We start from the raw sequence: 101,022 nt of genomic DNA, 5'->3' as shown, positions 1-101,022 counted from the left end.
TAGACAGCTGGTGCACTCTGATGTCAAAAAGACATTCAAAAGGAAAATGGTGAAACTCATTTCAAAGTGCGTCTTGAAATAAGACTACCTGAACACCCCGAAGGGCGGATTAATTAACCCCTGTAAAGCTGAGCAGGTTTTTCCCTGCTTTCACAACAGCTTCACCGGGGAAGTGACTCCCCCTGACCCCTGACTCCGACTCCTGAACCCTGACCCGAAGGGCCAGCATTGGTTTGATTCGTCTCCATAAACTGAGGCAACGTGCGCCCCCCAGTGTCTCTCACCACAGGACACCCCTACTCTCCTGCCTTCCAGAAGCAGTCTCCAGACTTTCACCTCGACACAGACCCTACCTCCGCTCAGCAAATGAGCTTAGACACAAACTGTATGAGATAGAATCTGCTACATTACCTGGCAATTGCGATGTGATTGGTATAATAGAAACGTGGCTGAAGAATTGTGATAGTAACGAATACAAATCGAATAGATACATAGTAAGAGGGGGAAAGCACTATACTGTATACCAAAAAGAAAATTCAAGCACATTAAATTAACCAAGTTCATTCAAGCATCTCAGAATCTACAAGGGTTAGATCTTGGGGACCCACATACACGCTGGTTATCAATGCAACAGAGCTTAAATAAATCCTTAATTGAATCAATATTTTGTTTGGTTAGAACCTTTGCAAGTTTTCCTTTCCTTTTTAAAGTCCTAGATCGTTTCTCCTTAAGAACTGTATATACCTTAAAATACACAATAGGTAAAAGGCAATCTCCTACATGTTAAGGAACTAAAATAGCAACCAGGTCAAATGTTATAAGGTTATTAGAGCTATTAAGGTTCAATTATTTAAGTAAGGGCTCAGATAGAGCAAAAACCAGCAGGTGTGACCGTCCCAGGTCCAGGTTTAGGAACCCTGGGTAAGAATTATGTGTTTTATAGCACGTAAAAGGTGAATTCTACACATTGGTGGGGGTTGGAGGGGAGTCCCCATTACCTGTAAAGTGCTTTTTGTGGAGTGTTCAGAAAAGCGCTATATAAGTATAAGTAATTATTTTTATTAGTAATTAATTATAATTATAAAAGGGCAGAGTAACTATAAAGGATAACCTTCTTCTTTAGATGAGCCTTTACTTAACTGGTTCTGTTCTTTACCCCTCTTCTCCTTCTGTATTCAGCACATCTTAAAGGTGCTATATAAACTAAAGTTTATTATTATTTTCTATTCAAACACTTAGAAGTATAGTAAATACCTCCAGATTTATATATTAGTTGTAAATTAACATTATATAATGAAATTAGAATCATGTAGGGATGTACTGTAGAAGCCGAAACGGTTTTTGTGAGAGATTTTTAACTTTTATCATATCAAGAAGGGCTGTCCTCAAACCAGAGCTTACAAGAGGCAGAAAGGGATAAGTTAGACATGTACTCAGTACTGGAGATTGGATGGCAACACTTGAAAGATATTTTATTTTAAGCAAAGAACAGATAAACAGATTCATAGGAGTAAGTCAATCAAAGGCTAGAAAACAGCGGCTCAGGTGGTTTTACAAATCAGTATAAGGAGAAGAAAACTACTTTACAAAATGATAAGAAAATATCAGAAACCATGTAAAAGTAATATAATGATTGCAAATGTAAGAAAAAATAAAATAAAAAATAAGTGTGTAGTAAAGCCTAAAACAAATATGTTTTTCTTAGTATTTCAAAAGCTAAATGGATTTTTCATTTAGGTGTTCACTAAGATAGAAATCCACTATCTACCTCAGGCTGAGGAAAGACAGAAGTCTATATTTAATAGACTTACCACAGAAGACGGAAAAGTGTTACAAGGACTAGAAGCACTAAGATAAACAAATCCTGGGTCTGATGGTATTTTACTAACTGTACTTCAGGAAACAAGATTTATTACCTGTGAGCCATTATCAAAACTCTAAAGCTACTCCGAATATAATATCCTATGGACTCTAAAAACCAGGGACTGGAGTACTGCTAATGTAGTGCCCAACAAAAAAAAAGGGAACTATCTAAAACTGAACCAAAACTAGATATGGGATGAATGACCTCTTCTTTTTATGGATCTAATATCCGTCATTCAAAATTGTTGAGACTAACACACACCAAACATAAATAAAAAGATAAGGGCAGGCCACAGGCCACTGGTATATTTACAGTTTGCCATGTGGCATGACTACCTTAGGTATTTGGTGCAGCATTAGTTAAAGCTGTTATGGAAATAGTTGCACATCAGAGTTATAATTTGTAATTTAAATAATTGCCAGTTTAGGTATGCAAAACAAGTAGATTTGTGGCAGAAATGAACAGTTCATCTTTCATGTGAAAGTGGCGCTCAAAATGCCAGTATTTATTTAAATTTACCCCTCTCATTACAGTTTGTTAACAGTAATTCTTGGAACACAGGACCACTGATTGTCCTTATATATACTGTATATACATGTATATCAATGATCTAGATTCTGGTGTAATAGTAAACTAGACAAGTTATTTTTTTGTGTAAACCATCAGTCTTATATCAGTGAGCTTTGGAACTCATACAACTCATACAAAGTGTCAAAAAATAAAATTATGGAAGATGAAGATATATAGAAAATTCACAATGTTGCTTTAGAAAAACTTGTCAATTCTATTTTAGTCTGGAGTGTTTCATTAAGATAACAGGCATCTGTATAAAAGAATTAGACAGTAGACAGTAAATATAGCTCTACAGAGCAAATGTCTTCTTTTGCTGTAATTATATCAGGTCAGTTTTATGGCATTGGTCACAGAGAAGCTAATACTTCATCGCAGGCTGCTCTCTTTAATAAGTGTGATCTAGTAATTCAAGGAGAATCAATGTGGTGATTTATTATAGAGTCTCCCAACCAAGAATAAATCTTTACTGAAAAGCAGCTCCCCTTTCCAGACAGGAGCACTATGATGATAAATTGCTGTGCGCTGAAAGGACTCATGTGTTCCTAGAAGGTATCGCCTTTCCTGCACTGTGATGAAGTTTTCTCATCTGAGAAGGGTAGGACAATAGTGCCGGACTCCACAGGCCTTGCTATTTGGAGCACATAGAAACAGAAATTAAACAAAAAATTGGGATTAAAGGGTGACATAAAGGTGGATAAAAGGTTGTTTATAAAAAAGACAAATGAAGCACGAAGACATTTAGATTTTAGTTTTGTTTAGTATTCATTGTCACGGTCTGGTGTAATAATCACATAACTTTACTCTTCTGAACCTTTACCCTAAACACATTGTAGTTAATGAAACTGTTTAGTAAATGACAAAACACCTGCCTTGTCTAAATATTTCCCAACTGTTTTGAACAGGACTCTTTCCTACAGTAGCTCACAACAGCTCGAGTTCCCATGGCAACAGTGTCTCTGCGTGTTGCTCACTGCAGCCCCTCCCTTCAGAGCCCGGGTGGGGGTGTGTATTACTGCCTCTCGCTGTGGAGACGCCATTGAAAGTGGGTCGGAGTGATGGGAACAGGATGTTTGTTTTTCGCAGCAATTAGAAGCTGTTTCCAGTACTGCTGGAATGCAAATAATAATTTTATTAAGATCAGCACAGTTGTTGATGCTGTGATTTAAGTATTTGTATACTGTATATACTGTATAAATACATAGTCAAAGTTGGCTCCACGGATAGCACTTAAGAATCAGCATGATATAGGCTAATTAACTTCAAGTAGTGAAATGAGTTTACATGTGTATCATACAGTATGAAGAACATCTTGAAAGATTAAAGTTTGTTGTAAAAGCTAACAGTCGCTATTAAATAAGTCCAGTAACCTTATTAAAGGTGTGTATCAGTTTTCTTTATTTATCTGAAGCAAAAACAGAGATTATGTATAGATGGGTTTCTTCTAGCACTGTGAAATGGAGATAGCTAATATTTGCAATCACACTATTCATATCAGCTACAGTACTTGCTTTTAAAAGACACCATAACCATTGGTTGAGTTGATGTTGATGGAGACTATGGTTGTTGAGAGTCTATTGTGGCTCTTCCTGAGTTGTTGTGAGGTTTTAATGTGCTCAAACTCCTCGAGCTACCTAACTTAGGTTGGAGACTGTCTCAGTGCAGCTTGCCAGATATGTACTGTATGTGTACTCACAGTCAACCATGCAGGATCTATATTTCATGCTGTATATTTGTACACTCTGCTCTATTCAGATGCCAGAGGAAGTATGTTACACAGCACAAAATAAGTCTGTTTGCCTCCATAAATATTTAAACATTGCATGTAGGCTGAAGTGTGGTAGAACATCAGACTCAAACGGAGCTTTGTTTTAAAGTAGAAAACAATGATTTGCTTGTGTTACTTTAGTCTGTTAAGACATTGTAATCCATGCCCCCCTTAAAGGATAGGAATCGAAGATTTTGTGTACAGATTTCCAAGATAGTGATATGTCATAGCAGTATTGAGAACTTATCCCCTAATATCTTTTCACTATATTCTTGAAATGGTTTTGGAGCAGTTTATTGTACATTTAAATAAAAAACTCATTCTGTATCACTAGGATCATTGTTGATGTACTGTAAATATTCTTATTATTGGCAGTGTTCAGTGAGCTTCTATGCACAATCCCTTGGAGTTTTATTTTACATTCCTACTTCATCCTTTTCACCTCTCCTGCTAGTATAACAGCACTACTGCTTTGAAGGTAAAAAGTTACATTTTTAGCTAAGGCTCTATCAGTCCTCATAGTTTATACCCTTTCTTCTCTACATTTCTTTGATATATAATTGGTTTGTTCCTTAGCACCCTTTTTCAAGTAAAAAAAGTATCAAGTGTACTGTTGTAGTGTACTAGGGAGAATGCTTAAATTGTATTTTTTAATGGAGTGCACTCTATGGTCTAATTTAATTACAGCAAGAAACCGTGAAACTATATAAAGGATGGGATAGTTATTACCTAACTGATAAGTAGTAATCCCTCAATCTAAGAATACCAGAAATACACCGTGAGAGCCCAGTGCAGCTCAGAGTTATGTGCAATGCACATACAGTAGCTCTTAGTCTTGAAAACTATCATCACCATTTTTTGTTGTTTTAAGTCTGCATAAAGATAATTGTAAAGGCTATAATCTCTGTTGTTTGAAAAAGTAACTAGGCTCTCTAGAGGACTACAAAGACCCCAGGAGAATGTATCTCTAGTTGTTTGTGTTCAGTGCTAGAGGGGTTCAGGTGTGTTTCTCTGTAACTCATGTCCCCTATCCCAGGAACAGGTCTTGGTATGTGCTTCTGAACTCTTCCTGTGGCTACTGCTTAATCTTAAGCAAATATTTATTCTACATTCTTTCCTAAAATAACAAATCTAAATCTGCCAGACCCAGATGAGCTCCCAATCCTACTGGAACAGGGAACTGCAGCCCAATGTGTGATCTCCTGTCCCAGCCCGAGGAACAGACAGTGAGCCTGTCTCTCAATAATGTGTTATATGTTGTATGTAAGTGTCCCATTAAGTGTTTAGATTGTTTCTGTAGATGTTCTATTCATTGCATATAGAATAATGTGCAATGTTTTTCTTTTCTTTTTTTTTGTTTGTTTACATTCTATTTAAATACTGTATACAGGAGTATTGGGTTTCCATAAAAAAATTCCCTCAGGGGACAATACATTTTTATCTTATCTTATATGCTTTGGCAACACTATAATTCATCAGTCATAACAATAAAGCTGTTTGAATTTGAATTCAACATTTAAACCATGTGTCATGGATAGAGGGAGTCCTCAAACAAGAATTATTCTAGTTTCATTCACAACTATACCATCTAGCAAGTATAATTAATAATTCATATAAATTCTATACCATCTAGTGCTAGGACCCTTACTTCCATTCTTCAGGTCCTAATCATCTCCCAGAATCACTAGTGCTGCTAGTGCTACAGAAAAGCAACAGACAACAGTATAGTGAAAATGCCATTTTTTTTATTTTTTAAAGATCCAATAGTTAATCCTGTCTACCCAACAACCAGGGCACATTTTCTACAATGCAAATCCAAAAGGCACACAATCTAGGCTGGCTACATGCATCCCATTGGACCCCAGTTACCCAACAAATGTCCCAAGTTAATTCAGTCCGGTAGTTCTGTCAAATATGAAGTTTCTTAGGTATCTTTTCTGGTCCTAGCCATCCCAAACAAAGTGTCCCATGCGTGTCCTGCCCTGTTTGTCCCTGAGTCCAGTTTGGGGTACAGTAGGTGGGTGAGAAAGATGAGCTCGCTCCCAGTCCCTGGTTTCTAAGCCATCTCCTGGGTCCAGCTGCTATAAAGTGTCCTGAAAAATTTCATTCTTCCAAAAGGCCGCAGCTGTCCGCTGACTGAGGCTGGGGGGGAGGGTGTGTTGGCAGAGCCTGTTAGCCGTGGCTCCTTCAGGAAGTGGCTAGGTGTGCTGATGCATCACTTTACCTCTTCCTGATTGAGGCCCCCCTCTCAATCAGAGGTCCAGTCAAGCCTGTTTGCAACCTCACACATCATCCTGAATGGTGTGGCAGCTGCCTGCACTCAAGTTCAAGTTCAAGTTCAAGTTCAAGTTTATTGTCATTACACTCATATACATGGTATATGGTATAATGAAATGCTATTTAGCTAGCTCTCGGACATAAGTAGTACAAAGAGAAAAAAACAACAACAACAACAACAATACAATTGTGTAACAAAAGAAAGACAGAGACAACAGGCAGTGTGCAAAAAACAACAACAGACGATGTGCAAAAACAGCAACAGGCAATGTGCAAAACAACAAAAAGGTAACAGGTTATGTGCATAAATATGCATCAACAGAATAAAATAAAGGGATAGAAATTATGGGGAGTGAGCTTTTGACATGTATGGTAGAGGTAGATTTCCAATGTGTGTTTGGGTTTTTGGTAAGAAAGAAAGAAAGAAAGGAAGAAGGCACTGTGAGGTTCAGATCATAGGTAAGAGGTGAGGTGAGAGTGAGAGAGGCTGGGAGTTTAACAGTTTGATAGTGCGGGGGTAAAAACTGTCTCTGAGTCTGGTAGTCCGGGCCCGAATGCTCCGGTACCGTTTTCCAGATGGTAGCAGATCATAAAGTGTGTAGCTGGGGTGTGTGGGGTCTTTGATTATGCTTAGAGCTTTCCTCAAGCACCGTCTGTCATAAATGTCCTGGATAGATGGGAGGGTAACCCCAGTGATGGACTGGGCAGTTTTCACCACCCGCTGTAGGGCTTTGGTCAGCAGCACTGCAGTTGCCATACCACACTGTGATGCAGCCTGTCAGTGTGCTTTCTGTAGTGCATCTGTAAAAGTTAGTGAGGATCTGGGGACATATCTTAGCCTTCTTCAACAGTCTTAGGAAGTACAGGCGCTGTTGCGCTTTCTTGATCAGACAGGTGGTGTTGAGAGACCATGTGAGGTCCTCGGTGATATGGACACCAAGGAATTTAAAGTTACTGACCCTTTCACTTCAGTCCCGTTGATGTGGATAGGGGCATGTCCGGTTTGCAGTTTCCTGAAATCAACGATCAGCTCCTTGGTTTTGCTAACGTTGAGGGTGAGGTTGTTGTCATCACACCACGTTGTAAGGAGATTGACCTCCTCCCTGTAGACCCTCTCATCATTGTCTGTGATCAGACCTACAGCTGTGGTGTCATCGGCAAACTTGATGATGGAGTTGGTGTTGTGTTTGGCCTTACAGTCGTGGGTATAGAGGGAGTAGAGCAATGGACTAAGCACACACCCCTGGGGGACCCCAGTGTTCAGAGTTAGTGTGCCGGAGGTGTGGTTTCCAAGCCTGACAGCCTTAGGTCTGCATGTCAGAAAGTCCCAAATCCAGTTGCAGAGGGTGGTGTTGAGACCCAGTGCACTGAGTTTCTTGACTAGTTTCTCTGGGATGATAGTGTTAAAAGCTGAGCTGAAGTCGATGAATAGTAGTCTTGTGTATGTGTTCTTTTTGTCCAGATGGGATAGGGCCGTGTGTGTGGCAATGGAGATTGCGTCATCTGTGGATCTGTTGGACCGGTAGGCAAACTGGTACGGGTCCACTGTGTTTGGGATGGTGTCCTTAATGTGCTTCATGACCAGCCTCTCGAAGCACTCATGTTAAGAGGACCGTAGATCAGGGCAGGAAATGCAAACAGCACTAAGCTGGTCCATCAAGGCAATTCACATCCATACAACCCCTCGACACTTGGTGCCCGCCTACCCATTCTTTTCACTTTTTATATTTAAGTGCAGTAATGCCCAGGCTCTGTACAAGTTGAACAGCCCCTTCTTTCTGCTGGATGAGTTGACCACATTGCCTGGACATTAAGAGGGATGAGATGGAGTAAAGGTGCTTTGTTTGGTAGGTGCCACACTACCACCTGTGACAGAGAATGTTAAGGACTGTCTGCTTTACAGTGGTAAAAAATAGACAGTAGAAGAAGTAGTAAATTCCTTTAGTCCATTATTCTATTATGTATATTTATAGAAAGAGTATTCTATATAAGTCATGTATTCATGTGATGTTTGTTTAGCTCAATGTTGTTGACTTTACAAAAAGTTTAAAGTTTATTACCTAATATTGGTTTCCTATTTTCTAGGATGTTTGTAAACTCCCTGAAATGGAGCTTAATACTCAAGCTATTGGCCTTTACTACTGTAATAGAGATTTATTAACAATGACCAGCAGAGAGCAGTACTTCCTACTGCATGTGACTGAATTGAGGTGTATTAACACAATTCTATGTATTATAACATTACTGCAGAAATCAAAGCCAAATAAAAATTGCTCCTGTACCATGTTTTGTTTCTATTGTAGCAGTTCGATTAACCCAAGTTCCCTTTCTCATCTGATGTCATTCTATCAAAAGGGAAAGATGGGGCTGATATGCAAAGCAGACATGTGTACAATTCTCATTGTGCAGGAAAGGTCCAGAAAAGGTGGTTTAGATAGACAAAGGACAAAAACAAGAGGGAATGCCATTATGAAATTCACAGAGGCCATGTGAGACATCTGACACAAGCTGTTGAAAGTGTAGTGTAGAGATATTTTTCAGTAGTTTCAAATCCTAATTTAATGTAAAGATGTAATTGGAATCAATGCTTTACTGTTTCCACTCACCTGTCACCAAACAGAACAACTTGTTGGAGAGGTTGAGCCTCTTATTTCCAGGCTGCAGGGGTGCAGGTGTGAGGAGGGGCTGCAGGGGCGCAGGTGTGAGGAGCTGCTATAGGGGCGCAGGTGTGAGGAGGGGCTGCAGGGGCGCAGGTGTGAGGAGCAGCTGCAGGGGCGCAGGTGTGAGGAGCTGCTATAGGGGCGCAGGTGTGAGGAGCTGCTATAGGGGTGCAGGTGTGAGGAGGAGCTGCAGGGGTGCAGATGTGAGAAAAGGCTGCAGGGGCGCAGGTGTGAAGAGCGGCTGCAGGGGTGCAGGTGCGAGGATCCGCTGCAGGGGCGCAGGTGTGAGGAGCTGCTATAAGGGCGCAGGTGTGAGGAGCTGCTATAGGGGCGCAGGTGTGAGGAGGGGCTGCAGGGGCGCAGGTGTGAGGAGCAGCTGCAGGGGCGCAGGTGTGAGGAGGAGCTGCAGGGGCGCAGGTGTGAGGAGCTGCTATAGGGGCGCAGGTGTGAGGAGGATCTGCAGGGGCGCAGGTGTGAGGAGCGGCTGCAGGGGTGTAGTGAGCTAAAACTACAGTAGGCAGGCTGCAAGGGGCTTGACGTTCACCGAAACAATTCTGTAAAATGTCAACCCGGTGGCTTTAAAATGGCTTAAAGCCTAATGTTTCACTAAACACCTGGAAGCAAGTTTTATTCTGTTCATATTTGCATTCAAGAATGCATTGCTTCAAGTTGTCTTGTGCACATTTCTCAACAAATTCATGACCCTTGGGGTTTAAAACAAATACACCTGTTATCTGTGGACTGACCACTTTGATATAACAATTTTCAAAACATTTTGCACATTTTTTATTTCAATATTTCAGTAATATACAATCTTTGGTGCACTATAGAACTGACACCTGCAGAAGAGAAAACCCTTCCACTAACAGAACTCCACTGGAAATATACTGTACGTGTATACATAGCACTGGCTCATTCCTCATTTCTTCAATTCTTTGGAGATTTGACCCTATCTATAGAAGTGCTTTTAGATATACTGTGTACACAGCTGCTGAATTATTAAACCTGGAGACTCTGAAATGTGAAATATTAAATTTTCCTTTTTGTCTTTATTCTAGGTTCACAAAGTCATGTGGCTGTCAATTACTTCAGCAACAGATTGCAAAAATCAGATTTAAATTTTACTTGGAACATGTAAATAATAATACCTATTTGGAATAGGTATTCATAGTTTACATGAAGTCATCTGAGTCAGCATTTCACTTCCAGTTGGCCTCATTGTTGTTAAAAAGCTCATTACAGACCATGAATTCTTATATATGGCAGATTCAGTATTTTAAATGAAGAGCAAAATGTTTATTAGTAATATCGTTCTTATGCAAAACTACAGCATTGCAAAAAGGATAATACTATAAAATACAATATAATACATTATAAAAACACTAGTCATTCATTGATTCAAATTGGATCTGTATCATAATACTGTACATGCCAATAGTAATCCACACGAGAAAAAGAAAAACTGAAGGAAAGTAATATAGCTGGCATACCTGTACACTAAACTAAATAAATCACTTACTCAATCAAAAAGGCAAACATGAACAAATATGATACTTCCAACTTGGAAGCTATTAGAGCCTTCAAAGCACAGCCCTACTAAATTTTTAATGACCGTGCATGATGAAACTACTGTATCACAAGGTCTGTGCTTGCAAGAGCTAGTGTGTGTGAGTGATGAGCTGTGACAGCAAAACATGGGATAAATAGATGTAGGATACAAAGTTCAAGTGAGTAAGCTCAGAGAGGACACTCACATGCACTGTTGAATGACATATTCCTGAATTGTTTCCAGGAGTAAAAGCAAGAGGCTGAGACTTAGCAGTACAGCATAGTCCAAGAGGAAAAAATGCAGGGGAAGAAATATTGAAATTTGCACCTCAGCATTTCCCCCAAGCACGCTGAGATGATAAATGAAGGTGTGCTGGTTTAGTTTCTGTGGATTGCAGGGAAAGCTATTCTTGGCAGCCTGAGTTGCTTAAGAAGTGTTGTACCCTAAGGAGTATCTTGCCAGGAAGCCGAGGAAGGCTGGGTGAGCAGTAGTCTTCTCTTCTCCAGTATGCCCCACCATCCCTCTCAAAGCCTGTCAGACTACAGTTTACTGAAGATGAATCATGATCCTGATCAATATATTGTAAAAAAGGCTTTCTGAAGATATATACACAGAGCACAGGGGTAGCTTACAGGTGGAGATGACCTGTACAATTCAAGATGATGTGATAACGCTTTATCGTCTGATGTCTCAGAAAATAGTTTTGCCATCCGCTAAGTCGCTAAGTTCCACACACACAGAGCTTTGCAAAAAACACACAAACCACACAGATAAACATTAAAAATAAATAAACTGTAACATCACATAAAAGATATCAAACCACACATATGTATTATAAGTACTCATTACAAGACAGAGCTCTGAAATCCATTTTTTAACCTAATTCATTTTTTTGCCGTCTACCGAGACTGTTTTGTGAAAAGAATGAAGTTTTTAACAAGGAAATTCCTTCTTAAAATCCTACTAAATATGCAGAGATTTTAGATTTTTGTCCTTCTTTCAGGTTAAAACACCCATTTTAACAAAACTGAAATATGGTTATGTAAAAGAGTAATCCAGTCATCCAATTTACTACTCCTAGAAGAATTCTGCAGTGGAAAAAATAAAACAGTCACATAGGACGCGTCGTAAAAATTCCCCAAACTTGAGTGTTTTATTTTCGACTTTGCGAGTTTACGTTTTGCATTGCAAAGGTGACTTTTATATTTTATCTTTACATCCGCGCAACGTTGTGCTCCAATCATAGTGCGTGAGATATGAGGTCACATAAACGAACTAATGCTTGGTTAAGGCACAGTACGTGTTTTAAAATGTCCCTTAAATGCTTAAAATGATTTGTAAATTAAGATAAACATGTTTATAGTAATGTTTCTAGTACATTACACACCTTTATTTACATTGTTACAAATCCCCCTATATATGTCACTTTGATATACAGTAAGTCGTGACTTTATGGTATGTAATCTCGACATATAAAGTATACAAATATTGTATCCCAGTATTTACAAAATACATTAACATGATTGGCATATTTTGGCATATTTTGTATACATACTGTACACTGAATTCATGCAGTCCTGTGGCAGAAAGTAGTTTACAATGAAAAGCCAGGCTAAGGGATATCTGTCCTCCCAAATTGGAGCTTTAAGGCATTCTTCAATGAGAAGCCTAGTCAGTTTGACCCGACTCATGCAAGAAATACCATCAGAGAAACTATATGTGTTGTGTGAATGTGATTCATGACCTCTGGGTGTGGTACAAACAGACTACTGCCAGTGTCATTGTATCCATTAGTTCAGAAACACTGCACACAGGGTGTGTGTCTCACCTGCTGGTGTGTGTAACATTTACTTTCACAGAAGCCATTCTAATGATAAAAGAAAATGCTATTCCATATTGTAAGTAATGTTGGAATTGTAAGATTTATAGAGAATAAAGTGTTACTTTTTATGAAAGCCTTGCACAATAACTTCTTTATGATTGTGAATACAATTTAACTGTGCTTGATTTTCTATAGTTCAGTAAATTCTAAGATATCATCCTAGTGGAACATTCTTTGAGTTCTGGCTTTGGAAGATTTTACCCTGTTTCCAACCAAGACAATAAATAAGCATGTTTAGCATTAGTAGTAGTTGACCAGAAGATTTCATATAGTCATTTAGTTATTTTCTTTAAAAAAAATCAGCTTCACGACATGGTGGGGTATCTTGCTCCAGACTCCATGACCCATCGTGTAAAGTGCATCCTAATATAAATTTTAAATGCCTCTCCCTGTCATTTCTATTTCCACCCTTTGGTTTGTATTTCACTGCAGATTTTGAAGAAATATAAATAAGTCATATTCTCTAGTCATTTCATCTGTTAAAGAATGCTGTGAATGTTAAAGGACATTCCTTTAAGTCTGTGAATTTACTTAGTTTGATTCCAGAGCAGCAATGTATTTTTGGAACCAAATGTACACAATATTCTAAATGAGATTTTTAGTTCTACTAGTGTGTTGTAAATTTTTAACATAACATATCTTGATTTAAACGTACACTTCTAGTAATACATCCTAACATTCTGTTTGCCAATTCATTGCTTCCCAATACTAAAAGAAGCTTATACATAACTCAGCCTGCATCTGCTGGGTAGTGTGTATTTTCAGTCTGCTTGTCTTAATGAGAACAGGGCATTTGCTTGATTGTGGGTTGTCATTTTACAAACAAGCAGAATGTAAAAGAACAAACTGAGAACAAGCTCAGTTTGTATTTATGTAAAGAAGAAAATCCCAAGGTGTTTCAGAGTAATTAGAAAGAAAGTGGCTGATCAGAACTGTCTTAGCTGTCAGTTTGTTCATGTAAAGATTACAAGAGACTGGGAGCAGCAATTCAGTCCAGCACATGAACAGCTGGACTTCAGTGACAGGCACTGGGACAATGGGAAGGATTTAAGAGGATGCAAAGCACTGCAATTGGAATACAAGGGCTCACTGTGCTTGCAAACAGTATAACCTTTAGAGAAAATCAATGATAAACTGAAAAGGTATTTTATATTTTTATTCTTTTTTTTCATGAAAGAAGTCGGTACTTATCATTTTTTGTTTGAAATAAGAAGGGTTATTATACAGGCATTGTTATAGAAGGGTTATTATATAGGCATTTCTAAATCTCGACCATATCAAATGCAGGTACTGTTGCACAGTGTCATGCTATTCCCTTTTATTCTGGGGGGCTTGTTTTGCTGTGACTACACTAATCCATACAAAAAATCAAAGTGTGATTTGGTCATTTTTATAAAAGTGGAAATTTAGATTAGATATATCAAACCAAGAACTTGGAAAAAGATTATGTATCTATTCCTGAAATATCAGCGCCATGCCCAAAATTAACAGCATGTGAAAGAAAATGAACAAAACTAAAAAGAGCCACATCAAGAATAAACCAATCAGAAGAAACTGTCCAAATTAACAGAAATTATGCAAACTACATTGCCAGCATCCTGGAAACATCACTATCCAGCTGAAGAAGTATTGAGGCTACAACACAAAACATCCTGGAAGCATATTCTCTCCTAACAAGCTTTGAAGGCCATTTAAAATGTGAAGAGACACAGGCAATATTCTGTACTCATTCTTAGGAAACAAGTTTTCCCTTTTTTATTTTCAAAGAGTCAAACCAAGAAGAGATTTCCGAAAGAGTTAAACCAAGAAAAAAAATAATTTGTTCTATCTTCAGTTTACAAAATCTATCAGTTTGTGCTGGCTAGATCTTACATGCGTGTCCCTTTCTGCATTGTATTGCATATAAAATTGTGGCCTGTGAACACTTTGCTCTGAAAATTGCAGATGGGCCTGCGAAGTGAGAGCTGTGAAACAGTGATCTGAGAAAGTATGGGTGTGTCTTTCTTGTTGTTCTATAAATCATAAATGGGACCTTAGATAGGTGCACTTGAAAGTTATTTTTTTCTAATGAGAAATATCTGCACTGTAATTAATCATGTTAATCCCAGCCTCAGAAGGGTAATGTTTTAGAATTTTAATTCCCATGATTACAAAAGAGTCATCTTAAACTGTTGTGCTATTAAATGCACCTAGTAATGCTGGTTAAATGCTGCCTCTACTATTCCAATTAAAAGATAAGGTTGTCTGACACCAGGTCTGTTTTGGTTTTTTAACACCAGCTCTTTTGACCAAAGGCAGAGTTGATTGGGATAGGATTGTGAAATGGTTGAATGAAGATTTATTTTAATTTATTTTTAATAATGCTGCATAATTAACTGTCCTCCCACATACAGGTGGTTTCTCATACTCAGAAAATATTGCAGAATGTGGTACAAATTGTCATTATAAACACACATTTTTCCAAATAATCAAAAGGTTTATCTAGAAATACGAAATGCACAATGAGTCTTGAGTCTTTACAATGTAAAATGCATAGTTTTACAGTCTGTAGTTTTATGATTAAAATATTTTTTAGAACAATTCAGGAATATAATTATAGTAGAAAAATTAGACATTGTAAATTACAGTATGTTAAGAGCTTTTTTTTCCCACCCAATATCATCATACCTTCAGAATGGGATTTTTGTACAATACTGCATTCCTGAAGTATTATTTTATTGATGAATAATGTCTATGAAACTATAGTGTTGTCCTTGTACTATTGCATTTGTAGAAGGAAAATCCAATTATTGTGATGATGCCATCTAATGATTTTTAATTTTTGCATTAAGATTCAACTTTAATTAATTGAATCATGAAAATTCTCTCTGTGCAAAATGAGATCATACTGTTGTATGTCATCTCTCAGGGGACTTGGAATCAGAACTAGCGGTTTTAATGACTATACTCAATTAATATTAACTTACTGTGTACTTCAGCATAATTGTTGATGTTCCCTCCAGAAAATAAGGAGATGCTCTACACCGAAAGAAAGCGTGGGATAATAATATTATATTTTTATAAGGAAGTTTCACACGTCTGCCATTTGCTTAGTAATTGCTTAGCAATGCAGCAACGATCTAAAATTTACAATTATTCTAGATTTTGTTGTAGGAGTTTCTGACTTTACTAAGAGGGATTACAACTAAAGTATAGTATGATGAGTCTGTGCTTTCCCCAGTCTGTGGGAGACTGGACTGTGGACAAGTGTCCATTCATAAACAGTTCCAAATTATTGCATGAACAAAAAGCTGTCCCTTATATTTTCAACCAAAGAGCTATTGAAAATATTTTTGAATGTATGTTAAATTATTAAAATTAATGTCAGTCTCTTAGAATCGGCTACTGTAGCTTCATAAATAACAGTTTGATCCATATTCAAAAAGCCTCTCCACACTCTTCTTGCATGACTTGAAGGATTTTGGTAAGTTTTGTAGCTGTTTTGGAAGCAAAGTTTATTCAGTTCACTTTAACGTCTACGTAGAAATATTATAAATGCCGTAATATAGTTCAGTAGAATGAATATTTCACCTGAGTAGACTTATGAACTGTTCTTTAAAACCCCATAAACCACCAATTGTCTTCATTGATTCAAATAATTTCAAATAGGATTGGCATAGCAGAGCTGTTCAGCTTATTTACTGCAGTCTCCTAACAGAGGGAATTATGGGTTGAAGGCCAGGATGAGGTGACTCCTTCCTGGTTGAATATTCATGGATGGGCCTGGTGACATGGGGGCTGTACAGCTGTCAGCTCCTTGTTATTGCAGTCTGTCTGTGGTACAGTTTGTGAGAAGTCTCTCTGTGATTTTAGACACAGTGTTTACCTGTTTAAACTATGTGTGTGCATAAGGTATATTGAATTTTTAAAATTGAAAAAACAAATGTCTCATTGGAAAGCAGCATTGTATGTGGTTGTCAGAAACCTGTCTTTTTTCCAGGTTTCAGGCTGAAGTCACAGTCACATTTACCAGTAGTTTAATGTCTGAACTAGATTGTTTAAAAGTAAAACAGCTTTTTTAGCACACACAAAAAAGGTTTAATTTTTTATATATTCTTAAAAGTGTACTTTTTGCACCATGTGCTGATTATGCTTTTATCACTACAGACTTCTATGGCTTTGCATTTATCTGGACAAATTACATTAAAAAAATTAACAATACTATTTGCAAATGTGAATGACAGATCATTATGTTTCCAGTTTTATTAAATTGCTTGCATTTGTATAGAGCTTTCATCCCAAAGTACCCCAAAGTGCTTAACGAATGCTTACAACATATTTTTTTCTGCTTCCTACATGCTACTTGAGCCAGAAAACTGCATATGCAGTTTAATATGATTATCTCCGCCCACACATTCCGCCACCATCCCACAGCACAAAAGAGAAATACAGACAGAACATCACAGAGAAGCAGGAGAACAGACCACTCTTCGAAAGAACCAAGACAGACAATGTCCGGCTGTATTAACAGTATTCAGGCTTCATCAGCATCACAACATGATGACTCACCACACTGTAGGTAGATGGAAATAAAAGAAACATGCAGGAAAGTGTGAAATAGAATAGAAATACTGTTTATATACACAATATTTTGCTAGCCAAACACAACAGTTGTGCACATTGTGCTGCAGAGGTCTTTACTTAAAAAATTAGAGAAGTGCAAAAATAAGAGAAGTTTCTACAATTAAATGTGTACATCAGATGTGCAGTTTTCCTCTGCATTAATTTCAGCTTTTATGTACTTGTCTGTAATACTCAAACAGTATTTAAAAGACTATATGCAGTAGTTCTAGTATGTGCTGCAGAAATTGCTTCTGGAAATTGCTTCAGACTACACTTATTTCTGTGTTTTTCAATTTCATTTTCGTGAAGCTTTGTCACATTATTTAAACATCTCTGCCATTGACCATGGCCTTCCAGTGCTGGGGGGCATGGCAGTGTCAGCTCATCATTAGTGAGAAATGATTCAGAAACATGCCACTGCATATTAAAATACGTAGGATTTTGCAATAAGAGATATTGTCTAAGGTTACTTTAGTGAGTGTATATTAAGTGATTGTCAGGTAAATCAATGGACAAATCTGTACACATCTCACTAGGGAAAAGGTTTTAACTCACCTGTAAAGCACCATTCAAGGAATTTAATATGTGCTACAGTATATACAGTACATGAGAGGTATTCTTACCGACTGAAGTTTTGAACTGAAGACCTCTGAGCCAAGTACGTACAGACATTTTAACACAGAGACAAATATTGTTACCTTGCTTGTATATATCTATTAAACCTCTGCATTGTCAATGGATTGGAGTGCTAATTATATATATTTGAGCTAATATACCTAGATGTGAAATAGAGGAGTAACATGAAGGCCAGAGGAATACGCATGCAGCAGACAGTGTTCAGAGTAAATTGATGACTCACTCCCACTGATTGCCTTTCAAGTTCAGGGGATTTGCTTCTGCTTAGAAAGGGCTTTGGGTTCTTAACGCAGAGAGACATTTTTCTTCATCATACTAAGGCCAGTGACCTTTCTTCAAATAAAAGACAAAAAGAATATGAAATTGGCTTTTTATTTTGATTAAAGACAACATTTAATTAGTGTAAATCTGTGTGTTGTTCTTATAGAAAAGATGACTCACATTGTTTGACAAGCTTGACGTTTAATGAACCAGATTGCTGACCCCCGCTTTTGAGTCCCCAGCCTACACCAGATCAGATGTACATACAGTATCATTGAGCTTTAGAGACAGACGTTTTCTAATTCAATTCATCAGCCTTTTTTCCCTTATTCAGACCAGTCCAATTTTGAACTTACTACTATATTGTGCATATCTTGTGTATTTTTATTGCGGTTCTTGTTCTGTAAAGTGCTTTGAGAAGCCACCTTTAAAGGTGCTATATAAAATAAAGTTTATTATTGTTACTACTACTCCATTTAAATGTACAGACCTCCAGATGTTACAATCTATATTTCAACAGTATTTTAGCAGAAAGAAGAAAGCATCACTGAAAAAGTACCGGACATATTAAAAGCTCATATTAAGAAGTCTAGATTTCACTTAATTGATAAGCTAAACCACTAACACTGATGTTTTATAGATCTCAAGGTTTCTTCCAGCCAGGCGGATGATCTCTGTGAGCGAGGCAGTTCTCAGATTATTTGTATGATTATGTAGTGTATTTAAATTTGTTCTCATGTTATTTTCTGTGAGCAATAGGCAAAGCCACTTCATTTAGCTGTAATGAGCTCATTTGAGGTAGCATGATACCTTCTCTTCAGCACGATAGCTCATTAATTGTTGTGGCATTTGAATCTTCATAGTTTAAGGATATTGTTGATTCCTGCCTGTTTGAGTATGATAACTTAGAAATGACTTTAATAAGGAGAAACTTTGAGCCTGCTGAAGATAACTTCACACACAATGCCGGGAGGTGAAAATGACAAAGTTTAAACACAGATAGTTTGAACATTGGAATTTCTGATCACCGATTACATGTGCACTTTGTAAATTGACTGCAATACACTGAAAGTTGACCACCAGTGAAATTATTTTAATTAGTCTGTATAATGTGGCCTCAGAACATATTACACAAAAAAAAGCTGAATTTAAAAATGTGCTTTGAATTTTTAGAAATGTTCTGCAGGGAATGTAGAAAAGCTATATCCAGAAAGAAGAAGGATTGTTCCATTCTTTTTCACCACTGAAAACATGGATAAAGTGATCTATAAAGCAAAAAGATTAGAAACTGGGACATGACCTAAAACTGGAAGCAGGATGGGCTAGACTGAAAGAGAGACAAGTGAACACAAGAAGAGACAGAAGGAGGGTGACTGGCCTTTTCTTCTCAGATGCTGTTTTCTAACACAGATTGAGTGTCTGCTGTGTGGGTTTTCTGTGCGATAGCACCTCTGAGTCTCAGCCAAGCAATATGTGCAGAACATTGTGTTTCTAAAAAGGTAGTACAGACAGAGATATAGCTTAGGAACAGACACACTGGGAGAGCTCTGTGTGCTGCGCCATCCAGGAACAGAAAGGGGACCTGATCCATGGTGTCTCACACCTTTGATGCTTTTAGCCAAGATAAAGGACAGGACATGGATAATTCATTTTGCTTAGTTATATTAAATTGTTATTATTTTTATAGCCCTTTACAGAAGATTTCATCATTTGAAATCCATTAAAAGCAAGAAGCAGTAATTGGGAATAACTTGTTCAATGGATCCTTGAATTTGTTTATTTACTGTAATAATAACTATAATCACCAAAAACATGAATCTTTATACAAAACACAACCTGAGTTTGAACTTTCTGGACCATCTAATGGCTCATAGTCTGTTCCTGTTGTATTTGATTAAGGTTTACACTTTGGTGAAGAACAAAATCCAACTGTGAATAGCTTAGAGCAATTCTGGCATTATTCTGAAAGCTCAGTTGTGAGAAGGAGATGACATTTTCTCTGAGGGAGAGACATCTGAATGATTATATTTTCCTTCTGGTCTATGTCATACTTTGTCAGTTGTAAAAGTCCTTGAAAACTTAGCTCTGGTCTTCTGAGACACCAGAGGTCTCTGAGATATCTCCTGTGAGCTTGAGTTAACTGGGCCATGTTCAGAGAATAGGAGAAGGCTCTCCCATGGTAGGCTGGCTGACCTGAAGGGACCGAATAACAAGATACTTTACTGACTAATGCTCTCACTGAGATGTAGGGTTTTTAGTAATACTCAAGATACAGAGAAGAGCATCAGGGCATGTGTTGTGACATAGAAAACGAACATACACGAAACATAAGCAAGCATAAGTAAGTCACTTAAAGTGAACAATGTCTTCCCTTGTAAGACAACATTCTCTTTTAAAGCTGTGTCTACAGCCGTAGCCTGGAAAAGACCTATAGCAACTGCATGAACTAGAAGAATCTAAATTTAAATGTAAATCTAAAATGTACAGCTGTTGCTCCATCAAATCTAAAGAAGAATCCACCAGGTCACAGAAATAAAAAAACAGCACCATTCTCCATCGTACAAGTTCTAGCCATATTCTTCTATATCTTCATTCATTTTGAGTGTTATATGAAAGTTGTTTGACATGTTGCAATACAGCCTGGATTTTAGCACTGAGCTGTAAAGACTAAAGTCTTCCTATATGTCAGGCCGTTATATATTGCACACAAAGAGCACTGTTTTTAATTTGAGATGAGGTAATGAAATATAAAGTACAGGTAGACCAAATCTGCTGCAAAATCAACTTCAGTGCCTGTAAATTGATATATAAGTTAGGGATATATATTTTGAAAGTCATACTTGTTTTATAAACCTTTGTAGATACGTTTCACTTGACTATAAGCATGATTCTGCAGTATCACAATGCGGTGAACTGGTAACCTGCTGTGTTAATACTGTGGTATTTAAAGACTCATGTCTTCGCTATTTGAGCATTGTAGTGAAAATTTTACATGAGCTGACAGTCTGTATTTCTTACTGTTTTACATTACTTCAGAGAATAGTTTTTTAGTTATGAATGTGATATTTATTAGTGTTGCACTTTGATGGATTGGATCATCAGTTTGAATTCCATTCTCATACTGAATAATTCTACTCTGAAGCTTTAAAAGACAAGTCAACAGGCTTGGTCTTCTCATTGCTCATTGGCCCCTTTTACAGGCCTCCTCATTGAGAACACCGTCTGCATCCTCTACCCAGCTGGGTCTTACATGAACAGGAACCTAACACAGACTCCTTGAATAACTCTGCTTTCAAGGTTAAGTTTGCTGAATCAGTTCATTATTCTTCTCCCCTTCACAGACAGTAAATAAAGTTTTTGGTCTGAAGTACAGCTCACCCCTTTTCAGCATAGCTGAATGCAGCACCAAAAAAAACAATTTGTAAAACACAATCCTCTGTTTGTAAGGGGGGTTCGCAAAAATCTCTAGTCCTGCCAGCTTTCAGTTTAAACACATGAAAGACTTTCTTTCTTTGTGTTTCTATAGCAGCTAACCTAAAGGAACTGCGGCAAGTATGCACACCACATTCTGTGTCTCACAGCTTATAAAGGATCAAATGAAAGCATTCTGTTCCTAATTAAAAAAAATATTAAATGTTATTGAAAAACTGAGAACTTATTTTTAATTAAAGAGTGCCTAAACTCTGATTCTGTTTATTTTTTACTAGAATGAAAGACCTCTGACAGTCAATTTTGTGAATTACAGTCTAATACATAACTGTCATACTTTCTATCACTGCTGAGTAAAAAAGAGGAAAAAATATAGATGGGTAATTGGCTAGATTGAATCTGAAAGCATCAACCAGAAATGGTCCATACTGTACATCAGCAAGGGTCTACAGATTATTGGAACATTTCAATTGATAACTATAAATACCTATAAGTTACCATCTGCTTCTGCATGACCTGAGGCCCAAGGTTCCATGCCACTGCCTTACAGGCAGGGAGGGGGAATAGGGGGAGCAAGACCCAGGCTGTGGCTCCAGATGGAGGGGTGTGATTTAATTTATTCCCTGCTGCTCTCCTGGAAGTGATCAAAAATTCCCGCAGCCACCACAGTGTGCAGTAGAATTATGTACCTCCCACTGAGGAGAATGGTGCAGATTGTGACCCAGATACACAAGCTTCCTAGCATGTGGCTGGGGCTCAGTCTCTCCACCTTCTCCATTTCCAGTCCTTTCACTTCATCTCTCTTGATTGCTGGAAATAAGATTTTATAGCTGTGATGCTATTAATAGCAACAAGATATACAGTATGATAACATGATTTTTAATTTCTCAGAAGTTTTCATATATAATTATACTTTTACAGCTTTATTAAGTATTGAGGGGGAAATCATTTAAATTTTGGGACTGTCTCTAAGGCTGGGTCTGGTCCTGGTCAGTTTCTTGTCTCTTGCTTGAGAAGGGAAACTACAAACATTTTGCAGTTTTGAAACACTAATAAAAGGATTTCATGGGTTTGTGTGAATGTACCCATGCTCACTGTGAAAAACTTCTAAGCAAGAAGCCAGAGAAGCTGTGCCATCTGTGTGCAGAGATAACGACTGTGGGATCCCTGTACCTGTGAGACACCCCACTGAATTCCCAGCTGCCACTTTCCTCCAAGATGAGAGTTTGCTGACTGAACACAGCCTGTCAGGGAGTGTGTTGAAGAACAGTGTGCCAGTGAGTGCCTGTACAGTGCCAGCAGTGCAGGACATAGCTGCCAAACAGAGTCAGGTGGAGGACTGGACAGAGGCAGGCGGAACAGTGGCCTTGTCTCCTCTGGTTTTTAGACTGCAGTGACAGTCTGAAACAGATGGAATAAAGCTCTTTCCCATGTAGCATAACACACAGCTATAAAGTTTCTGCATGCATTGTGCATCAAATCATGTTTTTTTACTAAATTAAAAACAGATTTGCTACAGCTTATTTTCAATGCTTACATTATGTTTATTTTACTTAAACTACATCAATACAATGGTTCAAACACTAAAAATAAAAATGACTGACACACTTACTATCTATTTTTTTTAATTGAACGGGTATGTCAATTGATAAATTCTTATTTACAGTAATTATCTAGAGACCCATGTATAAAACAGGACATATACTAGACAATTACAAGTACATTACTCAATGTTACAACAACAGCATCGCACCAGGATCTGGAACCACAGCCCTCCAGTCTGGTGACTTGACCCTTATCCTCTACACCACTGCCTTATCTCTGCATCTGTGAGATAAACAAGGACCTGAATGAGATGCTGATGTTTAGGAATACATTTAGTGTAAATTAACACAGAATAGTTAAAGACAGTAGTGTCTGCTTCTACTGAGAATTAATTTTAAACTTTTCACAGCTCTACTGAAATATGTCAGTGCATAAATTAGATAACACTCTTGTTCAGAAATAAGAGATTTCATTGTTGAATTCATTGTAAATATAATGTGTAATAAATCTGATGACATTCTATTCATAACTAAAGATTACACAGACAAATGTGCATCTTACATTAGCTAATATCTGTAATCTGAAATTACATTTCTTCATTTTATTCTCATAAAGCAAACATTTGAAAACAGGTTAAGCAGATATTTTGACAACAGCTTATTTTTTCTAATTTTTGCCTTAAGAAGGTGAATATATCTTAACCGATTCTAAGTTAGAAGTGAAGGGAAGAGTCCAGTCCTGTCGAAATGCATTACTGAATTACCTTGCAGTCCCTTACAACATCTTTCAGCTGCTTTCAAGATTAATTTGAGTTAACCAGCTGTGTTGAGATTCTGGCGTGTTTGCTTCTGGTACTCATGCTTAATGATAGCTGTTGCTTGGTCTGTCTCTGTACATTAATTTCTCACTTGCAGGCTAGATGGTCTGTCATTATGGATTCATAGCACACTCCCCTGGGCTGCAATGGAAACTTCTCTGTAACTTTGTTGTCCAGTGGTAATCCATAGTTTCCCATGTGTGCACTGTACTTAAATAGCTTAATTAACCTTAAAGCCTTTCATATTTATTCAAATTTCTATTTTATATTTCTTGGTATGATGGTGTGATTCTGTTACACACATCTATTTATGGTTATTATACATTGTCTCTAAAGGTATTTATACCACCAATACAAAATAACTGAATTGGTTTCAGCAAAAAAAAAGCAATTGCACAGTTTGCATTTATTGCGTAAAAAATGATGAAACAATCAATGCTGAATGAAACAAAAACAATTTAGATAGATTTAATTCTATACATGTATACAATTAAGTATATACAATATGTACTGTAACGGTATACTAATTTGTATGTGTTGATCATTTTTATTTTTCTAGCAGTCTTTATTTTGTTGATCTTCCTCTGGCTTCGATAACATAGAGGAGGCTACTGTTGCCTTTTAATATTCTCATTTAGGGTTATGTGACCAGTCTTCCATTTAGAATGTATCCAGCTCCTGAAGACTACCTGATCTGTGATGGAGAGCTGCTGCCGGACTGAGGTCTGGAGATTGTGGTGGCCAATCAAGAATGCAGATGTTATCCTGCCTGGGCAATTAGATTTAGAAGTGTAACTTGTATTGTTATCCTGCTGCAAAGTTCATTTGTACCCAGGATTACGTTTCGTGGCAGAGAAACCATTTATTTGAATAAAAGATCCTGATTTGCTCTGGAATCCATCAGTCCCGGAATTCTAAAAAAGACATCAGGACCAGAAGATGCAGAGCATAGCAGATCCATTTATTTTCCTTACAAAAGAAATGATGGTCATTTTTCAATGTAAGCTTCACTTTTCGGTGCTAGTAATATTCCTGGCACTATTGTCCAGAATCTGACTTTGTGTTTCAGCCAGCATTATCATTCAGTCGCATTTTAGTGAGTCAGTTAGTTTCTGTCTGGCATCTTTCTTATTTTATCTTCCTGGTGGAACAACTATTCTGTCCTATTAGCCTGGAACGTCTTGGCAATGCATAGTCAAAACTGGGTTTTCTTATGGATTTTATGGATTACGGTTTTTCTAAAGTCATCACTAACTTCTTGATGCTCATTCTTGATTTTTAACTCCAGCTCTTCCTAAAATGAAGTAGTATGGTGTTTTCCTTCTGTGTTCAGCCAGTCAATTATTTTGATTCATCTATAAAAATTCTAACGCTTGTAAACTACCAGCTCACTTAAAAGTATTAGAGGATAATACTGTTTAATGTTTTTAATTTCAGGGAATTAATAAATTTGAACATGGCATATATAGAAAATTATTTTTTTAATATAATATATTTGTTTCATCCCATACTGTCAGTCCTGCCATTGCTAATGTTTTCATGTATTTAAGCAACAAATATTGAATGTACACTCACTATTGTTTCTGCTAAAACAAGCTTTGCTGCCGTGCCTTGTAAAAGTGTTCAGCTCTCCCCCTAAAAAAGCAACATCCAGCCATCCATGTTTATTTACATCTGCACTGTCTGAGGCTGCAATAATGACACATTTCTGATCTATTATTTAATATTCTCTTTTCGTATAAAGTGCCTTGCAAAAGTATTCTTTCCCCTACAGTTTCGGAATATTGTGGCCGTCTAAGTTTGCATTCATAAAACTTTCAAACGGGACTTTATATATTTACAATCTACAGTCTACTCCACAGTAATAAAGTTAAAAAATGCTGGTAGCTAGATTTTTAAATGAAAATGAGTAGATTCTAAATTGCGTAAGTATTCAATGCATATGATCTGTTTCTAAATCAGTTAGGGTGCAACACAATAGTTTGAAAGGTCACACAATTAGTTTGATAGTGTAATATAAATGGCTTTTGATGTCAGACTAATGCATCTATCTCTGTAAGTCCACTCAGATACATATTGAATTTCAATCAACAGCTGACGTAGTGATACAACAAATCAACAATGAAGACCAAGGAGTTTTCTAATCTAGTCAGTGGTAGTGGCAGAGAGGAATATATCAGGAAAAAGTTACTTTTCCCTTTCAGTTTGGTGAACTCCATGTATTAAGAAGCGTAATGATCATAATAACACCCACACACTCAAAGATCAGGTCAGCCTTCCCACCTGGGCAGCTGGGCAAGCAGGAGACTGCTTAGAAATGCCTTTGTGAAGCCAGCAGTGAAACGTTCTCTGTGTGAGAAGGGAGTCACTGCTCGTACATCAATAGTCCAGCTCCCTACATAAAGTTGGTCTTTATTTGTGAGGCTAGAAGCTGCTGTAGTTTGGCTAAACCTGATGTAAATAACTGTGCTTTGTGAGTTCTCTGATTTGTTTTTTTGAGTATGACAAAGATAACTTCCCAGGATAAAAACAAATTAGGGATCATTGTGCAACATTATATGACATTGTACTAGTAGAGCATTTCTCTGGAAGTACAGAAAGTGTAATTTAATTTAGAGAAACAGTATGGTTGGGAAAATTGACATTTTTATTTTGTGATGATTAGTTAAATATTTCCCACACAAAACAGCTAAGGCAATTGTGTGAGGTTTGTATTAGTTCAGAGCTTCAAGCTCACAATCCCCTGGCATGCTAAACATTCTGTCACCTGGCTGTGTGATGTCAAAGTGGAAGTGAAGGGCCTTTTTGTTGAGATATTAAGTAATATGAGCTTATTGGAATCTGACTGTAACTGAGTGAATATAATACAACAAGATACAAATGTAACAATTTAAAACAGAAACAGAATATTTATCAATTCTAAACTAATACAATTATAAAATGGATAAAGGTAGATAATCTAACAGGGTCAGATTGAATTGAGTTCCCATATGCAGAATAAAGGACCATGCTAAACAATATTATAAACTCTTATTAGAAGTCCAGCTGAAAATCAGAAACTGAGAGTGGGGTGAAAGGTGAGCAGGATCAAAAGGACAGGAACATCGCTGGCTTGGGGGGTCACAGTCACAAGATGAACTGTACTCACGCCAATCAACCTTACAGTTAAAGAAAAGGAAGGGGGAGGTTTAGTGGGTGGGTACAGCATGAGGTTGACGAAGCAAGAGCAAGTGTATTGAATGCATATTTTTTCACAGGCTTTCAGTAGGGCAGCTGGTCCCAGTCCTGGCCCTGTCAGTATGCTGTCTGCTGCTTTTTCCTCAAGCTGGGTTCTTAATTATAGGTTTCAGAGATTTTTTATTTGGGGCTTATTTGTAATTTTGGTGTAATCTTTTAAAAGGTCAAATGAGAACTGTAATTGGTATCAGTGCTGTATCTGATTCTGAGTTTCATCACTGTACTCATTCATTTGTGCTGCCTGAAATGTAACCTCATTCTGGGATAGTCTGTCACACACATGGCAAACGAGTTGAATAGAGGCTGCATAAAGTTCTAGGTGCTGGAATTGTTGGAAACAGTATTCTTGAATATTTTTGACATACATTTTTTTTAGTTATTTTTTTAAAGATAAATATACATTAAAATACAAAAAGAGTGGCACTCAGCTTGAGAAAGCAACTGTGAAAAAAGTTGGGTGTTTCTGTGGACTTCTCAAAGTCTTATCCCAAGAACAAGACAATGTGCTGAAGTATAAAAAGACCAATAAAATGCTACATTGAACTGTGAAGTGTAGAATTAAATTTAAGGGAAATTGTTTAAATTAAACTAAGCAAGATTTTGACACATTTCAAAAGGGACTTTGCCTTTATAGTATCCAACAAATGTTAGGTAACAAGGTTGATTAATTCTGGTTGATTAGTCAGAATGAAGCCACCAAGCCTTATTGTTGAAATCAATACCATGGGTGCCTTCAAGAAGCAGCAGGATGATTTCCTTACATTGAAATCTTCGTACTGTGTGCAGTAGATTGTGTAAGAGTATCACTGGGATTGTCCTGTGATTCACTGGTTTATCTGTTGTTCCTGTGCAGATGTTTTATGAATTACAGTGAGCACCTAGCCTTTTCCCCAATTTACATAACAAATAACTTCAATTAACCCTGAGGTGATATTGTTTCTGCACTTTCAAATATAAACTGTTATACACAGTCATAAACTGCTGAAGTACAGAAAGTATTATCTCAGAATATTTGACAAAGACTTGTTGCTTTACTTGAATTGAGAAGAGGAGATGCATAAACTTCTTTATTTTCTCTCAATTTCATCCATTATTTTTAATGACGGAGATGAGAGGACCATACCTTTATTGTGTACTAGTATTTTTAAGATATTAAATCTTTTTACCAAGTGTTCTAAACACATCTTTTTTAATGTTTTCTAGCATTAAACACATTCAATTCTTGCTGTAACTGTTCACCTCAAACTACCTTGTGCAAACAACAGGCAAACAGGCAGAGTGACTCCAAACTTTATATATTTATTTTTGTCCATTTAACACTGGGATATTGATGTTTAGACACAGGAGTTCCTTCCTCAGTGCCGGAGTCTGCATTAATATTTGAGAAAGTAAGAGCTATAGATAGAAATGAGAGCAATTCCAAGCTGGAGCTGCTTGAACATTGGCTTTCTGAATAAACATTTATGTAAAATAAAGATAGAATAAGTGTTTAATGCATCTGGAGATTTTGGGTATATTAACCTCTATATTCTGTGTCACCAGTAAAAAAAAAACAGCATTAAAACAATGAGTTCTGCACCAGAATAAACCCTCAATTATCCTCGACATGCAATATCACCCTAACTGTGAGCATCAGCCATAGAGATTGTTTTTTTTTTCTTCTCTGCAACAAAAGGCAAACAAAAAACTGAGGAAATTAGGATTGGCTTTAACGGCGCGATAGAGACAGTATGCACTCCGAGAGCGGTTACTCATAAAGCAATGCAATCTCATTCTATAATTAAGTATTTAGCTGTGGAGCTTAATGTTTGCCTGTGGCGGAGCAACTGATGTGGCATCTCGGAGATGCGCGTCCCCAGTCAGGCTGCCAAAGCTTACGCTGCAGAAGAGCTCAGTCAAGAAAGCTTTGCCAGTTCAGTACTGTACTTCAGCAAGGCGTTCGGCTTTAAGAATAGAGTCTGCGCAATGGGGGCCCGAGTTTAGTGCCTGGTCTGCGGTGAAAATAAACCTGAAAAGGGAATAAAGGAGCTTCAGTCCACTAAGGAATAAAGCCGGGATCTAAGACTGGAAACCCAAAAACAGACCGAGGGGGATAACAGGGGTTAGCCATGACGGGAATGGGAGTAAAGCGGAGGAAAGCTGGGCTTCCCGGTTTCTGTTGGAAAACCTGCTATTTTCATATTTTATTCTGGGTAGTCTCAGTCTGTGGAGAAGAGAAGACCTTCATCGTAGAGGTAGGTCAGAAGAACCGAAACGACGAGTGGAATTTCTTTCAAAGCATCGCTTTGCATGTACAAGCATTTTATTCTCTATTTGTACCAATTCGATACTACCACTGTTGGCTAGAAATCGCACCGAAACGTGTAATTTGTGAAATAGGTTATTTACACGCTGATTTTACAGGAGTCGAATACAGATTTAGCTATGAGGATATCAATGTTACACCAAAGCAGTATTTGAGTGGAATAACAGTCGTCACATTAGTTACCATGGCTATAATTGTTAGAAGACGGAAATATATAACAATAAAAGACTGAGGTACATCATAAAATCTGTATGTGGCTGTATTTCTACAGATACAAATAATTAAAAATGTATAGATGTACCTTTATATATTGTAAACCAGCTTATAGAATAATGGGGAACATAGGGTGTTGATTTTACTGCCGATTTTTTGTTTTTATTCAAAGATGCGTTTGTCTTGATGTACTGCTGAAAACGTTTGCCATGTCAATTGATTTGTAATAATGAACTAAATAAGGGGTCTAAATAAGTTCTTTTCACTTGATACACATTTATTTTCGCGCATTATTCACTGAAGTACTTTGAGTGCATACATTAATATTCACTTCTAAAATAAAGAATATTAATAACATCAAGATTCTGCTCTGACGTTTGGCTCTTGATGTGGTTGAATAATATACAAAAACTATACTGGCCTGGCCTTTTATTTCCTTAGAAATAGTAAAACGCGTGCTACGATTTGTGTTACTGTTTAGAATTCACCCACCTATACGAAACACGATTCACAATAACCTCCATCATTCGAGATAAATTTAACATCTCTCACCCGCCCTTCTCCCTGTGCTGTTGAATTAATTATATACATTATATTCTGAATCGTGTTTATTTTTGCAATGACAGAACACAAAATAGACAATGCCAGTGAAACACGACGACACCTGCGCTTGCTTTCATGTGTACAGCGCAAAAATCAGAATTCTCCTGGATTCCAAATATAGCTTCTTTCATAATTTATCAAAACAGCAAAGAGACGCATGAGAGCAGAAGGGGGCACTGGTGACATGTAGCATTAAAAGCAGAATGTACCGTATTTATTGTATTAAATAGGATTACTAATTATGTTCGATTGAACTCTTCATATGTAATGTGTTAAGAGAGCCAGTTGTTTAAAATGGCACCGAAAGGACGTTTCAACAAGATAGAAAGAAACAGGACTACACTATTATTGTTGTGGAAATATGCACTTATTTTATCCTGAAAATTCCTAACAAAAGATAAAACAAACAAATTATGCAATTATTACATGCATATCTTAATCAAATCTGAAATTGGAGTCCATGTCTGCATTGTTCTTCATGTTAACACAGATGATTAAACGCGGGAACAGTAGGGATTACTTTGAAGTCATTGTAGAAACGATGGCATGTGGTTGGGGGTGAGAGGTATAAACTGTGGCTTTTCAGTTTCGTATTTACTGTATGTCTGTAATTGGCTGCCACGATGAATGTTTTTCTTTTGCTGTAGAGTAAAAAGTACTCTGAAGTTACAAAAATGCTGACTGATCAATTTCGTGTAAAAAAAATAGTCCTAATTACGTAATTACGTCCAGGATTTTCTCCAGTGAGGTAAGAAAGCTGTTTTAGGTTTTAGAATTCTGTGAAATAGTCGGTTCGTTCCACCATATCATTCCAGCTCGTCTCAGGCAGAAACGAAGCGTGGTAGCCCTGGTCATTTTAGGGAAGTCTAAGAAGTACGAAAGTCATTTCAAAGGATGCATGCACTGTATGCACTGAAAAAAATAAGAACACTTCCTCTGATAGTGAATGATTGCTTTGCTGTAAAGCTAGCCAGTGCAGTAGGCTGAAACAGAAAGATTTAAATATTCTAAATCTTTAATTCCTGATTATTTTAACCTCACCCCTCTACAATGAACCATGAAGAAAGTGGCTTTTTCCTACTTGTCGTCAATCCTGCATCTCTTGGTAGAGGCGAACTGCGAAGCAACGTGTGGTCTCCTAGGGTGTCCAGTCTGTTGAAATATTCAGCCTTAGGAAGCCGAGTTTAGCAGGACTGCTGTGTCCCAGACCTCATTGGGAACTGTTTACAAGGGTCACTGTGGTAGGGGAAATACTGTTTTACTGCTGCTAGTTCAATTTGTTGCTGAAGTGGGAAGAGAAGGTTAAAGTGCTCAAGGTGTACTTCATACAGATGTATTTACTCAGTCAGCACTTTTTTAATTTACCGGATTCATGTGTAGAATTTTAATAACTAGGTGTCAGAATGATATCCCTATTTCTTAAATTGAATTACTAAAAAAAAATATATATTTTTTTCAAAATTTGCTTCACTTGTAAGGCAAAATTGTATATCACTGCAAGAAAACTCTGCACAGTCCATTAACTTTAGTAATAATCTTGATAAGTGGATTTCTTCCAGAAACATTTGTAGAACATCATAAATTATAGATGAGACATTTTTTGTTTAGAAAAGGTAATCCACAGTTCTTTTCAATTGGCAAAGCATTCAGATGATTAAAACATGAATTACTGAACTCTGAAGTGGTATTAAAACAGCATGACAAATTAGATTTTAGTTCTTTTTGTCTTTTCTTCGATATTCAAATAATGATTGATTGTATTTTGAATGCCTATGTATTTCTGTTCCATTATTTAATTTTGTTTCTTTGTATAGAGTGCCTTGCATTCAGTATTCTCTCCTCTGCATGGCAAACTTTTTACTGTCAGCTTCGCAAACTTGACACATTCAAACAGGGCTTTATATTTATCAATGAAGACTAGATCATGCTGATTTTAAAATTAGAAAAACATTTTAACATATATTACATTAAATTGTAAAGGAAAATTGACAATTCTGAGTTACATAAGTATTCTACACATTTGGTGCGGCAACTCTAAATCAGTTCAGGTGCACAAAAATAGTTTGAAAGGTCACAACATTGGTTTAATGGTGTCTGTCTGTATGTAACCAAAATGGTATAACTTAACTTCAGAGTAAATATGTTTGTCTCTGTAATTTCCCTAATAGATAATAATGTAATAGCCACAGCTCAGACACATGACAAATTGACAGTGGAGACAAAGACTAAGGAGCTTTTGAAACAAATTAGGGATAAAGTTGTAGAGGGACATATCAGGATCACATTCCTATTAGAGTGCTGTGATGTCTATCATTAAGAAATGGAATGTGCATCAGAACTCCCAGACACTTTACAGATAAGGCCACCCTTCCAAAATGAGCAACTGGCCAAACAGGAGACTGGTTAGGGATGCCACTGTGAAGCCATCTGTCACTTTGAAAGATTTGCAGAGTTTTGTGTGTGAGATGGAAGTCATTGAATCTAGAGTGTAATGACTGTTGCAAGCCCCAACACAGCGCATCACCCAGTCACCACCATGCCAACCGTCAGGCAATGGCGGCAGCTTCGTGGGATAGGGTGCTTGTCAATAGGGACTGGGAAGCCTGTCAGGGAAAAATGGAACGTGCAAAGTACAGTATAAATACATTTACACAAGAATCAAAAGTGTGGAGCTTTAAGTACTCAGTGAGTTTAAATGTGACCACAACTGCTTATACTTATTAAGAAACCTTGAACCCTGTGAAAATGAAAAGATACTTATCAAGTTTACCAATCTTCTTTCAAAAACAATTAGCAAGAGTACAGAGTAATGAGTGAGCAGCAGTTTGAAATAATTGTTGCAGGTCTCAATACTTACAGTAACGGGGGGATTGCATGTTCAAAAGGTAGGGACATGGCTCCCATAGCCTTAAGCAAGTTTAAGCAATTTATCCAGATTTTTCCAACATATTCAGCTGTATACATGGTCACAAAATGAGTGTATTGAAGATACAATTAACCTCTAAATCTGAAGAAATGCATTGCATATATCAAATTTAAATTTAATTTTAAGCTGGAACCCTTTTACATTAAGGCAAGTAATGGGATTGTGCTACCTCCTGTATTTGGCTGAGATGAAATTAATACAGTTGCTCCCATTTGTATGTATCCAACAAAGATAATCATTGTAACCTATCGGTATACGAACAGTAGTGCCTGATGCTCTCTGGGGAGTGGGAATTTTTTTTAGTCCTTTTCAATTGTGAAAGAGTACCTTCCTATGAGGACGGACAGTTCACTTTTAAACAATTGTCTGTATAATCAACATGTAAATCTGTCTAAACAGTATTCACACCCTTCCTATAGTGTCCCATTTTGTTAAATTACAAAATGATGAATATATATTTTTACTATAAACCTGAATGTTCAACATGAAGATTTCTAGGTTTCAGACAAATTACAGTAAATGTCTGTGAAACCTAAAGAGAAAAAATGAAATATGTTAATTGCATAAGAATTCAGATATTGGAATTCAGTGTTTACTGAATAACCTTTGGCAGCAATTAAAGTCTCTGGATAAGTCTCTACAAACGTTTCACACCAGTTTGATACAGTTTTTACCCATTCTTCTCTACAGATCCTTTGATCAAGCTCTCTCAAGTTGCCAGGGGCTTGCTTAAGAATAGCAGTTTCCATGTTTTTCTGGGGATTCTTAATAGTATTCATATCAGGACTTTCACTGGGCCACTCCAGGACATTCACTTTCATTTTCTTAAGCAACTACAGTGTATCTTTTGCCTTGTGCTTTGGATAATGAAAGATGATTTTTCACTGTAGCCTTAGCAGACTGATACAGGTTTTCTTCTAATATTCTGCTACAACAATACTGGACTGTATGGATGGTGCTGACTGGATAATTTGCTGTGTTGGTTTTACGCCAGATAAAATGTTTGTATTGACATCAAAAAGTTCCAATTTTGTTAGATGAACACAAAACACATTTGCAGAATCACTTAAATGCTTTGTTGCAAACTAAATGTGGGGATTTGCATGTCTTTAAATCTTAGAAGTTTAAATGTTTAATGTTAAATGGAAAGGTTTTACATGTATTAAAATTTCATTGATCACAAGCTGCATACTGTAAATATTTTTGTTAAATACGTAAAATAGTTAGGATGTAACTTTATAGAAATGAAAGGCTGATGTTAGACAACTTTGTGAAGAGTCTTCTCTAGATAGAACAACTGATTTTCTAAGAAATGAAAGCAAGGGTTATGAAATCCAAAAGGAAACTGATATTATGAGATTGTATTGCAGTGTCTTTGCCTGTAGATGGGTCACATCCCAAAATCACAAAATCTAGTGGTGATTTTTTTCTCACAAATAGGTTTCATGCTCTGGTCTTATCTCCATCAATTCAGAAATATTATTTTCACTCTGTATTTGTGCTTCTCCTTAGGAAGATGTTACTTCAAAGAGAATACTGCATCTCTTACAGTTAAAATGCTTGTATGAGGTTAAATTAATTCATGTTCAAAACTAGGATTATAAAAGCATCCTATCCCATGCAGACTTCTATCTTGTTCAAGGAGCTCTTGTGTAAGAAACTGTTTTGACTGGCTTATCTCCTTAGGCATATATTGTGAATAAGACAGATAATTATATTACATTTAGGTTCAATGATATTGGACTGTTTCATTTAGTGAAGTTACTATATTCTTTTTGAAAGTTTGCCTTTACTCTTCCACATAAAGGTTCGTGAGGTTTTGGTGTTGAGTCACTTGACAGCTTTTAATTCATTTGCAGTTTTCTATTTCCAGGGATGATTGATTGGCTGCCTTGCATGAAACCTTTTTATGTTGATAATGAGGCTCCAAAGCAGAATAATTAAAGATTAGCAGTCAGCCATTTTAAGTCAGACTTACAAATGTTTGCTTAGTTCACAGATCACAGGAGCTTGAAGGAGTAATACAATATTTCTGTAGGGCTCAAAGGGTCTGGGGTCTTGTTTTGAGTTGCAAGACTGAGTAGTGGATAGCCCAAGAAAGTATCACAATAACTTATGACCCAAATCTAAAGTTACAAACGGAAGATATTTTTTTCATGTTTTGAGTGTTATTCACATGTATTATTAGTTTGAGAAACTGTATTTTTGCCCAATATGGTTTGGGTGATGTAGCCTCATACTGTATATCTTATACCCTGGGAAACAGGACATTTGGCTTATGTAGACAAATCAGACACTCAGATAAAATAGTTCTTTCAGGTAAACTATGTTGTTGTGGGATTTCTGCGACTGCTCAGGAATTAATGTAAAATACAGGCTTTAGCATGGATTCTTAAAAGGCAATTTGGTGACAAATTGCATGAATGCATATTTTTCTGAGTGGCAGATAGAATTATGAACTAAAAATTTAGAATAGATCCAATGTGACATGTTTTGCACTGCATTAGCTTAAAAGAAATACTGAGAATAAGATCACAACATAACAGAGATCTAAATGTCAGAATGTGCTTAGATTGGTATGACTTTACATTCTACAATTAAATATGTCACTAAACATAAGACTTTTTTTAATGATCATACACAAAAAAGCAACATTTTTACAAATTATAAAAAGCAACTAATGGTTAATTTCAAGCTGAAAAGGGACGAGTAAAACAAACTAATGTTTCAGCTACAGAATCCTCCTTATCTGTATCAACATTGGTTTTTAAATTAAATGCTTTAAATGCGTAACTTAATTGAGAATACATTCGCATATACAATGAGGACCTGGAGACAACTCATCTATACAACAAGGTATTTACTGAAGTAATCTGAGTGAATACCTTTGTAAACAGTGTAACAGCTACAAATTCCCACCTGGGATTTGAACACATGACCCTCTAGTGTGGAATTGTGTGATTTAATGTAAAATGTTGATTATTCCATTTCTGGAATTTACTTTCTCACATCTGCAAGTATAACAAAGCATGCATCATATTTTTTATCAGGACTGTTTCATTATGTTGTGATCACGTATTGGCTCAGGGGAACTGATCTAAGGGTCTTCTAACGTTTAAGACATCAGTGAGCTGAGGTTAATGGTTGAATGTCATTTCAACTGAACAAAAGACTGTCTGAGGACAAGTCAGACAATTCTTACCACCACAATGGAGCACCCGTCCTTCAGATGAGATGTAAAACCGAGGTCCTGACTCTCTGTGGTCATTAAAAATCCCAGGGTGTTTCTCGAAAAGAGTAGGGGTGTAACCCCGGCATCCTGGCCAAATTTCCCATTGGCCCTTACCAATCATGGCCTCCTAATAATCTCCATCTATGAACTTCATTACTCTGCTCTCCTCCCCACTGAGAGCTGGTGTGTGGTGAGCGTTCTGGCGCACTATGGCTGCCATCACATCATCCAGGTGGGGCTGCACACTGGTGGTGGTGGAGGGGAGTCCCCATTACCTGTAAAGTGCTTTGAGTGGAGTGTCCTATATAAGTGTAAACAATTATTATTATTATTATTATTATTATTATTATTATTATTATTATTATTATATATTTTCACATTCCTTCCTTGCCTCTTAGTTCCCTCAGCCCTCTGTGAGTTATGGAAAATCTCAGGTGGATTATTACTTAACTCAGACACAACCCAGTAAAGATCCTGGTTCAGTCACCTGGAAGTCCTGATATTTGTATACTTAAAGAAAAACATTATTTCAAGATCTTTAACACACAGGCTTATTATTTTATTGATGTAACATTGTAAAAAAGAATCATTATTAAATGAATGAAAATGTAATAGAGTATTTTTACAGTTTTATAGTTTTATAGTGTACAAATGTTCACATTTGTTATCTTATAGGACAGCACAGCTGCTTTGTGGTTACAGCTGTTGGCACATAGCCTGGCTGGATGGCTTTTCCATGCTCCCACAACCCTTTGAGTTAAGAAGTACCTACAGTTATCAGATTTAAATGCACTTCTATGAAGCTACTACTTGTAACCTCTGGTTTGTGTTTCACTATTCATCCTGAGGTCCTGGGAATGTTGAAGTCTTATATTAAGTCCCATATAAGTCTTCAGCAAAATTTGTTGTCTCTCCTGGCATCTAATCTTTTATGAAAGATTATATGACAATTCTGCATTTATTTTTAAGATTTTAGTACCACTTGGATCTGGAAGAGTCAGGTTTAATTTCATGTTTCATCAGACAAAGCATAAAATCAATTTGTATTTTTAAGGGAATTTAACAAGAAGGATAATGGCAATTGAAGTCTTCACTGGTCTTGTACAATCAGTTTAAATATTAGCTCAAAAGCCTTGGTAGTTTGTTGCCTCAGTCATGCACATTCATTACTGATTCAACTGCATTATTCAGTCTTATCCTCAGAGAAGAGCAGTTTTGTTTTTTTACTGCTGAACTGCATTCCTTCCTTATCCCCAGATGACTCTTAACCTCCCCTTCCCCCTTCCTCTTCTCTCCTTCTCTCTCTTTCTCTGTCCTCCTTTTCCTTGAGCATCTTACTGTACTCCTTGTTGTTCATGGGCAAGTCCACTATGCTGAGAAGTGAGTCTTCAGTGTCATTGCCAGCATGGCAGTGCTTATCTCAACCATATCCTGCAATGTTTTACTCCGATTGTGTTTGAATACACTGTGTAATCTTATTTAGTGTAAAATAAAAGATGCTTGAATGGAGATCAATTTGAATAATTCTGTGTTTTACTCTATGTGGCCCAATCTAGGTCACAATGTATTATGACCAAAAATAACTTTTCTCAGACCCTGTGTAGTGTCAGAATGGTCTTGGTCTATGTAATGTTTTTGGTAATGAATTCGTTTAATTCAGTGTTTAAATTAAACACTGGAATTTGGGTAAAAAGTGTCCATTAATTCCATATTTTTAGTTCAGAGTACTTTTGTTTCAAAACCTTCCTGTCTGATTTGGAGTTAAGTAATTACATTATCAGGAAAGTCTGTATGAGACAGCTGGATATGCTGTCACAACATTATAGCCAAGAGGATAGTCCAAGATTTGCAGGGAATATAATTCCAAACGCATGTAAAATTTTGGCTAGAACAGGTTGAGGAGACAGGTGTCAGCAGAGAGGAAGGTGTCCTACACACCGTCCGACTCAGCACTAGAGGGCTGTAGATGGAGCAGTGCAGTCATACTGTACTAACACTGTATTGCATGTTCCTTAATTCCAGCAGGGTTTTTTAACCAGATTACTGAAAGGTTCAACCATGTTATACTGCACTATGGAATAAAAAAACACAGTAATGCAATACAGACCATCACAGTCTACTTTAAAACCTCTTTTTAGCTTAAGATCTGTTGGATAACAATAATAATTCACTGAAACACCATTGTGGAAGATTTCACATCTTTGCAATATGTGAATATCTGACCTTTTCATAAATACAGATATGCTGACATGTATGCAGAAACTGTTTTCCATCCATTTTCTAACTGCTTTATCCCATACAGGGTCGCTGGGGAGCCTGAGCCTATCCTGACAAGCAACAGGCGCAAGGCAGGATACTCCCTGAACGGGGCGCCAGCCCATTGCAGGGCACACACAGACACAGACACGCACACACTCACACAAGGACCAGTTTTCTCAGAAACCAGTTAACCTACCAGTATGGTAGTACCAGCACATATTTTTGGCCTGCAGGACGAAACTGAGCATGTTGAGGAAGCCCAAGCGAAGACATGGAAATGCTGTCTGAGTAGGGCCTATTTATTTTATATAACAAGATGAAAAAGGAAAGGATTTCTCTTTTTCTTTTACATTTACATTTCCTCTATGGTATTTGTGTCTTGAGTCTAGTGCGAAGATCTAGACTCTAGAGTCTACACTTTTTAACTGGTAACAATATCGGTGCAAAGAGTTCACAATCAGACTTTGGTTCAGAACCAGTTAAACAATGTTAAATTAAAAACCATACAGTTGAATCAGCAAAGATGAGTCACAAAACAAATATTAGAAACTATGGAAAATAAAGAGGTTATTGAAGCTACAACTCACATTACATGTAGACCTGTCTTTTTTTCATTTTTATTTTTCAGTTTGCGTTTCTGGAGTGACTTTTGTTATGAATTTTCCCTAGCAGCTTGTTATTAATGCGAAAAAAAATAACATTGCTTTCCTCCAGCTAATATTCCTCTCCAAAAGCTACCTGTATGTACACACCAAACGTTAGGTTTAATTTCCCTGTAAATGTAGATGAGGGCACTCATCCAAAAACAAAAATGTAAAAATTGTAAAAAAAATCAGTTACTGCATTTAAAGTGTAATGAAAAATTCTCATACAATAGTCACTTTAAAGAAGCTATGCCTTAATTGAAAGGCTTTGAATAGTTTGTTAATGATTAATTAACTTTAAAACTTCAAACCAATTAAATGGTGATTCAAGGCAGTAGTTCTCAAACTTTTTGGACCAAGTATCACCCCTGATCAAACCAAAGGATCCAAGTACCACCTACAAGTCATCTTCTCATAGGAACCCCAGAAAACACTCACATACACACGTAATACAGTAAATATTATAATAAACTTTATTTGATATAGCACCTTTAAAGGTGGCTTCTCAAAGCACTTTACAGAATGATGAAAGGAACAACAACAACAACAACAATTAAAAATAAACAATAAAAAAGCACCATTTCAGTGAGAGGGATGAGCCTGTTTAGTTGAGCAAAGCAGATGTGAATTCATTGGTCAAGCCTTGATACAATTCACAACAGAGTCTAACAGATTTTAAATCCTCAGGCATTTTCTTGATGGCCAAGGCCTCGCGGTGGATGCTGCAGTTCATATCTGGAGCAACCTCTCTAATTCATGCAACTACACCACTGTTTCGGGTTGTCATCACTCTAGCACCGTCTGTACAAACTGCGACGTATTTTATCCAGTCCATGCCATTCTCTTCGATAAATTCATTCAGAAGCTGAAATATGTGCTCTCCTGTAGTTCCTGTTGGTAGCGGCTTACAAAACAGAAAGTCCTCATGGAACATGCCCTCAAACTCGTATCTAACGTAAACGAGCAAATTGGCCAAATCAACTACATCTACAGACTCATTTAATTGCAGTGAAAAGCATCTGCTCATCTTAACGTGCTCTATCAGTGTACTTTTGACATCATCCACCATATCAATAATTCTATGAGTGACTGTGTCTTTCGGAGGGGGCAACAGGTCGACCTGTTCAGCAGCTTTTTCTCCACACATAATATGTGTCAGCTCTTTTGCCAACGGTAAACAAAGTTCTTCACAAGTAGTGTGGGGCTTACCTACTTTAGCAATCCGCAAGCTTGCATTTTTCCCTGTTTCCATATCAGGAGTTTGTCTCAGAAGTTAAAAGAAGTTTTTATTTCATGCGCATGGGAGTGAAACACAGAGACTCTCGGTGTATTTTTCTCAAATTAACCCAGAACAGTTCTTAAATATATTTCTGTTATCTATCATGGTTTCCTAGACTGCCAGCATTCGTAGTACGTATTTCTATGCTTTCCTGTGCTCACAACATTGGCGGTGTTCCAAAATCACGCACATTCTCATACCTCCCTATTTGCTGGAGATAACTTTTTTTAAATACAATTGGTCACTTGTGTTCGTAGGCTATGGCATAGAATTACATAGTAGCTGTTGTGTCCACTCAAGTATTAGCGCGCGTAGTACGTAGGCTGCGTATTCGACACAAACTAAATTTATTAAAATAGAAAATATGAAAACCCGTCCCAATTTTTCAGTGTACACAACAAAGTTCTGGGGTCATATGGCCTGGTGGCGGTATGCGTACCACAGTTTGAGAACCACTGATTCAAGGAATGAAGGGACATTCTAATGGGGCCAAATGCCCAAGCAGAAGAAGCAAAGGATTAGTTAAAATATAACATAATATAACACATGATCTCTAGAAGCACCAGAGATGTACCTATTGGTGTTGTGCTGGTTAATTATAGCGTTACCGTTTATATGGAAATAAAAAAATATCAGGTATTAACTGATGCTGTTTAGAAGAGATAGATTTTAGTTTCTTTCTCACTGTTATTTTTGCTTATTAGATAAGATAAGATCATTTTATTAGCCATATACAAGTTCTTCCATTAGAAATTTGTCTTTTCACATACCCCAACTTGCTCTCCATGAGACATAGACAGGGAGAGATGCTTGGGGTTAGAGCACAGGGTCAGTGATTGTACAGTGTGCCTCAAGCAGTTAGGGTTAAGGGCCTTGCTCAGGGTCCCAACAGAAGTAGGATTCCTCTGCCAGCTGTGGGATTTGAACTGGTAACCTTCTAGCCACAGGTGCAGATCCTTAGCCACAGTGCCACTGCTCCAGACCTTTAAGTGAAGTTATTATTAAGTAAAGAAACAGAAAGGAGCAGTAATATGTGCCCCAGAATATTTTAACAGGTCTGAGGTCTGGTTCTGGTAAATAGTATGGTATATAGTTTTTTTGTGACAGCTGTGACGGGATGCTAGAATACATACTGCTGAGATTGCTAACAAAGGGAGTATTTTCATGAGAATCTTACAATGTAGTCTAAAGTCAATTCCAGACGTGCCTATTCATGTTGCTTTTTTGGTGGTGAATTGTGTATTTCAACAAGGATCTGTATGGCAACCACAGCTCTTAATAATGAGACTTTCCTCAGATACAATAGACTAGGAAAAGCCTACAAGCACATGAGCAGCAGGAACTGAAACCATACACATGGTTAATGGTTACTTCGTTTGTCAGAGATACAAGAGGGAATGCTGGTATTGAACTACATCTATTGAGCAAAAATGTCAAACACCCAAGACACAGTCAGGAAAACAGAGATGAGATAATATTTAGGTTCTGGGATCCCAAGCTGTGATCACAATATGGTAGGAAACTGTACAGGTAGCGTCTAAAATTCAGGGTCACAGAGGAGCCGGAGCCTATCCTGGAAAGCAAGAGGCACAATGCAGGGTTCCCCTAGGACAGAAGCCCCAGTCCATCACAGGGCACAGACACAAATATCCTTACACTGGGGCCAGTGTCCCCAGAAGCCAGTCAACTTACCAGTGTGTCTTTGGACTACAAGGGAAAAAGAGCACCCAGAGGAAAAAAACACAACACATACCTGTAGGGAGACCATATAAACTCCACACCCACGTATGGAATTGAACCTATGGCCCAAGAACTGTACAATTGTTCATCCTGTCACCTGAATCTAAGTCTAAGGTTTACAATTTTAGGAAAGTAGACCATGAAGGCACAGCTTAAGGAAGTTGAATGAGATAGAATGAATAGACTAGTATATTGTCACCCAGAAACCATGGTAAATATCGTATGTTGATTTTAACCCAGGTCAGTTCCATTTCCTTATTTAGTCTCATCAGAATACAACATAAAAGAAATGGCAGAGAAGAATGTCATATGGAATCATAGAGCTTCATATTAAAGAGAAAACCGAGTACCTCATCGGTGCCGATACCATCTGGTTTTCCTAAACCCCAAATATGGCTTTCATTAGTTGTGTTTGTGGTGGTTTTATGGCTTTAAATCCACTCTTCCTTTGTGCTTTAATGATGTTCTAGTAATTGTAATATAAAGGCATTAGTGAATTATTTAATTTTAATTATTTCCCCTGAGCTGTGAGAGGCAGCTTCAGTTGGCACGACTACATTAGCTTGTTCTACTAATCTTAAGCAACAATTGTTTATTGTCAGGTATTACAATCTGGGTCTTGTACTTATGTTAATGTTGTTCTGCCTATGAGATTATGATATAAAATTCAGCTTAGCAGCTGTTTCAAACTCATTTAATGGAGTCTGTCCAGGTATGCAAAAGCTGTGTCTCCTGTAAATGAAAGCAGTGTGCTGAAGTCACAGGCTCCTGTATGTCAACCATGCCCTTGTTCTTCACCATGCTGTTGCTTTGTACCTCTGCATTGCACTTGAGATGTACAGTATAGTTCTGATCTGGTGTGTTTATGAATGGGCCTGAGGAGAGGTTTGAGTAACATTTAAAAAGATTTATTTTCACTGATAAAACAGGAATTTTAGCTGTATATTTCATGTTTTACAAAAATACCATCAAGCAAAGTGCATCTGTATACAAATGTGTAGAAATCTACCCGTTTCTTAACTCTTTGGTGAATCAGCCATAAAATAAAATTAATATAAACGGGTCATTTATAAACTTGTCTCTCATTTAGGAACAAGTAAAGGTCAAGTGGATTCTGAAAAGTAGAAAGAAGAAACACCGTTTTGGCTGTTAAGCCTTTTTCAGATATCAATGTTGTGTTTGTTCTGTCTACTTTCTACTGGAATTAACCTCTACTTGTTCCTTTGCAGTGAGACTTTACTGTTTCATTTATTTCTGGAATTGCACTATAATTACATACAACCTTTTATAGATTATAAAATCTTTAACATTACAACTGAAGCCTTTTGTTCACTGGAAAATGTAAAAAATACTCTGATGCAGCTCCTCACTCATCTTTCATTTATGTTCTCCTGTAAACTGAAGAGGAGTAAAACTGCTGGAAAAGAGGTTTGATGGAGTTGGCAAATTGCATGAAGACTCCTGCATGGACTGACATGATTTTTCACACTGAAAAAAGACAGTATGGGTTATATGTACAAAACAAACTCTTGATTCAAATGTGTACAGTTTGTACAGATTGTAAAAACCAATCCTCCAAACTTCTCCTTGTTTTATTGATTACAGATGTTGCTCTATCTAAATGAAGAATTGATGGTCATGCTTCCAAGCAGTGGACGCCTGTAGTGATTGGAGGGATTATTAACTGCTTGTGTTCAAAGATCATGAAGTAATTTCATGCTAGACAGGTGTACTGGGACAGATAAGACATTACATTTGCAACAAAAACTGTGGTTTGGCATCAACCAAGATGCCCTGACCCACATATTCAAAATATATTTAATTGACAGTAAATGGAACAAATTTCATTACAAGGCAAAACTTTTTCAAGTTCATTTCACAATCTTTTTTATGTCCACAATGGGTTTTGAGGCAATAATTTTTTGCTGCAATGCACTTTCATTTTAGATTTATGGTAAAATTATTTACGAAATTTTTTAAGTTTCATGATATTTCTTCCTTACTTTCTTGGTCCAAATTTATGTTCAGTATTGATGTCCGTGTTATCCCACAGTTCTGTTTATTGAAAGGAGGGTTCTCTAATCGCTCTAATTCAAACCTCACTTTAAACTGAGCCATCTTACATGACTGGAGTATGCTTATACTGTTCTTCGTTGCAGATTACTATTATTTCTGTAATGTTCTGTTTGAAAAGAAAGTAGCAGCAATAGACCTACAAGTAAGTGTAGGCTGCTCTAACTGATCCCTATTGAATAAACCACAGGTTTTAAAAATTCATTTTCTTATTAAAATATTTATAAAGAAAATCGACCCACTGAAGCAGCTCACTTATGGAGGGGTCTTGTGTTTGAATTTGTGTTGAATATAAAGTTGAATATCTTCTACTTCTTTGTGTGGTAGGGCTATAAATTGTAAGGTGGTGAAACCTTGTGTGAAGGAGGTTTTATGATAAGCACAGCCTAAGATAACTAAGCAATCTTGTGAGGAGGTGCCTTTTTACCAAATGCATTAGATGAGCCAGATTGCCTCCTCTCATTTTTTATCATTATTATGAGATGGTCTACAGAGTAATTTTTTAAATATTTTTTCTCCATAACAAAATTTGCTTCCCGTTTATTTCACTGTATCTTGTCTAATACAATTCATCTCGGGCATCCAGTGTTTATTCCCACAAGAAGAAATGTGGTACTTTAATCTCCTCATTTGTTTCTGCTAAACCCTGTTGTAAGATGGCACACTTCATTATAATTATCATTCACTTCATTCATACACACCTAGACACAACAGCAGTGATGATTTCTACAATCATCTGCGTTGTTATTGTTGACAATTCCATATAACAGGCTTTTAGTTCAATACATTTATATTGATCCCATTTACAATTCAATGTGCAATTTTCAGTGTCTACTAGTGTCTGCTGATTATGATGAACTATTTCAGTTTTGCAAACACAAAAGTGCAAAGTCAGTACTACATTCACAGGCACTGTCTTCTGGATGTACGTCCATATTTCTTGTGATAGTGTAACAGTAAATAACAAAAAGGGCTGTGATTAAAATTGGTAATACACAACTTTACAAATGAGATACTAGGATTATACTTTTTTGTATTTTATACTATTTTCTGTAATAATCATGGCTCTGTGTTATGAATATAAAAAACCTTGAAAACCAAGGTCTAAGCATGTATACCAAGGTGTGGTATATCTTTGGAGTGAAAAGACTGATAGAATTTAGACCCTTGATGTGTTTTACAGAACAACCTCTTTGAAGAATTGCATATACAGTGTATCAGCAAGCCCATCTTTAATCTTTTGGAGTATTTGGAGGATTATGTATCCTTTATTTACAAACAAAGGAAAGCAGAAACACTCCTTTTAAGCTGCACTATTTGAAATGACATGCATTTGCTTAAGATGCATGTTTTAAACTCAATAATGTGCTGAAATACAGGATATCACCATGCACATTTTCTTCTGTCTTCTTTGCCTCAGGCTCAGACATGATCACATTATGGTGCCTCTCACAAATGAAATGATCTATTTGTCAGCAGTTTTGCTTTTTATGCTTTTTTATAAGTTCTTCTCTATGTGTTCTCTAAAAGTAATGTATTTATTAGACACTTCTGAAATGCCATGTATGAATACCAGTATCTTCACTCTGCTACTTTGATTTTCAGACATGGCTGAAAAACTATGGTTATCTTCTGCCCCATGACATTCGGACATCAGACCTCAGGTCGGAGAAAGCCATGCAGTCAGCTGTCGCTGCCATGCAGCGGTTTTATGGCATACCTGTGACGGGAGTGCTGGACCAGACCACAATAGAGTGAGTGATGATAAGCTTTTCTAAGCCTTTCACTAGAGGGGACAGGCTTATCAACTGATTTTCAATCATTGCTAAGGAGCAAAGTTTTAAAGTAGCTAAAATAAGTGAAGACTGTAGCCAAAAGAAAACTATAGCATGCTGTAATAAAAATGCAGTACTGTGAAGAATAACAAAGTTTAAGTCACGTATTTGTACACACGCTCAGGTAAGAAAATGCCTGGCTATTAATGAGTTTTTTTTTCCATTGTGTATTTTTTCCCACTTTATGCCATGAGGAAATCACACCTCCAGCCTGGTATCCTTATTCTGAGTTCTAAAATTAATCCTCATAAGTTCCCTTTTTTCTTCATATTTCATATTTTTCTCTGACAAAATATGATAAACAACTAGGATAATGAATGGTGTTGAACATCTGAGTATTTTTTTAATCCTCAGCAGTTCCCCTGTCCAGGGGACTTCAGATCCCTAGAAGAGCATCTTCAGTCCTGTCTCAGCTCAGATCTCTGTTGTTGTGTGCAGGTGGATGAGGAAGCCTCGTTGTGGGGTCCCTGATCACCCAAGGATCAGCCGCAGGAGGCGAAATAAACGCTACGCGCTTACAGGCCAGAAGTGGAGGCAGAAACACATCACCTATAGGTAGGACTGCTCCTTCTTTCTGAAAGAACCATAAAGCCTTAGGTATAAAAATATCAAAATCTTAACGGACATAAAGTTGATTCCTTCATGTTTTGGTAATTTGTCCAAGCATCTGATTGGTGTAGAACATATCAAAGCTGAAGTTAGTTTTAGGAACTTTCATGCTGTACCCACTTCATAATGTAAGAAGATGAAGAATAACTTTAAACAGCCCTGTGAACTCCTTCTGTAAATTACTTGCTTTCCTAGAACACATTTTTCCCCTTTTTGCCTTCCTGTAGCACGATTGTGGTATTTTCAATGGTCTCAGTTATTAATGCTTTGCATCACTCCTCCAAAACTCTTTTTATCATGGGATGCCATTGCAAGCTGATCCTAGGGTCAGTGGCCCAGAGCTAGAATTCCCGCAATAGAGCTCTTAGCTCCATCACATTACAGCTGGTATTGATTCTCCAGAGCTCTCCATCTACTTTCTGTTTGGCTCATTTCCAGGATTTTGTTTTGATGTTTTTTCACATACAAGTGTGTGAATTTTTACAGTGTAGATTTTTTTCTGCCTTAGTTTGATCATTCAGCTATCACAGTTTCAGTAGTGCGCAGAGACATATTGTACAGTTTTGACAATGAGGAGAAAACAAAAATTGTTTTCCTAAGATAAAATCACTTAGAATCGCACTATGTTTAGAACAGTCTTAAAGAATGAGCATTGCCTTCTCTTTAAGTGCTGTCAAAACGCATAATTGTCAGAAGGACAAAGAAGCCAAGCCATAATGTTTTGGGTGTCCTTACAGCAGTGCGTGTTTCTGGGGAGAAATACATTTGTAAAATTTGCAATTTTCAGAGCCCTTTTAATTTTGTGGATTTCTTTAAACAGTTTGCTGTTTATAATTACGGTGTGAGGGATTGCTGTTTAGTGTTTTCAACATAGTGTATACTTCCTTACATACAGTAAGTAAAAATGAAAAAAAAAAGGGAATTAATAAAAATGTCAGATGGGTGCCTATTCGAATGAAGCTATATTATCTGGAGGAGTGAGATTATCATTCCATAGACAATAGTTTCTGCTGTACATTTAATATGCTTGTCTTCTTCTTACAGGGTAGTGATACTGACAACACCTGTGACCAGTTGTTTTGTATCTTTTTTTCAGCATACACAACTTTACACCAAAAGTGGGGGAAAAAGACACACAAAAGGCTATCCGACAGGCCTTTGACGTGTGGCAGACAGTGACGCCACTGACATTCGAGGAAATCCCTTACTCTGAGATCAAGAATGAGAGGAAAGAAGCTGACATCATGATTTTCTTTGCCTCTGGTTTCCATGGAGATAGCTCCCCATTTGATGGTGAGGGGGGTTTCCTGGCTCATGCGTATTTCCCTGGCCCTGGCATTGGGGGGGACACCCACTTCGACTCTGACGAACCCTGGACTCTGGGCAATGCCAATCATGATGGTAAGAAAGGTGATGAATTAAGATTTCACACATCTTGCAGTGAAGCAGACAATTTAGCCACAACCTCTGTATCACAGTTGACCTATTAGTGTTGTTCACTAATAAAACTGCAGGTTGGAAAAATAAGTAAATTAATTTTGGACAGTCTAAATCTGAGGCTTAATCCAGTATGTGTTAAGCCACATTATACTGTAATCACTAGTTTTAGGGGAGAGAGGCACCAGAGCAACTTTTCCATGGGCAAAAAATGCAAGATGGAGCCCAGCCATATTCTTTATGGAAGAGGACAATTTATCAAAAAGTAACATGTATGTGTTTTGGAGGTGGGTGAAAGTTGGAGCTCCCTGAGAAAGCCTTCCTTTGACATTGATTCTATCTGCAGTTTTCATCTCCCTTCAATAAAACCATGTTAAATTTCACAGTTGGCTGAAAAAGCTGTGTTTAAGTATATTGCAGCTCCTGACGAAATAATAAAATCCTCTGAGGTATAGCCTTGTCCTATAGCTGTGTACCTCTGTGCTGTAACTGTCTCTCTGCATTGTGTCTCAGGGAATGATCTGTTTCTAGTGGCAGTCCATGAACTAGGCCATGCCCTAGGACTGGAGCACTCCAATGATCCCAGCGCTATCATGGCCCCTTTCTACCAGTACATGGAAACACACAACTTCAAATTACCTTTGGATGACCTTCAGGGCATTCAGAAAATCTATGGTATGTGTCATCTGTACTGTAAGCAATGATATTCCAAACTTTAGTCTGTACTGAAATGAAACGTTTTGAGAAGTAATATATGCTGAACATGCTGTGTCCAGTGTGAAAAACAAATATTTTGTGGAACATTAAAGGTGTATGAATGTTTCAGGTTCAATTGCATCTCACTCGTACAAAAAAAACACTAAAATTCAGTGGGACCATCTCAGAGTATTTGTTTTGCTCCCTATATGCACAGAAAATACTGAACTCTTCCTGTTATATGTCTTTACTAAATTGTTATTAAGCTATGTACTATGCCTCTTATCTTTATTATTGTTATTCAACAAATGTTTACAGACCTCATTAGTCTCGAAAGGGAAGGTTATAAAATCCACAGACATCCTAAACTCACATGCTCACTCTAAACCTAGATCCACATGCTTCCTTCATTAAAGCAGCAAGACATTAAAGATTTAGGCAAATGCAATATTGACTCTGTTATAACATTGGGCAGAATGGGAGGCCATTCTACATGGATGCCTTTGAAACCATGAATACCTGCTAATGATATCTATAAAGATAAGTTTGTTACCGGTTTTATATTTAAAAAAAACTAAAAGCTGTTCATTGATTTATAGCAAAGGCATAGTGATATCTTTCAACCTGCTTGATTTATGTGCATACAAATATGTAAATATAGACTTTATTCATGTCAGCAGAAAATAAACCGAATTCACTTTTGACAGGAGGTATTATGAACAAATATTCACTAATTCCTTTTGCTTTAAAAGCATAAAGCAAAAGAAGCCTTTGTAAAAAGTCATGTAAAATAATTATTCAAATAATTAGACATAACTATACATAAATTATGTTGTGCATGACTAGTGAATTAAAATGTATTGTTTCAAAATTTTATTTGAATATTTAAATTGCCATGTGGATGCTCCATTTGCAGTCTGTGAAGTTCTGTGTGCTTGTATTGCAGGGATACCAACAGCGATGCTTGAGCCCACCAGGCCCTTGCCCACTCTGCCAGCTCGCCGGACCCACTCCACCTCTGAAAGGAAGCACGACCGACAGTCACGGCCACCTCGACCCCCCTCTGGAGACAAGCCAGCCTCCCCTGGAACTGCAAAGCCCAACATCTGTGATGGCAACTTCAACACTGTGGCCTTCTTCAGGAGAGAGATGTTTGTGTTCAAGGTGGGAAGTTCCTGAAGTGGCAAAAATGTGTTTATTAAGGGATGCTGCCTATCTGCGTAAATGCTGTTTAATTAAACGTCTTGTCTAGTCATTATCAGAACCCATTTCTCCCGGTGATGTGTGTGGCAACTCAGTCTGTCCCAGCAGCGCAGTGTAATACTGCTGTACTCACAATGGTGCAGCGGTCTGAGGCAGGAGACTGGATTCACGTGCAGGTTCAGAAAACAAGCAAACGTGCAAAATGTAATCCAAATACTAATGTGGAGCTCATATTCCAGGAAGCCTAGGAGTGAAGTATTGTAGGGAAATGCAGAAGCAACGTAGAAGCTAAGACTATGTCTGAGTACAGGAGGATGAAAAGGTGGATCTTAAAATCAGGATGGGATTAGAGTCTGACAGGTGGCATGGGACTGAGAGCACAAGACAGCTCTTGTGCTGGATAAGGGACAGACTTATCCTGTGGCAAAGGGCCAATTCAGTCTTTTGGAAGTGTGAGGAAACCGGGGCACCCAGATAGATCCTATGCGAACACATGGAGAATGTGCAAAACCCATACAGGAACTGCCCAACTCAAAACTGAACCCTTTGGACCCATCTAGCCCATGTGGTAGTTAATTGATCCAGGGATCACCTTGAGCAGTCTCTTGAAAGACCCCAGATATTTCAGCAATGTTGGTGGATAGCCCTGCAGTAAGCATAACCAATTCTCAACACAAGCACTAGTGCTGCCCCTTCCCGAATGCCTGCCACATTCATGCACAATGACACAAGAGCTATGCTCCAGCTGCAATAACCACTACACGATCTTCAATTAAAATTAAAGATAATTATGAAAATTAAATATAACTGTGAAAAGTTGGAACATTTTCTTAAAGAAGAAGATGTGGTTGAAATGTTTGACTGTATATTATGGAAAAACCTTTATTGCAATGTAGCATATAATCATATGCCCATAGTATCCCAAAGTGATCAGACGAACCCTATCTTTTGTGTGGATTTCACAGACCAAAATCAATTAATAAAGAATAGAAATGAAATTAACCTTTTGGTTTTTTAGTCACATAAACACTTTTACAGCTGTTAGAGTGCAGTGTGCTGGTAACTTTAGTTATAATACAGGTACTGTAAAGTTATTATTTTTCAGTGTTTTTTACAACAAGGTAAGATAAATTTAATGTTTTATGTACTGCATTAGTACCTTTTTCTGAGGCTTTATTTTGTGCGTTGAATTAATGGAAACAAACAAATGAACAAATGAATAAAACAGATTTAACAGCTGTTAGCTTGTGTATTTACAGCATATTCCAAAACAGAACACAATAATAGAAAGAACATACTTGCTAGTTCTATTCTATTAATATTAAATAATATTTAATTGTATTTCTGATCATTTCATTGTATTTAATTTAATCTTATTCACAGCAAGGATTTCTCATTCCCCATAAGGGTATGCTCCTTATGAAAAAGAAAAAAGCATATCAGTTTTTGTATTGCCATGATTCAATTGAGCTATGTTGATTTCCATAGCTCTAACTGGCTCATAGACCATCTCTCTGCATGTCCACATTTCATATTGATTTCTGACTCACCTAATGAGACCTGCATTAAAACAAATGGAAGTCTGCTATAATCTGTCTTTTTCACACTCCCATTTGTACCGGAATTATTCCTTAAAACCTTTGTCTGCAGTCAGGTATGTAGTCATTTCTCATGTTTTCATTTCTAAATTTAATGTAATTAAATTTTGGGTATGTACAAAGTATTCCAAGTGCTAGGGATCTTTCATTGGCACTATGTATTTGTAATTATGAAAAATGTTATTATTTACTACAGCACACTTGCAATATATTTAAAAAATGTTTTTTTGCTTGTGTGCAGTAGTGGATTTAATTAATTAGTGTTATTTACTGGAATTGTTATCTTGAGATCTTGCTTTGGCTTAACTCAAAATAGCATATACAGGACAGAGCTTACAACATGCTAACAAGTTGGATAGCACTTCAGATCAATAAAGAGAATATTCATCAGGCATCAAGTAAGGCATGTTACGAATGTTACAATGCTTTATGGTTTCATGTTTCAGAGGAACTTATGTATTCAAAGAGATGTGGGTGTTATTTACCTACTGCATTAAAAGTAAAAAATCATTTAAACAATATTTTAAGCCATTCTTTCTGTGTCTGACTGTTCATTTACAGATGCATTTCACTTAGAACTTTTTTTTCCTGTTCTAAATTTCTGGGACTCCCTTACATTTAGTTAATACAGTATAAATGATTCACCTTCTGTTACATTTTATGGTGCCTTAAGGCTGTGGAATGTTCCTGCATTCATGTTTTGTATAGCACTTGAAATAAAATACAAATCTGACTTGTTTGCACAAAGTAAATACAAATATTTTGCTGTTGTCACTTCAAATAATTTTGTAATTAATATTTTTCTTCAAAGTGATTCCAGCTGGTTTCAGTGCAGGATTTCATGAACGAAGTGCAGGAATATTTTAAGGATATACTAAGGGCACGATGTTGCTCAACACTTGAGTAAACTTCTGTTTGATTCTTTTAAGTGAATTTCAAAGTGCGAGTGGACATGTCTGTTAAAGAAACAAGGTATTTTTTACAGGTGCTGTACTGCTAAAGTCTTCTTACTGTAAGAAATGCAGGACTGCATCATGGCATCCTTGTTGCTTTGGAGCCATTTGATATTGAGTCGTGGGTATTTGTTTTAGGACCGCTGGTTTTGGCGACTGCGCAACAACAAAGTACAGGAAGGATATCCCATGCAGATTGATCAGTTCTGGAAAGGCCTCCCTCCCAGGATTGATGCTGCGTATGAGAGGTCAGATGGGAAGTTTGTCTTTTTTAAAGGTATGTATTAATTCTTCATGTTTTATTTCTTTTAAAGTATCTAAAATTCACAACGATGAGCGCTTGAGACAATCAAAAGCATTGTTGTAATGCAGGCAGAGAAGTCGTTGTTCATATGCATTCTGATTTAGGAAGAGACTAAGCCGGCTCTTACACAGTGCCTGTCGACCATATGGGTTACACTATAAATCCATGGAACAAACCTGATGTGACGATAACAAGCAGACTGATTCAAAGTAAATGAGCTTTCAGTGAAGTCTGTGCCATTCAGCTTTTGACAATCCCTTACAGAAATGATTCTGCCTTAAAAGATCAATGCAGAATAAAAGCAATTCAAATAACTAATCTTTAACAATTAAATCTGTGAGATTCTCCTTGCTTAGTACAGTGTTTTAAAAGAAGGGTGGCATGGTGGTGCAGAGGTTATCATTGCTGCCTTGCAGTGCTGTGGACCTGGGTCCAATTCTGGACCTTTGGTGTTCCTGTGTTGGTGGGGGTTTCCTCTTACTGTCCAAAAATATACTGGTAAATTGGCTTCTGGGAAAATAGGCTGTAGTGTGTGTCTGTGTGTGCTTTGTGATAGACTGGCACCTTGTCCAGGGTGTACACCGCCTTGTGTCTGTTGCTTTTTGATCTAGGCTCTGGCTTCCCTGTAATCCGGAGTGGGTTAGAAGATTGATGGATTTCTTTTTTTCCTGTACTGCATGTTGGTTTTTTTTACATTTATGAGTAAAAATATGTTAATATTCATGTTAAAATATAATGGGTTAACTGTAAAGCATTTAACCATTAAGTTGGTGGTACGTTTTTTTATAAAGGGTTTTCAAGCTTTCAAAGCTTGTTGCTGCATCACTGTAGAGAGATTTGATTAACATTGTTTTATCAAGTTCCATAACTCCAGTTCTCCTTTTTGCAATGTTCCTTTGCCCATCTTGATTAATTTGGCTATTGACTTGATTGTCTTTTGACATCTCTAAGAGTCAGCAAGTGCCTGGGTGAGATATTAATAACCTCAGCACAGAACACAGAAATGCATTACTAGCAAAGCAGTGGGGTTCCTCAGAATTATTTCATAAAAAAACTTGTGTTCTAGAACTCGTCTGCTAGTCCTGGTTCCTGGAAAATTGGGATTCTTGCTTCTGCATATTTCTTTGTCTTATACAGAGAGAGGTGAGAAAAAGTTTGCAAACATTTTGGAATTTTCTGAATTTTTTTGGAATCTTACCTGTTACCCTAGGGTTCTCTGTCACCTCCTTAAGCATTGTACGGCTTGCTCGTGCAGTGATTTTTGTTGGATGACCACTCCTAAGCAATGGTACTGAGTTTCTTCTATTTGTACCCTTCTGCCTGACTGTGGATTGATGGAGGCCAAAATCTTTAGAAATGCATTGTAACCCTTTCCACCATAATGAGCATCAACAACTCTTCTGAGGTCTGCTGAAACCAGACTGTTTGGGGCATGTTTCACTTATAAAACATATAGTGAAGAGCATGCTCTACTGGTACATAGCCTTGGTGTTTTTTATAGGACAGAGCTCCTTAAACTCACACCTGAATGTCATCTCATTGACTGGAACTCCTGACTCCAATTATCCCCCTTTAATTATCCTAGAGATTCACATACTTTTTCTAGCAGAGACAGCGAATGTTTAAACAATGTGTTAAAAATAGATAAGACAAAAGTACAATTGTTTGTGAGTTATTTGTTTAATCATATTGTGTTTTTCTATTTTTATGACTTATATGAAGATCTGATCACACTTCAGGAGCAATTAATATAGAAAAACAGACAATGCCAAAGAGTTCACAAACTTTTTCACAACTGTATGTCTTTATGCAATTACAAAATCCCTTTCTCTATCCAGCCATTTCTTCAAGACAACAATGCATCAGCTTTGAGAACAAGGCTAAACAGCAAGTTCCAGACTGCCTCAACAGATTATGTGAAGTGTTCATCCTGCTCCCAGTTTTATTTATTTTTTCATTTTTTTCTGATTTGGACTGGTATGGATAACTGATTATGTATTTCTTTGTAGAAGATTATTGCTGACCAAATGAGTAAGCATGGGAGCTGCTGTTCTCACCCTGTTCTCAGTTTTAAATGCACTTTTGTTTTGCTACAGAAGTGTAGTGTCTTCTCTTGTCAGGTGACAAATATTGGGTATTTAAGGAAGTCACAGCAGAGCCAGGTTATCCACACAGCCTGGTTGATCTGGGCAACTGTCTGCCTCGTGAGGGTATTGACACCGCACTGCGCTGGGAACCTGTGGGCAAGACGTACTTCTTCAAAGGAGACCAGTATTGGAGGTACAATGAGGAAAAGAGGACAGCTGATCCAGGGTACCCCAAACCCATCACTGTCTGGAAGGGCATCCCAGAGTCCCCACAAGGAGCATTTGTCAGCAAGGAAGGCTGTAAGTATCCTGTCACAGCACAGGACTTACAGGACACAATATTAAGTTCTATGTGCAGAGTTCTTCACATTACATTATTCTTTGAAACAAAAAGTTAAATCTTGTTTTACAATTCCACAGTGCTTTGGCCAACGTGTATATTATGGTAACTGTATATCATGGCATATATGAATCTGTCACAGCCACTACACATCCTTAATGGTGTCCATTCAGGGTCAGCAACTTGTGCCCTGGAGGTGTGGCACAGACCTCTATAAAAACATATAACTAGTATGTTCCAAGCACCGCGCCGTGTATAGTGATGTACTTAATGAATCGGAGGAAACTGAGGTCATTGGGGTTACTGCGCTAGCACAGCTCTGGACTTTTTTCTGCTGGTATTGCAAAAAGCTAGAAATCAGGAATTCCACAGAGTCTGCATGAAACAGCTATTAACATTTTAGCTACAAATGTCACAACCTACTGCTGTATATACCACAGAAGAGTTAGGAAGTTAACCTCCATGTAGATCAAAATCTCTGTTCCTCAGCCGGCAGATGTACTGTATGTGCCTAGAAATCTGCATACTTGCTTGTACTTGTTTCATTATGCTTGATAGAATAATGATTATTCACAAATTCCCCCTTATTATTTGTGTACTTAATTTGAAAATTATTTTGTTTGTGGACATATCCATCATTATCCATAATTAGATCTTACATTTTCATAATGCTATGTAGTAAAATGTCTAAATATACATCTACTTCTAATCCACATTGTGCATATAAAATTTGCCACAGATAGCTATTTTGTCCACATTAAGTTTCACCGTGAGGACACTGACCACTGAAACAGGAGCATATATTTCTTGTTCCTTAAAAAGAAAGACTTTCAGTACTCTGGTATTTTAAAAAGTGATCACTTGCCATGATCGTGGAAATGAATATTAATTTATCTATTTCACTGTTGTTCTTCTCCTGTTTCCTTCTAGTCTACACCTATTTCTACAAAGGCAAAGAATACTGGAAATTTGACAACCAGAAGCTGAATGTTGAACCTGGCTACCCCAAATCTATTCTAAAGGACTGGATGGGATGCCACCAGTCAGATGTGGAGAAAAGCAAAGAAAGGCATCTTCCTCATGATGATGTAGACATCATGGTGACCATCAATGATGTGCCAAGCACAGTCAATGCCATTGCTGTGGTGATCCCCTGCATCCTCTCCTTCTGCATCCTGGTGCTGGTTTACACCATCTTCCAGTTCAAGAACAAAGGTGTGCAGCAGAACGTCACCTATTACAAACGCCCTGTTCAAGAGTGGGTATGACAGGCTGGGAGCCACTAAGAAACATTGTTAAGAGGGCTACAAGAAAATGAAGCGCCATCTGATGAGTGGCTGCCTTGCACAAAATGGGGAATGGGGGGTGGGGGGTATTAGGTTTAATTAAACCTCCAAGAACAAGAGATCATTAACAAATGGCCACATTAATGTTTTAGCATGAGAAGACGCACAAAAGCAGGGAGGCCCTTGACTTAGAGAGAGCAGAGCTGCCTCCTCTCCTGCCTTTTGAGCTATGTGTCCTTTATTTCTGGGTGTGCCATTTTATATGTTATCCAGTTCCCAAGACTCCTATCCAACCTTCTGCGCAGGAGGGCTAGGGAGCCCTGTGTAAGTGTCCATAGCCAGATACCAGCAATCTCCTGTGCACCCGCCATCTCTTCCTTTAGTATGAACGTTTACATGGAGATAAGCAAACAAAGCAATGAAGGTAGAAAGGCCACAGAAAAGGAAACCAAGGATTGCTCCATAGATCATTTGAAGTTTATCATTTAAAAATTATTCATGTCTCATGAATCAAAACGAACAGTTCTCTAGTGAACTCCTGTGACTCCCAGGCAGCCTCAAACTCTCAGCACTTTCCACATTTACTAACGGGGCTCTTGGATGGAGACAGCATACTGGATTGACTGGACTGGTTTTGCTTGGACCTAGCAGCCTGATGAAATAACATTTGGTTATTGAACTGAATAAGTTAAAAATTCTTTTTGTATGGAAAAAGGTGAAATGGATGTTAATATTACAGTCACTCACTAGTGTTTAATGGCTGCTGAGGAAATGATTTTTTTCATATTTCCATAATATAGAGAAACTCACAGCAATGTTCTCTATAATCCTCAGTGACAGTTTATACTTGTCTGGCATGTTGTCAACAGGAATGGCTGGGGGCCAAATGAACTGCTATAATGAAGCAGCCTTAATTATTTTTTATATATCTGTTGTCTATAAATGTTTTCATTACTGTCGTTGTATCACAGGTCTGTTCTACAGCAGAAATCTAGCAGTCTGCTTAGGTGGGTGAAAATGTAGCTACAGTGCTCTCAGAATTTCACTAGAAGAGTGGTAGGGCTAGAGTTTGCCACTGAGGATGTGATTTATAAGAAGATATTTCTGAGTCAGCCTGATTCCATATTCTTCTGTAAAGTGCCAGTAAACAAATTTAAACAGCTGTTAAAATCCAGGAGACACTTGATTCCAGTCTAAATAGAGCAGACTCAGTGTTTCCTAAAATGATCTAGTATAGGGGCTTAGCAGACCATGATGGAATTGAATACAGCCTTGGAAAAGAAAACCAACAGCAACAGTATGTACAACACCCATAGGAAGAACTTTCAATCAACAGTTTTAGATTAATTCCCTTTGTTTCATACCACTAACATAGTGTCATATTGAAAAAAACCATGTTATTCCAATATACCACTGACTTCTTTAAGGAATGTTTTACGTTACCTGATATTACTTATAAATGGGATGTATCAAAAATTGTTTCAGCACTTCCCTAGGTCAAATAATTACCATCAAAGGAAGGATCTAATCTTGAACCCAGAAGGGTTATGCTAAGTGGTGTTTATAAAAATCTTGACTTCTCCTTCTTGTGATATAACATTATCATATCGACCATATGGACAGTGATACTGTACATGAAACATGGAGACAAGTTTAAACTATATCCTAATTTTCAGATGTTATTGACCTTTAATAAGATCTGAATTGAAGATTAGAACTTGCCTTTGCATTATGTATTTTGTATTAAACTCCGACTTTGATCCCTTCAGTTCTAGCACAAGACTGCTATACTTTTTAAGTCTCATTTTAAGTGAATGAAATTTCTATTCATTTCAATGATGTTATCAATTTGTATTTTAATATACTGTTTATATTAATCTTATTAGTTTCCAAATGTTACACCTAATAATTATGAAAGAAGGCTGCATGATTTTGTGGCTGAACTTTAAGGAAGGAGTCAAACTTGAGGGATTCTTAAGTATTCTTAAAATCCCCTAGCCTAGGGCCTAAGGTCAGAAACGCAGTTTGGATCACGGCCATGGCATGTGTTTTGTGTGCAAGGAAGGGAACATTGCTAGAATTATTGTGAATAGCTGTAAGCTAGTTTTTTTCTCATATATTGTCAATCACATTCCAATTTATAAACTGGGAAGACGTGGTCCATCTTGTGGTGTTGATCACTGGATTGCATAAGCCCCAGAAAGTGATATAATAAATGATCTTTTCATCACTGATGGGTGATGCTGTGTGGAAAATAATCCATGAAATTGGACAGTGCCTTGCACACTGTAGAACACATGTACAGCCCTGCCAAGTGGGCTTGCATAAATATATCATATGTCTAGAGAGCAGAGGCTTACATACCTCCCTAGACTTGGAGCTACAAATCTGAAGCTAGGTGTAAGAAAACAACATATAGGTAATGCTTGTGTGATGCTTTTCTGTACAAACTTAAATTTTGAGAAGACCACTGCTCAAAGTTTTGGTTATGGCTGTTAAACTATTAGATACAGCTTAATAGTCATCAATGAAAAAAGTTTAATTTCTGTTGTTTACATATAGACTCAATATTAATAGAACATTGTAGTTTCATACATGACATTTTATAGTCTCACTTAGGCCGACTAGATTTAGAAAACAAAGGAAAGAGTTGTGTGGACGTTGACATTTTTGCACTATTTTATTTCTGAGACATGGTGTGAATTGGATTTCTAATATGTGTAACTGAATGAATCAATCTTATATTTTAGCTCCAGAACCAAACTGTCAGCAGATAGTTAGCATCTAATGATTGCACTTCTGGTGCATTTTTTTCTATATCTATAATTTACATATAGGGTGGGATTATCCACACATTTCTTTAAAACTTTTTTAAAGAAATGTTGTATATATGCTGTACTTCTGGTAAGAATGACATAGAGGGCAAATGCTAAATGCATTTCACATGCAAATCTTCTCCATTATAATCAATAAACAACAACTCTAGACATTCTGTAGATCAAAGAGGCCTGCTACTGTCCTAATTATCTCAGAATATGTTTATGAGTTACAGTTTTATTTTTTCTATGTTTGTCAAGGTCATTCTACAGTTTTTCAGTAACATTATGCTTCTGGCAACATCAATTTTAAAATATGTTGTTCTTCCTGTTACAAGTAATGTAGATTTTGTCTTGCAGTATGCCCAGGGTCAATGCTGTTGTGAAAAATGAAATCCAACTGGTTGCCTTCATGAGGATAATACATGACATTACATATAATTAAATAATAATTATTCACTTATAATAATGAAATGATACATTATATGATTGCTATAAAGCTGACCTCTGGTATATATATGTATATACTACAGAGATATCGTGGGTCAGTCCTTCATCTGTTAGCAAACATGTTCCAAGAATTGAATCTGAACTTTCTTAGGGGTATTCCAGTTAGAATTTTGAAAACTGAATCTATTTTCTTTGCTCCTTGGTGTAAAGCATTGATAAGTTTTGTGACCTTACTGAATAAGCAAACTATGCCGTAGGGGTGAAAAGATGACTCTTTGGTGAGCTCAGACAAAACATTGTACTTTATACTATTTATCCAGTATACACTGCCTAGTATAGTATAATTGTCTAGGTTATTGTACAATACATCACTGTTAGTCCTTTGTTTCATTTGACAGAATGAATTTCCTTTTTCATATTTTTCTGATATGATAATTATTGACAATGAAGAACAGTCTTTGAAGAAAGCTAGTTTAACAGGGTTAATGATAAACATAAGAACACATTTTAACAGGATTTCTTAAAATATGACTTTGAAGTGATCATCTTTAGTCTTCTTCAGGGGAAAATAATTAAAGTAGTTCATGTAGAATATAAAAAGAAGCTCCAAACTTATTAAGGGCAATAAATATGGATTCATACATTGAGTAAAACAAAGGCACTTGAAACTGATTAAACATGTTTGAAATAAATGTGTCATTCACAAATATGTAAAACACACATCTTTTAAAATAATTTATCATGTTGTGTTTCAAACCCCTATTATCGGAAAGCTCCTTAATCCGGGTCATGGCAACAAATAGTCTGTCTGGAGTCACACCCTGGATGTCGGACCAGGGTGTGACAGGGTGATGTCAAGACATCAAGACAATTTAGAGACATGTTAAACAATTCAGCTTGCCTTTGAAATAATGGATAAAACAACAGTATCATAAACATGGCAAATAGCTTCGAAAGTAATTGCAGTAGTACGGTCATTTGGCTAGAAAAAGTTTTCTGAGAAGGATGTGGTAAACACTTAGTGAATAGTACCCATTTCTTCTCATTCTCAGATTAAGTGACAATAAAACAAAAGGAATAAAATAAGTGATTTTAATACCCAAATACAGACAAATCCCAGAGAAAATCCTATATATGCATGTTTTACTTAGAGCTACAAGGACATTTGAACTTTACAGTAACCAACAATAACCAAAAAAAGCCCCAAAACTTTGGGCCTTCATTGTCTTTTTCATCAATATCACAAAACAATAACTATAACAATAGGTCAAGCTGCCCAAATGACTGGATGCTAATAAAAAAATATATGTTTTTAACTGAAACCTGTTCTAGTAGAAATTTTTAAAAGTCAGGGTATTTTAACAAAAAAGAGACTTTGCTTTAGAAAACAAATCAAAATTTAACTTGAAAGTTCTTTGCTACCAGGTGTAATGTTGTTTATTTTCCAATAGAAAAATGTATTTTAAGATTTTCATGTTTTTTGAAAAAAAATCATTATTATTCTTTAGTTAAATTTAAATACTCAAAATTCCAGGTTTTATTAAAGCATTTAAATTGCTAAAAATTGTACTAAAATGTTAACTAAAAAAAAATGCGCCATAAAAATGGCCATTTTACACACCATAGAAAAAAAACCAGATACAGCGAAATTAAGAAGTCATCAGATTTGACAAATTGGTACACTGTACTTAATTCTTCATCTTTTAAAGAAGTCTATAGTACCATATAAAATAAAAATGTATTTTATTTCAAAGGAGTTAGGTAAGCTTAATTCTTGCAAATGTATTAAATTACTGGGTAAGTGATAAAGAAAACAAAAACTGTAATTTTAAACAGCCAAAGTGGGCAACAATAAATTATGATGGCCCAACACTGGACATTGACTCCTTGTCCCACTTGCCTTTCTGTGTAGTCAAGCCCTAAGCACAACCACTCCGTGGATCAAATAATTAATACCATTGTAAGAAAATTGTCATAAAGGTGCAAGCGCCTGTTGCTGAGAATTTCCAAAACCCTGTTCATGTTCTGCCAATACATCTGCTGAGCTGATGTTTATTATGAGGTATGGCACTGGTACTCCACTTCAAAACACTAACCACCTCAACAAATCCAGCCCACATCAAAGCAGAACTCTGATGTTCCCCATCACAAAACTGTGAAAAATGTAAATAATTCATTAAATCTACTCACACTGGAAAATAGCTACTTTTTCTATTGCTGTTGCTTAAACATTTCTAATTTAACACTGCATCTTTTTTTATTGCCTTTGCTACAAAAAAAGTTTTACCTCATTTTATGTTGAGTTACAAACTTTATAAGCAAACATTTTTCATTTGTTAATCATAAATGATTGGAGCAAGGTACTTTGTTTTATTCTTGAACAATTTCACACTGTGTATCAAAGAACAGCTCACCGTGTTGTATTTCAGATAAATTTGTCAATAAAAAAAGGAACCAACATGACAATCTGTTTTCACTTTTGCGAATATCAATATTCCTGTCCTATTCAATTACTGCCTTTTCAATTCAGTCTTAAATATATAAGCATGAAAACATCATTTTCTATTGCTACACATCTGTTGAAAATGGTGTTGTTTAACAAAATCATTAAGAACTGCAAATGTGAGAATGCCAGTTGGCTCATCCAGCCCATTTTTAGTTTTAATTACACCACTGCCATAACCTTCAAAACCTTCTCCAGCTCCAGGCCTGACAGTACCCACAGGAAAGTTAGCAATGAAGGACTGCCACTCCAACAACACAGGAAGCTCACAGGTACCTGGGAAGCCACCTGGTTTGCTGCTGTATGGCCAGTAATGGATACTTTAACTGAATGAAGCACACCTTAACCAAGCAGTGCTTAGTCAACAGTATATCGCTGCTTTCAGGAATCCTAGTCGCTGACACCTAAACACTTATGACACCTATACACTGCTCACAATGGAAGGAAACGTTTTGAAAATATTTTTGGAAATTGCCAACACCCGTGTCATCCTGCAACCTACAACTGATATCTCACTGAAACTAAGCAGGTGTGAGTCTGGTCAGTAGCTTGATGAGAAACCTCCTGGGTAAAACTAAGGGTGCAGCTGGAAGAGGTCTTAGAAGGGCCAGTAGGGGGTGCTCACTCTGCAGCCCGTGGTGGTACTAATGCCCCAGTATAGTGACGGGGACACTGTACTGCAAAAAGGCGCTGTCCTTTGGATGTGATGTAAAACCGAGGTCCTGACTCTCTGTAGTCATTAAAAATCCCAGGATGTTTTTCAAAAATAGAAGGGGTGTTACCGCGGCATCCTGGCCAAATTTCCCCTTGTCCTTTACCAATCATGGCCTCCTAATAATCCTCATCTCTGAACTGGCTTCATCACTCTAATCTCCACACTTATAGCCGATATGTGGTGAGCATACTGGTGCAATTTGGCTGCCGTTGTTATCCAGGTGGATGCTGTAAATTGGTGATTGTGGAGGAGAGTCCCCATTACTGGTAAAGCACTTTGAGTGGAGTGTCCAGGAAAGTGCTATGTAAGGAATTGTTATAAAAATAATTAATTATTATTATAAATCAACATGATTCCACCAGCTGCACTGAGGGCTGCTGTGCTATAAAGACGGTTCTGACATCATCACAATGAGGGAATCCTGTTCATTTAATGTCAAGAATCAGACCACTGTCTTAAAGTTTGTCACAGTGACTTGAATTTTCAATACTTTTTTCAATTTGCAGTCACAAATACACAAAGATACTCAGAACACAAATTTAAGATAATCAATGGTTTTCTACTGTGGAAAATATATTTTTCTGCAACAATTTGCTCCTTTATGGTGAACGGTGCAGGTGTGACATTCTAACGTACAGACAGAAGAGGTCTATAAATAAAAACAAAAAGTTAAATAGTTTTACTTTTGAAAACTATAAATAATTTTACAAAGATATGTCAGAACGGATCACATCATCATAAAAACATATCCCTCAAAATTCAACCTCATAACGTCAAGGACTTCAGTCTGTGTGTTGAGATGTAGTGTCTAATACCAGTTGGTGCATGTGATCATAAAACACATGTCATCTACTTTCTTATTCCCCATTTGACACTGTGGTAGGTCTGCTTCTGGTCTCTGGGCGGTCTCTGATGATGTTGGGCTTGAAGGTGGTCCTGTGAGTACTTTCGAGTCCTGGAGTGATGAACAGGCATCCTCTGACACAGAAATCTTCTCTCTGCTCTGCCCTTCTCCCATTTTCTGAAAAACAACAGAAATATCGGTGTACAGAACAAGATTGCTGTCACCTATCTATAAGATAACCCTGACAGAGAGCTGTTTGAGAGAATCTGTTTACAAAATAAAGCAGCTGATTTAGCTGAAGACTAAATGGGACTTGAGCACTTGTTTCAAGGCATTTAATGGTGAGTAAACACGAAATGCAGTCTAAACCTATGATGCAACATGTTACTAAGAAATACACTTTCTTGGGAGTATGGGATCACCAGTTTCTGTCTTGGCAAATCACTTCAAATGCAAATCATAAGATAAACTGACCTCTTTTGGACATCTAAGGGATGACAAGGGACACTAAAGCAACAGTGCAGTGCAGATGCAGTACAGTGATGCATCTCAAAATCTATCAAAGAAATTGCATTACATAGTTTCCCAGTTCCTTATAATTAACACATGAATTCTACATCTGAATTACATGTAGTTAAATTCTTTGGTCCTGTTGACTTGTATTAACTAGACCGTATCATCTTTAAGCTTTGTTTAAAGTAAATTAAATATGGTACCTTGTACAAATAGGTGGAAAATCTTTGATTTTCTTATTTAAATGACTACATTTACAAAATTTGATTTATATTAACACCGTGATGCTTCAGTTTAATGTTTCATTTTAGAAAATCCTGCTTAAAGAAGACCAACTGGATCAACTGAGAAAATATTTATAAATACCTGTATGGTAACCAGTTTCCTGATACTTGAGTTTGTAAGATCTTCAGTAAGTGCAGAAGAAGAAAAGTGAGTTTAATATTATCTATCTCCTGCTAAATCAGTTAATATATTAAACAGGAGTGCACTATTTTTAATCGGCTTTATCTGCTATTACGCCCTTTGCAACACTTTTCTTTACAGATCACAATCAAGCTTTTAATACTGTTACAATATCATTTAACCTCGTGACGTTACTAACTGAAACACTTTGAAACAAATAACAGAAAGCGTACAAAACAGAGCTCATTACATTTAAAATACCTAATCATATTCAGTAAACAACGCCTTAACAGGCTAACTGGTCAAATTAAATCAGGTACTTCCACCATTTCAAATGCTTACATAAAGCAGCAGATATGCAGGAGATCACGTAATTAACAAGAAGCCAGATTGTGCTTAATGTCAAGTCTGTCTACGTCCTTTGCGGCCATTCGGCGACCCTGCCCGGCTGGTGAGCTCGCAGTTTCCAGGCAGAAGTCGCTGCAGCAGTGACGTCACACCGGGCTGCACATCGCGCGGGGCACACGCCTGACCAGGCCCGCCGCGTGGGTGGGGCACGTGCGCTTGGAGCTGCTGCGCAGATGACGTTGCGGACGAGGAGCAATATTGCTGTAAAATTGTGAATTCCTCTGGCTGGTGAAGTGTCTATTTCTGTATCTACTTAATTATTCTGTCTCCTTTTTTTGTATTTCTGGTATTTAAATAAAAACTTCTTTAAAAAAAGTAAAAAAAAATATTGCTGTAAAAAGCACCACTATAATAATAATAATAATAATAATAATAATTCCTAACACCTGTATAGCGCTTTTCTGGACACTCCACTCAAAGCGTTTTACAGGTAATGGGGATCCCCTCCACCACCTCCAATGTGCAGCCCCACCTATAGCGCGGCTGTCTAACCGCTTTACTGTGGATCCGGACCAAAAGCGTGATGAGAGCTTCTCTAGATAAAATCCTGCAGGGAATTCGATTTTTTAAAATCTGGTTGCAATGTTGCACTCAAGCTCCAGCCTGTCTTTGGATTGATACCGATCGTTTTCTGCAGCAGAAAAGGCACGTTGGTGAAGTTAGAGGAAGCTGTCATTTGAAACGGAAAACAAGTGATGGCGTTATTGGTGTTCCGGCCATTTCGGCAGTTGCCATACTAGTTACGATGGGATGCCCAATTTATTTTTCCACCTGTTGCCATGGGGAAATGAATTCAAATAAGAAACATGCTTTCTCTGTGACACAGTATTCTCTTGTTTAATAAATTATTTTTAGACGCCTCGAATCCTTTTGCTGTATACTAGTGTTACCAAGTGCGCACCCTGTCAGAGAACCTCCAGGGTCCAGCTGTGCTGTCTGAAGCTACTTGAACAGACTCGTATATGTGCAGCGCCTGGCAGTGGCTTTGGACAAAAGGAAGGAAGTTACCATTTCCGAGTAGCGATATTGCTACCAGCTGAAAAGCTTAAATTGATGCTACGGAAAGTCCGAGATTTCCACATAAAATTTCTTCAGATTTATATAATTAAAGTAAGATCCGAAAAAAACAATTAGAAAATTAATTTTATTGTAATTTAATGTAGCTTGCTCACTTTATGCTGTTTTGACTTAAAGTCAAATTATGAATTACGAGTATATACGTTTAATATTTGATATTATGATATCTAGCATGGATCCGTACAGGCTAACCTGGCTGTAAACAGAGCACAAGGAAGTACTTCCTGTGAGGAAAATGGCGAGTGTGGAAAAGCTCTATCTGAGACGAAGGAGCCCGTGACGTCACAGCAATCCCAGAAGCAGAAGAAGACACGTGGGGGTGGGCCATGCCGTGTTTGAGTGCAGGAGGCCTGGTCGTGCGGGTGTAGTGCAGGCAGCTATACAGAAACATTTAGAGCTTTCACAGGTACCGTGATTATTGTAAACGTTTTCATATCAGTCATTCAAATGAGAATATTGTTTTAAATTACTACATTTGTCCCTATGGAATTTATATTGTTTTGCTGTGAGAGAAAATGGGGTAAACAGCGAAGAGGAACATGAGTTTATATGTTTTCTGGGCTGTCATTATCTCTTAATGATTTACTTTTTTGATTTTGTAAACAGTTATATTTAGTTTCATTTACATTTCTAACCAATTCCAATATAGGGAACGCTGTAATGGTGAGATCCGTATTTTCTCATTTTTGTAAATGGTTCAGCTACTTCGATTTAAAAGTACAGCGGGCAAAGCTGCCGGTGAATTTCCGAAGGGAGTTCAGGTAAATTCTTAAAAAAAAGTGAACTTGCATTTGCTTTAATGGAATTATGTGTCGTTCTAGTTTGCGGGCCGCTGGTGTGATCATCTCTATAGGCATGGCAGTCCGGGCATCTTTTGAGAATAACAATGAAATAGGCTGTTTCGCCAAACTTACAAACAAATACTGTCTAGTAGCCATAGGGGGCTCGGAGAACTTTTACAGGTAAGTAAACATTTTTCTCTTAGTTTAAAAATGCACATGTTGAGTTATCGTAAGCTTCAGATATCATATTAGAGGTTTAGGTGTTCTACATCTTTATTCTGAATCACTGAAACTGCTGAATATGGTCTCTTCAAAACAAGTTTATTTTCTGATGCTACACCCCTATTTTATAATAATAATAATTGCTTACACTTATATAGTGCTTTTCTGGACACTCCACTCAAAGTGCTTTACAGGTAATGGGGACTCCCCTCCACCACCACGACCAATGTGCAGCATCCACCTGGATGATGTGACGGCAGCCATAGTTCGCCAGCTACACCACACATCAGCTATCAGTGGGGAGGAGAGCAGAATAATGAAACCCAATTCATAAATGGGGATTATTAGGAGGCCATGATTGGTAAGGGCCAATGGGAAATTTGGCCAGGACACTGGGGTTACACCCCTACTCTTTACAAGAGGCACCCTGGGATTTTTAATGACCACAGAGAGTCAGGACCTCGGTTTTATGTCTCATCCGAAGGACGGCGCCTGTTTACAGTATAATGTCCCCGTCACTATACTGGGGCATTAGGACCCACGTGGGCCACAAGGTGAGTGTCCCCTGCTGGCCCCACTAACACCTCTTCCAGCAGCAACCTTAGTTTTTCCCAGGAGGTCTCCCATCCAGGTACTGACCAGGCTCACACCTGATTAGCTTCAGGGGGTTGCCAGTTGTGAGTTGCAGGGTGATAACTATTCTGTGATTTTAAAGACAGAAAGTTTACAGTTTAGCAACTGTTCTGGAATTTAAATCCTGAAATGCTAATGACTTTTGAAATGTTAATGGATTATGTGGTAAAAGTTATGATTGTGGAATCAAAGTAATCTCTTTTAAATTGTTCTCATGGTTGCAGTGTCTTTGAAGGTGAGCTGTCAGAAACCATTCCTGTGGTGCATGCATCCATAGCTGGCTGTCGAATCATAGGAAGGATGTGTGTAGGTAAGTACTGCAGTGTATCCATTATCCACTCTGCCTTCATCTGAAGAACAAAATATAGAGTGGAAAGATGTGTAATTTGTCAACAAACTAATCAAAGGGGTCTAGGACATAGTTGCAACAGAACTCCACTTGAAGTAAATTATGGCAGCTTGGCAACACAGCACTGCCTGGAATAGGTTCTTGGATCTTGCTTGTGGCCCTTCCTGTGGGTTTTTCTTTTGTGAAAACATTTCTGCAGGACAAAATGTATCCTTGTGCTACTTATGTAACAGTGGTGTTCCTGATAGATAAGAAAGTGCTGGTTATAAAATTAGGGATTTTCTCACTAGACTTGAGCTTCATTGTTATTTACATTGAGAGTTAGAGTGCAGAGGGGATCAAAGGTTTCTTGAGTCAGTTACTGTTGCTCCTGGGAACACGGGTATCTCCCAGATGGGAGTAGTGTAAATTCACAGTGGAGGGGATGTGCCACACACCCCTAAAAGAGGAACTGCAATGATATTTTTACATTTCGGAGTTATAAGGAATTGGCATTGATGAGTTTATTTCAAACCATAATGAAAAAGTACACAGTAATGTGTAAAACCTTTAATTTTCATCACAAAATAGACAAAATTTGCAGGTATGCGTAGCACCATATTGCTCTCATTGTCTGCAACTCAGAATGAGGCAACAAACGTCTGGAAATGTGAAGCAGCTTTATTACACTGTAAACAAACAGGCTTGTGAATGCATCTCTTTGATAGAAATATTGCTCCTAGTTGTAAAACCATATTTAATGCACATCTTAACTTAGGTTAAAGGATCACTTAAATCATGAAGAGTTTTTCTAATTTCCTGTCAAGCACTGATGTCACCCTCTTGCTGCTTTTTCTTTTCATTGGTTGGTTTTGTCAGCAGAAATGATAGGAATGATACCTAGTTTGAGCACAAGTTATGGTTCATTATCTGAAACGAAAATATATTTCATATTATGAACTGTTAGACTTCATAATAATGTAAACTCCAAAGCAGAATACGTTTTTAGGTACTTGAACAAGACTGCTGATTTGAATAACTACACTTGAATTGAATTCAGTTTATCAACTTCAAGATGGTTTTACTGACAAATACTATATACTTGTAAACTGTGCATGCTGATCATGTTGGAACATTTCTGCAGTGAAAAGTCCACTGCACAACCTGTACTTATTCACTCATACAGCACAGTACATTAGTCATTATAGTGACTAGTGAGCAGGAAGGGCTGTTTCATGTTTCTATTCGTGCTAACTCGCTATTTGTGCTTAATTTGGAATTTGTAAAATTTTGTGAAATTGTCAATTAATTTATTCTGTTACAGAGATTTAATAACCAGTCTGAGAAATTGGAACTTTAATGCTCTTAGCCTTCCTCACTACCCTCTGTTTATAGAGGAACATTAATTGTAATATACAAGGTACCTTAACTCTTTACGTTCTTACCCTTCTCTCTGCTGCTTACTATTAGGGAATCGTCATGGACTTCTAGTGCCCAATAATACTACAGACCAGGAGCTGCAGCACATCAGGAACTGCCTACCAGATGAAGTTCAGATCCAGCGTGTGGAGGAGCGTCTGTCAGCTCTTGGCAATGTCATTGCTTGCAATGACTATGTGGCACTGGTACACCCTGACTTGGACAGGGTACGAGTATGAGGGCAGGGCACAAGCTGTATGTGCTTTTAACTATCCTTTTTTGAAGGATACTTAGTACCCAGCGAAAGTAAAAGAGGCAAGATTGGGATAGACTTTTTTATTGCTTGGTAGAGAGAAGAGTTCTGTGCTCAGGGTTGTACTGAAGTTGGATCAGTACAACCAATACAATCAGTACAACCGTGGCTCCGTGGTTAAGGATCTTTGCCTGTGGCTGGGAGGTTGCCGGTTCAAATCCCATGGCCGGCAGAGGAGTCCTACTCTGTTGGGCTCTTGAGCAAGGTCCTTAACCCCAGCTGCTCCAGGGGCGCTATACAATGGCTGACCTTGTGCTCTGACCCCAAGCTTCTCTCCCTGTCTGCGTGTCTCATGGAAAGCAAGCTGGGGTATGTGAAAAGACGAATTCCTAATGGAAGAAATTGTAGGTGGCTAATAAAGTGATCTTAACTTACTGACATGGTTGCAAGTGAGCCTTAGGTGGGGAGAGAGTTATGGATTCTGCTTAGTCTGTATGTTGTTGCTGCTACTTTGAAATTTGTATTGATATTCGGTGGTGTCAAAAAGTGTTGCTTTATTTTTTGTGACCAGTTGAAATTACCAAAGGGAGTAACAACTGTCTGAATTATGTAAGTTTCTAAGCCCAAAAATTACTGAAACAATATTTGTTTTGGTTGCGGTTCAGACATCAGTAGTCAGTCATTAGCATGGTGTCAGGTTGCTAGGAGCAGCAGCTTTTAAGGTTTGGGTTTTGTGATGTAATCGGGTGTAGTGGCATCTCCATGTGGCACATTCCTCATTGGTGGATCACTCCAGGTGTCTTAGAGGATTTATGGTGGGTGACCCACAGCTGGGAGTCCAGGTGTGCCTCCCTCTTGGAGCTGCGGACTGGGAAGCATTGATCAAGTTCAAGTTTATTTCTCATTCAAGTCATATACAAGTACACAGAGGAGCAAGATATCGTTCTCCAGGTCTATGGTGCGAATTCAGACAAGACACTGACAAGACAATGCTATAGACAATGCTGACATAGACATTTTCTGACAGGGTACAGGATACATAAAGTGCAATATGCATAGTGCAATTTACTTTACAGGATTGTGCAAAGAATACATCGGACAGTATGCCTGACATTACTGAGCAGACTTTGGTTAGGAGGCAGCCCTCATTAGTTCAACAGCAATTTGATAAATTAAATTTGTTCATATCTACCTTTCACAACTAAGGAGAGAATTTCAAAAAAACCATAGAGTAACAACTTTATATAGATTTAGTGTGCTGTGCTTATTTCTGTGGTTAATTGGTCTTGGGTTTGTCATGGTTTTTGTAAAAAAAAGTGTAACTGGGTTTGCCGGTTGGAGCACATTGGGTGCCGATGTGGAGATCCTGGAATGCTGTCTGAGGATGATCTACACCCCTAGTGTGAACCATGAGGAGGCTCTTATTAAAGGAGTTGGGTTCTGGGAGGTGTAGTTAACGCTTTTAGCAGTAAGTAAATATGTCTCTGCTAATGCTTTCCATAAATGAATAACGGTTCTTGAAAAAAGTTAAGTTTTTAAATTTTTATATCCATTTAAAGAAATGAATTTTTCCTGAAGAGCTTAATTGGAAGTGTCTGATTTTATTAACTTATAGCCAGTGTGTATTTGTCTGAAATGATAATGCACTGATTGCCTTTGGTGTTTTTTTTACAGCCCTTTATGTCTTTTTTTATTAGGAAACAGAGGAAATCTTGGCAGATTGCCTGAAGGTAGAAGTATTCCGGCAGACTGTGGCAGAGCAGGTGCTCGTGGGCAGCTACTGCACATTTAGTAACCAGGGCGGTCTGGTGCACCCCAAAACGTCTATTGAAGATCAGGATGAGCTCTCTTCCTTGCTGCAGGTGCCCCTGGTGGTAAGTATAGCTGCTCTTATGTTTCCATGGTCACTCTTGTATCAGAAGAGAACCACAGCAGCCATGCCATGTTTTATTCTGTTTGTATTTTCCTTTTTGTAGAAATCTAAAATACCCTTTTAAAGACTGTATTCTACCTGACGCCACGTAGTATTCCATGACAAATGGAATTGGTTTTAGTAAAATAAAAATAAACTTTTTTATTTAACATTAAAAAAGGGTGGAAGTTTGAAACAACCCATGTTTCAAGAATTACCCTTAAACTATACCTTCTGATCATTAAGAAAGAAAAGTTTATTGATGTGAGAAATAAAGTTCTCTTAGTTGTTAAAAATTCTTTACTGTTCAGAACAATTTATAGAATGATGCTATAATATAGCAAATTATATTCAGCCCTACTGGGTCATTGCCAACCAATATATCTTGGTATCAAGGTACCAACAGAAAAGAAAATCAACGGAAGCAAAACAAAAAGGGCAGAATGTTAATTGTTTGCATTTATGGGGCAAGGATGACATACAGTTTTCAATCACACCCTTTAAGCTGACATCAGGAGGTGAGGTCAAATTTACTGTCTGTTTGGGACACTGCCAACTCGGTGTAATCAGGTCTGAATTGTGCCTATTTTAGATGTCTCTCTCTGTGCTTAACATGGCTAAACATATCCTGTCTGGGAGCTATGTACACCAGCAAATAGTAATAGAGCTGTCATTATCTTTCTGAAGGTAGACTAGCAGTGGCGCTGAGGACTTGAGACATTAATATTTTTGCAACTTCATGTTTCCAAAAGGAGGTGTTCAGAAAGCTTTTTACCAGATACTATATAGTTTTCTTGGCAGTTGGATTCGACTTAAAGGAGTATCTCATGCAATGAGTTGTTTTCAAATTATTTTAACTGTTTTTAACACTTCTTTCTTCTCTTTCTTTTTTCCATGTAGGCAGGCACGGTAAACCGTGGAAGTGAGGTGATAGCAGCAGGAATGGTAGTCAATGACTGGTGTGCATTCTGTGGATTGGACACCACCAGCACAGAGCTGTCTGTCATTGAAAGCGTTTTCAGATTGAGTGATGCTCAACCCAGTGCCATAGCCACCTCCATGAGGGACTCTCTAATTGACAGGTCAGTTTCTCATAAAAACAAAACAACTGAATGAGATGGACACCATTCAGCTTGTGTCAAGGATTTACAGAGAAATTTAAAACGTTAACTAGATTGGAAGGGGGGTTGTAAAAAAGGTAATCTGAAGGAGAGATGCAGAGGCAGTAGGGCCAAAAAAGAGAAAAAGAGAATGAAAAGGGATGAAATAAATAGGTCCTTATACCTAAATTGTAGGAGTGTTAAGGACAAAACCCAGAAAACACAATAAACCAATAATTTATTAACAGGTGATTATGATTGGAAATTGTAAAGAATGCTTAAGAGATAGATGGTTAAAGTATACAACATTAATGGATGTCAGTATCATGTCAGTATTCCAGAGAGAAACAGTGGTTAAGAGATGGAGGTGTATCATTGTCCTACGTTAAAAAGAGCATTCAGTCACAGGATATTAATCTGGATAATTCAAGTTTTTTTACTGATTTGTTTTCTCTAACTTTTTTGGTATTGAAAAGAGACTAAGGGGACCTCATTTAAAATTCTCAAAGACAAATAATCACAGATAACTTAGTTTTTATAGTTTTAAATTTTCAGTAAAGGAGTTTCTATGGGTTAGGGTTAGGGTTTGCACAACATTTCTAGCATCACCTAAATAATTAATGCAGACCTCCTTCAGTAACCATAGCTTATAAATTTTTCAGTGGAAACTTACCAATGTGTTTAAGAGCTAATAGACTATGTAAATGTGTATTTGCTTTTTTACTTCTCTAGCATGTGTTTTTTTTAATAAAGTGATTCAGAACTAAAAAATAAAAAATGTCAAAAATTAAAAAGTTTTTTGAGGAAATGATTTTAAGTGAAGGTGTTTAGTTAGGTCATCATTGATTACTAAATTCTGAAATGCAGTTGTTTCATTAAGATCCATTCATTTTGTGAGTATGAAATTTTAAATTAATTTTTAAACCTTTGTTTTTCAGCCTCACATAAAGACCTGCTCAGCTGGAGCTACTATTGGAAAACATGTGAACTCAGAAACCTGTGTTACAAATGCAGAAATGCATTTCTATTTTTTTATTTTATTACAACACACATGTAATCAATCTACATTTTCATGCTTGCCCAGGAGATTAGCTAAGTAATTTTCATATAAGCATTGTTTCCTGGGCTCTTGAAGGGAAGTCTCGGAGGGTTCTGTGTCTGTATCACTGTTGCCTTTGTAGCTTGTTTCTCTAATACAGATATATATTTGAAGGTCATTGTATTAGAAAAAGTACCAGTTACCTAAAGATCTCCTGGAAATAAATTAAGAACATCAAATTACGTATTTACTCATTTGTTTGTAACATTAAAAACAATTTGAGTTTATAATAAAGTTCAGTTTAACAGAGTTCAGTGCTTACAGTAGTTTTTTATTATCATTTCTGACCTTAGGATTGGAGTTTTCATGCACACCGTTACCTTGAGACATTCATCAATGTGCTGTCCTTCACACACTTAGTGGTTGTTCAAAAAAAAGTCAAATTCCTAATACAGGAAATTGTATATGGCTAATAAAGTGATCTTTTCTTATTGGTGTAGCGATGTGGCCTATTTTAGTTAGAATTAAGTGTTATTAAAGATTTCTAATAAAATTTGTCTACCTTGACCAAGCAGTAATGTTTAGTTCACAGAAGTAAATGCATATTTACCCATCTGTGATTATAAATTTGAATTAGTTATATGTGACTGATAGAACCTATGGGCTAAACTGTAAAACATTAACAGAAATGCATAACAAGCATCAAATGTATTTATAGAGTATATATTGGTTATATCAATCATTTGTATATTGTGTATGTTACAAATTTGGGGTTATGAAACTGGTGAAAATCAGGATTTGACCGAGCGGTTTAGTCAAGCAGTGAAATAATTATTCATAACCCCCAATTTGTACGTGATTTCTAACCATATACTTGAGCAGCTGGTATAACTAGAGGCACATGAAATCTTTATTCTCTGGTACAGCTTTGTTGAGAGGAATAATAATCCAGGCACACTTGGTTAAAACATATTTATTATAATAAACTACACAACAAAGTTACATTATATACGGGAACAAGTAATAGGTTTATTCCATGCTGAAAAAAAGAAGAAAGAAAACAACGTTTCAGCCGTGGAGCCTTCTTCAGGCATTACACATAAAAATGTGGTCTGATCTTCAACTAAGTCACAATATTAGACAAACACAATCTCCTTATACAAATAACACACAAACAATTGTACTTATTGTCAATATTGAACACATCGTTTAAACATTCACAGTCCAAGCTGAAAAAAGTATGTGAACCTTGTATTTGGTGACTGGTAGAAACTTCTTTAGCAGCAATAACCTCCACCGAATATTTCCTACAGCTGCTGATAAGACTTGCACAAAGGTTAGGAGGAATTTTAGACCATTCCTCCTTACAAAACTGTTTCAGTTCATCATTATTTCTGGGATTTCTTGTGTTAACAGGTAGAGTAAAACCCAGACTGGATCAGACTTCCATAGGATCTGGAATGGTAGAGCAAAACCTGGACTGGATCAGACATCCATGGGATCTGGAGTTGTAGAATAAACCTGGATCGAAACAGACTTCCATGGGATCCAGAATGGTAGAGCAAAACCCGGACTGGATCAGACTTCCAGGGGACCCGGTCTAGTAAAGAAAAGGCCGAACCGGATTAGACTTCCATGGAATCAGGACTGTTAAAGTAAAACCCGGAGCAGATCAGACTTTCATGGAATTCGGACTGGTAGAGCAAAACCCGGACTGGATCAGACTTCCAGGGGATCCAGTCAGGTTAAGTGAAACACGAAGCAGATCAGATTTCCACTGGATCCAGACTAGTAGAGCAACACCTGGACTGGATCAGACATCCATGGGATCCGGACTGGGAGAATAAACCCGGACCAGATCATACTTCCAGGGTATCCGTTTTGTTAGAATAAAACCAGATCGGATCGGACTTTCATGGGAACCGGACTGTTAGCGTAAAACCCGGTGCGGATCACACTTCCATGGGATCCGGAATGGTAGAGCAAAAACTGGACTAAATCAGACATCCATTTGATCCAGACTGGTAGAGTAAAATTCGGAATGGATCAGACTTCCATGGAATCAGGACTGGAAGAGTAAAACCCGGATCGGGTGAGACTTCAGTGGAAACCAGACTGGTAGAATAAAACCCGGAGCGGATCAGACTTCCATGTGATCCAGATTGGTATAGAAAAACCTGGACTGGATCAGACATCCATGAGATTGGGACTGGTAGAATGAACCAGGATCGGAAGAGACTTCTGTCGGATCCAGAATAGTAGAGCAAAGCCCAGACCGGATCAGACTTCCAGGGGATCCGGACAGGTAAAGTGAAACACAGAGCAGATCAGATTTCCATGGGATCCAGACTGGTAGAGCAACACCTGGACTCGATCAGACATCCATAAGATCTGGACTGGGAGAATAAACCTGGACCAAATCATACTTCCAGGGTATCCGGTTTGTTAGAATAAAACTGGATCGGATTGGACTTCCATGGGATCCAGACTGTTAGAGTAAAACCCAGATCGGATCAGACTTCCAGGGGATCCGGACTGTTAGAGTAAAACCCAGTGCAGATCACACTTCCATGGGATCAAGAATGGTAGAGTAAAACTCGGACTGGATCAGACTTCCATGGGATATGGATTGTAAGAGTAAAACCCGGAGCGGATCAGATTTCCAAGGGATCTGGATTGTTAGAGTAAAAACTGGACCGGATCACACTTCCATTGAATTCGGACTGGTAGCGCAAAACCTGGACTGCATCAGACTTCCAGGGCATCCGGACAGGTAAAGTGAAACACAGAGCAGATCAGATTTGCTCAGCAACAGCTGGACTAAATGAGACATCCATGGGATATGGACTGGTAGAGTAAAACTCTGAACAGATCAGACTTCCATGGTATCCGAAATTTTACAGTAAAACCCGGAGTGGATCAGACTTCCATGGGATCTGGACCAGCAGAATAAACCAGGACTGGATCAGACTTTCATGGGATCCAGACTGGTAGAGCATAACCAAAACCTGAACTGGATTAGACATCCATGGAATCAGGACTGTTAAAGTAAAACCCGGAGCGGATCCAGATTGGTATAGAAAAACCTGGACTGGATCAGACATCCATGAGATTGGGACTGGTAGAATAAACCCGGATCGGAACAGACATCCAAGGGATCCAGAATGGTAGAGCAAAACCCAGTCCGGATCAGACTTCCAGGGGATCCGGACAGGTAAAGTGAAACACAGAGTGGATCAGATTTCCATGGGATTTCCATTTTTCCATGGGATCCAGACTGGTAGAGCAACACCTGGACTGGATCAGACTTCAATGGGTTCTGGACCCAAAACGGAGCGGATTAGACTTCCATGGGATCAGGATAGGTAGAATAAACCCAGACTGGATCAGACTTCTATGCGATCCAGATTGGTATAGAAAAACTTGGACTGGATCAGACATCCATGAGATCGGGACTGGTAGAATGAACCCGGATCGGAACAGATATCCAAGGGATCCAGAATGGTAGATCAAAACCCAGACCCAGACTGGTAGAGCAACACCTGGACTGGATCAGACATCCACGAGATCCAGACTGGGAGAATAAACCCCGACTGGATCATACTTCCAGGGTATCCAGTTTGTTTTAATAAAACCGGATAGGATCGGAATTCCATGGGATCTGGACTGGTAGAGTAAAACTTGGAACGGATCAGACTTCCATGTGATCCAGACTTTTACAGTAAAACCTGGACTGGATTAGACATCCATGGGATCAGGACTGTTAGAGTAAGACCCGGAGCATATCAGACTTCCAAAGGATCCGGAAAGGTAGAGAAAAACCTGGACCGGATGAGAGTTCCTTGGAAATCAGACTGGTAGAGTAAAACCCGGAGTGGATCAGACTTTCATTGGATCCAGACTGGTAGAGCAACACCTGGACTAGATCAGACATCCATGGGATCCGGACTGGTAGTGCAAAACCCGGAAGGGAACAGACTTCCATGCAATCCAGACTGGTAGAGTAAAACCCGGAGTAGATCAGACTTCCATGGGATCTTGAATGGTAGAGCAAAACCCGGACTGGATCAGACATCTACTTCTGAGGGTTCAGAACTGTTAGAGTAAAACCCGGAGTGGATCAGACATCCATGGGATAAGGACTGGGGAATAAACCTGGACCGAACCAGGGGATCCGGTTTGTTAGAATAAAACCTAATCGGACTTCCTTGGGATCTGGACTGTTAGAGAAAAACCTGGTGCGGATCACACTTCCATGCGTTCGGGATTGGTATGGAAAAACCCAGATCGGATCAGACTGCCATGGAATCCAGACTGGTAGAGTAAAACCTGGACTGGATCAGACATCCATGGGATCTGGACTTGTAGAATAAACCCAGATCGGATCACACTAACATGGAATTCAGACTGGTAGAGTCCGGACCGGAGCAGATCAGACTTCCATGGGATCTTGAATGGTAGAGCAAAACCCGGACTGGATCAGACTACAATGGGATCCAAACAGGTAGAGCAAAACCTGGATTTGATCTGACTTCCATGGAAACTGGACCGGTAGAGTAAAACCCGGAGCTGATCAGACTTCCATGGGATCTGGACAGGGAGAATAAACCCGGACGAGATCATACTTCCAGGGGATCAAGTTTGTAAAAATAAAACCAGATCAGATTGGACTTCCATAGGATCCGGAGTGGTAGAGAAAAACCCGGTGCGGATCACACTTCCATGGGATCCGGAATGGTAGTGCAAAACCTGGACTGGTTCAGACTTCCATGGGATCCGGACTGTTAGAGTAAAAGCTGGATTGGATGACACTTCCATGGGATCCAGTCTGATATAGCAAAATCTGTACTGGATCAGACATCCAAGGGATTCCGGACTGGTAGAATAAACCTATTCTGGATCAGACATCCATGGGATCCGGACAGGATCAGACTTCCAGGGGATCCGGGTTGTTATAGTAAAACCAGATCGGATCAGACTTTCAATGGATTTGGACTGTTAGAGTAAGGCCCGGAGCAGATCAGAGTTCCATGGGATCCGGACTGGTAGAGGAAAACCTGGACTGGATCAGACTTCCATGGGATCCAGACTGGTAAAATAAAATCCGGAGTGGATCAGACTTCCAAGGGATCCGGATTGATAAAGTAAAACCCGGAGCAAACAGACCTTCCAAGAGATCCGGACTGGTAGAGCAAATCCCAGACTGGATCAGACTTCCAGGGGATTCAGATGGTTAGAGTAAAACCCGTAGCGGAACAGTCTTCCATGGGATCTAGACTGGTAGAGTAAAACCCGGAGCAGTCACACATACATGGAATTCGGACTGTTAGAGAAAAACCTTGTGTGGATCACACTTCCATGGGATCTAGACTGGTAGAGCAAAACCCGGACCGGATCAGTAGCTTATAATGCCTCATAATTGCCTCATGGCAATTCTTATTAATAAGACAGAATTAAGTGTTGCTGTGCTTTCCTAAATGAGGCCCCATCTCTCTTTCTCATCTCAGTGGTGCAGCCGTAGAGAAGCTATTCATGCAGTTCTGATTTAGGGTGCTTTCTCTCAGATAAGAAGCAGCTCCCAAATGAGGATGTGCCAAACCATGCTTGGCTATCGTGATCAATGGCCATTCCTGGCGCCCATCTGTCTGTGAGATTCTTGGGAACATCTGGATTGCAGTCCTAGATGTCAGAGGTCATTGTTACTCATCTCTCGCCTTGACCAATGAATCAGGAACCTGCTGGGCGTGGTGACCCCATGTGGGTATGAAATACCCGCTAAAATTTCGACCAATCACCACCTGTCTTGGTCCCGGTTTAAAAGATACTGCACAGCTCAGAAACTTTGCTTCTCAGGCCAATTTTCACATCCGCAGAGACAATCATGTGATGGCCAGTGTTGTCTGTATAGGGACTGAAACCTTGTTTCAGCAAAGTGATGGCCCGGGGAATGCCCGTACGAAAATCGCTAGCCAAAGCCAATGTGAATGCTTTGCTTGATCACCGGAGTATACGTTTGGACTCTTGTCAACAACCTGAATACGTTTTTATTCAGCAGCAACGTTACACCGGAAGCAAACCGAGTTTCTTCTCCCTAAAGAGTGACTTGTTCGGACCCGTGATCACCTTGTGTGCATAAAGACTTTCTACTAATCAGCCAGACTACTAGTAGGTCCCTGAGAGAGACACTGTCAGTGTGTCGCCACAGCAGAAATCTCTCCTCCTCATTCGTCCGACTCCAAGGTGCACCTCAACTGGTTGGCCAGGAGCCAGAGGATGCCAGGACAATGCCCATTGAACACTGCAGAAATTGGAAGCAGGTGCTAGCTTGTCTTTGGCATCCTTGCCGGGAAATACAAATCCATATCTGGATAAGTAAACCCAATGTTCTACATTGCATCTCGAGAATTCAATTGTTACCTCAACACAACTTGATATCAATTCAATTCATATGAGTAATGTATTTACTTTTAAGTAGCTAATGTAGACTGATCAACGATACTATAGCCGAACGGTATGTTGAAGCATATTCATTGTATCTCTTTGTGTTTTGCATCTTTTCATGATTATATACCTTGTTTGATAACCCTCACAGTAAAATGCCACCTGTATCCAGGCAGACTGTTATATGTTTTATGCACAATTTATGTATGAATAAATGTGTCTCATTTATTGAATCTGTGTGTGCGTTGCTGATAGATTGATTTTCTAAAAGCTATAACGAACCATCTCATGATTGCTGCTACAATTAATAAATTGTCCCAGTAAATTCACAAAACTCCTACAATTATAAGTTAGAATTACTGTTACAAGTTATTACTTGTTGATCAGCTGTATGTGTGCAAAATACAAATGGTTTAAACTGGAAATACATAGAGGCTGTAAAGGAAGGAATCTGGGATCAATTAGACTTTGACATGAAGAACTGTTTACCTTCGACATTATCTATCCATTTTCTAAGCGCTTCTTCCGATGGAGGATCGCAGGGGGGCCGGAGCCCATTCCAGCAAGCAACAAGGCAGCAGGCGGGGTACACACTCACACTCGCACCAGGGGCAAGCTTCCCAGAAGCCCATTAAGCTACTAGTATGTCTTTGGAGTACGGGAGGAAAGCAGGGAACCTGCAGAAATCCCATGCGAACACAAGGAGGACACATACACTCACTCAGATAGCACCCAAGGAATTGAACCCAGGGTCCTGTGAGGCAGCAATGCCAACCAGTCAGCTCCTGACAGTTAAGTGGTGTTTCTCTGAGAACTGCCTTTGTTCTGGAAAACCATAACTCTGGGTCCAGATGGGCTGTCAGTGCCCAGGTCTGACAGTACTGCTTCAGCAGTGCCAGGTTCTGTTTCAGCCCCTGTTCAGTGGGTGACAGCAGGACCAGGTCATCAGTGTAGAGCAGGAACTTGATCTCTGTATCAGGAGTGAGAGGCCAGGCACTGCAAACTGTTTCAACATTCCTGCTAACTCATTGATAGAGATATTGAAGAGTGTTGACCTCAGACTGCAGCCCTTTCTCACTCCACAACATTGAGTGAAGAATTTTGTCTTTTGTCCCTGATTTTCACTGTTTGCTTGTTCTCTTGAATAAATAATTCTGCCAAATTGTGTTAAAAGCTTTTTCAAAATCAATAAAGAGGTAAAATATTTATTTTTTTGTGGACGTGTTTGCTTATAAGTGTATAGGGTGGAAATGTGAAAGGATGTTGAAATGTTATCGGATCGCTGAGGAGCCTCGATCCAGAGGGCTGAAAGAGCCACTTCATTTCCTCCCACTCATCCTTCCTGCCCCACCAAGCGCTTATGTCATGTTTCTGAAAGGACAACAAGAGCACTGAGCAACTGCAAAAACACCTTTGCTAGAGCATATCACTTGTTTGCTCATTGCCTGTGGCGTGCTGCTGATTAGCAACTAGACAGTCACACTGTTCCAGATGACAGTGTTTGTCTGAATTTAGGATGAACACATTAAATTGAAGGGATTCTTTTCCTTTTCATTATTGAGATTGATCAAGATTTGCCTGCACAGGTTAATTATGACGTTGGGGATTGAGAACTCTTGGCCATTAAACTTGCCCCCAAGGAATGGAGGCACTGGTTGGAAGGAATCCAACACCCTTTTACTATTCTCACAGATCACAGGAACGTTGCCTATATTCAGTCTGCCCGACAACTTAATTCCCCCCAGGCCAAGTGGTCGTTATTTTTTGCCAGATTCGGATTCTTTATTACCTACAACCCAGGATCGAAAATGTTAAAGCCAATGCACTCTCCTGCCTCCACGACCCTCCTGACGTAAAACAATCCCCGGAATCCTTCATACCACCCCACCGGATCATTGCTGTTTCTCACTGCGGTATCGAACACATCGTCAGACGAGCCCTGAAGAATCAATCTGTACCCCCCTGATGCCCCTCTGACAAACTTTTTGTCCCCAATACTGTTCGTTCGATAGTCCTCCAGTGGGGGCATGACTCCCGTTTTGCAGGGCATCCTGGCATAGGACGTACTTTGGATTTGATTTCCCTGGACTTTTGTTGACCCTCGATCAAGCTGGATATCACCGATCATGTTAAAGCTTGCCCCACTTGTGCCAGGGTCAAGTCCTCCCATGAACAGAAGGCCTGCTTCAACCTCTCCCTACAACTGAACGACTGTGGTCACATCTGTCGGTGGATTTTCTTCCAGTTCTTCCCAGGAGTCAGCACAACACTGTTATTATGATTATTATTAACAGGTTTTCTAAGGCCACCCATTTTGTTCCAATGCCCACTGTACCTTCCACCCGGGAGATAGCTGAACTTTTCATCCAGCATGTTTTCAGACTACATGGCATTCCGAAAAGCATCGTGTCAGACAGGGGCCCTCAGCTTATTTCTCGTTTTTGGAAAGCTTTCCGCAGGGTTCTAGGAACCTCCATTTCACTCACCTCAGGATACCATCCAGAGGCCAATTGACAGGCTGAGAGGGTGAATCAGGATCTTCTGACCTAACTACAGGTGTATGTGTCTAATTGCCAGGATAATTGGTCTTCTTCCCTTGGGTGGAATACGCCCATAATTTCATATACTCGTCAGCTACTGGCATGTCTCCTTTCCTCTGTTCTCTTGGGTATCAGCCTTGCCTCATTCCCAGCACTACCACTGAAGTTGATATCCCTTCTGTGCAACAATACATTTTTTCTCTCCAGAAACTGTGGAGGAAGGCTTGACTTACTCTCCAGAAGACCTCTTGCCGTTACAAGACCTCTGCTGATCGCCACAGGAGACCTTTTCCCAGACTCAGACAGGGACAATTTGTCTTGTTGTTGACTCAAAACATCCCGTTGCGACAACCTTCCCATAAACTGGGCCCCCTGTTCATTGGCCCCTACTGGGTTGTCTCCCAAATCACCCCTGTCTCCTTTTCACCTCGCCCTTTCGCTCACGCTCCATATTCAACCAACTTTTCATGTTTCACTTCTTAAAACCTACTGTAGATCTCCACTTTCTAGTGCTCAACCCCGTCCTCCCCCACCATGCGTCATCGGACGATCACCTGCGTTCATGGTTAATAAGATCCTGGATTCCCGCTACTTTAGAGGTTCATGGATATATTTGGTTGACTGGGAAGGTTATGGACCAGATGAGAGGTCTTGGGTTCCCGAGAGACACATTCTGGACAAGAAGCTCTTCGAGACTTTGCACCGTACCTTCCGTACTCATCAATCTACAACATCGGGAACCGCCCGTGAAGGGGGGGGTACTGTCACAAACTGCAAGCAGGCATGCAGACACTGTCACATTCCCAGGAGCACCCACTAATTAACGCACTTTGTCTATTTAAACTTCCACTCTGCAACTTGTTCTCGCTCATTATTGAGGTTTCCTCAGCCTGAGCTGTGTATCTAGTTAACGATTTTCCCTGACTTATCGTTTGTTCTTGTGACCCCCTGGATTTCTGACCTACCGCTTCTGATCTCTGACCTCCCTCTAGCCTCACGACTTGGATTACGTTCACCTAGGAAATCAGTTTTCTCTCTCACTCTCTGCACAGGGACTTTTCCCTAACATTTTCCCTCGGAGTGCGTGACATTAACTTTTTATTTTTTTCAGGAGTGTAATTTATTTTTTTCTTCTGATTTGTGATTATTTTGACCAAATAAAACAGAGCTACTGTCAAGGTTGCAGTTATGTTTGGTTACACAACATGTAATCAGCGAAGTGTCTTTTTTACGGTGTTGACTTTATATATGTGATATACAGTATGGATACATACACTTTGAACATTTGGAGTTATGTAAAGGAAACTTTAAGGATTTTGAATAATTTGAAGTTTGACTTCAAGTCACTTTTCACCATTTATGGGTTAAGTTGAAGGGCTAAAAAGGTGGTTTAATCACTAATAAACTGCAACTAATTGAATAATAGGAGCAGAATGCTATTTAATGAGTGTTCTTGTTTGTAATTTAGAAATTAATTTGTCTTTGGGATGGAGAGATCAATAGGTTAGCTGGCTAATACTTGTTTGGTCATAGGAAACAGGTGTGTGCTGCATTAGAAGCGGTGGGGGTTTGGTGTTGGCCCTTTGAGAAGATGTTGGGATTGGCTCCTGGTGAATTAATCATTGCCCTGAGGTCATCGTGAGGCTTATAACAAGGCAGCCTTGGAACCTGGGCTCCGTTTGTTTCTGTCTATAGCAAGAGAAAGAGCTCTTGAGGCTTTGTGTTATTGAACTGGTGGTTGTTAGCTTTTGGTGTTACTGTGCAAGGTGAGTGGTTTTGCTATGTATTTTTTAATCAAGAGGAGTTTGGAAAGGTTTTCAAATTTGTTTAATAACTTTAAGAAATTTAAGTTTATGAAAGCATAGGGTGAAGTTAAGGTTAGTGTGAAGTTCCTATTTGCTTTTGGTTTAGACAATTTTAAATTTTTGAACATCTATAGAAACTAATCTCTTCTACTTGTAGGCTTCTGAAGAATTGTGAAACAAATAATCACAGCTTTGACAGCTGGGTTCTGATTTTAGTGCATGAAACTCTTGTTGCTAAATACTGTAATTTCTTTTCTAGGGCTCAAACCAGCAACAAGAAAGAGGCTTTAAATCCTGACTGAGCAGTTTCACCAGAATGACAGGGAAGACCCTACTCCCTCTCCTGCTCTGTCCAACATGCTGGTGCTTCTGTCTCTTTTGGACTTAGAAAGCTGTGCTGCTGCTTGAGTTCTTTGGCTTCCCTCAGTAAACAAGGTGAGCTGAAGGTAAGTAGAAGGGAAATACAGGGCAGGGTCAGTTTGAGCCTTTGAAGGCTGGGATCAGTCTGTACAGCACTTTTGCTGGTCCCCTCTCTGTGGGAGTGGGGTGGTCAGCAGTGCTTTGCTTTCCTTATTTCCTTCAGGTGCTGTTCCAACAAGCAGATCTTAACAAAGAGCACTGTCACTGGAGAGAGGATGCTGGTGGAGTTTTCAGCTGAGATCTTGTCAGAACAGTTTGTGGAAACCTTGGGTTTCTGTGCACAGAACTGCTTTTTATAAGGCTGGTTAGCAGTGGAGCTTATTTTGAGTTAAACTACAGTGCCATGGTCAGAGTTCCCCAGTCCCTGGCCATCTGAATGCACAGTGTGGATTGACAGACTTGGACAATTGTTCAGAGGAAGCTCATTGGCTGACTAAAAGGATACCCACTGTGTGACCTGTTGATGCTTACCTGTAAGTATTGAAGTTTTGTGGTTTCAACAGTTGCAAGTGAAGAGGTGCTGCAAGCAGTCCTTGTGTTTCCTGGATGCCCATGGTTCTTGAAGCAGTTGCAAAGGTAATGTCTAGAAGGACACTGTCCCTGGGAAAGAGGTGAATTTCACTCTTGTATCATGTTTTTCACTTAGAGTAGGTTAATTAATTTTCCACATATGTGGCTTTTTGTAACCAGTAATTATTAAGTGCTTTTTTTGCCCTTTAGAATAGGCCCATTTGGAATTTGGAAGCTTTTGGTGATTTTCTATCGTGCTAGAGTGTTCAATTTTAGGTGTAGATTTTTTTTTCTCCTGACTCTCTTCTGGGTGCTGCACTTCTACACTGACATGCACTTGACTGGCTGTCATTCTGGCTCTGAAAAAGTGAATTACTGCTTTGTATCTGATTTATTTCATGGGTGCACACATGTAAGTAAATCACTTTGGATACACTGCAGTACAACAGTGACTCTGCAATCTCAGTGCTGGTTAAGGCTCTGTGGAGACAGCATGACAGCCAGTTTCTCTTGATGGGTGTTGGCATAGGAACTGCTCTCCTCACGGGAGGAACTGCGCTGGATCCCTTCCCTGTGGGTTTTCTCTTTGCTCTCTGCAGGTTTTATTTCCTGTTGGTTTGTCCTGGATAGGTGCTGCACTGTGAACAGTTTTGCAGTTTAGTACGAAACTGGAGCTGGAAGTAAATAGTTTCTTACTGTTTCAAAGTGCAGAGGCTCATATCTAAATCTTTCTCCACTTCAGGTTCTCTGCTGTTGGAAGGGTTGACCAGGCCTTTGCTTCCAGAGGGATGACCTTTATTTGCCAGGAATGTGCAGATGTGGCACACTGTAGACTGGGTGCTTTCTCTTCTGTGAAGATCTGCTTGAGGAGTTAAGTGTTTTTAAACCAATACAACAACCAGGTGACCCAGTCAGTTGCTGAGCGAGTTCTCCACCACCCAGGAAAAGGGACCAGGGGAGATCATGTGTGGGGCAGCACTGGGCTTGACATCACTTGAGCCTCTTTCAAAGGTAGGAAGAGCTTCCTGTTCTGAATGATGGTCTTTACACCAGCTTTGTGATGACTGTTTCCAGGAGCGCCTGAGCCACCTGGCTGGTTGAGCCAAAGCTGACTGTTCCAGGTAGGAGGGGACCCTGATTTCTAAAGACTGTTTAGTCTACATCTGCTGGAGTTCTGTTGATTTTCTAGCCTTAATGGCAGTGTTCCCCTAGCAGAAGCACTGGTTAATCAGGGAATGAGTGCCAAATACTGAAAGTGTTGTGCAAGCACTGGGAAAATGTTAGGCTAAATTGTTTTGTTACCACTGGAAAATAATTAGGAGTATGTAAGATTTATTTCATGGGTGCACACATGTAACTAAATCTTACATTGACTGAAATTTAGAAGTAAATTGTAAAATGGGAAAACCTATGCTCCTGTCTAGTGTAAGGCAGACTTCCTGATTTAACCCAGTGAGGCAGTATTTTTCTAATTTCCTGCACTAAAAGCAATGCTGACTGGAAGTGGTTGTGTACTGTACCTTGTGAGAAGGGAGAGAGCAGTATGAAAACTTGTGCTTTATTTAGTATTGCATACTTTGCTCTTGGCTCCTGTGTATTGACTTGTGACCGTATAGGATACTATGATAGTAAACATTTGTATTTGGTACCCCTTTCAGAACACATTTGAAGGAGCTGAGTAGTGAATGCGAAGCTTAGTTCTACTAAAAGTTTGTTCTGTTTATGTAAAAGCTGTAATCTCTCTGATGGTAGAAAACATGATGTGGCTGGAAGGCCTAAATCTATTTACAGTGGCCCAGCAATAGGTTTCGAGTGCTGTTTGTGCTTTTGTATTTCAATTGTTTAAAATGTTGAAGCTCTAAAACCTTTCTCCTCATGGCATTCCAGTCAAGGCTGCAGCTGTTAAGTAATGAAGATGGTTAGTGTTTTTGGTCTTGTACTGTTGTGGAACCTAAATTTGGGAGGTGAAATGTTCTTTATGTAAAACCAAATGTAAACTTACTGCAGCCTTAGGTGTTTAGGTGTGTTGACTAAAAAAAAAAGTCTGAATGTCCACCACTATTTGATGGGATATACAACTTTGCAAAATTCTAATGTCAATTTGCTGTACTATAAACTTGTTACTACTTTTTTGTAGAAGTATTGGTAGTTTTTAGGTGTACATTAATTGGGGTTGTATGTACCCTAGGTCCACATGAAATTGGGAAACATCTTTTTCCTTGGTTTTAGGAATGTGGAGAATGTTAAACTTCTGTAAATTGACCTAAAGATCTGAGTATTTGTGGGGAGGGGGAAGCAAAGTTGAAGAATTCTAATCTCATGCCTTAGGAAGCTTCTATGCTGATGTCCAGAAGAGAAGCAAGAACATCTAGGTTCTGGGTGAGCAAGGCAAGGACTTGGGTTATTGTTGGTCTGTTTGGGCCAGTAAGAGGCCAGTGTTGAAGGTTTAGGATCAGTTATCAGTCAGGATTGGGAGTGGAGTTGAGTTGGTCTGTATGTTTTGAGATGGATGCACTGAATTTGAATCTGAACTTAAATCCTTGTTTTGGACTGCATGTGGATTCCAGCAAGCTGGTGACAACTGTCATAATGGATTATTGCAACAGGATCTGGAGTTCCCCTGGAAATCTGCTGTGTCAATGGAACTATAAGGAAGCGGAAGGCTGTACCTATGGACAACAATCCAATCATCCCACTGCCTGAAGTTCCTGGGCCATAACCTGCATCTTCAATGCTTATCCGCTTATTGCTCTTAACCCAATCATTGCTGCCTTGTAGCCAAGGTAAAGGTGAATTTGAAGGTAAGTAGAGGGGAGGTGCAAATCAAGCTCTTTTTGTGAGTCTGGTCAGTAGTGGTATTGATTTTGCTTGTAAATTAGACTAGTGCAATGATCAGTGCTTCTCAGTCTCTGGCCATCTGAATGCACAGTTTGGAGTGACAGGCTTGAAGAATCCTGTTCAGAGGAAGCTCATGGGCTGGCTAAAAGGATACCAGCTGTGTGACCTGTTGATGTCCATCTGTGAGTATTGAAGTCTTCCACTTTGAAGAGTGGAAAGTAAAGATATGCTGCAAGCTGTCCTTTTTAAAATTCCTGGATGTCCATGGATCTTGGAGCAGGTACAAAGGTAGTGTCTAGGAGGACACCGTCCCTGGACCAGAGGTAGGTTTCACTCTTTTTCCATCTCCCATAATTTTTCCTTAACCTACTCCAAATCACTCTGTGACCCTTTAATTCTTACTTATGTAAGAATTGTTTTCTGAAGGATGAAAAGGTACTTTTGGAGTAGGGTGTGTTAAGCTCTTGGACATCTTCAGATGGATATTGTCATGCTTTAATGTGCTAAACATTTTTTTTCTTTTTGGCTTTCTTTGGGGTTTTGTTTCCTGCTTGGTTGAATCACTCCTACACTGACATGCAGTGGACTGGCTGTCATTCTGGCTCAAAGACTGAATTACTTTTGTATCCGATTTATTTCATGGGTGCACACATGTAAATAAATCACTTTGGATACACTGCAGTACAACAGTGACTTGGCGCACCAGCAGCCTCTTCCACTGCAGACTCCTTGCTGGTTATGTCTTTGAGGAGACAGCATGTCAGCCAGGTTCTCTTGATGGGTGTTGGCACAGAAACTGATTTTCTCACAGGGTAGGAACTGCAATGGAACCCACCCTCTGTAGCACAAGCCCTGGACCGGAAGTTTTCTTTTTGCTCTCTGCAGGGTGTTTTACAGTTGGTCTTGGACAGATGCTGCACTGTGTCCCTGTTGGAAGTGGAGATGCTGGCTTGACTGTTTCTAACAAGTACAGAGGATTTGGTCTAAATTTCTCTCCTTTTCAGGCTCTCTGCTGTCAGAAGGGCTGACCAGGCCTTTGCTCCAAAGGGAGGTTCTTTTATCACTTGGAGTGGAGAACAGATGGTGTTGGTCTCTGGGATCTTTCCATGAAGACCTGCTGGATCTTGCACAAGCACTGCTGGGTGCTTGTTCCAAGACAAAGTCAACAGTAACATCAAAGGCTCTAGTCAGGTGAGTGGGTCAGGCGAGTCCCTTTCCATCCAGGAAGAGAGACGGGGCATTTTGATTACAATGAGCACACGGGGTACATGGGGTACTTCATTTTTATTGGGTGCAGTGGGAGTTGTAGCATACAGCATTGCAGCTTTTGATGTGTGCATGGGAGTTGCAGCATACAGTGTTGTACATCTAAAAACTCAACATGTTACTCTTGGCTTTTATCATTTTTTATACTTAAAATGGACTTGAAAGACCCTATTATCAGAGGGATGTGGGACAATCTGAAAGCCTTGCATTATCTTTAGTCCATTTCACAGAGAATTGAATATTTGAGAATCTTTGATTTTGTAACTAATTTTAACAGTTCTAATTTCTTCTCTCAGTGTCCAAGCTTATAAGGCCTTGTAAGTGAAGCAAGTGGATCTATGTCCTGGGTAAGCAGGCAAGAACATTTTGGGTTATTTTGTTTGGGTTCCTCAGAGTTGAGGGAAGGGATAAGTTGGTTAGCTGGCTGTTTTGAGAAGGATGCACCTGTAATTTGTAACTTGTGTACTTATATTGAAATTGTTTTAAACAAGATAATAGAACTGAATTTCAGGGTGGTTTTCTGTTGGTTTGTCCTGAAAAGGTGTAGCACTGAACATTTTGGTAGTTTAGGTCAAAACTGGTGTTGGGAGTGGGGATGTTGACAGGACCATTTCTGACTAGTGCAGAGGACTCAGTTCAGTTTTTTTTTCGAGGGTTTGCTGCTGTCAGAGGGTTGAGCAGGCCTTTGCTGCCGAGGGAGGACCTTCACCAGGACTGGAGCCCAGTTTATGGGTTATGTCTGCGAAGATCTGCTTGAGGAATCATGTGCCTGTTCCAATTCCAGAAGCCAATGGACTCATCAGAGGACCATCAAAGCTGCTTTAGAAGTTCCTAACAACACAGGCAGAGAAAGGGAGGGAGGTCTTTTGGGGGTTAATTGTAGGCAGGAAAGAGGTTCAGGTGTTATTCATGGTACAACAAGAGCTGCATGAAGCTCTAAGTGAATCTCTGCACACCAGCCTTGTAATGGCTGTTAGGACCATGGCTTGTAACTTCAGCACCTGAGCCCCCTGGCAGGGAGGAGACAAAGTGACTTCTGGTGCAGGAACGGAGAAAGAGTTGGCAGTTTTTAACTTTGTAACGGTTTTGTATATTCTAGACCATTTGAAAAGCAGAGTTTGAGAGACTAAGGTCATGCAATGATTTATTTGCATGGGTGCACACATGTACATAAATCTTGCATTGGCTGTAGAGTAAAACTGAATTGAGCACAAGTTAGAAATGAATAAAAGGAAAACGAATGCCATCCACTCACTTGGAAATGAGGGATAGGTTTAGCTGAGTGCCGCTCTTTTTGGTACCTGCACAGAAAGCCCTTTTGTCATGGGAGGGGATTTCCTGCAGAATGAGGTAGAAGAAAGATGGGGGTTGTTTGTTCTGTTTTGTGAGAAGGGATATGTAGTTGTGACTTTGTAAATTCTTTGCCAGAGAATGTCCTCATGTATTGAATATCTATTTGTTTTTTTTGGTGTGGGATGATTAAAATTTGTTAAATATACTGAGTCTGTTTTCTTTTGTTTCTTGTGTTGATTGTGGTTGTACAAGGTACTGTTATGTATATTGAATACATACTGCCACTGGATCTGCTTTTCCCTGAATTATTTGGACATCTTGCAACCTAAATGATGTTTCTTTGGTTTCACAATAAATGTTTACTACGGGGGGGTTTAGGTCACACTCTTTGGGTACATTTATGTGGTGTAGGTAGAGAATGTTTATTAGCCTGTTCATTTATTGTGAAATAATAAATATTGTTCTTTTATTGTAAAATAAGTTACAATTTTATTTTGAGTGATCTAAGCATTTGTATACATTCTCATATTATGAAAACCTATGGTGTTTATGGAGAAAGTAGGTGAGTTTTAAGGTATATATTTTAGACATTGACAGTGTAAAACACAGATTTTAAATGCAGTTTTGGGTTTTTAAATTTGCCACTGGGTGATTTGTGCATAGTGAAATAGTGTAGAAATAAATATGCACACTTATTCCCATTTGTTTATATGCTGGGGTGGCATTATGCAGGGGTGTGACCAGTGTGGAGGTGGAGCCCTGGGAGAAGAGTGACCCCTTGTCTTTGTAGTCCCAGCTGTCTTGGCTTCCAGCTCATGAGCCCCAGCTGGGCGGGTCCTATAAAGGCACACTGGACACCCTCTGATGAGAGGAGCAGAGCCACCCCTGGAAGAGTTTTTACACCAACAGTTCTGCAGGTGATTGCACCTGTCTAAGGTTTTCATTTTCTTTTTTGCCTGTCCCTTTATGCACTTTCATAGGGGCAGGCAAACCTATGCATCTTTTTATGCACTAAGTTTGTTTTTGTTACCTTACATGCCCAGCTCACCAGACTGGACCCAACTGAATAGCAAAAGTGCAGTCTGGTCACTGCTGTGCTAGCAGTTTTTTTTTTCCCAGGCTGGACACCATTAAATTAGGTTAAGCCCAGCTTAGAGGTAACATGGCAGTCACTTATTTATTTTTTCACTTTTTGTATTGTTTTTGTTCCCAGCTAACCTCACACTGGTGCTTCTGTCTCCTCACCTGGGGTGTTGACTTTTTACTGGTGCTCTCTATGATGCCTTCCACTACACACTTTAAGAGTAATTGCTGCATAATTTCAATTGTTGTAAATGTTTATAAGTCTTCCATTCCCTTTTAAGTTAAAACATCTGAAATGCAGTTTACTTAAATATGATGTGTAGTATACCAGGTTTATTGTATTTGCAATGAATTTGGCTGCTTCCATTTAGTACATCTCTCTTAATGTAACAGTTGATGCCTTTTAAAGGGGTACAAAAGTGTGGGACTGAGTTAGTGCAAGTACTGCCACAGATGAAGCCATTTTATACTGTAAGGATTCAGACTGCATTGCAAAGGATAGTGCTATTTTTGTAACACTATTTGTGAAATGTATGTAATTAGCTGGTGTGAAATTGTTATAGCTGCAGTAGTTTTAAATTACAAGGTAGGCCAATAGCAGGAATATAATAGTTTATTTATGAAAAAAGGAGTTGTCAGAATTGTATGGAGTTGTGTAGAGGTTGCAGTTTGGGGTAGAGAACTGATAGCTATGGTGGCAGTACAATGGGTAAATTCAGTTAAAATAGGTAAACGGTACAGAAAATGTAATTGTTATACAGTTTTAAACTGTAATTAGATTGTTTGGCTAGTGAGGTTTAGTTAATAGATGGTTTGATCCATCTCTGTAATAGATCTAATGTCATGGATGGTACAATGAGTGATAACTGCCAGCTAGGAGGTACAAATCCATTTACAACGGTTTAACCATACAGCTCACTGCACCAATGAAGACTGGATGGGATGCCAGTCCATTCTTCATGTCTCATTGTGCCAGAATGCAATTAACCTACCTGCATGCTCCTGGACTGTGGCAGAAAACTCCACATCTTGGAAGAAACCCACAAGCAATTGGGTAGAAATATATATGAGCACTCCAAAACTGGTTCTGAACTAGTTTTCATACATACAATGTAATATGTAGAAAAATAAACTGGTGACACAAGTACCATGTGTACAGAGTGTTTATTTTTATGAGCACTGGGTGGACGAGTCCTTGGAAACCACAATGATGTCCTGGAGAGAAGTCAGAATGTGCACATTGACTTTAGCAATGGTATGTATCACTCATAGGGTACATAAAAATAGTCTGGTTTAACATGAGTAATTATCATGTCAAACTGTTGGGTTGCTAGTTGATTCACAGCAGCCTTTTATTCGTCATTTTTAAAATAACCCAGGGTGTTCAGCTCAAGGATTTGCCATGTAGTGTTTTCCAGACCATCACGGCAGTTGTGACATGTCTCCCGTTCTTGCCTCCAAAGTCCTCCAGATTAACAAACAATAGGTACATGAATCTTATTTTGAAGGGGGTGAGAGGAAATGATGTGAAAAGGTCAGATCCAGATCCAGCTTCTTAAAGTTCAACTGCTTGTAGACATGTATTTAAATTGAAGAAAACGGTGACATACTATGTTCTGAAAGATTTTAAAAGTCACTCTAGTTGTGTGATACTCATATGTGCCATAGGAGATTAGTAGTTATTGTAGTTATCAAGGTTTTGTTAATTTATTACTCTTCTGTTTTTGGTATGGTAGCTTAAGTGTTCAGTTTATAAACTATTAGAGCTGAGGGGTCTTTTTCTCCAATCCAAGAGGTTAAAGTGTTATTGGTTCAGTCCAGCACAGAATTTAAGGACCTTTAAAATTATAATCTAGTCCATTTCATTAGTTAAATTCCAGTTTTTCACGTATCTTATCTTGTTTTTCTTATAACCTTTGAAATTAATTACATTATAATAATAATTGCTTACACTTATATAGTGCTTTCCTGGACAATCCACTCAAAGAGCTTTACAGGCAATGGGGACTCCCCTCCACCACCACCAATGTGCAGCCTCACCTGCATGATGCAAACACAGCCATAGTGTGTCAGAACTCTCACCACACCAGCTCTCAGTGGGGAAGAGAACAGAGTGATGAAGCCAGCTCAGAGATGGGGATTATTAGGAGTCCATGATCAGTAAGGGCCAATGGGAAATTAGACCAGGACACCAGGGTAATACCACTATTCTTTTTTAAGAAATGCCTTGGGATTTTTTATGACCACAGAATCAGGGTCTCAGTTTTACATTTCATCTGAAGGACAGTGCCTTTTTACAGTGTAGTGTCCCCATCACTATACTGGGGTATTAGGACCCACATAAACCGAAAAGTGAGCGACCCCTGCAAGCCCAAATAACAGCTCTTCCAGCAGCAACCTTAGTTTTTCCCAGGATGTCTCCCATTCAGGTATTGACCAGGCTCACATCTGCTTAGTTTTAGTCGGCTACCATCTGGGAGCTGCAGGGTAATGTGGCTGCTGGCAAGATAATGAAATAGGTCCTCTTAATTAATATGGAGCTGTTTGGAAGTTTCCACAAATTAAAGTCAGTAGAAACTTTAACAAGTATGAGTAGGCTATTGCAAAAAAGGTAGTAGATTGAGTTCTTAAATATCAAGCCAAGTTGAGAAAGCACTTTTCTCAACAAAAGTTTTGTAGTAGCAGCCAAGTGAATTAAATCTAAGCATTCCTTCTCTAAAATAAAATTTGTAAGAAAAAACATGGGACTAACCAGCAAACAAAAGATTTGTCCCAAAACAAGTAAGGAAATAGTACTCACCACTCACCACTCTCCTCAGCTCCTGGACTCTTGAATGAAAACAGAGGCACAGGGAGTCTGCTCTTTTATCCTCTGAGCTGGGCTGGCTCCTCCCCCTCAGAATGTACCAAGTCCAGTGAGGGGTGAAACCTTCACAACTGACAGCTATAGTGGCTGGCTGAATTAAATCAACAGTTATACAAACTCAATATAATACATCTATTCATTTGAAGATGGATAATGAATTTCTCATTTTTGGGGTTAAATAAAGTGCAACTGATTGAATCATATATGGGATGATATTCATTGATGATTATTGTTTGCACTTTTGAGCCTCTTTGTGATTTTGATCAAGAGATTTATACAGATGTAGGCATTCAAAGTGCATGTTTAAACCTGCTTAATATGGAATCTTAGTATCGAATTTTAAAACAAAAGGGAAATTTTGGTAGCTGAGCATAAAAATAACAAGAGCATAAATATTTGAACAACATATCATCATAAATGATATTGATTTAGTAATATAAACATTATACTTAATGTCTAAGATAGGGGTAGCTTAAATAAAAAGTATACAGAAGGATTGCACTTTACAAACATTTTATGCATCAAAGGCTCACTTTCTGTGGTTAAGTTTTGATGTGCTCTTTCTGACTATGTTAAGTTTAAAACATTATTAAGATTAAATTATTATAGGTTCTTTTAAAAAGCATATAATCTTTTCTATGAATCCTTGCATTATTCCAGTAAGATACATGTACTTTTTAGAATCCACTGAATGGGGTAAGATTACTTTACTAGCCATATACAATTTCCTCCATTAAGAATTTGTCTTTTTCACATAACCCCAACTTGCTTTCCATGAGATACAGAGAGAAGTCTGGGACCATTATACAGCACCCCTGGAGCAATTGGCCTTGCTCGAGGGCACAATGGATAAAGATTCCTCTGCTAGCTGTGGGATTTGAACCAGCAACCTTCCAGCCATAGGTGCAGATCCTTAGCCACAGAGCCACCACATTTTCCTAAGGAGATTATGAAATGAAAATATGTAGTAAAAGAAATTAGTAATCACATTAATGGATCAAAATATTAAAGATTTATGTGACTGATTGTATAACTGTAGTCTGTTTTCTTTGTAAATGTTTTTTTTTTGTGACTCATTCAGTGCTGATTACTTTTGGAACATTTTGACCTGTCTGTTTCAACAGCAATTCCAAGTGTTCTGTTGGTGCAGTGGGTTTGGCTGAGTGGTTCTCTCACCCCCTGGGAGATCTGGGTTCAATTCCTGCTGAGGGCTCAAGTTTTTTCCTAATAAACAGTCTGCTTTTTAAAAACATGAAATAGTAAATAGTATGTATAGTATATTAACATTTTTATATAACTAGATAGTAAAAAAAAATCTTTATGCATGAAAAACAGGTAGACCATGCTACATTATGGGATGTACTGTTGGGTGCTAGATAGCTCAATGGGTTAAAGCATGGTGTTAATAAGCTCAAGGTTGTGGGTTCAATTCCTGTATGGGCCATGAAATCCCATTTTCCATGGGGTGGTGTGGTGGCTCTATGGCTAAGGATCTGAGACTGGCTGGTAGGTTGCTGGTTTGTATTCCACAGCTGGCACAGGAATCCTATTTCATTGGGCTCCTGATTGAGGCCCTTCACCCCAAGTGCTCCAGGGGTGCTGTATAAATGGCTGACCCTGCGGTCTGACCCCAAGCTTCTCTCCCTGTATGTGTCTCATGGAGAGACAATTAGGGTATGTGGAAAGACAAATTCCTAATACCATAAAATTATATGGCCAATAAAGTGTTATTATCTATTGTCCTTTACCTCTATAGGGACACAAAACGTTTTAAAAGTTAAAAGTCCAAATGTTTCCAAAACATCCATTTGTGATATTTTTGGCTGCTTAGTTACATGATTCCATATTAATATAATCAAGTGGTATTAATTCAGTACCATTATTTATAACAGCAAGTGGTGTTTACTATGTATTCCTTGAAAAGGATAAAAATAATTTCATATGTATATAAACTATATAGTGTTAGAAGCAGCATGTTTAAACTTTTCTATATCCCACTGTAATTCACAAATTTAAAGATTTTGATGCCTAAAAAGATGGTGGAATACTATTGTGTACATTATATATTGTTTTGTTTTTAATTTCTGCTATCAAATTTTATCTTTGAATTTTCTCTTTGTCGATGTAAACCTGAAAGAGGCACATCATGTTCACACACTACAGTATAATAATAAACTATTTGTATATATCCAACTAAGCAATCTTGTTTTTACTATATCTACTTACTTTTTAAGTACTTTAATATTTAACATGCTGTCATACACAGTATACAATTCAATTTCTATAACTGGCAAAAAAATGTTCCTCACCTTTGACTTGGATTTAAAGTTAGGCATTTTCTGGTGACTGTCCAAATATTCCACAAAGAAATGCAGTCCCACAACTGTTTGTAAAAAGTTGCAGTACCCAGCAGATGCTGAACCTTTTAACTACTCCTGCATTATCACCTGTGCTTTCTGAATGGCTGGATCTGTAGATGAGCTGGCTAATACTTGTTAAGTCATCGGAAACAGGTGTATGTCATATTATGAACAATAGGGCTTTGCAAATTGACCATTTTGAGGACATGCTGGGATAGGTTCTTGGTGATTTAGCCACACCTCTGAGTTAATGATCAGGGGTTTAATAACACAGCCTTGGAGACTAGTAGTCAGTCTGCTGCTGGCTCCTGGATGGGTAGGAGCTCCTGGCTTGCAGCTGTGTTAGCCCAAAGACTGCTGTGGAAGGTGAGTGGTTTTGATGTGTTTGTTGGGTTTGGGTGGTAATTTGAAGAAGGTTGAAGTTTTTGAAGGTTGAAGGTGTTTAGAATATTTTTGTACTGTGAGTTTGGGAAGGGTTTTTGTATGTGATGGATGGAAAGGTAGTATATTCAGTTGAAACTTGACTGTCTTCTAAAGACTGTCCAAATGTTCCACAAAGTAGTGCAGTTCCACAACTGAGTGTTTGTAAAAAAGTTACCCAGCAGATCCTGAACCTCTAAGTACCCCCCACATTATTGCCCATGCATTTTGAATGGCTGGATCTGTAGATGGGCTGGCCAATACTTGTTTAGTCATCGGAAACAGGTGTATGCTGCATTATAAACAATAGGGCTTTGCAAATTGACCATTTTGAAGACATGTTGGGATAGGGTCTTGGTGAATTAGCCACACCTCTGAGTTAATGATGAGGGTTTTAAAAACACAGCCTTGGTTCTAGTAGTTAGTCTGTTTCTGGTTCCTGTAAGGGTAGGAGGTCTTGACTTGCAGCTTTGGTGGCCTGAAGACTGCTGAGAAAGGTGGGTGTTTTTGATGCTTTTTTGGGGGGGGGGCTGGTAATTATAATTAGTTGAAACTAGACTTTTGTTCTCTGAAGATATGGAAGAAAAGTTACTTTAGTTTATTTTAATGTGTTCTGAAATCTGATGTTTATGCTTGTGAGGGTTATATTCCTTGAATTGAAATGTTTTCACCCACGGGTTGTCTTCTATAAGGTCACCTTTGTAAATGGGTTTTCCAAAGGGTGGTAGGCTTTCAAAGGATTTAAACCTGTTTGGACCTTAATTTGTTAATTTTCATTGGTTTTTGTAAGCATTCGAGGCTATAGGACATTACAGTCTTGGATGATTGTTTTCAAAAAGGTGGCAGGTAAGAGAATGTGAATTGAGTTGACAAGTAGGTAGTATTTTAGATCCGGTTCAGTGTTTAGGCAAGGGTTGAGTTGGGGAAATTGAGATGTATGTTTGGTGTGCAATTCCTTTTTGTTGTATACCTAAACTCAGTTTTGATGGGAAGTTGACATTTGGAATAATTACACAATGGTTTTTCCTTTTTAGATGGGAGAAGGAGTTAAAGGGTTAGGGACTAATTTGGTAAAGTGTTTTGTTGTGTATGGTATTTAAAGCTTATTGAATTGTGAATGTTGTACTGGAGGTTCAGTACGTTGCTGCTGTTGTGTTTTGTAGGTCTAATATTTAAGTGACTGAAATATTGAAGGAGAGTCAATTTTGACTTTGTGGCTTTTGGAATGGTGATGGAAATAAACTAGGTGCCAATGTGAAGTTTGTGTGTTACACATGATGCTCTACTTGGGCAACTTAAAAGGATAGTATGAATAGTATTGATGTGAAAGTGAAGAGGAGCTTCAGGTTGGCTGCACTGAGCCTTTTGGATAATGATGAATGTGGTGTTTTTTTATGCTTAGGAGTTATCCTTTTTTGTGACGTTTTATGCTTAAATATGAGTATTTTTAAACATGCTTAGATGTTAATGGTTGTTTTGAGGTTTCAGTTGTAATTTTAGCTGATGTGGAAATTAGTCTATTTTACTTTTTTAATATGAATGTTTTTGGTAACATTGTTTAGATTAGTACTCTGAATTTGTGGAGGTATGCTGATTTCAGTGAGGGTGGTTGTGAAATATGAGGCTGTGTTGGATTCAGAGAACAGCTGGAGCTTCACTTATTTTCAATGGCTATAATGTTATTGGTTCTAGTAGACACTGAAGATGTTATGTTATGATTTGGCTGAATGATATCTGAAGTAACTTTGTTTTGAACTATTGTTTTCCTGGTGGTAAGCTCTTTTGCCAATTGCACCATTCACACCTTTTTTTGAGTCATTGTAAGTAAAGCCCTGTATATATTTGGATGTGTTTAATGATACCCTTATTACACTAACAATTTATGTTGATGGTTGTTATGGTTTGTTATTATGTGAATGTGCTGGTTATGTTCTTTTTTTACTTTTTGAATTAAGTCAAAGTCTTAATTAACAATGTGAACAGCCTGTTCTGGTTGTGTGTTATGTTGAAACTTTACAATTTTCATGTTTTGGAATTTCTATTGCTTTATATTGTATTTTTTTTTAAGTCAGGCAATACAATGTAGAACTGAAATTGGAGCATTTATTTGCTCTATGATTGTGGAGGCAGTTTGTTTTTTTCTTGATGGAAGTTTGCACAATTACATTTGTTTAGCAAGGGGTATTGTGCAGGAAGGGAGGTGTTAGTTTTGGGAGTCGGTTTGTTTCGAATTGTACAGTTGCAGCCATTCAAAACATGTGGGGTCCGCTGCGGTACAACGCGGTGGGCGTGTTGCATCAAAACGCGTAATTTCGTGTCATACTGCAATTTACCGTATGCAAATTAGATTGTTAATAGTATCCAGAATCACCTTGTAAAACCACCAGGTGGAGCTCATAAAGCTTAACCTCGCATGTACAGCGTTTGAGCTGTCACCAGAAATCTCCAGTTTCAAATCCTGATCAATGCTGAGGGACAATCTTTATTCAATTAATTTAAGTTGTATACTCTTTAGACTTTTAAATTTAAACTGTGTATTACAGCATGTTAATCATCCAACATTAAAAAGTTGGTATATTTGATGAAAGCAAAATTGCTCAGTTGGACAAAAGCACACAACCTACCTTTTTCATAAATATTTTATGCATCAGTCTTTACTGAATGTATTACTAATAGTATTAATGAATGCAGTTTTTTAATTTTTTCAGTTTTTCTATTCTATTCGCAAGGATGCTACTCCTGACTTCCATGCCTATGAGCGGGTCATTCTGTGTTATGCTGTCCTGACATACACTTCTGAATACCTGGCTTTCCTCGGGTTGTCTCTCCCGGCATCCGTGATTGAATGTTGAGCTGGCTTTCCTATTCTTATTGCCAGATATCACTCCGGACATTTGTGTCTGTGAGCGAGCTTCTTGCCTGGCTCTCCTTGGGTTGTTCATTCCGATATCAGTGATAGAATGTTGAACATGTTTTGCCCAGTCTGCAATTTTTTTTTTCCCTGGTTTTTGTGTTTTTATTCTTGTTTTTTGCTTGGTGTTG

At 38.4% G+C, this 101,022-nt stretch overlaps 2 protein-coding genes and 1 long non-coding RNA gene across 3 annotated transcripts; 2 read left to right on the top strand and 1 right to left on the bottom strand.

The window, feature by feature from the left end:
• The first annotated feature begins 29,177 nt into the window (after window positions 1-29,177).
• On the top strand, window positions 29,178-59,708 carry mmp24 (matrix metallopeptidase 24). The gene is made up of 9 exons (XM_088937468.1): window positions 29,178-29,331; window positions 45,977-46,125; window positions 46,645-46,761; window positions 47,912-48,216; window positions 48,766-48,927; window positions 49,895-50,112; window positions 52,841-52,979; window positions 55,127-55,393; window positions 56,364-59,708. The coding sequence occupies exons 1-9, from the start codon at window positions 29,206-29,208 to the stop codon at window positions 56,699-56,701; spliced, it is 1,821 nt and encodes a 606-aa protein (XP_088793594.1). The 5' UTR covers window positions 29,178-29,205; the 3' UTR covers window positions 56,702-59,708.
• Window positions 59,709-63,661: 3,953 nt separating this feature from the next.
• Window positions 63,662-65,505, bottom strand: LOC148817753 (uncharacterized). Its single transcript, XR_016094487.1, has 3 exons — window positions 65,308-65,505; window positions 64,927-64,967; window positions 63,662-64,224 (listed from the first exon to the last, which is right to left on the bottom strand). It is a non-coding gene; the product is annotated as an uncharacterized LOC148817753 (long non-coding RNA).
• A 1,240-nt stretch (window positions 65,506-66,745) lies between these two features.
• On the top strand, window positions 66,746-74,447 carry eif6 (eukaryotic translation initiation factor 6). Its single transcript, XM_088937698.1, has 7 exons — window positions 66,746-66,856; window positions 67,272-67,412; window positions 68,312-68,397; window positions 69,886-70,061; window positions 71,785-71,961; window positions 72,900-73,081; window positions 74,038-74,447. Exons 2-7 carry the CDS (start codon window positions 67,306-67,308, stop codon window positions 74,045-74,047), a joined length of 738 nt encoding a protein of 245 aa, XP_088793824.1. The 5' UTR covers window positions 66,746-66,856; window positions 67,272-67,305; the 3' UTR covers window positions 74,048-74,447.
• The last annotated feature ends 26,575 nt before the right edge of the window (window positions 74,448-101,022 follow it).

This window comes from Atractosteus spatula, chromosome 19 (assembly GCF_055471065.1).
Source record: "Atractosteus spatula isolate fAtrSpa1 chromosome 19, fAtrSpa1.hap1, whole genome shotgun sequence".
In the NCBI taxonomy this organism is placed as follows: Eukaryota; Metazoa; Chordata; class Actinopteri; order Semionotiformes; family Lepisosteidae; genus Atractosteus; species Atractosteus spatula.
The sequence above is the reverse complement of the archived record's forward strand: the minus strand, read 5'-3'. Positions and strand labels throughout refer to the sequence as shown.

Bases quoted from the DNA above. Each gene is read 5' to 3' on its own strand.
- mmp24 (XM_088937468.1), top strand. From the start codon at position 29,206: ATGACGGGAATGGGAGTAAAGCGGAGGAAAGCTGGGCTTCCCGGTTTC. The intron at 46,762-47,911 runs GTAGGACTGCTC...TCTTTTTTTCAG, and splicing joins CAGAAACACATCACCTATAG to CATACACAACTTTACACCAA. The intron at 48,217-48,765 runs GTAAGAAAGGTG...ATTGTGTCTCAG, and splicing joins GGGCAATGCCAATCATGATG to GGAATGATCTGTTTCTAGTG.
- eif6 (XM_088937698.1), top strand. From the start codon at position 67,306: ATGGCAGTCCGGGCATCTTTTGAGAATAACAATGAAATAGGCTGTTTC. The intron at 68,398-69,885 runs GTAAGTACTGCA...GCTTACTATTAG, and splicing joins CATAGGAAGGATGTGTGTAG to GGAATCGTCATGGACTTCTA. The intron at 71,962-72,899 runs GTAAGTATAGCT...TTTTCCATGTAG, and splicing joins TGCTGCAGGTGCCCCTGGTG to GCAGGCACGGTAAACCGTGG.